This window comes from Tasmannia lanceolata, unplaced genomic scaffold, assembly GCF_043159265.1.
Source record: "Tasmannia lanceolata isolate RefF3 unplaced genomic scaffold, GAP_Taslan_0.1 ptg000002l, whole genome shotgun sequence".
Taxonomy (NCBI): domain Eukaryota; kingdom Viridiplantae; phylum Streptophyta; class Magnoliopsida; order Canellales; family Winteraceae; genus Tasmannia; species Tasmannia lanceolata.
In genome coordinates, this window is record NW_027518679.1 from 52,748,997 (window position 1) to 52,889,804 (window position 140,808).

Consider the following 140,808-nt stretch of genomic DNA (forward strand, 5'->3'; position numbering starts at 1 on the left):
ACACATAATTCATCACAGCAAATTCAACATCAAAATTAGAGGCAAGATCCAAGCAATTTTGCCAAGAATATGACCACAAAAACGAGTACAGTGAACAGAACCAAACCGGAATAACGGTAGCCGTCAATGCCTAGTCGAAAAATCGGCTAAGAGAAGCATTCAACCCCACTGAAGAGAAGCAAAATAAGAAAAAGACTTGGAAACAAGTAAAGGCTCTAATCTAATTAAGCTTGAATCTCAGAAACCAATAACCATTTATAGATTGGAAACATGTTCCAATCCAATTCAATACAGCTAAAACCAATATAAAGATAGCTGACTAAGTGAAGCGGATAGCTAACCCACCTCCAGTATGAAGATAGGTGACTAAGTGACCCGGTTTCATTAAAAGGTACCTGCTTTGTTAGAATATTTGAGATCTCACCATTGGATTGGGTTGAAATAAACAGTTGGACCACTTAGTGGTAGATTGGGCAGGTGGGTTAGCTGAAGTAACCTAAATAAATCAGGATTCTAGATTAGATTAGAATTCTCTCTTTCCATTGATATATAGATTCCATTCCATATTTATCTCTAAGCGCTCTATATAGGCACATGTTATTGTTAATGGAAATAAAAAACTAGCTGAAGATTCGTGACGTTCTCCATCTTCATTACTTGAAGTGGTACCAAAGGTATTGCCTCACAGCAAGTCCTGGGTTCAAAACCCAACAACTTGTTGATATTAAAAATCTGTGTGCAGCAAAAACAAAACAGGAGCATCATGTGCCACATGTACGGCTAACTTAAAAGAGGGGCCACAAGTGAGGGGGAGTCTTGAAGTATAAATGATTAAATAACACCAACTCTAACAACTTAAGTTTCTTGAGTAATTGGTTGCTTTACATGATATCAGAGGATTATATCCTATTGTGCCTTGATCAGCCCTACTGAGCTTCCGTTCTCCTGCCCGGCCCCCGCCCACCAAGCTACTTTCCAATTTCTAACTTTCATTTGCACTGTTTAACCGGGTAGAACTCACCCCTAAAAGCTAGACTTTAGAGCCGAGGGTGCCCGTTCCCCTATAACCCATACCACGCATCCATTTCACTTATCCGATGCGAGACTATTTGCTTTTGTGTGGAACCCCAACAATCTACCCCTCCACACCGAAGCAACGTGGACAATATCACCCCTCCACGTGGCGGCAACTTGGGAACCACGAGATACTACACCAGGTTTTCCGAGATCTTCCCCAAGGGGCATTCCCGCCCTAGGAGGCAAACCGGGGTTACCACGCCCTGAGCTCCAATACCATTTGTAGGGAATTTAACCAGATAGAACTCATAGTTAAAAGCTAGCTGTTATTGGGGGGGGGGGCATTCTTTTATAACCCATTCCCATCCATTTCACTTATCCGATGCGAGACTAACCCCAACATGCACCAACACAACCCTCTTCTCTTGTTTCTTCCATATTCTCTGGACATGTCAGCCAATCATTGTATACCTTGCAAAGCCCGTCCCATTTTTATTCCAGTAGGCTCATCTTACCTCATCACTTCCTTGCTTGACCCTACAACCAATCTCAAAACCATGCAAGGAAAACAATAAACCTGCAAGCCTTCTCTATTGCAAAACTGCCAAACACCGCAAACCTTCTCTGCTGCAAATCTCAGCTTTCTTGTTGTTCTTGATCAGATCTTCAGCAAGAGCAAGCATCCGACATGAATCAATCTCTGGTTGCATACCCTCTGAAGCCGATATCCTCGGGCTGTGCATCCGGCAAGTCATAGAACTCAACTTTGATCTCATCATTCTCTTCGACATCATGAAGCTAAGGACCATGAGCCGCGATTATACAACTGTCAGAGCGTTGAAATACACTAAATTCAAGGGGAAACAAGTGTAGAAATTTCTTGTTAGTTGTTTTGATATATAAAAAAAAAATTTATTTTTATTTTGGTGTTACATTTGGTTTTTGGTGGAGCTCTACATGTGTGCCCTTTGGCCGTGTATCTCCCAAGCTCCCTTACCTTTCTCTCATGGTAACAACACTAATATCGATCCATCCAGTTGGGACCAACATGTTGTTTGGATCAAACATCAAGGGTGGTACTTTTGCGTACCACCCACACGGAAGGACTCGACGCTCAAGCACCATATAATTTCTCCTATTCAGATAACTTCAAATATACATGAAAAACTTTTTAAGAAGTAAAAAAAAGAACATCCAATAAGATGAAAAAATGGGAAACATCCGAGGAAGGATCTAGGAGCACAAGTTCTCAAGCCTAGCGAGCGTTTTGATACACAAGCCTTTGAATTCTCATCAATCAAAATGTAAAGATCCCATTTAAGTAATCTATAAAAGATTTAAATAACATTAAGAGAAAAAAGAACTCAAGAAACCTCAAATAAGATGAAACAAATGGCATTTGCAAGAGTCTCAGACATCCAAGGAATTAGCAGCATAAGCTCTTGTGAAATAACCATGTTAGAGTTGTGTTATTTGATCATTTATACTTCAACACTCTCCACTTTTTCCGAGTTGGCCAAACACGTGGCACATGTGGGCCCTCTTTTGGGTTGGCCATACACATGGATTTTTAACATCAACAAATTACAGTGTTTAGAACCCAAGACATGCCTTGAGGCAATAGCTCTTATATCATGTGAAACAACTAAGTATCAAAGCTATTGTCTCAGGACATCTCTAGATTCTACCTCCAATAACTCATTGATATTAAAAATTCACGTGTACGGTCAACCCAAAAGAGGGGCAACATGTGCCTCGTGTAAGACAAACCCCTAGTAAAAAGAAGGGAAGTGTTAGAAGTATACATGATTAAATAACACCAACTCAAATAACATCAACTCTAATAGCTTAAGCTTTTGGAGTAATTGGTTGTTTCAAGAGGCCACTGTTAATGCTTTGAGAAACAAGCATAAGGATCTCATCATCGACATAAGTACCACTCCCAAAAAAATCTTGAGAAACAGGGATCGTAAGTTATTGCACAGAAAAACCAACTTTACTTAAAATAGATCTACAAGTAACAGACCAATCAGAGATAGATTCTGTCAAAACCTTGCAAGAAAGATGTTAGATTAGAAAGAAGAATCTATATTACAGGGAAAGAAGACCAAACTAAAAATGGCAAAAGAGAGAGAAAGGGAGGTGTTTTGAAGCATTAAAGGAATCTAGGGTTTTAGACTTTTACTGATGGGTTTTAGAGTTTGGGGCTGCGGGGTTTATATATATAGAGAGAGAGAGATGAAAGGTGGGGATCAAGACCTCATGCCAATGTAGGAAGGACACGTGTCCATAGATAGGAAGGACCTCATTCCTAAGATATGAGCCGTTGTGAAGGCTGTCTTTTGCTTTGGACCCATTGAACGAACGGCTAATAAAAGTTCAGAAGAAAACAAAACGTGATATTCACGGCTGGGATTGAATCCTCACTATCAATATTGGGTCCTACATGAGAATATGGAAATCTTAGGGCTGATGTTTCACGAGTTTTATATGGTGTGAGCCCTTACAGTCCCTTATTTTTTTCAAAAAGTACTGTACGTACCACACTATAGGATGATCCAAACCGTCCATGTGATGTGATGGGGCCACAAGGTAAATGGGTTTGTGCCCAAAAAAACCATTTCTATAAAATGATCCAATGGAATAGTTTTTCAAGTAGTGAGCAAATACTCTCCAAAATGGCTGAGAATTAAAAAAAAGAGCAAAAAAACCCTCTATTTTGAGTGGAGTTTTTCTTTTCCTTGTTTCTTAGACACTCTTCAATCATGCCCTCTCAATTCTCTCCCTCTTTTACCCTCCTTGCCCCTCTCCCATCACAGGATAAGTTCATATGGAAAAAATTTCATGGCTCCCAAATATGGCCTTAATTTCAATTCTACTTAAATAACAAGAGGAAATGGCTTCAACACCTAAAAATACAATTCAAGCATTTTCACAAGAACACATTGAAGCAAAAATACACCACAGGCTCCAGATAAAGCCTCGTTCAATGTTCAAACCAAATCAGAAATTCTGCATCAATTAGGCAACATAAATTCTCAAACCTCAGTAGAATCTACACATGTAATATCTCACATCGCCGAAAAGGGGCAAAAAAGTACAATAATCTACTAATTTGTATGACAAAATAAGCATCGAACGACAAATTTCAACTGCAATGCATCTACAGATTCCACATTACTCTCAATTAACACACCCAACACCCCTAATTAGTTATATGCTTGTACTCACAAGCAGAGCAGTTTTTGCCATACCATCAAGGCTCTACTTGCCCGCCGCTGGTTTATCCTTCCCACATCCCTTTCGGTTGCATACAGTTCGGAAATGGTAGTTGAGGTTCCCGCATTTGTCACAGGTCCAGCTACCATCTGGGGTACCAGAGTCCTTGTTCCCATACGACTTGTTTGAACCCTGAAAATCCATAACAATTTTGTAAATACATGCATTCCTGTATTTACTTGTGTACATGCAAATCCAGAACAAGTTTGAACTCAATCAGATAGTTAAAAAAAGAATAAATGAATAAACAATTATTCCCCTTGAATTTCTGGTGAATCTAAACCTTGTGCCACCTGAGAAATACATTATTAGGAACCAAGAGGATTAAAGATTAGCAAAGTTAGTCCAGGAGTACTCCTCTCATCCGGTTTGCTCATTGGATAGATGAGATCAAAGATCGGATTGAAAGATCGTCCATTTCCTTCAAGTATGTCAGAAGAAGCAAGAATTCAGATGCTGACAAGGTTGCCAGGGAAGGGGGAGCTACAGAGGGGCTTGAAATCTTCGACTTTCTCCCTCCTTGAGAGGACTGTATCTTATGTGCTACTGTTATTAGTTGTGTATTGACCATCTTGGTTGCCGGGTTCTTTGCCCCTTTTCTTGTTAATAAAATCATTCCTACGACTTCAAAAAGAAAGAAAAAAAGCATAGCAAAGTTAAAATCCCTATAGGCAATGCTTAAAGTTGAGCTAAAATGCTTATTTTCGAACCATTTGATGTCATAAGCTCGACGTATAATTTAAGTATTGAACTGATACAAGGATATTGTTGTATGATGAAATCAAAATCTACTTATCTAATGTATTGTCTGGAATATTGCTCTAAGTTTATGAGAACACTTAAACTTCTTCCATGGTGTGTTTCAGAATATCCAACCACTAATTTGCAAGAGATAACAGAGGTTAACCACGAGATTTCATAAGATGGAAAGCATAATGGCAAGGGTAAGGAAATACGTGACTGGAGAAATTTACATTTAGAATCATCATCTACTGGACCTCCTCTTTTCAACATGCAAATCGTTTCACAAAGTTTGGTCACCCACGCATATATGAAACTGAGATATAGAGAAAGAGAATAATGACCGTGGTTTTAAATTTCCACTGAAATTGACACGAAACAACTGAAATGTTTCTGTTTCCTTCCACACTGAAATGCACATGTTTCCATATGATCTTGTGATTTTACAAGATACCCACCAAAATTTTCATCTGAAATAAACATATTTTTTTAATGGTGAAAACAAAAACATGTTTCCATTTTTCTGAAATAAACATGTTTCCAATTTCATCATGACCAAAATGCATATTGAAACTGAAAAAAGGTGGGATGGCCTCCACAATTATGAAGGTTGGTGCAACTCGCAGGGCATAGGCATAGTTCCAAAAATAGGATGGGTATTTCCAAATGTTGACATCAAACAAACAAGAACTGCGCCCCCCCCCCCCCCCCCCCCCCCGCGCTCTTTTTTTTTTTGAAATGACACCAACTTGAAGCAACATGAGAAATTGATGGGTCACCATCTTTACAGGTTACAAAAGAGGACATATAAAATGATTGACACCTTCCTTCTCACAAGCCAAGGGGAGTATCCACCAACATGTACTAAGTTGTTTTAGATACCTTATGACTGAACTCTTATTTTTTGAATGATGGTAAATTTTTTATCAAGAAAAAGATAGGCGACCGAGGAGGTCAATACAAAGCAAAGAAAACCAAAAACAACTAAGAGACGACATCAAACCGGAGAGACAAGTCAAGCAAAAGAAAGTCAAAGAATTCCAGGCTAGCAAGTGTGCACGACCCATGCCAGAGAAGGCCAATCGGTCTGCCTCGCTATTGGCCGACGTCCTGACATGATAAAAATGAACCAAGCAACCAGCTATTCTATCCTAGATCTCCTCAATGAGATTTGTGAACGGAGGGTAGGTTCTCTCCTCAAGCCATCTAATGACATCTCCCCTTCCACAACCAACTTGTCCAAGTCATCTCTCTCAACATATCTACGACATTGCAGCACCTTCCTAGCCTCTGCTTCATTAGAATCCGTTATCCCAATCGATCCTAGGAAGGACCACCGAGTGACACCAAACTCATCTCTAAGAAAGCCTCCAATGCCAACCGGCCCAGGATTCCCAAAGCTCGAGCCTTCAAATTCATCTTCACCGTACCAGGGTCTGGGTGGACGCCAAAGAGGGGCTGGGGTCTCCCTCCTCTCATTTGCGGGAACAAATCTCTCTACAGCAGAGCCTCAGGTTTGTGGAGGAGATTAAAGAAAAAAAGCGGACGGGGCTTGGTGCAAGAGATCACTACCTTATGACTTAACTCAATCCTAAAATTTGAATCAAATGTCAGAGAAAAGAAATAAAAAACCAACTTAAATCCTATTTGGTACAATCTATTCGACAGAATGGAAGAGTTTTCTGATCGTTTTTTTTTCTTTTTTTTGAAAGTTGGAATTTTATGATTGTTAATGGTTTAAACTTGGTTTTTATGCTAAAAGGGGGCCACCATAGAATTGCAAGTGGCATTCTAAGAATGATTTTCTCCAATGTCTAAATGCACAGATACATCGAAAAACCGAATTCCCATTGACCCTTTTTTCGATGTGCCTACCTGCAATCCTCAGAAACTTCAACCTCTTATGTTTAAGAAACACTCCAAACCATCATGGAAAAGGAGAGAATCAGTCCCTGGACCTTCTGTTTTACTAAAATTTTGTTGATGAAAGTTAGAAGACGATTCGTTTAGCATAACAATTCATCTTTAAATCTTTAGTGTGTGTGTAGTTTTATTATAAAATATGAAAAATTATGATCGATTTGAGATTCAATTGGATTTGGCACCCTTACATTTTTACTGTCAGGTTCAGTTTACAGAATGTTTGATTTTAGGCTCAATCACATAAGTGGGACACTGACACGCAACAATAGTAAAGCATGACAGAGAAGCAAAGTAGCGATACATACAGGAGTGGGTCTGGCCGTTTCACATTTTTTCATGTTGCATGTTGTTCTAAAGGAAAAATTAACATTGTCACATTTGGGGCAGATCCAATCTCCTTCAGACAAACCATCTGGCCCTGCAAAGCATTCAAAATCAGTTGGTCAAGGCTAAATTATTTTTGACAACCAGATGAAGATGGAAAGTGTCAACGAATTGCAGCAAAAAAAAAAAAAAGTTGGGAGTTCCCAATAAGGACAATAAAAATGAAGACAAAAGTAATGTAGAAGTTAAATTCACAAATTTGGGTGTAATTTGGCAGGAATTATTACATAAGCTAGATCTTATCACCTATAAACATATCTCCGTGAACAATTAAAAGCAAACTTAGAGTTACAGACCAAAAGTAACTACTGCCAAAAAGCACATGATCTTGAAATAATCATTGATTTACCAAATGGAAAACATAAACTTAAAAAATGTTTCTTTACATAAAACTAAGAATGAACCAATCCCTGACTGCTGTCTGTGGTAAGGTACATGAACTAAGAAAGATAGAAGGTAATACAAAACCACTGGTCATTACTAAATACTAACTTGTACGTACGAAGATATCTAGGATGATAAATTAGCTAATCTAAGACCACATTGATGGCTCATTAATATATCATGAATGGCTGACACTCGTGCTAAAGTACCATCCAGGGAAGGAAAAAGACAAAACTGAACAACCATAAAGACAAGACTATCAAGTTACCTCCACGACGCTTTCGAGAGGTATTGTTATCAGGGAGGTCTCGTTCAGTCCATGCACCTGGCACCTTTAGTAACCAAAAGCAAACCAATGCTCATATGAGCTTAAAGAAAAAGAACTAATGCTAATAGAAAGAGGGCTTAATGAAGTGAGAAAATATACTGGCAGTGGAGATCCCTGGAACCCATATGCATATCGGTCCATAGCATGCCCTGGGGGACCATAACCCATACCTGACTCGCCAATAAATAAAAGTTACATGGAGGGAGAAAAAACTGTTATATATTTATTTATCCATACATACATAAATATAGAAGTCATACCTCCCAAAGGACCAGGCGAAACATATGCATGCGGGAGACCATATGGTCCAGCAGCACTTAAAGGTGTCCCATAGTCATAACGCATCCCAGAGAGTGAGAGGGAGGGCCCATAGCCACTGGACATTCCAAGTGGCAAGGGCCGAGGAGCTGCAACTCCTCCAAAATAGAAAGGAGGAGCATGATCAAAAGCGGCTGGGAGAGGTGCTGACCCCATTCTCTGCTACATCCAACACCATAAACCATTAAAAATAAACACAAATAAGTTGATATGATACAAACAACGACAATTTAGGGCTCTTAGTATTATTTGTTGCACATCAGTTTTCACTACTAAACTGAGCTGGCCCAACTACAATCTCCACTGAATGGAATATTCTTTTAATCAAAGCGCCTATTTAAAACTGAGTTTTTCTGAATGGTCACAAATTATAGATCAATGACCAATGTATTTTTCTTCTATACCAGTTTAGTATAAATTCTGAATTTATGAATACAGCATGAATTTATGAACCATTAAAAAAAAGCATAAATTTATGAATACAGCATAAACTGATAGAACCTATATGCTTTTCTTTTGTGATAAAGTGTTTTAACTTTTAACTTAAGTGTTTTAACTTTTAACTTAATCTCGCGAGGATGCGACTCCATACTTCTCCCGTAAATTTGCAACAAATAAAAAATGTGGTCCACAAACTCGCCCGGTTCCACATATAGAGGGCAATGATCAATAAGGGGCATCTTTTGATTTCGCAAGTGGCCGGTCATGAGAATCTTATAGTGAAAAGGCAGTCCAGCCAAAAGCCCACACTCTAGGTGGTGCAGGAATTGCACCACACTCTGGCCAAGTGAGAAGGAAGAGGGCAAAGAACAATGGGGTGGTAGAAGGACTTGACACTAAAAACCCCAAAAGAATTCCAGATCGAAGCCCTCTTACCATTGTCATGCTTCTTAATATAAGAGGAATCCAAGACATCCAAGAGCCGAGCTACTCAATCAATCTCTCTATCAATGAAATTCCTCTTGAACTTCACCTTCCAAGAAAGCTGACGTTCACCCCACTCGATACAGTCTTGGACAAAAGCGTTCTTATTAGAAACCACCGCATAAAGATATGGGAACATCTCCCCCTAAGCCACCTCTTCACACCATTTATCGTATCATAACTTAATCGCATCCCCTTTATAATATGTCTAATCCCCTCTTCAAATCTATGCGTTTGCCTCAAAATATCCCTCCACCTCGTTAAACCACTGCTTCTGAACCTGTCTTCAAATATCAAATTCCCAGGACAAGAATCGTACTTGCTTTCAATGATTTTGGTCCAGAGTTGATGCCTCTCCTCTCCAAACCTCCAAATACACTTTCCATGTAGTGCTTTGTTAACATCTTTCAACCTTCGAAAGCCTAACCCCCCAGCTTTGACCGCTTTGCAAACCTCCTCCCAGCTCCGAGATGAAACTTTCTTTTCTCCTCAGAGTCACCCCAAAGGAAGCTCCTTTCAATTTGCACAATGCGATTAATCACACTAATTGGGCATCTGAACACAAAGAAATAGTAAATAGGGATATTGGCAAGCATTGCTTAATGAGAGTGATTCTAACTCCCACCGAGACTAGATTCCTCTTCCAAGTAGCAAGCCTTTCCTCCATCCTTTCTACAAATGGATTCCACACCCTCTTTCTAGGTTTCCCTCACAAAGAGGAAGGCCAAGGTAAGTCATCGGGAACTGATCTACGGAGCACCAAAGTCTCTCTCTCTCTCTCTCTCTCTCTCTCTCTCTCTCTCTCTCTCTCTCTCTCTCTCTCTCTCTCTCTCTCTCTCTCTCTCTCTCTCTCTCTCTCATATGATATGTGAATACCAAGCATCCTTGACTTACAAAAGTTAGATCTTTACCCCGTAACAAAACATCGGATAATTGCTTTTAGCTTTAGCATCTTCTCATCTGCCTCACTAAAAGCTAACAGGTCGTTAGCAAAATGGAAGTGAGAAACTTCAAAACCTTGAGACCCAATCCTAAAGCCTTCAAGCAGAACACATCTATCTTTGTCAACCAATCTGCTTGGAGTTTCCGCAATCACCAAAAATAACAAAAGGAGAGAGGGACCATTCAAAACAAACAAAGAAAGAAAGCAGAGAGGGGGTCTCCTTGTCTCAAACCTCAAGAATATTTAAAGAATCCTTTAGGAGAGACATTAACCGAGATGGAAAACCAAGCTAAAGCCACACACCTCATCGTCCAAGCTCGCCATTGATCTCCAAATTTCATTCGTCTCATAAGGTAATCCAGACAATCCAATTCCACCTTATCATAGGCCTTTCCCCTGTCTAATTCACACACGATGCCATTCCTCCCAATCTTGATATAATAATCCACCACCTCATTTGCTACCAACACTGTCAAGAATTTGTGTGTCTTGAATGAAGCCAAGTGGTTTCTAGATATGATCTTAGGTGAACACTGTCAAGAATTTGTGTGTCTTGAATGAAGCCAAGTGGTTTCTAGATACGACCTTAGGTAGCACCTATTTTAGACGATCCATCCGACAAGGCTTCAGTCATAACCTTATATAAGCAGCCCACCAAACTGATAGACCGGAAATCTAAAATGTTGACCAATATCTTGAAATAATAATCCACCACCTCATTTTCTGTCAACTCACTGTGAAGAATTTGCTTGTCCTGAATGAAATCTGGTTGGTTTCTAGATATGATCTTGGGTAGCACCCATTTTAGACGATCTGACAAGGCTTCAGCCATAACCTTATATAAGCAGCCCAGAAAACTGATCAGGCGGAAATCTGAAATGTTGACCGCCCCTTCAACTTTAAAGATCAGAGGAACAAAGGTCACACCTATGCTTCCGTAAAAAACCAAATCCTCGTAAAGGGCCTCAAAGAAATTACAAATGCCATCTTTTACCACATGCCAATAACACTGAAAGAAGGTCATGCAAAAAACCATCCGGTCCTAGAGCATGAAAAAAGGGGGGTTTCAACCAAGGTTTTAAATTTCGGTTTTGGAATGCGTTTCGGTCCTCACCAAAACCGAAATTTCAGCCGAAATTTAAATCTATCGAAATCAAATACAGTAATATTTTATCCCGTACAAAATTTCGGCGAAATTACCGAAATTTCGGGATAATCTTAAATAATGAATAAAATCCAGATTTTTTTGTTATATTCCTTAAATTCGGACCGAAATTTTGGAGAAAATGTCGAAATTTTGTAACGTTTCGACTTTCCCCAATTTCGGTTTCGGTCGAAATTTAAAACCTTGGTTTCAACTAATCGGTGCAATAACTACTCATTGTCCACAAATTCCATATCTACAAAGCAGATCTTAATGAGAGAAACACTCAAAGTGATAGCTTTTGATCTCATTGAACAGTTAGAAAGAAATCACAAAAAATAGTGTTTCCCCAAAAAACTAACACACCCCCCTCTCCCCCCCCAAAAAAAAAATCAAGAAGAAGAAAAGGAAAAAAGACTCATTAATCTTCTATTTTTTCACATATATAGTTCTTTTGATTTTTTTATTCATAAAATAGTGTTTACACTTCATATAACCACCTTAAGTCAAAGCATGAGTTAGAAAAGGGAAACTAAATTTGAAGAAAACAAATAAGGGATGGTTTTGGCCCCTTTACATACCGATCTGATTCTTATATTCCTTTTTCTTTTTGTGATAACTGATAACTAGCATGCCATTAAGTTGTCGCAAAATCCAATCTTCCACGCCAAGACAAAACACATTGAGAGATTAACTACTACTTCATCTAAGAAAAGGCGGAGAGTGATAAAAGTCCGTCCTCTTTTGTTTTGATCCATGATCGGACAGAAGATGTCTTCACAAAAACCCTCACTATCAACCATCACACACATCTAAATAACAAGCCGAACGTGTTCCAAGAAATATATCGGCTTGAGGGAGATTGTTAGAAATATTCATAGGGCATATTTTATATTTAGCTTGGTTGACAACCCATCATTAAGGGTATTTGGTCATTTGATGCATTGACAGATAACTCATTGCAATATTCAAGGTAGATGTTATGAAAAGAAAAGATATCTCCCCCATACGAATTATATGTTCCTTCTCACATGCAATCATATCATAAAATTATTAATAATTTTTACGAAGACAGCAATATTGTGAAGCAATAAAATATAAGTGGAAAGATAAACGTGATGGTCAGAAATCAAATGAAATGAGCTATATTGATGTCTGATTGGCAATAGCAATGCAAGTTCAAATTACCCAGCAATGCCAGTCTCAGCCCCTCAAAGACCTCAGAAAATTAAAACTCATGGTTCTAAATCATATAGTTTCTACCAATAGAAAATCACAAAGATGAAAAGCATAAAAGATTGGCATACCGGCGTAGTTGATGGTCGGGCAGCACCACATTTTCCACGATTGCAAACAGTTCTAAACCCAAAGTTCAAATTTCCACATTGAGGACAAGTCCAATCTCCATCATTTTGAGAAGCTGGCAATGATAAAGAAAGAAGTGTAAAATAAAGAGAGTGGTCAATATCAAAATAAGGGTTTGCAAATACAAATGCCATATATAGAGAGAAGCACATACAAATGTATATATAGGAAGCAATGTTGTGAGCTACAATCTAAATCATGACTACAGTCTTATCCACTGATTTCATTTCACTAACATATTAACTCATTACGTTGCAAAGACATCAACCATAACAGCACAAAATATGTTCTCTCTCCTGAATATTCCAGCAAAAAGTCCACAAAAAATTAATAAAACATGATTATGATGAACGGTATAACTAAACCTAAATGTTAAAAATCTTAAAGACATTGTAACCCTTTCAAAGTTGTTCGAAACGAGTACTTATACACTCATTTTGGCAAAGAGGTTAGAAAGTTATGTCTGTTTTAGTAAAACGAGTCTATTAGCTAAATACAAACTTGTTATTTAATTTTTCTAATTAAATGAACTTATTTTCTCCCATCAAACGGGATAAAAGCTCCATAATATTCTATAATTCCCAAAATACCCCTAAGTTAATAACTAACTCTTTGGGTATTCCAAATGTGTCCTACTGTGTGTATACACCAAAGGAACTACGTAAATCTTTTCCCTCGCATCAAATGTAACAAATCTAGTCTGTCCGTACAATCTAGTAAATGCGAGACCCTTATCCAATGGATATAACTGGGTCATTCGAGTTGTGAGTGGGATCATTGCAGGGATCCGACGATCGATCCTGCAGAACGCAATGATGGGACCCACTGCGATCTTGCTCCGTAGTTAACAACTACAATCGCATTGGATTAGTGGCCTCCATCGAGACGTAACCCTGAAATAACTATCAAATCATCATACCCATAATCACATCTAATATGTGCAAGTCTCATATTCATTCCACATCTACTGAGTTGAGTCCTACAGGGGGTGGACAACGACTATCCCCTGGGCCCATTTATGGTATACCTTACAGTCAAGCAGTTAAGGCCCACAAATGCATTTTGCAAAATCATTTAAAAAACAATCAAGTGTTTTAGTAAAACCTTTGATAAACCATTTATCAAATCCGCTTGGCCAAGCTATTTTATAGGCCTAGTGTTCTAACCAAGGTTGTCAGAGCGGGAATCGAAAGCGGGAATCGAAAGCAGAATCGAAGGCTCCCAGGGAAGAATCCTGCTCAAGGTTGCCAGAGCGGGAATCAAAAGAGGGAATCGAAACAGGAATCGAAAGCGGGAATCGAAGGCTCCCTGGGAAGAATCCTGCTTCCTTGGTTCTGACCAAAACTGTAGATGATATTCCCGTAGTTGGGGCGGATAATTCCATGTCGGGTATCACTATTAGCCTCATGGGTTTGCCCAAGACTCTAGTACTACCCTCTGGTGATCTTTAGAAGGACCACGGTTAGATAGGCTAAGAATCGAGGCCGGGCCCATAGACCAATATGACCCCTCAGGTCTAAGGACATGTAAAGAGTCTTATCTGGTAGAATAACCTTACTAACTTCTGTCCACAGGTTATTCCAGTGTGATCTTGTTCAGTGCGCGATCCTATCGTCTCACCCACTCTTCTTGTTTAGGGTCCACTTCCCGAGACACTCCACGAAACGTGCATGTAGGCAAGACTGGTGCTTGTCAGAGCACTCAAGAAGCACCAAACAAAAAGAAAGAAAAGAGTAGGAGATTCTATACAGATAGTAGACATAAAGTGTGCATTAAATTACATAGCACGGATCAGCTAGTGTGTATATGGGTTGATGGACAAAGGCCCAAACACTTAAGCAGGTTAAATGGATTCCAAAGTCTTTTGATGTTTGTGGGGGAGAAGATGTTAAAAGTGATTGGGTAGAGGCAGAAAGTGCATCATGCTAGGTTTGGTTAAGTCGGTTTCAAGGGGTTAAAGGAAAGATGAAAATATTTGCAGTTGGAGTAGGCTCATAAGCCTAACAAATTGTGGATGGAATCAAGAAGCAGAAGTCTAAAGAACAATGGAATTCAAGGTATTTAAGACCTCAAAAAAAAACAGAGAAATTCAAGGTATTGACGCATAACAAAAGATAAAACCGGATGGAATTTGATTTATGGGAGCTTCAAAAAAATGATTAAGACCTTATACCTGGAACAAACCCCAAGGACTTTTCCTATTTCAAAGACCAAAAAAAAGAAGTAAGTTCCTCAAAATCTAGAAAGTAGAAAGCAGTGTTTCAAAACGCGGGACGTGAAGCGTTGCCAAAGCAAATCCTAGTCGACTTGGCACGACACAGTCAAGTACTCAGTTGAAATGGTCATAGCCCGGGAGAGATAAAGGAGTTTCGATGGACTTTGTAGGGCAAAATGCGGACCTGGGCAAAGTAAAAGGGAGTCAACTCGGGGGAGTCCACAATGACACAGAGGTAGGGGTGGTTATTCGGTTTAAACCGAACCGAATAGACCGAAATTTGGTAACCGAAATAATATCGGTTACCAAATTTCGGTAACCGAAACCGAACCGAAATTATTCGAAACCGAACCGAAACCGAACCGAATAAAAATATGGTTATTCGGTTATAACCTAATTGTGGGAGAAAAAGAGGGAAAAAAATCAAAATCTCGGTTTGGATCGGAGGGCTAGGATCATCCGATCGAAATGATTTTTTGAGCACAACCTAATTAAGTTGTGATCAATCAAATGGACGGTTTTGATCATCCTACGGAGTGCACATATGGCACTTTTTTTTTGGAAAAAAATGGTTTTCATCCATAATTTCGGTTATTTTGGTTAACCGATTTTTTTTTTTTTGAGAAAACCGAAACCAAATAACCGAATTTCCAACAAAAAAAAAAACCGAAACCAAACCGAAAAGAAAAAAACCGAACCGAACCGACCAATTCGGTTCGGTTATTCGGTTTTAACCGAATAATGCTCACCCCTACACGGAGGAGTTTTGAAACTATGGTAGAAACCCAAAATTGAGCTCAAATGCATAACCCTGAAAACCCATTTCAGTTCCTCAATGTAAGTTGCAGAGCTAAATGAAAACCAACTTGTCACAAAGATGTCCCATGCAAACCCTAAAAACAATTTCAAATCTCATCCAAATGAAAGAAGAAGAAAAGGAGATAACATCCTAAGGTACATAAGCCATTTAGAGCACAATAAACTCAAATTGACTTAAATAGGGAAAAAATAAAAATAAATAAAACATAAAATGAGCAATAAACACAATAGGACAAACTACAAGAAAAAAAAAACCCTAAAAAGTAAACAAAACCCTTCATTCAATGATTAATCATAAACTCACCATCGTTGCGAGAACGTTTCGATCCAAATGAGCCCCGATTATCAACCTATCCGAAAAAAACAAGGCAAAAGATCAGCCATAACTGAAGAGGGATAAATAAACAAAAAACCCACAGATAATAAAAGAAACAATAAAGCTAGAAGGACATAAAATAAAACCCTAGGTTTAACATAACGGGAGAAAGTCATGGTTTTATATAGTTTAGTATTGATGTGTTTTTTGAGATGTAGATGAAATGAATAAGGACGAGAATGTAAAAGGATAGAGAGGGTGAGAATATGACCTTGGCGGAGGCCATTAGCTCTGGGTGAAGAGGGAAGAGGTGGAAGGGCAAATCAGTGAGAGAAAATAAGGGTGCCCTAAATCCTGCTCAACAGATTGAAGGGCAGATTACATGTTCCCTGTTATGACTTATGAGAGAGAGGGAGGAGAGAGAGACGGAGAGAAGCTTTTTTTAACTACATGTCTATGGGGGCATTGGAGGGGATCGAAGGAGGTTTTTTCTTCCTTTTTTTCGGGCGATGATTTGTCTCACCCCTTTTAGGATTATGCGCCCCCACTTTCACCTGATTTGACGTCAAAAGCGTTAAAGTCTGCCACAATGCATGTGGAAGAGTGGGGCGCATAATCCTAAAGTGGGGCGAAAACATCATCTCCCTTTTTGTTCGTCTTCTTTTCTTTTTTATTTTTTATCAAATACAGGGAGATGATTTTTTCGCTCACCCACATAGGATTATGCGCCCCACAGTAACGCTTTTTGACGTCAAATCAGCTTAACAGTGGGGCGCATAATCCTACGGGGGAGTGAAAAAATCATTGACCCAAATATTCTAAGTTCCCAAAATTACGAAGGAAGTGCATACGTTAAAATAGTGGGAATTGCTAGCATCCATCGCAAAAGGCATTTCGTTAAAGTGGGGCGCATAATCCTACGAAGGAAGTGCATACGTTAAAATAATGCCCCGAAATGCCTTTTGCGATGGACCTTAGCAAATCTCTAAAATAATTAATCGCTTCTGACATGTTTTTGGCACCCTTGAAAAACTATGGACCAATTACCAATGGGGGACAAACATTAGGCAAAATTATCAACAGACTCATGCTTTTCAAAAATTATCAAAGGGGGACAAAAGAGGTCTTGTCAGTAAAAGTTGGACGAAAATGCCCTTTGGCATTTACAACACGTTTTGACCTTGGTTTTTCCTTCTTCCCTCTTCTTTTACTTTTCCATTATCACCTCTCTTTTTTTTTTTACCCTACCAATCATCTTCCTCCTTCTTCAGCCACCATTGTTGTTGGCAAATCTTGAAAACTTGAATGTTGAGTTCTTACCATCTATCTCTTTGTATTTATATTTTGTTTTTCTTTTCTTTTTTAGGGTTTTGTACTAATTTTCATTCCTCTGTTTCTGATTTATCTTGTTTAGGGTTTAAGCTATTTTTTTTAGGGTGAGTTCTGAAGATAATGCATGGATGACTTCACTCTTTTTTTTGGAAGACAAGTGGTTGTATAAGAAAAAGTTCATGTAATACATGAATGGATGGCTACACATTTTTTGATTTACTCATATATATATTTTTTGTAATACACAAATTGGGATGTAATACATGAAGCATATTTAATGAAAACAACATCCATTTCTTTTGTTATTTCTATCATGAGCAAAATTGTAATGCCATTAGAAGAGTTGCTATAGGCTGGGGGTTTTATAGCAGAAGGGGTTTATCAACTCTCTGGAAGGGGGTTAGCAACTCTCAAAAGTAGGATTACCAATTTTCAAATGGGCTTATCAAGTGCTTGAAATTTGGCCGAGGGTACTGGAGCTTTGGAAGGTGGTTTTCAAGTCTCTATGATTGGGGTTATCTAGTATAAAAAAAAGGGTTACCAATTTTCGAATGGGGTGATCAAGTCCCTAAAAATTGGCCAAGGGTACTGGAGGTTTGGAAGGGGGTTTACAAGTCTCTGGGATTGGGGTTATCTAGTATAAAAAATGGGGTTACTAATTTCCGAATGGGGTGATCAAGTCCCTCAAAATTGGCCAAGGGTACTAGAGTTTTGGAATGGGGTTTTCAAGTCTCTGGGATTGGGGTTATCTAGTATAAAAAATGGGGTTACCAATTTCTGAATGGGCTTATCAAGTCCTTGAAAATTGGGCGAGGGTACTGGAGTTTTGGAAGGGGGTTTTCAAGTCTCTAGGATTTGGGTTATCAAGTATCAAAATGGGGTTACCAATTTCCGAATGGGCTTATCAAGTCCCTGAAAATTGGCCGAGGGCACTAGAGTTTTGGAAAGGGGTTTTCAAGTATTTGGGATTAGGGTTATCTAGTATCAAAATGGGGTTACCAATTTACGAATGGGCTTATCAAGTCCCTTAAAATTGCCCAAGGGTACTGGAGTTTTGAAAGGGGGTTTTCAAGTCTCTGGAGTTGGGGTTATCAAGTATCAAAATGGGGTTACCAATTTCCGAATGGGCTTATCAAGTCCCTGAAAATTGGCCGAGGGCACTAGAGTTTTGGAAAGGGGTTTTCAAGTATTTGGGATTGGGGTTATCTAGTATCAAAATGGGGTTACTAATTTACAAATGGGCTTATCAAGTTCCTTAAAATTGCCCAAGGGCACTGAAGTTTTGAAAGGGGGTTTTCAAGTCTCTGGAGTTGGGGTTACCAAGTATCAAAATGGGGTTAACAATTTTCCGAATGGGCTTATCAAGTCCTTGAAAATTGCCCGAGGGTACTAGACTTTTGGAAGGGGGTTTTCAAGTATTTTGGATTGGGGTTATCTAGTATCAAATGGGGTTACCAATTTACAAATGGGCTTATCAAGTCCCTTAGAATTGGTCGAGGGTACTGGAGTTTTGGAAGGGATTTTCAAGTCTTTGGGGTTGGGGTTATCCTATATCAAAATGAGGTTACCAAATTCCGAATGGGCTTATCAAGTCCCTTATGAACACATTTTTACTTGCTGTTTTTCTTTCACTCTTTCATTTTCACCATTTTTTTCTTTCTACCCTACGATTCATCTTCCTCATCCTCCATTGAAAGGAAGAAAGAGAAATGCAAAACCCTAAAACAAACAAAAAACAAAACCTAGATATAGAGAGATAGATGGGAATGAGCTCACGTTTCAAGTTTTCGAGCTTTCCCGCCTCCAATGGTGGCTGAATGATGAAGAAAATGACTGGTAAGGTAAAAAAAACAAAGTTGAAAATGAAAAAGTAAAAAAAAGGGGGAATGAAGAGAGAAGAGAGAAAAGTGGAAAAGCAAAACGTGTTGCTTAAGAAAAGGGCATTTTCGTCCAGCTTTTACTGACAAGACCTCTTTTGTCCCTTATTGATAATTTCTAAAAAGCATGGGTCCTATTGATAATTTCACCTAATGTTTGTCCCCCATTGGTAATTGGTCCAAAAACTATTCATGGAATAATAGATGGCCATTTTTGAGTGATGGGCAGAAAGTAAAAACTGTTGGAATAACTGGCTGTTTCACGTGGTACCAGAGCAAATGTCCTGAGTTCAAACCTCTTTGATAATAAAATCCCCATACAATAGCCCAACCAAAAAGAGGGGCCACATGTGCCATGTGTAGGCCAACCCTAAAAAGAGAGGCCACACGTGAGGAGTAACTGGTTGTTTCACACTCTACCATGTTATGTCCTCCGCATGTAGCTCTCTTGTGATCGCATCGTTCGACGATCATCATCTCTCTCATTGCTTCAAAATGGTACATATCGAATAAAATTAATCAAATCAGTAAAAAGTTTAAATTAGTAAAATTCAATATAAATCGGCAGATAGGGTGAAAATCAGACAAAAAAAAAACCTAATTTTTTTTATTTAAACTATCTTGACAATTTTTAACAAGCTAAACCAAAATATTTCCACTTATCTTTTACGGATAAAAATTGATGTTGATCGATTTAATTTAATTTTTTTGATGATTCAACCTATTTATTTCATCAGTTTTCACTATTTTTTTGCAGAATTTTTTATTTAAGCCAATTTTTGCTGATTCAACCCAATTTTTTCTTTTCTTTTTTGTTATTTTTTGCACTTTTTACTTCAAATTAATTTCTGCATTTTCTTCTTTTTCCTTCTCTTCTCCTTCTTCTTTTGCCTCCTCATCCGCTTCTTCTTCTTTCTCTTCCTTTTCTTCTTTTCCCTCCTTTCCGAGTTGTATCGGAGGGACAATGGTGCACTGCTATTGTTGAAATGAATGTGGAAGGGTTAGGAGAGAAACAAAAGAGAGGGATATAGGAATTAAAAGTAAACAAGGGTATTTTTTGTCTTTTGAACCGTAAAACACTCCTACTAGGTGAATAATTTTTACATCTCATTTCTATAATCATTTTAGCAACTTACTATAATATCTACTCAGAAGACCTTACTGAGATGCCATATAAATTTACTTGTATAAGATATTTAATAACTAATAAAAAAAATTACATTATAATATACTGAGGGGTTAAAGCAAATTTTACGTTTATAAGGTTTCAAATAATCTTAGACCCATCTAAGTTTTCTAAATATATACAGTATAAACATTAGCGAAGCTGCCTCCATTTTTTGGGTAGTGTGTGGGTGTGGGTGTCGAAGAGTAGGGAGGGAGGGCTAATTAAAATCGGTTCCAAAGTTTGGGATGGATGTGCCATCACTCTAATAAAATCCTAAACACACTATTTGGGATGGATGGGCCATCACTCTAATAAAATCCTAAACTCTCTCTCTCTCTCTCTCTCTCTCTCTCTCTCTCTCTCTCTCTCGCACACCATCACTCCTAACAAAATCAGAAAGCCATGAATTCCTAATTCCTGTAAGAGTTTAAGCTTTTCTTTTTTTTCATGTTCATTGTATTTTTCTGGTCAGAGATCGATCCCAGTTATTCACTTGGATAGGAATACTTTACCGGACAGACAAATCCTCTCACTCCCAATAAAATCCTAGTGTCTCTCTCCCTCATTCTTACATTTTCTTGTCTCATGCCTTCTTCTAGTGCATATTACAAGGAAACCATGCCTTCTTCTAGTACATATTTGGACAGGAATACTTTACCGGACAGACAAATCGTCACACTCCCAATAAAATCCTAGTGTCTCTCTCCCTCATCCTCACATTTTCTTGTCCCATGCCCTCTTCTAGCACCATATAAAAACTCTTACAAGGAAACCACTTTTACCCACTACAATGTTAGATTAGGGGAGATAGAGGCTAATTACAATCGATATATTAAGTTGATGTGGTTGGCGTAGGCCGACTTGAACCCTCCCTCGAATAATGAGTGCACATATTAGCTATATTACAGGAGGAATGATAGAATGAAGGGCACCCTTGCAAAAATCAGCTAATACGGTGCTCCTATTGGTTGGTTTCAGCAAAGCGCGTTTATGGGAAAACAGTTTCCGTATTTTTCTGCGCCATCATAAAGGTATTTTGTTGAAACCGACCAATAGGAGCGCTCTTGCGCTGATTTTTCTAAGGGCGGCCTTCATTCTATCATTCCTCATATTACAGATATGTTTGGGAAAGTGATAGATTCACCCCTTTTTTACTTGGGACAGACGGTCTAGTATATTTATGACTACTCTTTTACCCAAGAAGGGGATGTTCCCAGTAAATAAAGAGATAAATATATCATTTCCCTATGCTTGCCATTTTATTAAAGACACAAAGCATTCTTATCATGGTAATGCCATGTTTGGAAGGAGAGATTTGAGAGGGCACAAATGGGTATAGGGTGAGAAGTAGATAAATAATAAGGAAAAAATCAATCCTATTTCGAGTGGAGTTTTTTGTTTCCCTCTCTCTCAGGCTCTTCTCACCCTCTACTTATTCGTGCTGTCTCAAATCTCTCTCCTCCTCCCACCTGCCCCACCCCTCTCTCACCACATGAGAAACTAATTTATCATGATAACAAATTCATTGTTGCCAAACATGGCCTAAATGGTTATTAAATACCTAGAGAGAGAGAAGATATTTTCACTCATCTCTACATATGAACCCGAAGCATTGTAATACGAAGTCCAATTTAGTGCCCCTTGGGGTACCTAATCCGCCTTCCATTTGGCAGAATCATGGGGACCCACACAAATTGAAGGTGGGGTTCCATCATTTCAGGTGTGGGTCCTTTGAATTCGGCCAATGGGACCAGAGGAATTCCAATCATTTACTCCCTGTAATGTTTGTTTTTTGGAAATTTAAAACCATGACACAGAGAAAGTGGTAATTAAACAATGAGGCCTGTCATTGAGGAGAAGAAGTCCAGCAGTAACATTCATCTACAAGAAAGAAAGTGGGACCCGCTATAAACTGAGCATTCTACTATCCACAGATATCTAGCATATTTGCTGAACACTGGATCTTTCCTCTTTCAAAAACCATTCATTTTTACTCTTAATACGAAATAAAGAAATCTAAAACAGAAAAGGAAAAGAAATAAATCATATCGTCAGTTCAAGTTGCAGTTTAAGCAAGGTAGCCAATGCCAGGGGCTTATTCAAGATAAAATTATCCAAGCAGCGTTGCCAATCCCAGAAATAGCTTATACAAGGATTTCTGTCTCTACGGATAACAACTGAATAATAACCATTATTTGCAAATAATCATGGTTCAAAATCGTTTGCATGTAAGATTATATGCAACAAAGAGGCCCTTGAGCGCTATATACTTGCATCCATATCTGTTAGAGTGTGCAAGAAGTGGTCAAGTGTTAGATCAAAGTCAGTTATGGAAGTTGAGGGTCATTAAGATACAATTAAACCCAAGTGCATTCTGGGTAATCAAGGCCTCTGATCTACTGGTTACAAGATGGTATCAATCTTCCTAACCACAAAACTGGAACATGTGTTGGCTGACCAGTAGTGACAAATAATCAAGGGGCCCACCATGAATGGGTCATCACCCAAAACTTTTACAAATCAGAAACATCCAACTAATGGATTCTTAACTATAGAAGCTTGACTTACTCAGTTACAGACCATTCTTACTTTTATACATCCATTTGCAAGGAAATGGCTAAACAGTTATGAAAGCCCCGTCTGATCAATTCATTTTTTTTTTTTTTTGACAATGGCCATTCATGACACAACATTTGATTGGCCATTCAAGATTGATGAGTGTGTAAATGCATGTGTGAGGGTCAACAACAGCAAAATCTGGTATGTATCCTCCACATCAACTGCACAAAATATCTTTTCCATGTATACACATACGTTTCTGTTTTTGGAGATTTACAAGCATAATATCTTTCCATAAAAGTGAACAAAATTGCATGCATCATCAATCATATATACACAAACAAGTATTAGTTAGCTGGCCGTGAAGAAACAAAGAAAAGGAAAAAAAATCAGTATGTAAATTGCTCCACTTTGCCTACAGTCTTTTGCTTCAGTTTCCACTTGCTTCTTGGTATGTGGCACCAATGGAGTTGCTACTTTCCAGCAGGTAAGAGTTCATGCATCTGGGACAGAACCTGTTGCAAAGATAAGTAAATAAAAATTAGTTCTGATCTAGAAAACCAGCAAACATGTAACTCATCAATGTCAGGTAGTCACCCAATGAAAAGAGAGCAAAACAAGCAGAGATTAGGTAGTTTAGTCTTAGTGTGTGTCCTAGAGAAACAAATTTAGAGTTCCCTCAAAATTACAGTGCTCCAATTTTCATTTGTATTATTACATTTCTTAATTGAATTGTGGGTTTGTGACTTAGTCCATCCATCAATTATGTAGTCATGTACGTAGAGGCTCTGTATATATGGAGAATCACAGATTTCTTGTTTTGGTTAATCATCTCATCTAGAGAGTGTGGATCCTATGTGGCAACTGAATTTCTTGGTGCGTGTTTGCCTTCATAGGCTTCCGAGCTCTCCTATTTTACTGTTTCACGGTCACCCATCACAGGTGGGATCCCTCATGATACAGTCACAGTAGAATATGTTTGTCTGAATTACAAAGGCAGATACTGATCCAACTCGTAGACGTAAACCAAATGTTCAAAGTTCCAACATAAGAAACATTTTTTGCCCACTCAAATCTATGTCATGTATGGAAGCACAAAAATTGCGAGTTTCCTGTCGATTGATCTTGCTGTGACTGTTGTTTCAAGTTTCAACATTCTCGTTCATTTGTTTATATATTGTGGTTGTTCATCAGTATATCTCTTTCCTCTTCTACATATTCTGTAAACCCCATTGTATGACTAATATACAATGTAGATATGGTGTGGAACTGAAGTTGGATGATAGTTTTAGTTTCAGAGATTTCTACCTGCTATGAATGAATTGTCCGGACCTCTAGTGCATGTCCAAAGTTTGTCTTTGGTTCTATCCACTGATGGGTTTTAAAATTTTAGTTCATAAACATTTGAACCATGGTATGGACGTGGATGACTTGCATATTGAGTCTGCCAGTTGTCTAAGCCCTCAGTCAAAATTTGCAAGGACTAAATCAACTTGAGCAAGCAGTGATTGCCTCACTATGTGGCATGGGTTCTATTTTGCATGGCCGCAATATGGGCAGAATTCATGTAGTGCAATACTTGAGAGAAAAACACTTTCCTGAGTTTACTATGTTAGGTGTAAACAAAATGTTTTAACACAGGTATGATGCTTGTTTTGTTTTCAAGGTACAAAAGGAGAGAGGGGGTTGCATTGGAAGAATGCTCCAAAGTGCTTTCACATGGTTTAGATCATACAAGTAATGTTCTGTAAAACATTGAAAGGAATGGGTTCATTATGTAATTGGAATTTTACACTCTTTTCCAAATCATTTTTCATGAGTGGTAAGTGTCAAAATAACATCTGCTTGACTTGGGTAAACATAGGGACTCTCTCTCTCTCTCTCTCTCTCTCTCTCTCTCTCTCTCTCTCTCTCTCTCTATATATATATATATATATATATATATATATATATATATATTTTTTTTTTTTTTTTTTTTTTTTGTTAGTGTGAGAGATGTCACTTCTGAATCATTACTATGTTAGATTTGGTTATTGGAGTAGGCAACTATCCTTTATTTGGTAGTTAGGTTTAGATTAGGATTATGTTTTCCTATTCTTACTCTTTATCTCTTACAATGTTTATATCATTACTGCTTTATATAAGCAGTTACCGAAAATCAACCAAGATTATTGGAAAATCATTCCTTATTATGGTATCGGAGATGTCGATCCCATCGACCTAGGGTTGACCACGACTCGTGAAACTTCATTCTCCGGTGGGCAGCCGATATAGCAGTCCGTCCGGTGCTGTTATTTTCTTAGCAGAAAACAATGTGAGAAGAAAAGATACTCACAAAATTAATGGTTCCATTATTCAATTACAATGGATAGCTTTTCTTTGCTGAAATGAAAATCATTTCTAATTTTTGAAAAAGCAAAAGAAAAACCTCATCTTTTAAGAAGAATCCAGTAATAGTTGATACCGAGTTAATCCAAATCCAGTTATGTTTGAGGCCATCACAGAATGGACCTCACACCAGTTACAATTGAAACACATTACAAATTTATCTGAGATGCATTGAAATTACTTCCAAGCTTCCGTCCCAAAAGCATTTATTTCGAGTCCCCAGAATGTTAAAGGAAACAGGGATGCTCACCTAGAAATAGTTTCTAGGCAACTAAAGTACATGCATGGTAAAGTTCATAGTATCTACTTGCAACATGAGTTCAAGAGAGCTGCTTACATTGTTTTCCGCTTAGTTATTTTTCACATTGCTGCTAATCTGTTGCACCTGTCCACATTGCATTGGCAGCTTCTGTTGTAGTTATTTCTTCCATCCAGTATCTGGGCAAAATTGGTAAATAGAGAGAAACATTAGAGCATTTCAATGGGAGTTCTTTAGTGCCTAAAGTTTAACACTGCCATAAAGTCAACATATTGTTGGTATTAAGCTACCTGAACATGAATACGTAATTGATAACTCTTAAGATGCTCCATTTGGACTTCATAGAGCTTCTTCCTTTTCAAACACTGTAGTGCAGCTGGTACAGTAACCAAATCAGTTCTAAATATTTTAAAAATATAAATATTAAGATATGAAGTAGAAATGTTATTAAGTGATACTATGCTGTTCATAATCATATAGTTCACTATCGGTTTTGGGTTATTAAATTATTGAAGACAATAGGACAAGCAAAGGACAAACAAGATTTCCCACATGAGATGGTTCCCAAAATTTCGAATGTTGCCATGTCTAGCAACTTCTCTACCAGTGGAAAGATCAATTTTTCATATGGCATGGCTTGGGTGAGTTTTTCAGTAGTGTCTATAAAAGAGCATGCAATGGCTCATAGCCTGAGGTCCAGAGGGACGCAGTTCTGAGGCTTCATAGATGGGTTTTTTCATACCTTGGATGAGAAATTGGAAGATGTCAAGGCAATAATTCCAGTTATTATAGAAATTATAAGAATTACAAATAGAAAGCAGAAGTTCACGACTTAATACTAGGAGTCCAAGATATAAAATGCATACCTTGTTTGTTCTTTGTCTTTATGTACTGTTTTGCCCTCTCAACCTCTACAGAGATCTTCTTTTGCAAGACATTCTTCCTTTCCTCCAACATCTCTAAAGACTACAACAAGAAGACCTAATATGGATCAAAATTTCAAATTGAAAGCCCTTTAAGACAAATCGAGAAATTTTATTTCAGCATAAAATCTCAAACAAAATTGCATTGGCATTTATATAAATCATCCTGGACCGACTATATTTGATAATTAAAATATTTGAGTCCACTGTTCCTACAAAATAAGCCTTCACCTTGACAATGCTAGACGCATAAATTTATAATGCGAGGAATTTTGCTTGTTCCTGGTAATTTAAAGAAAAAAATAAGGAAATAATCTTTTTAAATCAATGGAAAATATCCAACCGTGTGTGTGTGTCTCTTACAAGGAAGCAGTATTCTTCCTTGGGAGCCTTCAATTCCCGCTTTCGACTCCCGCTCTGGCAACCTTGAGCAGAATTCTTCCCTGGGAGCCTTCGATTCCCGCTCTGGCAACCTTCGTCTTTTATGTCGGTAAAATTGTAACTAGACAAAATAGACTATTCGATTATTTGGCTTGTCTTACACAGACAAAAGGCAAAACTAGCCAAGATTTCAAATTGTCACATTTTGACATTATTGACCACATGATCCATAGAATTGTGCTGATCAAAATTCATATTATGTTCAGGTTAAAAATAAAGTGCTAATCAATTTGGCTTAAAATTAATTAGAATTGTGCTAATCAATTTGTCACTATTGATCACGCGACCCTTAGAATTTTGCTAATCCAAATTCATATTATGTTCAGCTTAAAAATAAAGTGCTAATCAATTTGGCTTAAAAATTGATTAGAATTATGCTAATCAATTTGACACTATTGATCACAAGAACCTTAGAATTGTGGTAATCAAAATTCATATTATGTTCATCTTAAAAATAAAATGCTAATCAATTCGACTTAAAAAATTATCAGAATAATCCTAATCAATTAAGAATTGTGCTAATCAATATGGCTTATGATCTATCTTTTCTCGTAATCCTTAAATAAAATCGAATTACAAATTCAAGGGGATTCTCAGATTTGGGAATTTGTAACAAAAATTATGTGTTCTCTCTGTTTCTTGGAGTGAAAAGTCAAAAAAAAATTCACCAATTCAAAAGAATTCAACAAATTCCAGTTTCCTGAAAAAAGACAATCGAAACTTTTATCTTTAGGGTTTTATGCTAAGATCACAATCGCATTACACATTGCTCTTAGAATCACCAACGGCAATAAGATCCAAAGACCATGCAAATCCTTCCATCTTGAATTTGAATTTGGAAACTGCGAATTGAACGCCATTAAATATTTTTTCATTATTCCCAATTTCCATGCCCTAACAGTAAACATATATATATAAAAAAAACACCTACACTACTAAAAACCCTAATTGCATACTTCTAAACAACAGTCGAAGAATTGAAAAAGAAAACATGCTGAGGATCGGGATACGAAGAGGAATACGTATTCAATTGAGAAAAAAGAAGATACCAAATGAAGAGAGAGAATTACTGTTAAAGAATCAAAGGGAGAGAATTACCTGCTTCACAGTAGAGGGAAGAGGATCAGCCTCTTTGCATTTGCGGAAGAGACCTGTGAACATTGTGAGACGGAGAAATGAAATTAGGGTTTCGAGGGTTTATATGGAAGGATCGTATAAATGTATAATTGAAAGGCTTCTGTGGTAGGGGAAAGGTGAAGAACAGAGCACAATTCTATTTGCAGGAATAAAAGAGGAAGGAGCGGGAAAACAACGGTTGTTTCTAATTTCATGCACGTTGATATTATCACCCCCTTCGTTTTATGTGGGTCGCCCCTTATGTGTAAGGAAACTTTATATTCTCACCCCCCCTTTTTTATGTGTGCCATCCCCTTCTAAATTCTTGCTAGCTGATATTCTCGCCCCAGCTTTTGAAATCACGAAAATGCCCTACTAAGTAAGAAGGGCAAGTTGGGTTGTGCTCAACACGGGTTCAACCCGGTTTTGGCTAGGATTGGGTTGGCATTTCTTCTGGTTAGGTTGGGAACGGCCAAACCGATTGAATTTCAGATTGGGTTAGGGTTGAGGCGCACTTGGCAACCCGACCAGACGTAAACCCGACCTCCATCATCTAGTTTTATCTTGATTTTCTTTGGGTTTTGTTTTTTCCTTGTATTTTTTTATTTGGCCATAGTTGAACCTGAACCTAACTTGACTCAACCCAACCCGATTTCGGGTTAGATGGGTTGGATTAGGGTTGAGAGATTTAAGGCAGGTTGGGTTAGGGTTGACTATCCTAAACCTGAGGCTCGTGTTAGGGTTAAGGGCTATCTCGGGTTGGGATAGGGTTGGCCTCAACCTGATCCAACCGACCCGAGTTGCACCCCTACAGTTATAAGGAGAGAGAGAGAGAGAGAGAGAGAGAGAGAGAGAGAGAGAGAGAGAGAGAGAGAGAGAGAGAGAGAGAGAGAACAGGGTCTAGCTTGTATGGGCACACACCTCTTAACACCTCGTTTATTTCGGTTATTTTAACAAAGGGAAATGACAAATGCGCCCCTTTTCATCACTTGGGACACCCAACTGCATTGTACGTGGCAATTAGGTCACTTCATTCCTTCAAATGTGAAGTACATCAGTACCTTTTCAGTCATAGATACACTGTAGTTGAGTGTCCCTAGTAATGAAAAGGGGCTATTTATCATTTCCCTTTAACAAATTAACTCCTAAGTATGTACGCTTGAAAAGGGGTTGGTTATATAAAAAAACAGGGGAGTGAATGCTAAACTTGACATTACCAATTAATTAACAAAAGATACAAGATTGGGCACCTAGGTCTGATTTAACAAAGACTGCTATTTTATTAATAAGCTTGGGTTTGGGAGACCCTACCAGATGTATTAAAAAAGAAAAGATAAACGTCAGTCTTACATAATCTTTCCCTTCTCTATCTTGACGATCAATACTAAGCAAAAGAAAAATAGGAATATTGGTTCCTTTACATTGGCCTTCAAACTTATGAATATGAGAGAGAATTCCTAACTTTTTTGGAGATTCTTCAATATATGTGAAGGGGTATAAAAACAACTCCAATCAGCCGTTGACATGTGGCCCTAAGGATGGCCCGCACGCTCGTCACCTCACAGGGGGCACTAAGGTCATTGACACGTGGCCCTAAGGACGGCCTGCACGCTCCTCACCTCACAAGGGACACTAAGGTCATTACAGCCTAAAAAAGGAAGGAGTTTGGTCCACTAATAGACTAACACTCGTCTCAAGGGTAAAAGGGTAATCCAATACCCAGAGCCCTCACAATAAATAGCCTTTACAAAGGCCAAGGTAAGGGACTGAATCCCAAAAAATTTACTATTCATAGCTTTGGTTTCTATATTTGTGCCCATTACTGACTTAAGCTTTGAAGAGCCCATCCGGAGCTACCACTCCGAGTTGGTCGTCTGACCGAGTGTTCCTCTGTATAGGACATAACCCTTCAATCAATTCGACAGCTAGGAATCGCCAGATCAGCTCTTTCGTCACTGCCTTATCTATTAATAATTTTGGGCGTAACAATATGTAAGAGTGGTTAGACTTCTTCATGGACAATGTGTTTCCTTTCTAATGATTTGAACCTCCACTCCTGAATCTGATTCAATCCACAAGTATTACACCTAGTGTCACATTATATATATATATATATATATATATATATATATATATATATATTGGATTGAATCAATATATACATTTCCAGAAGGTTCGGTATTCAAAATCTGCCTAAATATGACACCTCTTCAGGCTGGAGTCAAATCCAGTTCATTGAAGCTCTTCGTGGCTCATCTTTCATGACATGCGACTATCATCTTCAGCAATATCGGCAACATATATCAAACAGACATCAATCGTGTCAGTGTGCATCAAAATTTACAAATTCATATTTCTTTTTGGGGATATCTATTGTAATCAAACGTATATCGATTTTGAATCCATATACGTTTGAAGGGGCATATTAGAGAATGAAATCAAATCAAGATCAAATATTATGAGATTAGAAGATTTGATTTGATTAGGCTTATATTGGTTGGTTGGGTTAGATTATGCAAGTGAATTAGATTAGGACAGTGTCTTTCCATAATTATCTTATTCTATTGCTATGTTTAACATTTGAGTGTTCTATAAAAACACTCCTTGTGCTTAATGTAAATTAACCAAGAATTATTGAAATCTTCTCCTAATTTTATCACACATTGCAAGAAGTAATCCTTGTTGGATGGCATTTAGCTCTACAACATAGATTTCTTCCCTTACAACATTAATAGAGAACATTGTAATTATATTTCCATATAAGTCTCACATGATACCTCATATGGCTGCATTTTCCTCTTATAGGGACACAACAGTCTTGATTTTGAAAGTTTCTTTTTTCAAGATTGTTTCATCTACACAATTTCTTCTCTAGGTGCTTGAGTGGACATCACATCCTAGACTTGGAACAAGTTCTCTATTCCTTTGGTTGTCAATGCCGTCCAACTTCAGATATATCAATTGTCCACTTGTTACACTTGAATAGTTTTTTACTTTTGGATCTGCGGTTAGGGATTTTTGCCTCCATTAAAGATTTTAGGAGGAATAGCATGTACATTGGTAAGATGATCCAATGGGGTTGTCCTTGTAGCTGGCTTTTGCAATGGCACCCTTTAGAGTAGCATTTCTCTGATTTTAAATATAGCAATATATAGGCACCCTTCAGATACGTAATATATTGGGAATATTTTGGAATATTCCCGAGGGTTTGATATTGCCGATAAACTGGGACCTTCAAACAATTTTGTAAGCATTAATGGAACAAGGAAGAAATTTGTACCCTGTGGGAGTAGGAAAATGATTTTCATGTTGTTTAAATATGAATTGCGCCCAAAGTACACTTGAATTTCACAGGGGAACAACAAACCTTAGTGAGTTATTCAAGATAAAATAATCCAAGTAGGGTAGTCAATCCCAGGAATATCTTATCCAAAGATTTAAATGCCCATGGAAAACTGTCCCAAAAGAAAATTAGTGAGTTTGGGGTCTAGGAGGGTTTTCGCTTTTTAAGTCAAATTGAGTCCTTACTGTTAACTGGCCTAGTTTGAGATGAACCAGGGCCAGTCTAGGTCTATATATGATTATTTAATCGGATTATATATTTAGATCTAGATTGGATGAATTAGAAAGAGAATCCCATTCAAAACCATCATTAAGCTGCATCTGTCGACTCAACTTGACTCATTGAGAGCCTTAATCCTTGGTGAGAGTGTACAATTCACTTAAAATGGCTTTCATACAACAAAAATGTTCTCTTAGAAGCTACCTAGGGGTCTCAATGGATCTACTATGGATTGGATCCACCTATGTCTTGGCCATTATCCATTCAGATCTCAAATCCATTTTGGACTGCTTTTGGACCTATGTCTGACTCTGGGTCATGATCCATTTGAATTAGACTGTCCATCAGAGTGTTATAGGTCCTACTTAAGTTCTACATATAGGGCTGGCAATTTCACCCGTGAAAACAGGGATCCGCACCGCATGGGGAATCGACTTGGAGCGGGGATGGGGCGGGCACGGGGACTTAAAAAAATTTCCCAGAAGCGGGGATGGGGTGGAGATGGCCCCACCCCGTCCCCGTCCCGTTTAAATATGCAAAGGCATTATCAATATCCTCTTATTTTAGTACTGTTTTAGTGTTTTGTTTTGTTAACAGTAAATATTTCTTTTATGCTTGTGATATTGGCACTACCATATTTTGACAAGTGCACAAACACGGCTTGTCTTTTTTTTATGGGTGTTAAAAAGTTTTTTGAGGTGAGAATTTTTGTGTGGGGCGGGGACGGGGATTCCCCGCCATCCTCGAAGCGGGGATGGGGAATGGTCCTTGGCAGGGAATGCAACATCCGGCCCCGCCCCGCCCCGTTGCCAGTCCTATCTACATAGTAAAGGCTTAAGGTTAGGGGAGGGAAAAGAGAAGAAACTAGAGAGAGGGAGAGAGTAGGAAAATGAAATGTTTTTTTGGTAAGTAAGCTAGGTTTGAACCTCCAACCTCCAGGTTGAAGATATAGAAAAATGAAATGTTTGACGGGCCTTCTCAGTAGGATTTTTCAATGTTATGAAAATGCCCCTCGTAAATAGACATAAATGAGTGAAAATATGAAAGTTAATTTTGTACATTAGCACCCTCCGGTCAAATTTAGGATGCTCCAACAAAATTTCATGGCTACGTTTGGGTCACGATCACAAATAATTTTGGACCATAGCATATAGATCCAACGAACACGGTTCAAGATACAACTGTTGTGCCAGAATCTTGCTTATTAATGCTTGGATCCTTTGGCTCCATCAAACCTTTTGGGTAGATTGAAACTCCTAAAGATACCTATAAATGACCTAAAAATCCTATTCCTTTGTAACAATGACACCCTAAATTCTTTGAAAGAATGTCAAATATACCCCTATTCTAATACACATGGAAATATTTGGAGAGCTATTTGGGACAGCCCAGACAAAAGAGTATCTTGATTCTGTTTCTCATGAGTGTATGTAATATAAGGTGAAAGTATGGGTCTATCCAATGTTGGAAAAGGCTCCATAAGGTAGCCCAGCTGATTGCTGCTATTAGTTAATTAGGTTTAGGGATTTTCTAAACACGGTTTATGTTGAGAAAATCGGCCGGGCAATCCAATCTGATCGTGCACAAATTAAACGGGAAAGATAAAATAAACAAACAAGCCACAAGATGAACACCAAGATTTTACGTGGTTCGGCCAAGCCTACTCCACGGGCCCACTATGAGAAAAATAATATACAAGGATTACAATGAATTAATCACAAACCCACAAACCCGCACCTATTTCCTTGCTTCTCAAACCCAAGATCGTACACTGAGAGAAACCCGAGAGAAAACCCCAAGAGAAACCAAAGAGAAAAACCCAAGAAGAAAATCCAAAGAGAAAACCCTCTACTCTTCTTCTTCTTCTTCTTCTTCTTCTTCTCTCTCTCTCTCTCTCTCTCTCTCTCTCTCTCTGGCAGCTAACACACCAAAGACTCCTCACTCTACCAAGAGAGTGAAACTTTCTTCTTTATATTTAGGTTTTGGAAAAACCTAAAAACCAACACAACTTTCTATTTGCCTTATTGCCTTCCCATGCACGGTGGGAAATAAGGCAACTTTCCCACCGTTGCCGTGGGAAACAAGGCAACATTCCCAACAATCTCCACCTTGGCCTGTTTCCCAACCACCTTGAAGATTTTTTTGTTGATGTCGCCACCGGTCCGCTATTGCCGCAAACCACCATTGGCCTTCCAAACTACCAACTACACACCCTCGAATCAACTTGGTTCTGACTCCTCCCGATTCGAACAACACGGCCAATGCAAATGTGTAGCTGCCCAACCCGTTGACTCACCTAGTCAACCTTGGAGAGGGATCTCGATACATCCTCCCAATGCAGGCACTGTCATCCTCTCACCATCGTCTGCAACTTGGAAACCTGCCTCTGCACCAACTGCGAAAGAGACCCTACGTATGCGCATACCATTACCCTGTTTCCATCTAGCCATGATCTTAGAACACTAGTCACTGTGTCCCCCACCAGACGATATAATCCACCACACTCCTCTCCCTTCATTAGAACCATACACCCACGTGTGCTTTCATGGCTCCACCTGCAGCTAAAAACCTGCAACCCCTAGGAGTCCAACCGGCCAAGAGATACTAGATTCCTTCGCATCTTTGGGACATATGCCACACCACCCAAAGTACGAACCATTCCATCGAACATCTTGATCTTCACTGTCCCGACTCCCGTGACGTCACAAGTAGACCCGTCACCCAAGGACACTACACCAGCCCTTGTCTCCTGGAACGTATCAAAATATTCCCTCATAGAGCATACATAAACAGAGCACCCTGAATCTAAAATCCACTCATCATGAGGAGAAGTGTGATTACTTGTGGAGATTGTGAGAACGTCTCCAAACTCTTCGCTCTGTTCATCCGTTACCGTCACCACAGTATTCGTAGCACCATTGTCCACCTGGTCAGCTCGCTTTGGACAATCCCGCTTGATGTGGTCATATTCCTTGCAACGGTAACATTGCACGCCCTTTCCGTCGATCTTGGATCTTGACCTGCCTTTTCCTGATCCCCTGTCAGACGACCTTCCTCTTTGATTCCCACCATGAACAACCAACCCTTATATTTCACTTACACCAATAACATATTTCTTCCGCATCTCATTCGATAAGAGCGACGTCGTGACTACCTCTAACTTTATTGTATCTTTACCATACAATAAAGTTGTCACCGGGTTGTCATATGAATAATGAAGAGAAGTAAGAAGCAAAAGGGCCTTGTCTTCTTCCTTCAACTTTTCGTCAACCTTGTGGAGTTGATCCACAAGCCTGTTGAACACCGTGATGTGTTCCAGAAGATCTCCGCCTTCCTACATCTTCAACCTGTACAATTGACGCTTCAGATACAACCGGTTAGCCAAGGTTTTTGGCATATAAAGCTTTTCCAACTTCTCCCATAATTTAGGCGCATCTTCCTCTTCCATAACATTAAACATAACGCTATCTGTAAGACATTGTCGAATCGTGCTGACCGCCTTCGACTCTATGTCGTCCCACTCGGCACTCGTCATCTTCTCTGACTTCCCATCATTTCCTTTCAACGTCTTCGCCAAGCTCTATTAAACTAAGATGTCCTTCACCCTCATCTGCCATAGGGTGAAACTGCCATTTCCATCACATCTGTCGATGTTGAACTAGATTTTACCGCCATCTCAGATTACTTCGCACTTCTCAGTGTAGCGCTCCACATCTAACGAGAATATTTTCTGGACAATCTTTCTACTCCCAAAGATCACTCAAACCACGATCCAACCACAACACCCAAGATCACTCCACCCGGCCTTGACGATTGCTCCACCTGAGCTCTGATACCACTTGTTGAGAAAATCAGCCGGGCAATCCAATCCGATCGCGCACAAATTAAACGGGAAAGATAAAATAAACAAACAAGCCACAAGATGAACACCAAGATTTTACGTGGTTCGGCCAAGCCTACTCCACGGGCGAGAAACACAATCTGCTACTGTGAGAAAAACAATATACAAGGATTAAAATGGATTAATCGCAAACCCACAAACCCCCAACCCTTTCCTTGCTTCTCAAACCCAAGATCGTACACCGAGAGAAACCCTAGAGAAAACCCCAAGAGAAACCCAAGATAATAACCTAAGAAGAAAACCCAAAGAGAAAACCCTCTATTATTCTTCTTCTTCTCTCTCTCTCTTCCTTTGGCAGCCGACACACCAAAGAGTCCCCACTCTACCAAGAGAGTGAAACTTTCTTCTTTATACTTTGGAAAATAAGGCAACTTTCCCACCGTTGCCGTGGGAAACAAGGCAACAATCCCAACAGTTTAAGACTAATTAAGTTTAATCCGCATTAAAGGTCTATCCATCAAACAAAGGATGGAACTTTGGAAGTGTGTTGCGTGTTTCACACATTCCTCTTAAAATTTAGGTGTTAAAAGTAAACCCACACTCATTAGGGGGACTGCACACTAAACTAAGATAAAACCCATGAAATTTAACTCCCACTCTCTCTTTGTGGATCTCATTACAATTTATTCAAGTGCGTTGCGTGTCACACATTACTGGTAAAAGCTATATGCTGTGAGTAAAATCACACTCATTGCATGATTGAACTTCGAGAAAAAACCCATGATCTCTCTCTCTCTCTCTCTCTCTCTCTCGTCACTGAAATGAAAAAGGATTTACAATGGTGACGTGATCAAAGATTCCACATCTCCTTATCTTGTAAGGATAAAGACTTCAAGCTAACAAATTCTTGATTTCTTCACTATAGGCTCCTCCATTAGAATATTTTTCTGAGTTAATTTTTATATTTTATATTTTTCATTCCATTAACGGGGGAATGGAAATAAGAATCAGAACACGATGCTGATTATGTTCCTGATTCCAAAAATCCAAACACACTTTAGCATCATCCAATGGCGAATTTTTTTTGGGGTGGTGAGTGGTGACCTATACATGGGAACGACAGGGAAATACATGATTTATATCATGAAATAAGTTGGTGTGTGCAGGGTCACGAAAAAAGTGCCGCCCCTGATATTTGATCCAACAACATCCTCGTAAATGGACAACGGCCATTGGATCAAATATCAAGCCCGGAACCTTGATTACTAGCATATACACCTCTACACCCTGTAAGAACTCCCAAATAAGTAGGCATGTTATGTTGGATTAATGATATAAAATCACTACAAAGGAGCATGTTTGGAATGTGTTTAATAAATCTGTAGTACAGGGGAAGTCAGTCTTTCAAGTTCCTCTTTCTAGTCAGGCTAAACAAAACAAAGAGGATGGATTCTTTATAACCATTTTCTCACTGCATCGAAGGGTTTTTGTAAATATTTTGAGTTGATAGCTTGGTATCAAAATTGCATCAACGAGGGCTTTTATCTTTAGTTTGGGGAATTATTCAAAAGAAGAGGCCAGGACTTTTCTCTACATGGGAAGGAGGGTTTCTCTCTCTCCAAAGGTTTTCTTCTTCTCTTGCTAGAGCTCTAATCCAAGGTTTTTGGATTTCTTTTATGGTGTTTTCTATAGTAGTGAAGACATTGTGAAGAGAATTATGGGTTTTTGCTTGGGTTGAAAGAAGAAGGTGTTGGTGGGAGTTTTCACCGTTATCGGAGAGGAAAGGGTTTTCACCCTTGTTTGTTTTTTCCCATTCTTGTTAGTGAATTTATACTTGCCGGTTGATGGAGGCCAAGAGCCGAACCATGTAAATCTCTCGTTTCTTGATTTCTTGTTTCGTTTGGCGCAATTCCGTGGGTTGTCAGTGGGCATCTATTGTTACTTGATCTCAGTAGTATCCGGTAGCCAGTTTTCTTGCAGTGGTTTTTACTTCAACATATGGTACTTTTTCTAGACTCATATTTTTACAGAATTACAGGCAGCCACCCTATAATTTCTCATATAATGTTTTGTAAGCCGATATACAAATGCTGTGTTTGGATTGCCAAAAACAAGAATATGAATGGATTACCTCTCAAAAAGTAATTGTTTTTGTAAAGGGATTCCGATCCCTCTTAATCTCATTCCTTTTGATCTTTCTATAATTCTCTCGGAGGATTTTTCGGGAAAATCCTATCTTCGGTTGTAATCTCCTTTTTCTTTAATATATTGTGGTTGGGGTCTGCTAACCCCAAATTACTTATCAAAAAAAAAAAAGAAGAAAAAAAGAATATGAATGGAGATCATATTATAATTCCCACTCCAGTTCTCCCTTAAAGTGAATAATAAAAATTAAAATTAAAAATTTTAGTTCAAAATAAATTTAATAAAAATTCCATTCCAACCGAAATGGAATCAAAATACCACCTCTTGGGATAATGGGATGGGAAACAGGTATTGTCATTCTCCCCACACTCCTCTCTAATTCTACCCTTGTACACATATTCGTACCGAACTTCGTATACAAGTTTTCATACTGTATATTAAAATGATCGGAGCCGTTTATCTAGACGTCCCGCCCCCAACTTCTACCACCCAAAAAGTCTCCTCTAATCTCTCTCTCTCTCTCTCTCTCTCTCTCTCTGCCATGACTTTGACTGATCAGGGTTCAAAGTTCAAACTTGAATAGTCTCCACAGCGAAGAATTTATAGCATTAATGATTGGTGCGGTACAAAGACAGAGGTACCCGCCTTATACGGTGTAAGCCCATATAGTCCAGTATTTTTCAAAAAGTACTTTACTGCCGAAACGATGGACTGATCCAAACCGTCCATTTGATGGGCCATAACGTAAATAGGTTGTGCCCCTAAAATCAATCCCATAGGAATATCTCAACCCTCTAATCTTAACAGTTTCCATAATATGCAGTTCCTATACAGATCGGAGGGCTAGGATCATCCTATGGAAATGATCTTTTGGGCACAACCTATTTATCTGGTGTCCCATCAAATGGACAGTCTGGATCATCCCATCGTGTCAGCCGTAAACCATTATAGCCCAAGAAATTTCCAATTCCAGAATTAATTTTGATTTCCCAATAAAGAAAAGAATAAATAAATCCAATATACGTAAACACTTGCGTCATACGTATACACCTACGCCCAACCGTATATACAACATTCAACTACTCCCACTATCGTACAAACAATCAAACGTTTCTCAGATTACCATCAGTTGTGGATAACCAAAAGACGGATGAGGAGATAACGGCGATAAAGACGGAATATTAAACGGCGTTAACGGACAAACGAACGGATTATTCGCCGGAATTTCAGTTGTGTCTGTTTCCGGCACCGGACTCTCTTGCTTAAACTGCTTCTTCTCTATAAAATCTCCCTCTTTCTCTTCTACTTTTCTTTCTCTGCCTCTTTTTCTACACAGATTTAGAGGCTCCTTTGTTGAATCTCCAGCCTCTAATGGAAAATTGAGAATCGCTTTACTACCTCGCATCTGAAAAGCTGCTCGATCATATGCTTTCGCAGCTTCGATCGCAGTCTCGAACGTTCCTAGCCAAATCCTAGATCCCCTCCGGCTTGGATCTCGAATCTCAGCCGCGAATTTCCCCCACGGCCGTTGCCGTACGCCTCTGTAGTGCTTTTTATGGCCGGAATTCTCGTCGGAGATCTCCTCCGGTGCAGTTTCCGTCCGATTAACCGGAGGGAGCGAGATCGTGAGCGATGGACGGCGATCGAAGATGCTTGCTGGAGATCTAGGGCTTGAAGGATTTGTTTCAACTGAATCTGATGTTTTTATGTTTAAATTAGACAATTCTTTTGTTTCGTAGCTGAACAAATCGGTTTGATTATTAATACATGGAAGAAATCCGAAAATATCGGCGGAATCATCTTCGTTTGGCTTTAAGTAGTCGGAGATAGTGATTTCCGTCTCGGAAACCGGAGATTCCGAATCGAAACTCTGTAAATAGTTCTCAGAGATAGTCGATTCCGAGGTGGATGTAAAAGAGATGATGGAATCTGATTCCGAGGCCAAAGGCTCCGATGTGAAGGAATTTTCGAAAGAGGCGAAGTCTCCGAAAAGATGTTTTCTGATTAGATCTAAAGCAGAAACCTCATCCAAAGAAGCCATGAGAGAGATTTAGAGAGACTATTTGGGGAAGAGAGAGAGAGAGAGAGAGAGAGAGAGAGAGACGTTGGAAGAGGCGAGAGGGGAGTGGGATGAGAGTAGAGGGAGGGAGAGTGAGGGGTATAAAAAGGGGAGGAATTTGTAGTTAAAAAGGGGGTTTCGAACGTGGTTCGGAGATGGATCGAGGAAGGATCCTTTTAACCTCACTTTTTGCTTCCACGGTACTTCTTTTTTCAACAAAAGAACCAAACCCCACTTGTCTCGATATTTGTACTCCATGTAAAAAGACTAAAATAACCAAACTCATGCACGGGTGCGCCCAATATTTTACCTCATGTGTAGGTCCCACGATGTCCACGCGAGCTCATGTATAGGCCGTAGGATGGAGTTCACCATTATGCACCTATGGAGTGGGGCCCATTTTTTACACACATGCATGCATAGTGGGAGCTACTACCATTTTACACCTCATGTTTTGATGGATAGGTAAGACAATTTTCATCTTTTCACCAATAAGGGATATTTTGGTCTTTTTATAAGTTTAAAATCACTATTGATATTGACACTACCATATTTTGATAATTGCAATAAGTCACCTTATCTCTCATTTTTTAATTGGCTTCTGACATCTTATTGACCAAAGCTTAGTGCGTACATTTCTCAAAAGGACATAAGAAGCGAGTTAAAATGAAAATATAATAGGTGCAATAGGAGTAACCATCTGCGAAATGCTTATGGCAATGGACGCTAGCCAATCCTTTCCATCGCAATAGGCATTTCACAATGGTCTGTTGCATGTGAAATCAGCCACACAGGCTCACTTTTCAGCACATTTTGTCTTCATTCACGAGGCGGCTGCTGTCACATGCATTAGACCATCCGTGAAATGCCTATTGCAATGGACGCTAGCAAATCCCTTGAAAAAAAAAATCTACCATGCGTACTTTGTTTCCAGATTGAAGGCATATGATTTGCAAAATTCACTAAAATATGAATACTGTAAATCGTCAATCTAAGTGTGACTGTTGTTGCCAATAAAGCAAAGCAGAAGACTTCTTTTGCAAAAAACCCTTTTTATTACTGAGATTACTAAACTTAGAAATTGTAAAAAGAAAAAAAAGGGGGGGCATCAAATAGTTCAAATTATTTTTAAAAAAGTATTGTATAACTTACCGTAAGATGATCCAAGCTGTCCATTTGATGTGCCACATCGTAAATACATTGCACCCCAATGAAAATGGTTTTTGGGGTGCAATGTATTTACGATGTTAGGGTCATAGCCCAAAAACTCATTTCGATAGGATGATCCTAGGCCACATCGTAAATACATTGCACCCCAATGAAAATGGTTTTTGGGGTGCAATGTATTTCCAATGTTAGGGTCATAGCCCAAAAACACATTTCAATAGGATGATCCTAGCTCTACTATCTGTATTGGAATTGCATATTATGGAGACCTATCATAGAGCTAGGATCATTCTATTGAAATGAGTTTTCTGGCATAGCCTTACATTGTGGCCTATCAAATGAACGGTTTGGATCATCATATGGTAAGTTGTACAATACTTTTTGAATGATACCAGACTACACGAACTTTCACCATCCCAAAACAAATTCCCCATGCAATGCTAGGAGTGTTAAATAGTGGGCCCAACCCATCAAAACATGTGTATTACAATTTGGCCTACTACATGAAATGTAAGGGAAAAGTTATACTAGCCCCCTTTTTCACTTGGGAGAAACCCTCTAGTGTAAAAGAGTAATGGGCCACACCCATGTTCTGCCCTCCTCAAGCAAATTCCTGGCTCCGCCCCTGGTTGGGGTTTGGCGGACCCCTTCCACTACCAGAGTATATTAAAAGAGCAAAAGATTGGCACGAATGTAATCTGCAGCAATATATTTTGGAACTTGGGTCTCCCTAGTCCCTACTGCAGCAAGGCGCGATTTAATCCTTGGATAGACAAACTTGTTATCCCTGTTCATGTCAACCCGTTTTATTGGATAAAATATTTCTCGAACAAAATTGGTAACAGAATAGACGTTGATTTCAAGAATAAAATTACTCAAACAAGATAGCGAATCTTAGGAACAACTTATCTAAGGATTGTATATCTCAGATGAACAGCCCCATATGAAAATTGGTTTTTTTTAATGGGGTACAATAAACGGAACCTCGTGACTTCTTATTAGGCTCCGGAATCATGGCGTAAAATATTAAATATTTTAAATTACTGATTTTTGTCTTCGAATCTATGGACATATGATTTAAATTCAACAACCCCATAAGTGTAGATCTCTAAGATTTATATAAACAATTAGGGCCTGTTTAGATACCTCATGCATTTGTATTTTGATTTGGATTTGAGTTTTGGATGCAAAACACATCGATCATCTTCATCTTCATGATCATGTTTTAAGAGAGAGAAAGAGAGAGTGAGGGAGGGAGGATGTCGCGCTGCTGCCGGAGCAACATCGAGGAGCAGCGATGGTGACGGAAGTTGCCACAAATGTTGATTTCCAAATAATGTCTCGCAGAAAAGATTTGAAAATCGGAATTTTTTGCACTGTTGTAGCTGATTTGAAAATTCTAAGGATTTGATCTAGTTCAAAATATCAACTAAATTCAAATCTAAATCTTGCCGGTATCCAAACATGGCCTCACAGCTTTAACACAAGCAAACAACTCGATTTAAAAATTCATCTTGATGGGGTGTGAAAACACCAGCCTCTCACAGGCTGCCACCTGTCCCAGAGTAGGTGAGACTCAGCCTCTCACAGGCTGCCACCTGTCCCAGAGTAGGTGAGACTCAGCCTCTCACAGGCTGCCACCTGTTCAGAGTAGGTGAGATCCAGCCTCTCACAGGCTGCCACCTGTCCCAAAGTAGGTGAGACCCAGCCTCTCACAGGCTGCCACCTGTCCCAGAGTAGGTGAGACTCAGCCTCTCACAGGCTGCCACCTGTCCCAGAGTAGGTGAGACTCAGCCTCTCACAGGCTGCCACCTGTTCAGAGTAGGTGAGATCCAGCCTCTCACAGGCCGCCACCTGTCCTGGACACCTGTCCAGGACACCTCAACAGATTTTCCCTATAAATAGGGGACTAAAGCTCAGACTGATGGGTAATGCGAAAATCCCTTCTCTCCCTAAACTCTTAAGACATCTCCCCTTCACTCCTGCTCATACTGACTTGAGTGTCGAAGGGCCTGTCCAGAGTAAAACCCGGTCTGGTCTTCTGACCTCGCTTGCCTTGTGCAGGACTAAGCACTCACCGCAGGACTCATACTCAACCTCCCTCGTCGCTCGCTCTCAGCTCTTACGCCACTGCTGTACCTGTTACCGATTTTTGGTCTAACAGATTGGCGCCATCCGTGGGACCAAGAACTAAAAGCTGTTCTTACATCTCACTTACAAAATGGCAGGGCGCAAGAGTGCGCGATTAGCTTCTGCGCAGAACGACCAAGCCGCGCTACCTCGCAGGACCCGGAGTGGTCGAATCGCCTCGATGGTAGTGGCAGCTTCTGCCGACCAAAGCCTTTCCCGCTTGGAGCATCACAATCCCGTGCCCACCTCGGAGCAAGTCCAAGCCCTCTTCCAGCAGATGACGGCCCTTGTTGGTCAGTACCAACAACTACTTCAAGCACCCCCTCCACCTCCTCCAGAGGCCCCGCGATCTGCCCAAGGAGTCCACAGGGGAGAGTCATCACGTCACGGGGAGGGCAGAACTCATCACTCCGCTAGACAAGTTTATCGCCCCATAGTGAGGCACGCCCAGACAGAACCTCATCACCGCGAAAGATCGCGGTCTCGCTCCACGCAGAGGCGCCGGCCTCACGAAGATCGTTTGCCACCGGCGAAATCTCGACCTCGTCGTAGGAGTCCGGAAAGTCAGTCCGGTTCTGCGGCAAGCCCATTTGTGGGAAGAATCAGGTCCCCAGACCGCAGAACGGATCCGCTGCTACAGAGAATGGAGGAGATGAACCACCGGATAGAGGAATTGGCGAAGGATCAGAGCCGGCCCGCCTCTAGAGCGTTCTCAAGCAGAACGCCATTCACTAAGGATGTCCTGAGTGCTCCAGCACCCAGAGGATTTAAGATGCCTGCCGTCCCTCAGTACGACGGCACTACCGATCCCGTGGATCATCTGGAAACATTTAGAACAATGATGCTCCTCCACGGCGCCTCCGACGGCTTCATCTGCAGAGCCTTCCCAACGACGCTCACTGGCGCGGCAAGAGACTGGTACTCCAGGATCAAACCAAACTCCATCAACAATTTCGACGATTTTGGAGAGGACCTCGTCCGCCACTTCATGAGCAGCCGCAGGCCAAAGAAAACAACAGCTTCCCTGATGGCCTTGCGACAGGAAGACAATGAGCCCCTGAAGGTGTTCGTCCGCCGCTTCAACAGGGAGGCACTACAGGTGCCCAATTTAGATCCCTCAGCGGCTATGAACGCACTCCTCACCGGTGCAAGATCTGATGAATTCCGTCGAGCGGTGGCTCGGCAAAATCCGCACTCACTGGCGGATCTCATGGCCGGGGCAGAAGAGTACATAACAGTGGAAGAAACACTGGCAGCTCTTAATTCAAACCGGAGGATAACCTCTGAAGAGAAGAATCTGCCTAAACAGCGTAGGGAGGATAAACCTCCCAGGAAAGAGAAGTCTCCACCCCCTCAGAGAAGAGAAGAGAACTTCACACCTCTCAATACCTCTAGAAAGCACATACTGGCAGCGATCAGTGAGGAGGAGTTTGTGAAGTGGCCGCCCAGAATGATCTCCAAAGGAAACAGAAGAGATCCTTCAAAGTACTGTCGGTTCCACAAGGACCACGGCCATGACACAGAGGATTGCTGGCAGCTCAAGGGAGAAATTGAGCAGCTGATCAGCCGGGGTTATTTGAAAAAATACATCCAGAATGACGGCCGCACCCAAGGGCGCAAAGGAAAGAGTCCCCAGGGCCGTAGCCCTCGAAGATCACCGCAGCCCCCTCCTCAGGATAAGACTTCTCAGGTCACCGACGCGCAGCCTGAGGCACCCCGATCTCAACCAAGGGGGGTTATCAATACAATCATGGGCGGACCAGCCGCCGGGGGCACCTCCTCTGCTGCTCGAAAAGCATATGCACGGCAAGTTAACGCCGTTCACACAACCAGCAAAAAGTCAAGAACGGAGAATGAGATCTCCTTCTCAGACGCAGATCTGGACAGCCTTATTTTGCCCCACGACGATGCATTGGTGTTAACCATGCTCGTTGCCAACTGGGAGGTAAAGAAAATTCTTGTGGACAACGGGAGCTCAGCGGATATTCTATACTACCATGCCTTCGAAAAAATGATGATAGGCGACGACCGTCTAAGGCCGGCGAACTCAGATTTGTTCGGCTTCTCCGGAGAGGTCGTAAAAGTGGTAGGGCAGATTGAGCTCCCCGTTCTTGTCGGAGACCCACCTCGTCAAGCATTCGCCATGGTTAACTTCCTGGTAGTGAAGGCCACCTCGGTCTATAATGCTATCTTGGGACGGCCTGGCCAGAATCTGATCCGAGCAGTCGCCTCAGCCTACCACCAAAAAATGAAATTCATAACCCCTAATGGTGTGGGGGAAGTTCGCGGAGATCAGCCTCAATCAAGGGAGTGCTATGCAATGGCACTGAAAGGAAAAAACGCAGTGGAATCACTGCCAATCGAACTGCTTGATGTAAGGGACGAACTCAGGGGTACTCAACCCGCTGAGGACCTACTCTCCATCCCACTGTGCCCGGAGGACGGTGAGAAAGTCGCTCTGATCGGTTCCTCCCTTAGTAGTAGCATTCAACATCAACTCACCGAGTTTCTCCAGGGCAATGCAGATGTCTTTGCATGGGTTCCTGCCGATATGCCCGGCATCGATCCAGAGATCAGCACTCATAGGCTTGGTGTCGATTCAACCTGCAGACCGGTGAAACAGAAAAGGAGACACTTTGCCTTTGAAAGGCGACAGGCAATAAAAGAAGAAGTGGAGAGGCTTCTGAAGGCTGACTTCATTCGCGAGATTCGATATCCGGACTGGCTAGCAAATGTAGTCCTAGTCAAGAAGACTAATGGAAAGTGGAGAACCTGCGTCGATTTTACTGATCTGAATAAGGCTTGTCCCAAGGACAGTTATCCGCTCCCGAAGATCGATCAGCTCATCGACGCCACAGCGGGTCATCAACTGTTGAGCTTCATGGACGCCTTCTCCGGATATAACCAGATCAGGATGTACGAATCGGATATACCAAAGACCTCATTCGTCACAGATCAAGGGACTTATTGCTACCGAGTCATGCCCTTCGGCCTCAAAAACGCCGGAGCTACTTATCAAAGGCTGGTGAACAGACTTTTTCAGAACCAGATCGGCCGAAATATGGAAGTGTATGTGGATGATATGCTGGTCAAAAGTCGAAGCGCACAGGACCACGTGTCTGATCTCAGAGAAACATTTCAGGTCCTCAAGAAGCACAACATGAAACTCAACCCCACCAAGTGCACCTTTGGTGTCAGTTCGGGGAAGTTCTTGGGATTCATGGTGAGTCAGCGAGGGATAGAAGCAAATCCCGAGAAGATCAGAGCTGTGGTAGAGCTTACCGCCCCAAGAACCATCAGAGAAGTTCAGCGGCTCACGGGAATGATAGCGGCGCTGGGTCGCTTCATCTCCAAATCGGCGGAGAGATGCCTGCCTTTTTTCAGTGCGGTTAAGGGCCTCAAAACTGCGCCCTGGACGGAAGAATGCCAGATTGCCTTCGACGAGCTGAAAAGGTATCTGTCCTCCCCGCCATTATTAACAAAGCCGGAGCCAGGTGAGGAATTATTTCTATATCTCTCCGTTAGCTCCACGGCACTGGCAGCTGTCCTCGTCCGCGAGGAGCACCGCCAGCAAAAACCAATCTATTATGTCAGCAAGGTTCTTCACGACGCAGAAACAAGGTACCAGCGGGTCGAGAAATTGGCTTACGCGCTGGTAATGGCTGCAAGAAAATTAAGACCGTACTTTCAAGCTCATACTGTAAAGGTCTTGACTGACCAGCCGCTCCGGCAAGTACTCCATCGACCAGATATCTCCGGACGACTTGTGAAATGGGCCGTAGAGCTGAGCGAGTTCGACATCCAGTACGCTCCAAGGCCAGCCATCAAGGCCCAAGTACTGGCAGATTTCGTAGCGGAGTGCACCATCCCCCAGCAAGTCGCCGACCCTGAAACGGTACAACTCCCAGTTGCAGAGAAAGCGGTTCCTGACGAATGCATAGCAGAAACTCAGACAGAAATCTTGCAACCCCTGGCAGAGCAGGACTCCATGACCAGCACACCAACTTGGGAAGTATATGTCGACGGTTCTTCAAATAAAAACGGCTGTGGAGCAGGCCTCATCCTCACTGGGCCTGAGGAGTTCACTGCGGATTATGCTCTGAGATTCGGATTCCGTGCGTCCAACAATGAGGCAGAATATGAAGCCCTCCTTGCCGGAATGAACCTAGCAATTCAGACCGGCGCCCGGAAATTAAAAGCATACTGCGACTCACAGCTGGTAGCAAATCAGATCCAAGGGGTCTACGAAGCCCGAGATGAGCGTATGGTTAAGTATCTTGCTAAGGTTCATCAACTCTCCAGCCGGTTTGCCAGTTTCGAGGTCATCAGAATACCGCGGACAGAAAATGCCAAAGCAGATGTACTGTCGAAGCTGGCTGCTTCTGGATACACCACTCTTGGAAGCATACGTATGGAATTTCTACAAAGATCTAGCATCGAAAGGGAAGCCGCAGATATAATGCAGGTGGAGAACGAGCCGTGCTGGATGGATGAGATCATTCATTACTTACGGGACGCGAAACTTCCCGAAGATAAGAAGGAAGCCCGTAAGGTGATACAGAGAGCCGCCCGATTCTCCCTCAGCGGTGACATTTTGTATAAAAGGTCCTACACTCTCCCGTACCTGAAGTGTCTGGGACCAAGTAACGCCGCGTACGCATTGCAAGAGACTCATGAAGGAATCTGTGGAGAACATCTGGGGGGCAAAGCCCTGGCGATCAAGGTACTCCTCAGAGGATTGTATTGGCCCACCATACGACAAGACGCGCTGAATCTGGTTAAAAAGTGCGAGAGGTGCCAGAAATTCTCCCCCACCATCCACCAGCCTGCTGTGGCGATGGCCCCAATTATCAGTCCACTCCCTTTTGCAGTATGGGGGATGGACATTCTTGGTCCTTTTCCACCGGCTTCCGGAAAGCGCATATTCGTAGTAGTGGCAATCGACTACTTCACCAAGTGGGTGGAGGCAGAACCTCTAGCCCAGATCACTGAGCAGAATATACAGAATTTCTTCTGGAAGGCAGTGGTCTGCAGATTTGGGATTCCCCGTGCCTTAATCACAGATAACGGCAAACAGTTCGACTGCCGGAACTTTCGGAAGTTCTGCTCTGACCTAAAGATTGAACAGAGATTCACTTCGGTTGCTCACCCCCAGACCAATGGGCAAACGGAAGTAACCAATAGGATCTTGCTTCAAGGGATAAAGAAAAGGCTGGATGAAAAGGCTGGCCGATGGGCAGATGAGCTCTACCATGTTCTGTGGGCTTACCGCACCACTCCTCGCACGACGACTGGTGAATCACCATTCAACCTCTCTTTTGGAACTGAAGCCGTGATACCTGTTGATATAGGCACCCCATCTCCCAGAGTCATCAGTTTCCATGAGCAACTGAACAGCGACGGACTCCGCGCCAACCTCGACTTATTAGAAGAAATCCAGGAGGAATCTCGAATCCGGGTCGCCGCTTATAAGCAGAAGGTGTCGAATTATCACGACTCCAAAATCCGCCCCAGAGAATTCAGGACAGGGGATCTGGTCCTGAGAAAGGCAGCCGTCTCCCAGCCGACGAAAGTAGGGAAACTTTCCCCAACTTGGGAGGGACCCTATCGAGTGAAGGAAGTTATCCGGCCAGGAAGCTACAGGCTAGAGACACTGGAGGAGCACCTATTACCTCATGCATGGAACTCCAAAAACCTCAGGAAATATTATCAGTAGTCGAATTATCCGGCGTGAAAAGGTGATCTTGTAAATTTGTATATTTGTTGTTATGAATAAATAATCTTCTTGCAAATTCAGTGTCATTTTTATATCTGGAAACCCAGTTCTTAAACTTGGGTACGCACTGGAAACCCAGTTCTTAAACTTGGGTACGCACTGGAAACCCAGTTCACAAAACTTGGGTACGCACTGGAAACCCAGTTCACAAAACTTGGGTACTCACTGGAAACCCAGTTCACAAAACTTGGGTACGCACTGGAAACCCAGTTCACAAAACTTGGGTACTCATTGGAAGCCCAGTTCACAAAACTTGGGTACGCACTGGAAACCCAGTTCACAAAACTTGGGTACTCACTGGAAACCCGGTTCTTAAACTTGGGTACGCACTGGAAACCCAGTTCACAAAACTTGGGTACGCACTGGAAACCCAGTTCACAAAACTTGGGTACTCATTGGAAGCCCAGTTCTTAAACTTGGGTACGCACTGGAAACCCAGTTCACAAAACTTGGGTACTCATTGGAAACCCAGTTCTTAAACTTGGGTACGCACTGGAAACCCAGTTCTTAAACTTGGGTACGCACTGGAAACCCAGTTCACAAAACTTGGGTACTCACTGGAAACCCAGTTCACAAAACTTGGGTACTTGTTAAAAGACCAGTTCGTCGCAATTCGACCATCAACGGCCTCACTCACAGGTTATCAAAATAAAAAGACAAAGTCAAGCAAATCACTCAGCTGAGAAGTATCAGAGACAGACAAATTTCATTGATCAGAATATGTGGGGCCTCGAGGGCCATTACAAAATTCACTTTAAACATGCTGGTAAAAGCTGTAGGGTCTCAAGGACCATTACAAAAAGAGGTCAAAACAAAGACAAAACAAAAAAATAAAAATCTAAGCATCTGGAAGAGAGGTGATGTCAGCAGGAGTATCAGCAGGAGTATCTGGCTCCTCATCAGTAATCTTCGGCCTGGCAGGGAGAGTCATGTTCTGCATCAATAGATTTGGATTGCAGGCCTGGAGCTCCTGGAGGCAGTCGTAGTATCCAAGACTGTAAGCCTCGCTCGACAGGCTGAAAAGTTCAGCCTCCTTTGCCTCTGTGGCCTCTTTTACTGCCTTCTCCTGCCTGTCAGTGGCCCTTCCTCTTTGAGCCTCCATGGCTTCAGCAGCCTTGGCCAGTTTCCTCTTCTCTGCGGCCAGATCTTCTTTTAACAACTTCTTCTCCTCCTCTATTCGCCCAATGCTCGTTTGAAGCTCCTGCACCTCAGCGGCCAACTTTCCGTTCACCTCTTCAGATGAAGTAATGGCTTGGGAGAAGCTCTTACTCTTCTCCTTGAGGTCATTATAGTATAGCAAGATCTGAAGAAAGAACAGAAAGAAACAGGCATCAGTATGGTGAAAGGAAGAAATGGGCAGAAAGTTAGCAAATCGAAGCACTACTTCCTTACCTGGTAAGCGGAGGACAACACAGCCTCCTCTCCTGTAGCTGGCGGCTCGTAAAGGACCTGTTGCTTGTCCTTCTGCAGCAAACACTTGCTCATAAGCTCTGCTGCTACCCGGCTCTCGCCTAAGGCAGTGTCATCCTTCAGAACGGCCCAATTGGGTCGAAAGACTTGCTCACTAATCCCCGCAGGAGGGCGAGCCCCAGAACCGGCTCCGGTAGAAGCACCACCGGACTTAGAAGAGCCACCGCCCTGAGCAAAGGGGCCTACTAGCTTCACCTTAGTCTTGGGCCTCTGGGATGGGGGAGGAATGCCCTGTGACGGGGCCGGACTCCCCAGCACAGTCGCTTTTCTCTTCTGGCGCTCCTGCTGCGCCTGTTGAGCACCTTCTTGTGCCCGCGGTTGAGCTCCCTGCCTGATTTTCTCGACGGTTGATTGTTTCTTCATCTCTGCAAGACAAATGAGCAGCCAACGGTCAGAAGCAAGTATATAAAAAAATAAAAAATAAACAGATTGCATAGACAAGTCTAGCTACATACGTTCTGGAGTCGCGGCACTCACGCCCAGCCCGACCAGAATCGCCTCTTCAGAAAACTCCTTACAACGGATGAGGCCCGATTGCTCAATCTCCTTCCGCATCAAGGCGAATGTTATACTGTCCTCACCTTCGAGGAGCGGCTTTCGACTCAGTTTTGAGGTATCTGGAGTGTCCCACACTAGAGGGACAGACCAGGGCTCACTGGCCTCCTGATCCACAACATAGAAGAATCTGTTCTTCCACGAGTGAATCGACGAAGGAATGCCAGTGATTATCTTCCGTTCAGGGCGCTGGCTAATGTAGATCCAGCCCCCTTCTTTATGCTTCTTCAGGTGTGCACAAGCACGGAACAGTGACAAAGTCACGCTCCTCTCTAACCGACCGTGGACGAGGTATAAAAACCCAACTAATAATCTCCATGAGTTCGGAGCTACCTGGGCCGGGGCTAGTCCGTAGTATCGCAGCACCGCTGAGAAAAAGGGGTGCAACGGAAATCGGAGTCCTGCCCTCAGTGACTCCTCATAAATACAGAGATCCTGGCTCTCGTTGCAGGCTCTGTCTCCCTCTATAGCTGCCCTCAGCTCAAATCTCGGGGGCACACAGTATTTATCCCTGATGTCTCCCAGCATAGATCTGGTGAGGTAGTTCTCCTCGACTAGAGCTCGCAAGTTGTATTTTGGATCGGCATCCATCCGCGCTCTAGCGATCACCTCCACGGCCCGGCCAGGAAGGAATGTTGTGGACGCTTCAGCAACGTCGCTCTCAACACTCCCTCCTGCTCGCGGGAGACTGCCAGTCAAGGGTGGAGTGGCATTCAGATCTAAGATCACTTCATCCCTATCCCCTCCGTCGTCACTATCTACAAGGTCTATCCTATCAGACGGACTAGCCAAAAAAGGCTCCTGAGGCATCCTAAACTCCGAAATACTGCTAGTGGAGGACCCCGTACCGGACTCGGAATCAGAAGTACTATCAGACATAGTAAAAGGAAGGGCTGAGAGGAATACCGGTGAGTGGAGCTCTTAAAAGATCTTGGAACGCGACTGCGAGCTACGGGCTGCGAACTGCGATCTGCGATCTGCGGACTGCGAGCTGCGAACTGAGAAGTGGAAACTCCCAGAGCAAGAAGAGAAAAAAGATGAAAGGTAAAAAGTAAAAAGTGAAGGGGGGTAAACCTCCTTATATAGTTTTTCGGAGGCGGTGGGGTAATAAATGCGATGCACGCATCTCGAGGCCATCCGGATTGCGCCACGTGTCCCCTATTTATGACGGACACATTCTCCCACCATCAATACGATCAAGCACGCGCGTAAACATTCACGTCCCAAAGGTGGATCTCCGCACTCCGCACTCCGCACTCCGCACTCCGCACTCCGCACTCGGCATTCAGTCCGGAAAAAACCGTACTGGATATAACGCGTTCTCACAAGACGACAAAAATCAGTCCGGTCCGCACCGGACTGACCGCTAGAAGACAAAATTCAGTCCGGAAAAAACCGTACTGGATATAACGCGTTCTCACAAGACGACAAAAATCAGTCCGGTCCGCACCGGACTGGCCGCTAGAAGACAAAATTCAGTCCGGAAAAAACCGTACTGGATATAACGCGTTCTCACAAGACGACAAAAATCAGTCCGGTCCGCACCGGACTGGCCGCTAGAGGACAAAATTCAGTCCGGAAAAAACCGTACTGGATATAACGCGTTCTCACAAGACGACAAAAATCAGTCCGGTCCGCACCGGACTGGCCGCTAGAAGACAAAATTCAGTCCGGAAAAAACCGTACTGAATATAACGCGTTCTGCGAAGCATTAGGAGCCAGTCCGGTTGAAGCCGTACTCCGGACACCGGACTGCGAACTGCGAACTCCCAACTCCGGACTCCGGACTGCGAACTCCGGACTGGATATTTGACTCTGTGTTGCGCCAGGAGCCAGTCCGGTTGAAGCCGTACTCCGGACTGCGAACTCCCAACTCCGGACTCCGGACTGCGAACTCCGGACTGGATATTTGACTCTGTGAAGCATTAGGAGCCAGTCCGGTTGAAGCCGTACTCCGGACTGCGAACTCCCAACTCCGGACTCCGGACTGCGAACTCCGGACTGGATTTGACTCTGTGAAGCATTAGGAGCCAGTCCGGTTGAAGCCGTACTCCGGACTGCGAACTCCCAACTCCGGACTCCGGACTGCGAACTCCGGACTGGATATTTGACTCTGTGATGCGCCAGAAGCCAGTCCGGTTGAAGCCGTACTCCGGACGCCGGACTGCGAACTCCGAACTCCGAAATCCGGACTGCGAACTCCGGACTCCGTGCTAAATTCTTCGATTCACCCCCGAACAACGTCTCCCCATCCAGAAAAACGAGTGATCACACTTTCCCAAGTCCTTCAATGACTTGGAAAACTGGGGGGCAACTGATGGGGTGTGAAAACACCAGCCTCTCACAGGCTGCCACCTGTCCCAGAGTAGGTGAGACTCAGCCTCTCACAGGCTGCCACCTGTCCCAGAGTAGGTGAGACTCAGCCTCTCACAGGCTGCCACCTGTTCAGAGTAGGTGAGATCCAGCCTCTCACAGGCTGCCACCTGTCCCAAAGTAGGTGAGACCCAGCCTCTCACAGGCTGCCACCTGTCCCAGAGTAGGTGAGACTCAGCCTCTCACAGGCTGCCACCTGTCCCAGAGTAGGTGAGACTCAGCCTCTCACAGGCTGCCACCTGTTCAGAGTAGGTGAGATCCAGCCTCTCACAGGCCGCCACCTGTCCTGGACACCTGTCCAGGACACCTCAACAGATTTTCCCTATAAATAGGGGACTAAAGCTCAGACTGATGGGTAATGCGAAAATCCCTTCTCTCCCTAAACTCTTAAGACATCTCCCCTTCACTCCTGCTCATACTGACTTGAGTGTCGAAGGGCCTGTCCGGAGTAAAACCCGGTCTGGTCTTCTGACCTCGCTTGCCTTGTGCAGGACTAAGCACTCACCGCAGGACTCATACTCAACCTCCCTCGTCGCTCGCTCTCAGCTCTTACGCCACTGCTGTACCTGTTACCGATTTTTGGTCTAACACATCTTATTGACTTTAAAGAGTTTAAAACGATTCCTTTTTTATCAAGGCAATGATCAACGACCCAGATCATTCAATTGAAGTCGAAGCAATGAAAATTGGCAGAACTAGCGGTAGGCCCACAGGATAGTATCAGCAATGAAAAAAGTGTAAAGTAAAGATAGGAGTGGTAATATCAAACAAGAGGTGTATATATCAGCTCCCTTTGCAATTACAAGGGTTCTTTTGTAATTTGGTCAGTTGATGACATCCTCTCTTTTCATAAATCTACGTCAGCGAGAGAGAGACAGAGCTCTCCTTTCCTTCCGATGCCTTTCCACGTCCACTTGCTCACGGCGCACACACTCGGAAGCATCAACGGATTCTGCTAAATTGCGCTGATAGCACCGTATAGACGCTTATCCAAATTGCCATTATGTGGGCCCACTAACTTTACAACTTTTGTGGTGTACGATTTTATCAAATAAGTAGACCATGTTTGGCAGACATGAAAGTTTTTTCTATGGATTATTAATTGATCAAGTGGTTGGAAAGTGGGAAAAGGAAGTGGGAGAGGGAGAAAATTTAGAGGAAAATTTCTTGGATTTGTCCTGCAAAAACTTTTTTGTTGTTGTTGTCACTTGTCGCTCTCTCCCTTTTGCCTTTGCTTGGATCCCTGGAAAAATATGGGGTAGAACAAAATTTCCTTTCCACAAAAATTTTTTTTTTTTTTTGATGACGTAGGATGTCCCCACCCCCTTCGGCAGTAGGATTAGTCCCTATGGATACACGCAACGACCCACTCACCAAGTGTATCAGGTAAGTCGGCAGCGAGATTCGAAAACTCATCAACAGGGAGCAGACCCGTGACTATGCCGAAGAGCCAATGCATGACTATGCCGAAGAGCCAATGCCTCGGTGGGTGTCGTTTCCAAAATTTAGTGGGAAATGAAATGCACTGGTTATGGGCTTCTAGCACAGTTTCGGAAAATTGGAAAATGGATTAGGTGAATTGAGTAAAATTTTGAAAAATTAACATGATTTTTTTTCTATTTACTAGATACGTGCTTCATTTTTAAAATAAGAGGCATGAATTTGGTTAAGTGAATGTGTTTATTGAATTAAGATGTGAATTCAATTTTGTCTTGCCTTCCTTGCAAGATTTACAAATAATATATGATATATTGATGAATTACTATGAAATTTGCATTCTTGAAATATTCAAGATTTTTTAAAGTGTAAAATTCTTGGATTTTATCATGAATTTCCAAATTATACAGAAAATTTCATAATACTGGGTTCAAATTTTTTTTTTTTTTTTTTCTTATGTCATTTAACATTGAAAAGGTGGAAATTTTAGAAAAGAATTTCCTTTCGAGAAAATTCTTGCAATCCAAATAGGGCCTTTGGGTGCATTTAGATCACCGAATTTAGAAATCAGGTACTGAAATCGGAATCCTATTCCAATTCAACTCAATTCCAGGGTTTGGCTAAAAAAATGAACGGAATTAGGGGCAGAAATGACACGAGGGCTAAAGGTTGATATTTGGAAGCCTCATTTTTGTGAAATGTGATGTTCCTACTTATAAATGATCAAAATCCAAGTTCATCTGACAATCTTATCCGTCCAAAAGAAAGACCAATATTTTTGGCATCAATTGAATAGTCTAGTTCATCGGGCCAGTGCAATTCCCATTCCATGGGCTACTTAAGATTTTAAGTAAATCAACGGTCAAGATCAGTTATTAGACCCCCATGTTTCTATCTAATTATTTATTCTATGTTGCGCCTAATAATTCAGAAATCAAGCCATATGTTTTGACCAACATTTTTTCTTTTTCTTTTAATTTTATCCCAAGACGGCTAGTGGAAATCGCCGGGAAGGTGTTATCGGCAGTGGATTCAATTAATGGGCGTTGGAGATTTTTGTCGTCAAGCGAGCTCTTTCACCGCACGTGCTGCCCGCTCTGTTCGTTTATCTTTTACGTGCTTCCAAAGTCTATTCATTGGCAAAAAGGTCAGTCATGGATAGCCAAAATGGGTCAATTTACGTCTTTATGTTTGACCATAGAATTTCTTTCAACCGTCCGATCGATTCGCACCAAATCTGACGATTGCTTCCTCGTCGTATTGCCTTCTACTTTATTTCGTAGTATGCAGCTCGGGTCGAGTCGAGTCGGGTCGGGTTCGGGTCCGGGTCGAGTCTCGTCCGATCCGAATTTACTCAACCCGAAGCCGACCCGACCCAAGTTCTAACCATGGTTTTAAATTTCGGCTGAAATCCGCTACCGAAACCTTGGTGATTTTGGCATATAAAATATCCAAATATTCTATTTTTTTTATAGTCGTAACTTTACCATGATCTCAGCCTTTGACAACTTGACACAAACAAGCCAAATCAACCGACTAGAGATTGAAATAAATAAGAAGAAAAAAACAAGATTTCAAACCTATCTTCTAAAGTAATTTGTCTTATGGTTAGGATTTTTACAAGAGAGATGATATTCCTCCTCCCCTCTCTCAGCATTTCTACCTACCCAGGTATTTTTATCTAAAAATTCAAACAAAAGGGGGAGATGGTGGAATGTGGGGGAGGAAATATGATAAGGTTTCCCTTCTAAGTTATAACTACAAGGAGCAAGTTAAAAATAGGGAAGTGATATATCAGACCCTTTTATTACTTGGGACACCCAGCAGCAGCAGTGTCCGTGGCAATCAGCACCATTGATTCCTTCTGAGGTGAAGTATATCAGCCCCTCTACAGTCATTGATACACTGCTGCTGGGTGTCCCAAGTAATAAAAGGGGCGGATTTATCACTTCCCTAAAAATAAATTATTTTCGCATTGCAACATTCCAAGTCTAATAATGCTTACGTCAACAACGTAAGCAACAGGGAAACCATTGAATGTAAACCACCTCTGTCTTTATTTCATTATTTTTTAAAACAATGAAACCAAGGAATTGATATCATCACTCCTCTGTTTTAAATAATGGAAAAAAATTTGGCTACTCTAACGTTGCGCGGGAGGTTCTTCAACGCATTAAAATATACTAAAAGCAGGGGGTGTGCCAATACCAATTCCATGGTCTGATATTTTCACACCCCATGTTTGATATTTCCACACCCCCTGTTTCCTCTTTATTTTAGGGCTCAACGTTGCGCAGCCAAGTTTTGTTCTAAATAATGCTACTGAAGCGATTTGCTAGGCAATTTTGTGGAAACCATTTCGTGGCTGACTTTAGCATGAGAATCAGCCACCACAGATGAAATAAATTAATAAGACAAAATCTGCCTAAATTTGAGCCTATGTGGCTGTTCCTGTCATGCAAAAGTCAGCGTGAAATGCTTTCAGCAAAAGTGCCTAGCAAATCCCTCAATTAATACAGAGTAGTGCCACTTTCTCGAATGTCTTCGGAGAACAGTGGTGCATAGTCTTTGGTTGCTTGGCATAGACTTGGAGAATGGTTGTTAATGGCTAAAACATGCTTTTCAGAGGTAAAATTCTATCTTTCTTGGTGGAATTTGGCTGTGTTTGGTTGCACAAAATCTCACCCAATCGTCGAAATTTTGATTGGATTTGAGATTCGTCCTTTGGTTGCCAATAATGCATTGAACTCCCAAGAGACTCCCTGGATGTCTCATAGGTAATTATTGTATGTGTTGAGGTGGAAATCTTGTAAATCTTTGTGCCAGAGCCACTAGGATTTACTTCAAATTTTATAGGGATGCAACTCGGGTCTATTTGTCGGAATTCGGGTTGAGCTTTAACCTTAGGGGCCGTTTCGATACGCGGATTTTAGAATCTAGGTTTTAGTTTGAAAAACAGTGTAAAAGATGGTTCATGATCAAGCCGTTGGATGTTGTCCTGACATCGTTTCTTGGATTTTAAGTAAGAAATCCAGGTTTTAGAAATGTCTCCCACATCCTGTGATTTCTAAAACCTGGAAACATAGGACGATATGCTGCTCTCTTGTTGTCGGAAAGAAGGGTGAGAAATCAGAAAATGATGGCTGGTCTCTTTCTTCTCTCGTCTCCCAACTACAATTTTGAAGAATTCAAGCATTCTAAAATCCGCGTATCCAAACGACCCCTTAAAGTCGGGTTCAGGTTCGGGTTATTCCAATTCATTTTTCTGCAAAAGCTCAACTGGCCCAACCCAACCCAATTTGCACCCCTAAAATTTTACCACTGAAATAAGGGTGTTTTAATCATTAACAACTTGCTTTAAACTTCTCTAATTAGCTGTTAAAGGAGGTTACCAACTTGCTATTCCCTGTAATGAAGTTTTTGAACCCTGTCCATTCCTTTGTCTAAGGTTTAACGCTCACATCTAAGTGGGAGAAGAAGAAAAAAATCATTTATACGAACGTGTTGACTGAAGGTGATCTCTGTCATGACATTTAGTACCTTAGCCATCTCCTACCTAAAAACAGAAAAAATCTGCAACTGTAAAGAGATTGAAGATCTTCACTGTAATGGAAATCTCGCAACGCTTTTCTTGCCATTCATGGCTTACTGTGTAAGGAAAGTAGGCCAATTATATAGATAAATATGGTAAGAATCCCACCAACTCACCAACCAAATAATGAACTTGGTGGGCCCAATCAAATCTCAGCTATCCAATACAAAAAAGTTATATATTCGCACCTTTTCTTAAGAGGGAGTTTCGGTCTCAACCGAAACCCGAAATTTCCTAAATTTTTTGACCGAAATTTCTGATTTCTGTCGAAATTTAAAACCATATAAGACTATGTCCCAACTCCCAAGTAATAAAAAGGGGCGAATATATCAATTCCCATAAAACAAATTGCACCATATGGGAGCTATGAAAAGAAATTAATGTGATTTATTTCAAAACAATAAAATTATTTTTATGGGGTGCTATAAGCTAATAAAATTATTTTTTATGAGGTCCCATAAGCCGACCTAACTAGTTTGGGACAAAGGCTTTGTTGACTTGAGTTGAGGTCCCATAAGCTAATAAAATTATTTTTATGGGGTCCCATAAGCTAATAAAAATTGGACCATATGACTTTTGGATAAAATCCCCTAATAAAATTATTTTTGGATCATCCCATGAAGTGGGCCAACATACTTTTTGAAAATTAGCGCAATTGTCAAATAAACATAGTAGTGCATAATCAGTAGCCATTTTTTTTAAATCTTATATTATGGGTATTTAATGAAAAAAATAAGGGGAATGATGAACACACTGTCTCCTTCCTCCGAGAAACATAGCAGTGCATAATCGTGAATGAAGACAACAGCTGCTGAAAAGTGAGCTTGTGTAGCTGGTCTGACATGCAACAGACCATGCGAAATGCCTTTTGCGGTGGACGCTAGCAAATCCCTTTTTTAATTATTTAAATAATTATAAATGCTTTTTAAGGTTTTCAAAAAGCTCTCGGAATCCAACTAAAAAAAACAAAAGAAAACACTTCTAAAATGTGATCCGTGTGGAAAATAAAGGCGAGAGGGAGGATGACTGAAGATTTGGTCATTTTCACGTCTTTCTTTTTTTCTTTTTCTTTTTCGTATTTGTGCCTATAAGTGCTTTCCTTTTTGTTTTCTTGGGTGCGTGTCATTGTAGAGAGCTTCGTTGTTTTTTTCCAAATACGATCCCATTTTGCTAGCAGCCCTAAAAAAGAAAGGACAAGTTGAGTTTGTGCAATTTCTTAAAACATATATAGTTGTGCAAATATCAGTTGCTTACATTTTCAAAAACCCTAGCACAACCCTGGATCCCATTATCTCGACCCTGACCCGCCCTAACCCTTAGTCAGGGCCGAAAAACCTCAACCCATTGCCCGCCCTACATGGCTCAGCGCGGCCCTGGCCCGCCCTGATTGGCCCTAATTGGGCCGGGCCGGGCTGGCCCTGATTGACCCTAGTGCAAATACTTGTTAAGAGTGCCAAAAATAAAGCAACAACATATCATATAGAACAAAATGATCAATAAACAGAGAAAGGGAACAAAATAAGACAATATGAATTCAACAACATGACGGGCAATAGAGACAATTAATAATAATAATCTAAAGAAACGTCAATCCAAGATAATAGAAAACATTAGCAAAAGAAACATGCACAAATGGTTCAATTCTATAATTGAAAACTTAGGGTCGAGCTGACCCAAGGTATCAACCCTGAACCCGACCCGACCCTGAGTCAGGGCCTATAAAATGAACCCTGACCTGCCCTCAGGGTTGGAAAATCTAGCCCAGACCCTGCTCGGGCTCAGGGCGGGTCAGGGTTGATAGGGCCAAACTTGCACCCCTACTCAAAATCATAGATTAAATGAGTTTTTAATGATGCGTGCACGTGATGTTTTAGGGTTTTTTGCATTTAAACCCGACCCTACCCGAAAATGACTCGGGTTTTGAAATTTCAAACCCGACGCATGTGTTTTAGGGCAAGGTTGATGCGGGTCAGGTTTTACCCGACCCAAGTTGCAACCCTATAGAAAGGTCAACCCTCTTCCAAGGATTGAACACCATCTGAAATATTTTGAGAGCTAAAATTTTTAATACAAGTGGAGGGAAGCAAATGTAGCTGCTGATTTTCTAAAGTGCCCATCCATTTTCTGAGATAGTAGATGAGATTCTGGATAGAGTGGAGGGTCTTTCTCAATTCTGTTCCAGCATACTCGAAGGGAGCTATTGTAGAGGTTGATCGTCTTACCCTAGCAGAAGTTGATCGTCATTCGTTGGAGTCTTTCGGCTTTTTACCTCCATAGTTAGGGGTGGAGGGACATATAGCATGCAGGGTGGCCACGGCCCCCATCAACGACTGGCAAAATTTCTTTTATAACCACAACAAAAAAGGGTTTTACGCCGTTAAATGGAAGAATATACGCCAATGTTACATTTACCGGTGTTTTTAAACGCCGATAAAATGCGTTGTAGAAATTATTACAGAAAGTTAGTAAGCAGCCACCCAATGGCCAGCCCCCCCCCCCCCCCCCCCCCCCCCCCCCCCCCACACACACACCCCTAGTGTAAATTCCTGGCCCCGCCCCTGTTGATAGTGTTTGGTGTATTGAATCCTTTTTCATCAATAAAGTTCCATCATTTCAAAAAAAAAAAAGAAAAAAAAAAGGGGTAAAGAGCCCAAGGGTTGAACATCCCTGTTTTCATCTTCCCTCCTCTACTTTATTCATTGCACATCAAGATGGTGAGGGGAGGAAGGTACAGAGAACGCAACTCATATTCTTGTCGTTTAATCCCTCTTGTCAGGGTCCCCCGAACCCCAACTTGCCCATAAAAAGAAGACCAGTAGAGGGCAGAGGGCACGGATGAAAGGGAGATATCTCCCCTCAGCCCGCAAAGAAGTTGCCAAAATATGATGTGACTGGATTGGTTGAAAAAAGTGGATGTTAAAACCAAGGAGTGATGCCCCTTATCAAATGTGTCCAGAACCAATGTACTGGGAAGGAAAAACCTCTCTCTTTCTCAAACAGAGTTACCTCATTTAAAAGGCCAATTTACGCTATCAAACTCCCATCAATCATGACAAGTTAGTTTACCACTCCTTTCTAATCGTCTGAAATGAATATTTGTCCCTATTTATCTTATAATAGAGGATTAATTATTATTAGAGAACCACCAAGTAGAAAGTCACTATTATGATCAATCGTAAACAGGTAATTTTTGGGTTTTACTCAATCCCAAAACTCAATTCTAATACCGGATGGTGTAGCCTGGCTATCCGAGTGTGGATGTTTTGCCGAGGATCAAAGACGTCACTCCCACCTACTAGTGCAAATCGGAGAAGAAGATAAAAGAAAAATGTCCGTGTTTCTCCCTTAGTTCTATTATTTCATAAAATCAATAAAAGACTCCTTTCGAATGTCCAAATAATAAGATTTCCTAAGAATTTTTTTCTTACTGTTTTGAAATAAGACTTTCTATGCCAAGAGATGCGGCTGCATCACTATTTGAGACAATCATAAAACAAGTGTGTGTTCATATCATTTTCCAAATTAATGGTTATTTCATATCAACCATAGATAATGACAGTTCAAATGCATGTTTTTCTACAGGTCAAGATGTTGATTGCTTTTCAATTCAATTGAGGAAGACATTTCAAATCAACAAAGTGAGGCTGACAAAGCGAATTTTTTTAGGCCACATTTGTATACCCACAGGATTTAGAGTTGGATTTCACACAATTGCAGTTGAGATTTGGAATTGGATTAGATCCTTAAATTTCCAAAGCTATTACTTTTCTTTACTTTCCTTTGACTAGCCTATTCTCATTTTACATCACTTTTGTAGAGATTCTTCACTATCTAGACCTCCATTGAAGCTCTCTTGTGTGCAAGCTTGGTTTTGAAGCTTTCTTCTTTTTTTTTGTTCGTCTTGTATTGTGTTCTTCCATATATATTGGATTACATCTTGTGGTGATTGTTCTTCTTCTCTTTTGGTTATTGTTCTTGGGCTAGTGTAAACTTTGGTTTCACTATTCCAGAAGAGGGTTTCCGGTGCTGTGAAATCCGTCTTTCTTTATACTGTAGCAGCAAGACGTCTCCCTACCTCCCTCTCACTCTCGTAAAACATAAGGATGAGGATGATTGATGTATTTTGTATCCAAAACTCAAATCCAAATCCAAATACAAAAACATGAGGTAACCACATGTCGGTCTTCTTTTTTTGAATTTGTATCAGCCAACAAATTGAGTTTTTCAGTTCATATTCGGAGATCAAAATAAGGGCGCCAAATATGGTATAGTAGGTTCGTATTAAACGACAAAAAATACAAATTCGTAGGTTTTAGAATTGGAAAGCAAATATGATTTTGGCTAGGGATATTAGAGATCTTATGTACAGCTAATCAAATGGGCCGTTCAGATCAATCAAAAATAAGATCTACTACGTCCATGTGGCAACCTCATTGTATTGTGCAATGAGGTCGTGCCCTACGAAAGTAGAAAAACCATTTAAGACGAGCATCATTTTAAGAAAAATGATCATGCGCCGCACACGGACGCACTCCCGCGTGTAGGGCAATTGGGTCCATGAATATTGTTGGCCATCACAAATCTGTCCTATTACCCTAGGCCCCACTCTGGTCGGGTGATTCTATACCGTTGATCAAGCATGATGCAAAAATGTTCTTTACGATGTCTTCAAGCCTTTTCTTTTTGTGCCTCACAATCTCACAAATCTAGCCCACTTGGTTGCCTTGTAATGGCCCATCAGATCAACGATCCCAATTACCAAGAAAATGTGCCCAACGTGCGCTGACTCATGATTGTAATTGTTCATCAAGATTAGTTCGTCTTGCTAATCAATCTCAACAATCCGTTGTAGAATGCTAATCTAATAGTTCAGGAAAAAAAAAAATTTGAGAGAGATGAGGAGGGAGTTACTAAATGGGATTTCTCGGGTCCCATTGGAGTCATGGACTGTAGTAAACCAGAGATTAATGCAGTACTTCAGGGCATTAGGATCACTGAAGTTAGTGCATTGGATAGACTAATAATTTAGAGAGATTCTCTCAATACATCAGCTGGATGGCCATTGGAGTCATGGACTGTAGTAAACCAGAGATTAATGCAGTACTTCAGGGCATCAGGATCACTGAAGTTAGTGCATTGGATAGACTAACAATTTAGAGAGATTCTCTCAATACATCAGATGGATGGTCGGTAGTAGGCCTCATATGTGGAGATTTGCGAAGGTGATTGACGAGATTCGAGACCGTTTGGAAGACCATCTGGTCCAGTACGTTAGCCATTCGGCTAACAATGGAACAAATTTATTAGCCAAAGACGGGGTGAATCAGGCATCGCTAGAGATTTTTTATTTTCTACCCCCATCGTTTACTATTGACCTCCTCGAGGTCAGGGCTTCTCCCCTCTCTTTTAATATACATCTCAACACTTCAAAAAAATGAGAGAGAGTGAGAGTTATACACTATGTTTTGAAACCCGTCAAAGAATCTTACAGAAGAAGATTTGCTGTGGAAATTATCCTTTAAACAATGCTTTTGAATTATTTAATTCATTATTATACCTTAAACAAGCGCTAATTGTGTGGTTATAACAATTAAAAGATGAAACAGATGGATAAATTTCTCCTCCGCTACATGTGATTAAAAGGCATGCATCCAATTGAAAAGTTCTTGTCCTACACACATCATGACTTCTTTTTCATAAGAAAATGCTTAGGTTGGTGATGACTGGATTAAGCACTATCTCAAACATTGCGGCAGAGATAAGACATTTTCATAAATAATTAGATATCTTAATCTCACAGGTGTACTTAGCGCACATGGCAGAGAGATGGTAAGCAAAATTAGCCTGAGAAGGGACAAAATATGTTCATAAATCAAAAGATTCGGCAACTGATCAAGAGATTGCTTCTTGTTTTCAACATAAGCACATGTAACTAGGCACGGCACCCATGTAAGTTCGTCTTATACTGTAAAAAGTAAAAGAGGATCAAATTACACAGATTCGGAAGGTTTATAATTACAGTATAATTCGCGGTTTGGGTCATGTTGAGGACAACCCTAGGCCAAACCGAGGTAGCATTCCCTCAACCCTAACCCCACCTAATCCATAGGTCGAGATGGGTGATGGCACCAGAATCCGGGTTCGCGATCGTGCGGTGGGTAGAGAGCCTCCGTTGGGGTCTGCAATCACAACAAAGGGGTCATGGAGGTCCGGGGTGGGTCCCGGACAACCACTTCGACACCCAAGTCAGATTCTGGACCAACGATATAAAGAACAACAAGAAATGACGGAGGTATAATCAAGTTTATTATGACCAATGTACGGGTTCTTTCTCTGATATCTGGGTGGGTGAGTTGGGAGCAGAGCATAGAGGGGGGGATATGGCGTCCAACACCTCTTCCCTTTCTTGATTAAAGTTGGAAAATCTTACTAACGGTATGGAGCTTCCTCTAATGGCCTCCTTTTTTAGAGTCGTTCCTTTTCTTAGGCTGGATCGGGCATTTTTTCTTAGGGACTTAATGGCGTATTTATACTTTGATCTTGCATGCAAATCTTCTTCATAGGGCGCCACGTGGACCTTTTCATCATTTCAGAGAGAAAACCTTCTGTTGTTGGATTGGATTACCCCCTGGTTCGACGGCACGCGTGGCTTTGTTGTGTAATCTAGCCCATAATCGTGATGATGAAGTTTTTGGAGGCGGGAAGGTGACAAGTGGCAAGATCGCGTGGTCTTACTGTGTATTAATGTCTTTCCTAATCATGATTAGATTCTTCTGCCGTATGGGTGACACGTGGTGAGATCCAACAGTCCCGCCGTATTTATGCCCTATCAATGGGTCAATCCTAAGTAACCCACTCTTAATCTAACAACCCTAACCAACCTCTCTAACTCATTTTTTTCCCAAATCGGGTCTGGTTATGTGGGGTTGGCTTAGGGTTGGTCCAAGCCAAAAATAAAAATAAAATAGAAGACATAATAGTAAGACTTTAAAAAACATGATAAGGTTGCCTAAGGCCTCAACCCTGATCCAACATGAAAGTAAATCGGGTTGGTTTTTCCCAACCCAACAGTTGGGTTCAGGTTGAGCACCACCAAAGTTGCACCTAGAGCTACAACTTGGGTTGGGATGAACCTGAACCCCAACGGGATCAACTCGATTTTGGCTCGGGTTATGTTGGTTAGGGTTGGGAAAAGTCAATGCGATTTAATTTCGAGTTGGGTTACGATTGAGGCCTTAGGCAACCCAACCGACCCGAACCCGGTCCCTGTCCTCTAATTTTATCGTGATTTCTTAGGATTATATATATGTATTTGGGTTAACCCGAATCCAAATCGACTCAACCCAACCTGATTTGGAAAAACGGGTTAGAGGGATTGGGTTAGGGTTGAGCACCCCCGACCCGAGGCTTGGGTGGGTCAGGTTAGGGTTGAGGAAAAGCTATCTCGGGTTGGGCTAGGGTTGGCCTCAACCCGATCCAACCCAACCCGATTTCACTCCTAGTTGTACCCCTACTGAATTCCTAGATTTATCTGTCAATATCAATTCTCGCTTATAAATATTTACCCTTCAATTCTGAATAATAATAATAGATGATACGTAACGCATATGAGAAGCTTGATCTTGGGCCCACCAATGATGTCGGCATGATCTTGACCCTTGCTTGGGAGAGGGGCTAAAGATGTGACCAATTTAATATAATCAATTTGAACAATTAACCATTCGATTGGAAGACTTTAATGTGAACATTTTCACCAACTTTCCCATTCCTCAAGCAGGAATCCGAGTGATAAGTAATTTACAAATTTAAAACAACCGAGTCAAGGAACGAGTTAGCCAAGTGACTCGGCGAGTCAATAAAAAGCTCCAATGACCCCCTTGCTGACGAATCAAAGCGTGACCTCATTAGCCTCCACTGACTGATAAAGGAATTAATAATCAATAAAGATTTAAGCACGAGGATTAATTAAACCCTACGAAATTTCACAGAAAGTCCCCTTAAAAAAAAAACCCACCCTCGTTCATGAACCTTCAACTCTTATATAAACCCCTCCAAACCCCCGTTTTCCCAAATTCCATTCTCTCTCTTAAAAACCCAAAACCCCATTTTTCCTACCTCCATCTTATTCATTTTCACCGGCATTTTCCGGTCTACGATGTACGGACAGAGCTTCGACTCTGATATTGCCTTGCTGGAATCAATAACCCATCACCTGTTTGATGATTCGGAGCATCTCTCGAGCTTTGCCACCGGCGAGCTGACCTGTTACCGGAACAGCCTGCTCCCTTGCCTAATGGAAAACTGGGGCGAGTTACCGTTAAAAGAGGACGACTCTGAGGATATGGTGGTTTACGATTTCCTCCGTGACGCCGTTAGCGTTGGATGGATTCCGTCAATTGCAACACCTGATTCTCCTGATACCCCAACTTTTCCGTTAAAGGAAACCGTCAAATCTGAGCCGCTTGAGCCGTCCTATCAGGCGGCTCTATTGGCTAAGCCGCAAGATACTGAGCCGGCGCGTGTTCAGGAGAAGGGAAAGCATTATAGAGGAGTGCGAAGAAGGCCGTGGGGTAAATTCGCGGCTGAGATTCGAGATCCGGCAAAGAACGGCGCGCGGGTTTGGCTAGGGACATTTGAGACGGCTGAGGATGCCGCGCTCGCTTACGACCGAGCCGCGTTCCGGATGCGTGGCTCCCGCGCCTTGCTAAATTTCCCCCTCCGGATCGGCTCCAACGCCGAGCCGCCAGCTCGACTCTCTTCCAAACGCGCCTCGCCAGAGCCGTCATCATCAGCTTCCTCGTCCACATCATCGGCTTCCTCGTCAAGCCGCTCATCAAAGAAAAAGAAGGGAAGTGAGCCAGCAGCTCCGGCTCAAGCCGAGTTGGACTGTACAAGCCGATCGGATATTTACTTCGTGGGACATCCGCAACGGGGCGAGCAACTAGTTGCTAATTAGCGCCGCGTGGCACAATCTAACCCGCTGGATTGTGTACGGCTTTTTTAAAATTATTTTGTCTCCCCCCCAATTTTGGAGAAAATACCGAAGAGTTACTTTGGAAGGCGTGTTTGTTTGGGGAGAGATTCTCTGTTTGATGATAACGTTGTGAATAACAGTTTTTTTTAATTATTTGATTCCACTTTCACGTGGTTTTCTCCAGATTATTATTATTATTTTTGTTTGGTAGGTTTTGCTCTTAGATATCTTCTCTACATCTTCAATTAATTTAATAAAAAATTGGATCCCAAGACAAGCTAATAAATAAAAACATTAATTTGGGAAAGAAATATTACTTAACTAAATATGGTATGAGATGAAAATTGGAAGAGGGGGAGCTAATACACTAGAACTCGGTGTATAACTGTTAACACCGATTTCCGGTTTCTCTGATCGAACGGTCGGTAGAGATTTGCCGTACAATTCCGAGGAGATGAAAGATCTTGGAGAACAAATTCTAAAATATTTCAACTATTTTAACGAGAAATCAATGTTACATTCAACAACTGAGATAAGAGAAGATAACAAGAAGTAAACTGAGTAGAAGATGTAATGTGAGATCCTTTCTTTAAGACTTCGGCTGACGTGGCCAAAGGAATCATGGGATTTGTTATTAAAGGAGAGCGAAAGGTGATCTATTACTGACCGTTGGATCATCTCTTGACACGTGTTCAGATCGTGAAGGACAAAATCCGATTTTACCCCTAACAATAACCATCTCTATCTTGGGGAGATCATTTTATATGGTGTAAGCCCTTATAATCCCTTATTTTCTAAAAAAGTACTGCAATAGAAGCCTCTACAGATAGGAGGGATAAGTTATCCTATGGAAATGATTTTTGGGGAACAACTTATTTAAGTTGTGTTCCATTTTATGGACGGTTTGGATCATCCTATGATGTGGTCCGTACAGTACTTTTTGAAAAATAAAGGACTATAAGGGCTTTACCCCCCCATATAAAAACTCCTATCTTGGGATCGATGGGGACTGTTGATGAATCACATCTTTTCAAGCTTTATCGATCTAATGATACTTCCCCGTTATCGAACTTTTGAATCCCCATTTAGGAATCCGGAGATGATCTAAATTACTTATCCTTACATGATCTAAGTAACAGATTCTCATTTATTTATTTTCCTTTTCCTCTTTGAGAGGAAAGTGAAACAGTAAAAAAGGGGGGTTGCATTTGGATAATGTACAACCAGCCAGGGCTGTAATGTATATAGTAAATAGCAACGAAACACTAGGAGAAAAAAGAAACTATGTAATTTTACTTTGATCTTCGCTTTCTTTTTTTTTTCTTTTTTTTCTTTTTTTGCAACCAAAGGGAAGGGCCCCTCGTGCATTTGGTTGCGAAAAGATATGTCCAATGGGATTACGATTCGCCAGAGCGGGACCATACTATGTGACAAATATCCCATCATAGTGTTAGCCATATTCAACCACCTTTTGTTCACCAAATTACTCTCTATATATGAAAAGTATGCAACCAGTTGTTCATTGGATTGTTGGAATCAAGAATCAAAATCATCATCCTATTTCAATTTCTATTCTGATTCTACTATAAACAGAATGGGAAAGCGTTTAAGATAAAAAAAAATTTAAGTAAAACATTCACTAAAATTTTCATTAGGACAATCTAAAAGCATGTTCTGTTCATTTTCTTTCTTTGTTTTTTTTTTTTTGAACCAAAGGCCGGAATAAGACAGAATCAGACTAGGGTCCCAATTCCAGTGCTTGATTCGGGCAATCTAAACACATGGTTTCCTCTGTATTAGATTGCAGACCGTGTAAGGCTGTTATACCTGCCTGGTAATCCTAAAATTCACCACCTTCAAGAAATCAAATCAATAGGGAAAAAACCAGATGGATAGAAGTGTACGAAAAGAAATAAAATGTAAAAAACTGATAATTTGTCTCACTAGAGCCGCTCCTCTGACTTCCTCTATACATGTTGACTGTGGACTTAGCCCTTCAAACCCGTGACCACATTTCATTCAACTGTACGCCATAGGCAAAGAGAAAGGTGGCTCAACAGTTAGTGTGTTTGTCTCATTGTTAGAGGTCTCATTCACACAAGGACGGGGAGAGGTAGAGAATTCGAATGTCACATTCCAATTTGAAGATGAGAGAGCAAAGTGAGGGCCCACATCTATGTGGCCCGGTCCATTGATCTAGAGGTCCCACATCCATGTGACCCGGTCCATTGAACTAGAGGTCTACCCCCCATGCATTAGGTTCAACTGAATGACTTGATGAAGAGCAATTGAGGAGGCATACGTACAAAACATAACTGTCTCCATTCAATATCATTGTCTCATTGTCTCATTGTCTGGCTCCATTGATAGGGGTACAACTTGGGCTGGGTGGGGTCAGTTTGAGGCAAACGCTAGTCCAACCCTGAGGCAGCGTTACTTTGACTTTAACCCGACTCCACCCGGGTCTTAACCTGAAGAGGGTCAACTCTAACTCAACTCGCATCTTGATCACTCAAACCTAACTCAACCAGCATTTAAATCACTCAACTCTAACCCAAGTCGGCTAACTAACCTGATTTTCCAAATCAATGTAGGGTTGGGTCAGCTTGAGTTTAGGTTGTCCCGAGACATTCACAAAGTACAATGATCCTACTACTTTATGTTTACACCTCCTAGTTCAATATAATACGTCTAGGGATTTGCTAGGGACCATCACAGAAGGCACTTCACGGATTGGCTGTTGCATGTGAGAACAGCCACACATGCTCATACTTTGTCTTATTCATTTAATTCATCTGAGGTGGCTGCTCTCACATGAAACAACCCAGCTGCGAAATGCCTTCCGCGATGGTCCCTAGCAAATCCCATACATCTATTTAATAATGCCAAAACAGTTGCTTACAAGTAATTCTTCGTTGAAGATCAATAATTGCAATGGTGTATCCCATCACAATGAATTTTTCAAAGCTTAACTCGTTAAAGACCCGTTCAATACATAAGCATAGCTTAGGCTTTGCTTGGAAGGCCGTGGCTGATCCTTCACATGTCAAATCAGAATGGTACCCTATTTAATGAAAAAACAACCATTGTCTAGTCCTTCACCGTACGCCTAATACAAATAGGTAGTCTTGATCAAGGATTTAAATTTCGGTTTTGGAACCGTTTCGGACCCCTTGAAAATCAAAATTTCGGCTGAAATCCGGCGAAACAAAGAAAAGACTATTTTATTCAATATTTCAGCCGAAATTTCGGTGAAATATTAAATTAATTATAAAAAAAAACTGGTTTTTTAGGTGAAATTTTGGAAAAATCAAAATTTCGAGAATTTCGACCGAAATTTGATAAATTACCGTTTTGGGTTTTCGGTGTCGGTCTCCACCGAAATCCTCCACCAAAATCCAAAATTTCGGATTTCAGTCGAAATTTAAAACCATGGTCTTGGCTCAAGTTGGTACTCTATCTGATTTCGGTCGAAATTTAAAACCATGGTCTTGGTTCAAGTTGGTACTCTATACCTATCCATGTGTACTAATAAGAGACTCATGCATTTATGCCAGGGTCCGGTTTGATGGATTGCCCAGGCGTCAAGCTTAGCCCAACATGAAATAAAATCAAGTTAGCCTCTCCCAACCTTAACTCAACCTGAGATTCTAAAAGACCAACCCAACCCGATTTCAAGAAATCGAGCTAAGCACGGTCCGATTAGCTCCTCCCAACCTTCAACGCCCACAAGCTTGGAATTAGATGCAACAGTCACTGGAACCATTCTCAAGAAGAGAGGAAGGATGGATCAAAGAGCTACAGAACCAAAACCGGGAGTGTGATTGAAAAAGATTCCATAATCAGTACTATGATTACCCACGACTCACTATTTGAATTAGATCCAAGGATTGGACAAATTACTCTCTGACGGTACAAAAACATGAAAGTAAGTCTTGCCTGAGCCAGAGTTGATCATCATTTGCTAGAGAATTTCAACTTTTTACCACCATAAGTGGGCTTGATATATCTTCTTCTTCTCTTTCCTCTCTTCCTCTCTCAAACCCGCTTGGTTGGGAGTCTGTGTTTTGGCTTTAATAAAAAAATTTACCATCTCAAAAGAAAAAATGAAAGATCGGACTGATGGTAAGAGGCCAAACCACAATGATCATTATGTCTGCCTTTAGAAGATTAAGTAAATGAAGGTCCCTCCATAAATTCAAAAAACACATGTATTGCGCCCTTCGTTAATTTTGAATGGCAGCACAGCCAACTTGTTCTTTGGATGATTCAAAAACAGTGGAGGAAAATAATGAGTTGAGCAGAAGACCTGTCATCAGTAGAAGAGTTCACACCACGGCCGTCGGGGCTTTTAACATCAAGAGAAGATGAAAAACCATCAATAATGGGATGAAACAATATCATGTCGAAACGCGATGAACAAAAATCCAGCATGCCGCCTTGAATCCACAAACGGATCCCATCCCACTCATCTAAATCTTTTACGACAATGGTTGCCGCCTCCTGCATATTTTCAGGCAAGAAGTTTTAAACAGTGCGATGAGCTTAATGCAGATGTGCAATGTGGATTAGAATATGGGAGTTTGGGTTTTCGCTGCTGAGATAATTATACATAGAAGACTTTTCTTCTATAAATATTTTTTGTCTGTTGAAGGTAGTCTTGGTGATCAAAATGTTCACATGCTGCTACTATGGTAGCAGCGGGAATTGTTCTTGTAGCGACTTCTTCCTCTTTTCAAAGTTATATATAGGGAAATGATATCAAAACTCCAATGTTTTGATAAGATACGCAAAGCATCTTTTCGTCTAGTATTTAAAAGGCTGTCAGGAGGATTTTACTGTTCTCAAAAAGCTCAAATAAACCCTTTAAATACTAAACGACAAGATGCCGGGCGCATCTTATCAAAACAATGGAGTGCTGAAATCATTTCCCTATATATATATATATATATATATATATATATATATATATATAAGGGGCATATTTATCATTTTATGGGTGTCTTCCTAGCACCTCACCTACTAAACAATGAAAAAGCCAGGGCAACAGAAGTGAGCATTAACTCAACCCTATATCCTATCCCTGTCAATTAACAATCACAAAATTGACGAGGTATGGTTATTGAGTAATCACACAGCTTAGGTGCTGTTTGTTTTGGATCTTGAGAGCAGATTGTGAGTCCAACTGATTATTGGACTCAAATTTAGAGTCCAATAATCAGTTTTTGACTCACAATCGATTCTCAAAACCCAAAACAAACAGGTCCTTTGAGACTTTCTATATCCTGAGGGGACACGGGCATATGCTCCTCCGAGTTGACATTTTTCAGAAGATAATAAGAACCCAACACACATCCTCTATTTCTGGTAAACTAGCAAGGTTCCCAAGATTATCATAACATATAGGTACAGTCTTAGTACCTACACAGCATACATATTTCTATCCAATTGTAGATCTGGATCCTCTATATCATAGGTAGGTAGATGGTAGAGGAGGTATACAACTCTAGTAATATTCATTGTCTATATGTATATCTAAATGCGTATCTGTGTATCAGCATATGACAGACAGATTGGATATCACCACTTTCTTATTGATGCATATGCATTTCCAGTATATATCAGCAGCGTTTCAAAACTCACTCGGACAAGAACTTGGCCAAGGAAAAAGGGGGCCGACTCAGGCGCAGTCAGTTTTTCATTAAATCGGGTGAGTTGAAGGAAGTTTGATTGACATGCTAGGGTCAGAACTCGGACTCGGTCAAGAACTTGGCAAAGGTAAATGAGAGTAGAATCGAGTGAGTTGATTGACTCGGAGAACTTTAAACAATGTATCAGACACCGACCAAAATGCATCCATGTCTTTACAGTTTTAGTCTGTTTAAAAACTCAGCTTCAGACAAGAAATCGGCCAAGGTAAAAAAGAGTCAACTCGGGTAAATCAACGAGTGATGTGATCAAGTTCTCATTAGCTCAGGTGCGTCAAAGGAGTTTTTGATTGACTTTTTAGGAGAAAAATCAAAGCCAGACGAGAACTCATCCAATGTAAAAACGACTAGACACAGGTGAGTCGATGATTGACTGGAAATTTTTAAACAGTGGCTGCAGTATATTGTACTATGATGATATGCATCATAGTCATTCTAAGAATACGCATACCTCTTGGGTCGGCTTCGATCTTCTTCATAGTCCATCACTCCTCCAAGTTCAGCATAGGCGATTTCCTCATGCCCTCGTAACTCCAAGTCCGCCTGCTTACAGTGTACTTCTGCCACCAAGTAAGTAAGACACATCGACCGACCCATATTTGATATTGTATCTATGATCTATAAAGTTTTATACTATAAAAACCTTTTTTATAGCTAGTTAATTACAACAATCCCGTCTGAGACATAAGGACAATCTATATTTGCTGAAAAAGGACAGAAGATTCAACTAACCTTGAGGTTCTTTTTCGCTTCTTCCACCTTGTCTTCAATTTTCTTCCGGTGTTTCTTGTCCAACTCACCCATTGTATCAGCCCATTTGATCTTCTCCTGAATTGATACAAGTAAATTATCTGAAGTAGTCAACCTGCAAAATACCCATCAATATAAATTATACATGATGACACAACACAGGATTTTTTTTTTTTTTTGAATGGTAACATGATTCATTAAAAAGAAGACTGAGAAGGTCCCCCTTCAAGTATAAAGGCACATATACAAACCAAGAAAACAGAGACAACCCCGCAATTATACAATTAGGGCGGTAAAAAATCAAAAAGCTCTAAAACCTGCTTAGAAACTCCATCTTTTGCCAACTTATCTGCAATAGCATTAGCAGATCTTCTCGCATGCTGATATAAAACCGAAAGCCCTTCCGATATGTCTTTTATCTCGTCAATGAAACGAAGAAATCTCCACGGAGGAATCAAGAGCCCCTGAGCCATCTTATAACATTAAGCGAATCACCCTCTACAATGCAACTGCCTAACCTATTCCTTTCCATACACAAAAAGCCTTGATGAACTGCTCTTACCTCTGCTTCACTCGAATCTGCTGTTTCGATCGGACCGGAACAAGCCTTAATGACCTCTCCGGCGCAGTCTCTCAGGACACCCCCTATCCCAGCTGGGCCAGGATTACCCAAACTAGAGCCATCGAAATTTAAATTTAAGAGCCCATCAGGGGGAGGACGCTAGGCCTGAATAATAACATCAACATTTTCCTTACTATTACATACTACTCTCCAACCCTCCCACATTTCGAAAGCCGAAACAAATTGGAAAAGCGAAAGAGCCCTAGCCCATGAGATAGTTAACGCAATGGCCTTGATAAACAGAAAATAAGAAGCTTTAGCTTTACCTTCGAAAACTCTATTATTCCTTTCGATCCACAGAACCCACAATGTGGCCATCAATGAGAGCCACCATAAAACCTTTCCTTTTTTCCTCCATGAATTACAGGACCAACCTTCAAATAAATCTTTAAGAGTGGAAGGAAAAACCCAATCCATTCCAAACCTTGCTAAAACCCTGCCCCATACCTCACGGGCAACTTTGCAGTGAATGAAAATGTGATCCACCGACTCCCCTGATTCTATACACAAAGCACAATGATCAATAATTAGCAGTTTCCTCTTTCTCAGAAAGTCCACCATTTGGATCCGACCGCATATCGCTAACCAGCCGAAGAAACAAACTTTTGGAGGAGCCTTGATTTTCCACACCCTTGCTGCCATTGGATTTTCCTGATAAGGAACCAGGCCCTTATAAAAAGGCTTGACTGAAAAGAAACCGGAAGAATCCAAAACCCAAAGCCTTTTATCCACCCCTGACAAACTGATGTAAGTCTTTTCAAGGACCTGAAAGAATCTGAGCACCTAAGGCATTTCTCTATCAAAGAAATTCCTCCTAAAAAGAGGTTTCCAAATAACTTCACCAGCTATTCTCTCAAAACAATCTTTCACTAACGCTGACTTATCACCAGCAACTAAAAAACGATCAGGGAATAAATCTTTTAACTGGGAAATAGAGCACCATCGCATGGACCAAAAGGAAATCCTGTCTCCAGAATACACTCTATATCTGACACCACGATCGAAACTGGAACTTAAACAGAGAATATCCCTCCAGATTGTCACTCCAGGTTTGCAAAAACAGTTTAAAGAAACCCAGTTACCTGGTTCAACACCATATTTTCCTGATATCACTTTAGCCCATAGTCTCGATTGCTCCTCCCCGAACCGCCACGACCATTTCTCCATTAATGCTTGATTAATCTGCTTTATCCTTCTAATACCGAGGCCTCCTCCTTTGACTGGCTTGCAAACATTTTCCCAACTAACTAAAGCCAAAGACCTCTTCTTCTCCGATCCCCCCCACAAAAATCTTCTCTGAATCTGTTCAATACGCTTGACAACACTCACAGGACATTTAAATAAAGATAACTGATAAATGGGAATATTAGACAAAACTGCCTTAATCAAGGTTAACCTTCCTCCTTTAGAGACCAAATTCCTTTTCCAAGTATCAAGTCTTCTTTCGATTCTTTCCACAATGGGATCCCATGCACATTTGAGAGGTCTTCCCATCCCCAAAGGGAGGCCCAAATAAGAAGAAGGCAACCTTTCCAATGGGCAACCCATGAGATTGGCTAGGCTAGAGGCTTCTGCCTCTTCAACATTCACAGCATACAACCTTGATTTTGAGAAATTTGATCTTTGCCCTGTAACTATTTCATAACATTGGAGAATCGCCTTAAGGTTGAGAATCTTCGAGACCTGAGGGGAGCTAAAAAGTAAAGTATCGTCCGCGAATTGTAAGTGCGACACCTCAATCCCATTCTGGCTACAGTTAACCCCTGAGACCAGACCCAAAGATCTTCCTTTCTCCATCAGCAGACTCAAAGCTTCAGCTACAATCACAAATAGAAAGGGAGATAAAGGATCCCCTTGGCGTAAACCTCTCGAATGCTGTTCCATTTTCAAATTGTGTGAAATTGTGAATGATAATGTCACAAAAAAGTAGGTGACATTGCCATTGCCACATATATACATACATACCTAAATATATGTGGCAAGTTATTGGCTCTTGAAGAGAATTCTGAGCAAGTGAATCGAGTTGAATATAACCCAAACAGTAGCAAATAGCAAGCAGCACGAAAAAATAATCTTTTTACCAAATAATTATTAGCTCGCTTACCCTCGTGCAACATGTGCTGCCTGCTGACTAACTGTGAGAGACGAGGACAAAGGGTATATTGGTGTCTTTGGAATTTCGAGGCATTGGTGCGTTGTCATCTCTCCGGAATTAGGAGAAATTGAAGAAAGGGTACAGTTGCAGCATCAGGATTAGGGACGGACATGAACATAATGGGCACTATCAACCAAAGTAACATGACAAACAGAGTGGACATGATATGTATATCCAGATTATTTTGACAATACAAACATAAACTTTTAAATTTACATGGGTATGAACGAGCCTATTTCAAATGTAAACTTGAAGATAGCATGTCAGTCTCTGGATACTCACATTCTGAGATGTGTATAATGGTAAGTGTCATGGTGACAACAATGTCTTGACTAGCCAATATTGACGATTCCAAGGTTGACAAGAAGTAGAACTAACAAAATATTACCACATGGACCAAAGATACAACGGAGGAATAGTCACGTTTGGAAAATTTGAGTTTGCTTTTATTGGATTATTCCTTGGGGGAAATGTCAAAGAATACTCAGAAAATGACACATCCTCCCATAATATGCTATGAATCATTGCGAAACAGTCTCAGCTACAACACCAATTAGCGTATTTGCAATTTGACACCCCCAAAAAAGTTGAAAATGGCCCAAAAGTGTCAGAAAAACAAAAGAATAAAAGCAAACGGAAGGTATCATGCTAATTAGTCTAACATTTGAGTCAAGAAATTACCAGCTTGTTAGTGTCTCTATCATGCTGCTGAGCTGTCCTGGTCTCAAATCCCTTCCACTTGCAAATTGCACCTGTACCTCGAGCAAAGAAACACAGAAGATTGACTAATGGGGCTATCAAATCATAGAATGAGCCAGTTTAAAAGAGTTGAATTCTGACCTCAAAGCATCTGCGCAGCTGATCCAGCTTTCCCCTAACTATTCCCTACAAGAAGTCCAATGAAAAATACCCAGCTCATTTTTCTTTAATTCTACACATTATTACATCAAAGGTAGGTAGTCAATATTTATGTGACAGTTATCGTCAATAAATTCACTATTGTGGATCTGAAATGATGATATCCCAAAAAATGTGATATTTGTCATAAATTTTATTTTTTTATTAATGATATCCCAAATAAGAGGGCAAGCCTTGGCGCAACGGTAAGGTTGCTCCATTGTGACCTGGTGGTCACGGGTTCGAGTCACGGAAACAACCTCTCTGCAAAGCAGGTGTAAGGCTGCGTACATCTAGCCCTTCCCAGATCCCGCAATGGCGGGAGCCTCATGCACTGGGCCGCCCTTTTTTTGATATCCCAAATTACATGATAGTTGTCATAAATTTTATTTTTTATTTATCTAGCGTTATAAATGAGTATAGTTTTCTTAAAGTATTTCCAATATTATACCAATAAAAATGTCATAATTTAAAATTATCCGGATAATTAAATCTCATGATAAATTCTCAATACTATATTTGTCATTAAAGCCTGTTAAGATTTCAAGTCAGACATATTTTGAGTTATGGTGTAGTTCTTTGAAGTATTATTGAGTTAATCAGATAGGGCCCATCATGGATGGCCCTAATGGCACTCTTCATAATTTGTGTTAAGAGATTTTAACTAATGCATCAATCCGTTCTCCTCTTTTCTTTCTTTATTTATTTCTTCTCATATTTCTTTTACATGTATAAGATGATGATTGCTCCTTACTTCCAGTATCAAAGCATAACGATCAAGGATTCAAGCAAAAAAGATTATACTATACCGGTGTTCCATTTTGTGGCATTTAAGCCTTTTGTACCTTCATTCGTTCACCCTACCACACTTCCCATTTCAGAAGAACCCTACACACTCATCCACTTTGTTGTGCCTAGACGTTTCACAGCATTTAAGCCTTCCAATAACTCCACTATTCAATCGTCACTGCATCCAGATGACATGTTTCCAACATGAGCTCTGACACCAAATTTGATAAAGGACGATCGAAGGACTAATACTTTGCTATGATACCAAATTTGATGTAGGACGATCTAGATCTGATAGCAAATTTGATGCAGGACGATCCAAGATTAAACTAATATTGTGCTATGCTACCAAATTTGATGCATGATGGATCTATAGAAGGGGTGCTAGACCTGAAAATGATAGGGTGAAAAATAGGGTTTCATGTGCTGAATTTTGTGATTAAATTGGAAAAATATTTCAACTGCGTTTAGGTAGGGTTGGAGTGATGGACATATGCCAAGAAGTTGTAGAAGGTTCCCGGAAGATGTAAAATTAGTTTTAGGACAAAACGAAAGGGGCACAATGCATAGATGTGTTCGAATGATGTTTCTAAGGTTGGAACTTTTTAATGGGTATTTTAAGAGTTTGGGTAGAAGATAGGTGAAAATAATGCTGGAGAGGTTTTGAGTGAGATTAATGGAGGTTTGGGGTTCCGGGGAGGCTGGTTTATGGGAAAAGCCCAAAAATTGAAACATGAAATGAAAGAGGGAGATAGCAAAGTCAGAATCTCACCAACCAAAATCCAAGGCATTGCACCAAGGGGTTCCTAGGCATCACACATTGGCAAGGAGTAGACATCATATTTACATAAGAAAAGAAGCTTTCAAAACCTTTGTTCAATCATCCATCTATTCATCCATCATTCGTCATCATCGTAGCTAAAAGAAAAGTGCCTCGAGGCTTACAGTATATAATAAAAAGAATAGAGCTAGAAAGTTCAAAAACCCTAAAACAAAAACTTAACACTTTTGGACAAAAATACTCTCAAATGACTTAAAAAAAAATATCTCGCCACTTAAAATTCCCGTAATATATATGTGGGTCCTATTTAAAACAACCATAACTCTGCTATAACTTACAGGGTTTGAAAGGCACCTAAAAATTAAAATTTGGACCTTTGGATCAGTGTTTAAAAATGCGGATGCGGTGCGGCTGTCGAAGAAAATCCTAGTCCACTCAGCACGACGTGGCTGAGTACTCAGTTGACGCGGTCACAATTCAGGAGAGTCAAAGGAGTTTTATTGACTTTGAAGGGCAAAACGCGGAACGCGGCCAAGGTAAAAGGGAGTCAACTCGGGGGAGTCCACGATGACGTGGGGGAGTTTTAAAACTATGGGATGGTCCTCATCACCCTCCCATAACTAAGGAATTTAAAAGACACATAAACAACACTTTAAATTAGAATATGCGTCATAGGCTGGTCCCCATCAAGTGGTCTTCTGAAATAGCACTCCTGCTCAGCTTTGGCTCTAGCCCATGCAATCCTTGTACATTCGCCTCCTCCGCACTTATGCTTCACTTGCTCTGCAATACAAGTCAAAGGAACCACCTCAATGGTGTCACCTCCACTGGGATCCACAACTCCCACACTTAGCCTACCATCCTTCTTCACCCAATTGCCGACCTACTTGCTTGGACACATCGGAGCTCTCATGCTACTAGCAACCCAAGTCTCCCATCACTCAAATTGAATAGTCCTTCGGGTCTTCTCCTGCACTAGTGCCTCAAATTGGCAACAAGCAAATGAACTCACCATGTTGTCCCAAACTAGCACAACTAGCTCACATACCGAACTAAGCGCCTATAATGCACACATTAGGGTCCTCCAAGAGCATCTCGCATGCTCAACTCGTACCCATCCAAGTACCTCTGCCAATGCCCAGTGTTTGACCTTGAGTACACATCTTCCATACCTCGAGATAACGAACACCTTCATCCCTCTCGACTCAGTACCTCAGTATTCCTCTTCATTCCAAGAACACCCCTCTCGTACCTCAAATAGGTTTGTCTTTACTTCGAGTAAGCAATCCACACATTCAAGTTTTGTCCATATAGTTTCTCCTAGCCTGCCACTTGACCAAGGGTACTGCAAACTAAGCACATGGGGCTCACCATGAGATCCTATGGAATCGCTTTCTATCAAACAGCACCACCACCACCACCACACGCCCCCCACCCCCGCGGGCAAAAAAAAAAAAAAAAAAAACCAATCAATATGCCTCTGCACGGCTGCATTCTCTAAGGTAATATCAACAACACCATTTGACGAGAAACAGACGAGCCTCTCCTCCATCGACCATCGACTTCATCAATCTGGCAGTGAAGTGCCTGCTTTCTTAGCACAATGCACGCTGGCTCATCAACATTTCTCCACCCTTTAGTTTCCACCGTTAGGCATACTCTAGTGCCATCTTTCTTGGCCTCTTGTCATATTAGGGTCAGTGGTCACCTTACCACAAGGCTTCCCATCTTTTTTGCATGATCTCTTCCTGTTCCTCACAGAGGAGGACTTCACCAGATAGTCAGCCCTCTGGCCATATTATGATCCCATCATTCGATTGTCTAACACAACAAAGAACCAAGTCCAACTTCTCATCTACCACTTCCAAACTCTATCGGAACCATGGGTTGCCTCGCGCATGCCAACCCATGATCTGATGGTCACTTCTGTTTTACTTCAAGCTTCAAGCAGCTTCATTTAGCAATGTTGGCACCATCTTCTCTATAGGAACAACTCCACTCATGTCACTTCTTGCGAGCTCGTCTCCCTCTAGTATCAACACATTAGCACTGGTAATTTATGATATCAGACTTCCGCTATAACAACTTTGAGATGTTGTGGGAGTTCAAGCCTCCAAGCTTCAGCTCTTTACTGCCTTGCTCTCAAAGCAGCTCATGCGACATGCACCGCTCAATGATGTCTCATACAACACTGACAAAGCTCTATATCCATGCTTCAGAAGGATTCCCAAACATTAGCTCCTTTACTCCTCTTGGCCAACCAGCCTTAGGTACCGACCACTTTTGGCTCTCTCAAAAAGATTGTCAAGCTGCCACAACTTGACCACCATTCAGCTCAACTCAACTTTGTCACAAAGGTGATAAGGCTCGCGCTCTCCTGTCACTTAACAGTTGAGATGTATCAATCATAACCAAGACCGCTACCACAACTATGCCAAATACTAATATGTTAGATACCAATGACCCCTGCACAAAGGTGCCAACTCCACCTTCGATACCCTATGGTATTACGTCATAACACCAAACTAAGAAAGCTCCTTTCCAATACTATTACTATCAAACAAGACAATTAAGCTATAACACCAACTATTAGAGGTAAGATCATTTATGCTTATACAGATGATTTCTTGAAGAAATGTTTTATGATTATAAGAAGTGGGACCACAGATGTTCCCACATTTTATACGAAGTCAAAAGAAGTGGGGAAAGGCTTGAGTCTACATCTTAGCGATCTCGGATCATGACCTGACAGTGCTAAGAAACCGCAAGCAAATGTCCATATAGGAGTTTCATACCATATCGCTGCTCTGCAAAAGGAGGGGCAGGTTATAACGAGATCTGTACTTAACAATTTCACTATTAGTATGCATTCATGTGCCAAATACTAGGTTCCAGTTCCAGAAGTGTAAAGATGGCACTACTGCACCAATGCTTACCCACATAAACCACTCCCAAATCCAAACCCACTTAGAGAACCGACTCTCCCCATTTAGTGGCTATACTACCATGCCATCAAGTGCTGAGACAAAATCTCTGTCACAAATATTGCTGAGAAATAGAAAATCGTGATGTTTTGATTAAATGATAAAATATGAGAAATTCAGGATAAATTGAATTTATAAATTTTATCGTGAATTATCGCCATAAATTGGGGACTTGAGTTTTAAAAAAATATCTTGATCTTCTCATTTACTCTAAAAATCTCCCAAACATCCTAAAATCTTCAATCTAACACTAACTTCGGGTTAAAAATTGTATAAATTTGATATTTTATATTTTTAAATTATTTGATTTTTACCATTTTTTCCGATATAAACAAGGAAAAATAAAAAAAATTTAAAATATCCCGAGATTTTCCCTTGCCAAGAAATCCCCTAAATAGGTATTTGTGACATAGGCCAAAATGATGCAAGGCGGCAATGGATGCTCAGGTAGATGCATGTAATCCAAGACTGTCACTGTAACTCTGTAGCAGCCCAACCAGAAACCAACTTAAAGTCACAGATCAGCAATATTAGCACATTTTACTTGATTTTCACGGGGAAATTGGCGCATTGTCAATCATGAACAGAAAATACAACCACAAAATAGGTATTTACGATCTAATATACAGAAATGCCAAAAGAAGATGCAATAAAAATCTCAATCAGAAAGAACACTTACCGCATACATGCACTCGTTGATAAGAAAATCTTCAAGTTCGCGTACATTTGAAACATCTAGTTCATGCATCAACTGATCATAAGGAAGTACCTGAGAAGGAAAATAGACATCACAGGAGGGTTAGTTAATTTAGTAAATAGTCCCTCCACAATGGATAAAAAAATTACCTAATGCAAATGGCACATATTAATGGCTGACGGGCCCAGCTGAATAATTCCAAGAAGGAATACTAGAAGCTCACGAAATGAATTGAGTATCTGGATTATAAAAACATATATAGCTATGAAACTGACCCCCAAAACAGTAAATAAAAGGTGTTGATCAACAGTTAAACATTCCTGTAAAGATCCTACTACTTCGAGCAGCCATTCAAACCTGGCTCTAATACCAATTGATGCGGGACTAAAAGAGAAAAAACTAGTTATTGTAATTGTAATACCAAAAATGATGCGGAACCAAGGAAAAATGAACTCGAAAAAAAAATCTAATGCTTCTATCTTGTTTCAAGTTTCACTCTAACTCTGACCTAAGACGACATTGGAGGGAGATTTGCATGCCCCTAGACAGACTCCTCCTGACTCTGGTTGGCTGAAGTTGTTTTGATGGTTCAAATATTGACAACCCTAGTCAATATTTGCGGATATGATCAAGGAGCTCCGGGCCCAGGTGGAGGGGCATCTAATTCGTTTCCAACCTATTTGGAGCGGCTAACTCTAAGGCGGTTCAGCTAGCTCGAACTGGGGTTGCCCTAGCTTCATTGGTGTTTTATAATGTGCCCCCCCCCCCCCAACAACACACACACAGTGGGAAAGGGGGGGATCTTGTCTTTTTTTTTCCTGTATATAGCGTTGCTTTTCCCCTGTTGTACCAACCAGCTCAGTCGCCTCTTCTTTCTTTTTGCATTCAAAAAAGAAAAAGAAGAGGAAACATTCAACACAATTTGAAAAAAAAAAGAAGAGAAAAATAGATCTAAATACCTGTGATCAAGAGAATACAAAGATAGATATGTTAGCATCACACTAACAAAACTCGGCATCACACCAAGGGAGGCCCCTAGGGCATCACACCTCTCAAAAGCAAACATTCCGCAACTTTTGCAAGGTGGCAAAGATTTTCTCCAAGGGGACAGACTACTCTTATATGGCATAGTTCAAAAAGTTTGGTTTCTCTCACATATTATTCATGATAATAGTGCCACATGAGTAGCAAGAAAAACTAAGTACACCATCAGCTTTTGATACCCTGGTCCCATGAGTACTAATAGAATAAGTTGATGCTATCAAAGAATTGTCAACCCCTGCTATAAAATTGTAATTCAGATGCAATTTTGCAAGAATCTAGTCAATCTAGAAATCTTGGGTGACACACGTACATGCACACTAGCCAGCCAACTAGCTAGCTAGCACACAAGCATCCGTGCATATACATGGCAGCCACTTAGCTAGATAACCTATGTTACTAGGACACTTGGCACACCAAGTAGGTTCCAATACAGCAACCTCAGAAAATCCCAGCACGGGGACACTTCCTTCCGTACAATTAAAAATAGGAAAAATACAAAGCAATAAAAAATAATTCAAATAGGAAAAAATCCAAAAAAAATGAATATGAATTATTGATTTGTTATTTATTGATTTAATTTATGAATTATCAAACAATCTAAGCATCTAATTTGAGTAATTTCTAAAATGAAAATCTAAACAATCTGGTAAGTGGTAACTACTAACTAACAAATATTTTCTGCAACAGTACTAAACTAGTCATTACTCAACCATCAACTCTCAACAGTGAACATTCATAGTTCAATAGAATGGATAACATCGTAATTCATAACATATAATTTTATTTTATTTTAATGGCAATTCATAACATATAATGTCTATGTATGCACAAGTGTAAACTGCATACATAGACATTCATTGAATCATTGTACAACGAACATCTGAATTTTGACTCATGAACCGATTTCTTCAAATTTAAAGTTTAAAAACAAACATGAAAGGAATTGAACGAGTCATACATTGAATGAAAATCACATGTTTTGATAATGGCCATTGAACAATGATTCAGCCATTCAATGAATGCTATTAATGTTAGCACTTGGCACTAAAATCTAACTAGATTGTAACAACCCATCCAAGTATCGACCCATAAGTGATGAGTAATCATAAAATCATTATTTTATTATTAAGTTAAAAAATAAAGTATATGACATTAATTTTATGTGTTAGACACAGCATAAAAGGTGTTGGACACTTGCACCCTTAATAATTAAGCATCCAGAATGTGTCAATAGAGTGCCAAGTGTCCTAAACTTTCGCATCCCTACACTCCATCTGTATGTGTCCAAGAGTGTCGTGTTGTGTCCAGAAGCATCCAAGCGTCCAAAGATGCCAACACTTCAGTCAGACAAAAATTGGAGTGCCAAGGTAACAGACTAGCTTTAAAGTTCACAGGAAGCGAGTATTTTAAAAAGCAAGGCATTTCCATAGGTGGCAAAATCAGAAATAGCAAATAGGCAAGTAAAATACCTTGTTTGTCTCAGCCAATGTGAGCACACTAAGTTGCTTTAGCTTGCGAACTTGATCAGGTACCAATGGTGGAAGACAGCCAGCATTACCTATAAAACACATATGCTTCGTTATAAACAATGTTGCCATTTTTATTTTATTTTATTTTTGAATGGCACAATTTCAGCATTTTCTTTTTCTTTTCTTTTTTTTTTTTTTTTTTTTTTTTGAGTGTTTGGCCGTTCACAGTTTATACTTTATACTCATGCGGGCTAGGAGTAGTACAGCTACCAATTTTAGCATTTTCTAAGAAAGACATACCAGCACATGTTTTCTCATCCAAGACTGCTAACAACTAGCAAAAGATTTCCCCACTGTAAATGATTGTTCATGTAAGTCTGTGAACTACTGAGCTAAAAGTTTACCCACTATCAAAAGATTTTCTAGGGGTTTTAGAAAAAAAACAACTTTAGGAAAGTTTAGCTTTTCTTAATTATAGAGTTAATGTCATTGAGCATTTGTATGTGTTAGGGTTTGAGTTTAGCATGGAGTTTGGGATTAGAAAAGAAGGATAATAATTAGCTGCCTGTGTAGATAAGAAAGTCAGGTGTATTAGTCTTTTCTTATACTGAAAATTCACATGTAGAGAACTTTTTTTAAATATTCATGTTAAGTTCGCAAACCTGGCTTTATTTGCTTCTAGAGATTCACTCCATCATTCTTCTTCTTCTTCTTTTCTATTAGGGCCTGTTTGGATTGCAAGAAAAGTTAGGAAAAGTTTGGAAAAGAGACTTCTTGATTTTCTTGTGTTTTGATTGCCATGAAAGAGATTTTCTACTGGAAAAAAATTTCTAACATGAGAAAAATATGGAACTTTTCCAACCAAAATTTTCCATTTAAAATCTGTTATTTTTTTTTCTAACCCAAGCAAAAGTCATCAGGCTAGGGTTTTAAAGCTTCAAAAGGACATTTTATCTCTTTCGTTCTCTCCACTCGCCTCTCTCTTCCGTGGCTCAGAGCTAGGGTTCTCGCCGCCGATCATTCTCCGGCGATCTATGCAACCTTCCTCCGGTCATCTCCGGTGAGATTCCTAACTATAAAGCACAATTTATCCCATATTCTCACGGATTTATCTGCCATTTTCTCTCTTTTTCCCCATTCTTCTTCTCCTTATTCTTCAAATAGCTCAAATCACAGTATTTCTATCCCATATTCTAGGTATTTCCTATTTTCTAGGGTTTCTATTATCTTGGATCTCTACGTTTTTGGGCCATTTTTCGGTTTTTTTTTTGCTCAAATCTATTGAAGGTATAGTAAGGGTTCCAGATGATGATTTTCTAGGGCTTCTTTTGCACATAGGGTTTCTCTTAGCTATTCATCAGATCTCTATGTTTTTGGATCTTTTTTTGTTTGGTTTAGTTAAAAGGGGGATTTGTTTTTGTGAGAGTTTGTGATTAGGGTTTTGGATAAGAGAGAGGTTTGTGTATTTTATTTGTATTTTTCTTGTTTTGCTTTTTTCGCTGACTTGAATTGCTGCAGTTGAGAATCTTTGTTCTTCTTCTCTGATCTTTAAGAGGTTTTTGAATTCTTGCTTGAGATAATTTTGGGGGTGTTTTTCTGTTTTTTTTACGAGTTAGTGATACATTGGGCTTATTAGGTTTGGTTCCTTATTGGATGCTCATCTATTCGATGGATGAACTGGTCTTTAAAAATGAAATTCTACTCCTTATAGGACTGGAGGTCCCATTAGGAAAAAAGAAGAGTTGTTCAACTATCTACACTCATCTTTGCGGAATGTCATCGAACGGGCATTTGGGATTTTGAAAATGTGTTTTGCTATATTAAGGACCGCATCAGGTTACTCATATGCCACACAAGTGAAGATAGTTATAGCATGTTGTGTTCTTCATAATTTTATCAAGACCATGGGTGGCTATAATCCTATCGAAAATAGTACAATTGAATTAAATAATGATGGCGCAGAGGAGAAGGAGGAAGACATCACTAGTCGGAGCCGAACCAGTTCTTCAAGATTGAGAAGGGAAGAAAGAGTTAGGTGGTCAGAGTATCGGGATACCATTGCTGAAAGAATGTGGGCTGATTATAATAAGGGTTATAGTTCTCCTTGTGATGCAATAGACTATATTTTTTGAGTTCCAATAAGTATTCCTCACGATGCACTAGATTGTGGTATTGGTTTGAATGCAAAAGGAAATCAATTTTGGAGTAGAGGCATCTATAGTTATGTTTTTTCTTACGAAGTTGTATTAGTGGAGGCTACATGCACTCTTTTTTTTCTCCTAGTTGTATGTCAGCATGGCTTATGGCTTATGAAAACCCATTGCTTTAGTAGCATGTTGTTTACTTTGAACATTCTAGCTCTATAAATTATAACTCATTTCTAGTTACATTATGCAACTTTTTTGTTGATTTAAATGAGTGTGTCTAATTTATTTGATGTTAGTTATTTAGTTTTATGTTATTTATGGTTGATCTACATTCTTTTATCTATCAGAAATCGCTGGCGAAGGTTCTAATGTTCAGAAAAAAAAAGTTTTACTTTGTCACCTGACATGGACGCTAACCTATGCGAAGCACTAGTTCATCAAGTGCAGCTAGGAAAAAGATGAGACAACGCCTCTTTTAGACCCAAGGTATGGAATTTGGTGGTTCAAGAGTTGAACAACTCTTGCAATAGGAATGACATAAAGGTTGAATACTGCAAGAATCGACTAAAAACCTTGAAAAAACACTACGGTGTCATCAAAGAATTACTGTGGCTTAGCGGATTTGGTTGGGAAGATGTGCGTAAGATGGTAACAGCCGACAAACACATATGGGATGACTATCTTAAGGTACAATACTGTTTTTTAAAAGTCATACATGTGCTAGTTATAATTTGTATAAATTAATGGAATTAAGTTTAATATAACTTCATTTATTTTGCACGCTCATCCCGAGGCAAAATTCTACAGGAAGAATAGTGTGCCAAACTTCGACGAGTTAATTATTATTATTGGCGATGATTTAGTTGATGGTCGTGGATCCAGAACTGGCACAGAGGCGAATGCTGATGATAGCAAAACATGGAGGACCTTAGTATAAATAATGAAACAACTCATGAAGATGATGATGGTCTAGGAGTAGAGGGTAGCATGGATGACTCATTTATGAGTAATAGTTCTTCGGTTGGACGGAGGAGATCGCGATCTACAACATTAGGCCCATCCACACAAGCTAAAAAGAAAAGAAAGAACACTAGTGAACACATCGCTGAAACAATGACTGAATGACAAATGCTGTCAGAGAACTAGGCACTCATAAGGAGCGGCTTGTGAAAAGGGTACTTGAGGAGGTTAGAAAAATTCCCAATGTTGATGCATCATTCCGAAATAGAGCTCGACAAGTCTTAATGGCGGATGAGAATACAGCAATGTGGTTTCTGAACCTCCCAGATGATGAAGAGAAGTTAGATTTTGTGAAGTGCTTACTTGATGCTTGAGGGGCAAGGATACCCCCTCATCTTCTACATTAGTCTTTTTTTGTTTGGACTTATAGTAGTTTACTTTTGGATGTGTAGCATTTTAGTTTTGATGCCTGAATGTTCTTAGCATTTCTATACTTTTGGACATGTAGCATATCTACACTGACTTCCTTTGGTTTGATGTTTCCAACAATTTGACTTCTTAAGCTGTTTAGGTTTATAATTAGATTTTAAATTCTGTTTTGATATGGGTACTCGGTTTGTTTTGATGATGTTTCCAACAATTTGACTTCTTAAGCTGTTTAGGTTTATAATTAGATTTTAAATTCTGTTTTGATATGGGTACTCGGTTTGTTTTGATATTAGAAAAAGGAAGGAAACACATAAAAGTGAATTATAGACTTTTTGGGGTTTTATCTGCAGTTTAGGTGGATGAACTAGAAAGTTTGTTTTATCTCAAGATGGTCTTAGGTCTTAATTGTGGATTGATTGCCATTGTGCAGGTGGTTATATGATTGGAATATCTATGCATTTATTACTGTGAATTAGCCTTATCAGGTTATTCAATGTGGCCCAATCATGGCTTTGAACTTCAATCAAACAGTTGGCTCCCAAGTGGGTCTCAGTAAAGATCATATTTGTATATTGGGATTTGCTAGGGTCCATCGCATAAGGCATTTCGCAGCTGGTCTGTTGCATGTCAGACCAGCCACCTCATGAATGGAGACAAAAGTTGGTGTCTCCATTCACGAGGTGGGCACGCCAGAGCAGCTGCGAAATGCCTTTTGCGATGGACACTAGCAATTCCCTTGTATATTTTTGTATATTTGCCATTGTGCAAGTGGATTACCAATATTCAACGATTGGGTGTAGAGGGATGGGGATCATATTTGTATATTTGTAAAGATCTTAGGCGTAGAGGGGTGGGCATGTTTGGATTGCAAGAAAATGGAGTTGAGCCACCATTTCTGCTCATCTTTGGGCTTGTTGTAGCCGTTTTAATCATTGGCGGGACCATATTGGGTGGGCCCATAACAAATCAGAAAAATATTTTCTTTTTTAAAAAATTAACCAAACACAAAAAAAGTTTTTCTTGAAGAATATTTTCCTTTTCAATCTTGGTAATCCAAACAGTTGAAAAGTAATTTTTAGAATTGTTTGGAAAAGCATGAGGGCCTTTCAAGTTAATTTTCATAATTATGAAGATGTATGAGCAGAATGCTGTTTTCTACATGAGTATAAGCTGAATTATAATCAACTTATTGTTGATTAGCAAAAAAACAAAAGAAGTTGTGATTCTCCCCTCGGTCTCACATAGTAGAGAGGGTATTAAAAATGCAAAAAAAAAAGTAGAATAGCAAAAAATTGTTTTGACTGACATTAGTTTTGTCCATATGTAATGAATCAGTTATGTGGTCTAGAGCCACAACATTGCAGCTTCCTTGTTCTTTTCCAACAAGCACTTTGACCGTATATAGCCACGCATTTAGAGTTTATTAAGTGAGAATGTTTTAAACAACTATTCAACGGTAGTTTTTTGGGGGAGGAAGAATGCTCTCCGAATATTGAATTCTCAACCTTTAGAATGTAGGAAAATCACAAAAGCATGACAAAGCATCTAGATTTAGAAACTTGTACGGCTCAGTTAATAGTTATTAGATTGACAAAAAAAAACTTAGACAACTGTGATGATTATGATTCATCCACTTATACTTAGTATAATAATACCAACAAACACTTATTGATCTCGAATATACATTGAAGAAATCTAAGAAGCAAACTGATGATTATTTCGTCCTCTGGTAATTGAATAAGGCTATTAATGAATATTTATAGGCATCATATATGCTTTGAAGATATCTACGTAACAAGTAATGAGACATTTAAATTCATAGAGAAATGCGAAAATGCAACATGCTTACTCTTGTAATCACTCCATGTGCCATGAGCAAACAAACGAAGCACATCAAGAAATATAGAATATTCAGTCCCTTGGAGCTGCATTTAAGAGAGAGACAAAAACATGACAACAGATATAGTAATACAGTGACCACAGACATTAGACTAGAAGGAAAATTTCAGGGACCGATCGAGTAGCCCATAGGATATGACTGAAACTAAAATGAACAAAAGAAATAAACAGGCAGTCAAATGTTTGATACATTAGTAAAAGAATCATTCTGTTCCCGTTTGAGACTCAGAAACCGCCATTTCAATAAGATATCCAGAAAAAAGGAAAAAAAAAATCATCTAGATGAATCACATCTAGAATAATATAAAGCAAGAATAACATACAGAGTTATATTAAAAGTTCAATCACCCGTCGTGCCCAAAATCAATAAATTTATCATGTTCATATGACTATCTAGCAGATGACTGAAATCTCTATAAGTTTATTTAACACTGGCTATGAGTTCCTTAAACAAGCGAAATAAGTAAAAAATAGAAAGAATCTACGCAACCTCGACATAAATGAAACATAGAAATTAGAAGAAAAATATGTTCAGACAAAGACATGGAATAAAAAGCAGAACACGATATAATAATAATATGATATAGACCACAGAAAAATTTAAACCTGGGCGAGGTTGGGAACGGATAGAATCTCTGAGAAGGCAAATAGAGAAGAATGTGAGGTGGCCTCTATAATTAGGTTCGCAAGAGAATCCCCTCTCAGATTTTCGGCTTGCTTCACAAAGTAGTCGATCAGCTCCGTTTGTTTTTGCTCGATATCCATCGATGTTCAGAGAAAATAGCAAGAGGGAAATTTTCAGGAAGAGAAAACCCTCAAACCCATTAAGAAGAAAGGGAAGAGGATTCGATTTTAACGGAGAAATCGATTCAGAGAAAGGAATTTGGAGATGGGCTTTCAAAGGGTATTATTGCTTCTAGTCTCGTTCAGGAGACGAGCGAGGATTAATTTAATAATTTTGCTCGGTAGGGCGGTTTATAAAGGGAGCGTCTGCTAAACTACGCGCGTTGGTGATTTTTACACCGTATGGAAAAGACCATCTTGACTCGATGAAAGAGAGCCACACGCGCGTACACGACATGAATTATCAGACACTGAGTTTTTATGAAAAAATACACTGGGGCCCACCTTGTTCTAGGATCCAAACCATTCATCTGTAGGGCTGCATCATAGATACATAGGTTGTGCCCCAAAGTGAAGGTCGTTGGATGATCCTTCACTCGGACACACTCTTTTAGATGTCGATGTGATGAAAATTTCTCAAGAAAAAAGTTTTAGGATCATCCCTAACAGTTGTATTGTGCGGATTATGAATTCTGGAAAATGACAGTTTTCTTTGGTTTTCTTCTCGAGCTCCTTTTGTGTTTTTTTTCGTTTTTGAGATTATTATTGTGTTGGTGCCAAAATCTGCTCGGGTAGATACTGGCCTTGGTAGAGCTTTGATTTGTGCTCATCATGTGCTCGAAGAACTCGCATTGGGGGCTTGGAGTTTGGACTCCAGGTGACCACTTCGACGCTCAAGTAAGAAATAGGCAACAAGCAGGAACTCCAAGCAGTATGAAGCAAAGTGTCAATACTTGAGTTGTAGAGGATTGAAGATGCATACTTTTGAGCGTTGGGGGTCTATTTATAAGAGAGGAATCCAAGGTAGTTTTGGGCACCTGCCTTTGTGGGAGTCTTTCCTTATTGGCCGACTTCCCTGTGGAATCGATTTCCATGCTTATCTTGATAGGCACCTAGTTTCCTAATGGAAACAAGTTTCTATCTTGAGCCACCAAACTTCTAGGAGAGTTGCTGTGCTAGGGTCGATCTTTACCCATTACATTTTCCTTAATATTTGGGGTTGCTAACTGTGGAGATGGAGAGTCCCACTTGCCTCTGCCCCTGAGGGACAAGTTCGGTTACCTATCTGGGCAAGGTGCCAAGTGTCTGATTTCTAGTGGAAGGACAGATTTTACACCTAACATCTTGTGCACAATGTTGGTTGAGAAGTCAATGAAAGGGTCACAATTTGCAGGTCTGCAATTTAATCCCATTGTAGTCCTTGTATATTATTTTCTCATAGTGAATGATCGTGTTCTTGCGCGTGATGTAAGCACCTTGGCCCAACCATGTAAAATCTTGATGTTCATCTTATGGTTTGCTCTTATTTCTACTTTTTTGTTTGCTTCCGCATGATCAGATCGGATCCGATCAATGAATTTTCCTGACACTTACAAAAATAATAATATTTTCACTCATTTTTCATGTAATTTATTGAAAGTAGAGTCATTTTCAAGGAAAAAAAAGCGGGTGGAAATGCTAGGAAAAGCCGTGGGAATATCATCTATGGGCTTGTATAAAAAATAGCAGGAATATGCTTCACGTATATTTATAGGGTGGGATCATTGATGTAACGTGCCACCACAGCCAGGGGCATAGGCACGTATAGACCTGGCAAAAGCGACCCGTGCCCGCGGGTCGACCCGACCCACCCGCAAATTTGCGGGCACGGGTCTAAGTTTTAGTGACCCGTGAAAAACTAACCCGCGGGTGACCCAACCCGCAAAAACACGGGTCGGGTCGGGTCAACCCGCGGGCACCCGCATTTTTTAGTATTTTTTAATTTTTCTTCAGAAATGTTAGCAGCACTACTGTTTTTTCGGAGGGAACTCTCACTTTATAAAAAGTACGGTATGGCCCGCACCATAGGATTATCCAAACCGTCCATTAGATGGGCCATAGCCTAAATAGGTTATGCCCCAAAATTATTTCCATTTGGTTGATTCTAACCCTCCGATCTATAAAGGGTTAGGATCAACCCTCTAACATTCAGATTGGAGGGTTATGATCATCCTATGAAAATGATTTTTGGAGCATAACCTATTTAGGCTATGGCCCATCTAATGGACGGTTTGGATCATCCTATGGTGTGGGCCATACCATACTTTTAATAAAGTAAGAGTGCGGTTATAAGAAAACAGTATTGTGGATAACATTTCCTTCGGTTTTTTATTTTACAAGAATTTGCTACCAAACTTCTCTTATGGCAACTTCTCGGCATGTGGCCATCGTCCAACGATGCGCACATGGCAAATGGCAAATGTTGCTAGCAAATAAAAAAAAGTAATCATAAGTGAAATAGCTAAATTATAAAGTTTTAAATGAAAAATTACCTAGAAATGTTTATAAAGTTCTAAAATTACGAAAAAATACTAATAAAATATAAAAGGTTACGACAATTACCGAAAAAACACATGCGGTCAAATCGGATAATTATTACAATCCCATATATTTGATATATTTGCGGGTGACCCGTGGGTTGACCCGGCCCACCCGCGGGCCGCGCGGGTCACCTAAATTCTGACCCGCAAAAGTGCGGGTCATTTCCTCACCCGACCCGTGGACCCGCACCCACATCACCCGCGGGTTGACCCGGCCCGACCCACCCGTTTGCCAAGTCTAGGCACGTATAGCATGAGGGGGGCCATGGCCCGCCATTGAATTGCAAAATCCCTTTCATGGTTTTATGGCCTTCACATATATTTATAGTGTGGGATCATTGATGTAACGTGCCACCACAGCCAGTGGCAGAGGCACGTATAGCATGAGGGGGGCCATGGCCTCCCAATGAATTGCAAAATCCCTCTCATGGTTTTATGGCCTTACATGCATGCTTAGTAGGGGTGGACATGGTTCCGGTTCAACCTAAAGAACCGAACCGAACCGGCCTATTTGGTTCGGTTCGGTTCATTTCTAAGATTTGGTGGTTCGTTTCCAATTCTGGGATCCTAGAACCGTAAGAATTCGGTTCGGTTATGGGTTTGGGATCTTAGAACCGAGAACCGAGTAGGATCATATCCCCCAATCGGATCACTGGAACATTTACCCTACATCATGTGATCACTGGAACATTGAAAATCAAATATCTTAGTTTACCTTGCACATTGGATCAACGGAAATTAGTTGAAACTTGATAGGTAACCCCATCCTCATGCAGGAAAAGTAAATTCATAAAAAAAAAAAAGAGTTAGCCTCTCATACTTACCCTCAGTAGAACCGACATAGAGGGGAAAAAACAAAACGTGTCCGGTGTGGCCCATTAGATAGTGGAATAACATGAAAGAGGCCTATAATAACCTCTCTTGATTTTCGAGCCCAATAATAACCTCTCTTTATTTCCCTCTCCTCTCTCTCTCTCTCTCGCTCAAAAGAGTTGCAGAAATGGCGAAAGCGGTCTTCGATTCTCACAGCAACACAGCAGCAGTTCAAGCCACCAACGATGATGCATCTGCTAGCAAGCTGTAACCTAATTCTTCATCTCTCTACTTCTCTGATTTTTTTTTCTTCGTACATTGCTTCCTTTTGATTTTACTCTTTGGATGCTCATAAGATCGGCCTTACCTCGTTACAAATATAATTCTGCATGTGCTATCTCTCGTTTTCCAATATGAGTCTTGGTTAATTTACTTCATTAAGTTTAAATTGATTGAATCAAGCAGTTGAGATTTCAAGTTAAAGTCAAAAGTAATAAGTAAATTCAATTAATTATAGTAGTAGATGCATAGGCTGATTAGATGAAAGGGATGTGGAAATAATTTAACCTATAAAGGATATTATTCTAGGTTTTGTTGGATAGAAATTGTAGAGATCTGATTCAAATTGGAAAGCTAGGTAACTTGGCCAAGCGTTTTAAGAACTAGGGCATGAAAAAGATTACATCATATATAATGATTAATGTCATGCATCGAAAATGATGCAGGTGAAATTGTAACAGAAATAAACAAAACAAAAAGATAGAATAGAGGGAGAAAGTGGTTGATTCGAGGCAACATAACCTCCTAATGGTTCGATTCGAGAGGAACCGTGACTCTCCCGGAACAAAGTCTCCTTTGTGCTGTAAAATTCTTCTCTTTTTCCATTTCCATTGTAATGCTACTATATAAATACAATAACAAGGTAGTTACACATCAACCCTCCATTTGCCCACTTACAAGACATATCACCAACAACTAACACCCACTACCCTAAACAAATAACCACATAAAAACTACATTCTAACTAACCCCACATAAACCACTAAGATGCACATAACAGAATGCTGAATTAACTTTCCAATGAAGTCATCCAATAGTTGGATGCTGACAGTTTGATCAGCAAAGTATTTATTGCATTCACATGCATCTAGTTATGTTGAAGTACAAATGATTAAATAACACCTACCCTAATGACTGAAGCTTTTGGTTCAATTGATTGTTTACATGGTATCAGAGCTATTACCTTACAGCAGGTTCTGAGTTCAAAACCCAACATCTTCTTGATATTAAAAATCCACACGTATGGCCAACCCAAAAAAAGAGGGGCCGCACATGAGAGGAGGGTGTTGAAGTACAAATGATTAAATAACACCAACTCTAACGGCTTAAGCTTTTGGAGTAATTGGTTCTTTCACAAGTTAGATCTTCAAGTTCATGAATACAAAGTAATTAAATGCAACAGGACTGAATGCTTATTAAAAACAGTGAGAAGCTCTGAGGTGTTATTCCAATCCCCATAATTATGGTTTCTTGTTCACATGCACTTGTCATTCAGTTGGCTTTGATCGCATAGTGTTGGTCAAATTAATATCACATTAGGAACCCAACCCTATGATCTGTTTCAGATTTCTAACAGTCTGTGAACTTTATAATTCTAATTCATGAGGTTCAGACCACACACCTGTGATGAAGCTCTGTTGAAATTAATCCAATGGATGAAAATCACTTGAAAAGATTGAGGAAGGGCGGAGATCCTCTGGTCGTCACTTTTCTCTTCTTCTTCTTCTGAACCAAGTGCTTTGGGTTTGGTCTCCAATATAGTTACCTCTTGTCCCAATGGCTGAAAAAGGTCAAGTAAGGATGAAGGTCATCTGGTCTCTATCCCGCTTCTTCTTTTGAACCTAGAGCTTTAGGTTTTGGTCTCCAATAGATTCACCTCTTGTTGCTGAAAATCACTTGAAATGGCTGAGGTCCTTTGATCCCTTTCTCCCTTCTTTTGAACCAAGATCTTTTGGTTTTGTTCTCCAATGGATTCACCTCTTGTTCTCTATCTTCTTTTTAGAGAGAGAGAGAGAGGTAAATCTATTTGAGACCAAAACCCAAAGCGCTTGGTTCTCTCTCTCTCTCTCTCTCTCTGTAAATCTATTTGAGACCAAATCCCAGAGTTCTTGGTTCTCTCTCTCCCTCTCTCAAAATGACATGCCTCCCTTTGAATTATTGGGTTAAGAACTTGAGATAACAAGCTTTTGGTCCTTTCGTCTCAATGCGTAATACTTAGGTAGAGAAACATGGGGTGGTTTCATATTGAGATACAAACTACATGAAATACCTAAAATTCCAAGAGCACGGTATTACTATGTAATACTCAATTCTCTAGGAGGTCTTTATATATATTTTTTGAATGGTTTGGAGGTGTTCATAATTATTTGCTTTTAAACCTGCAATTTATTTACCTATAGGTCCCTCCACGCTACTTATTAGTAGCTTCCAAGGAAAACATTCCATACCAAGTCCCTTGAAATCACACTATTTTGATCTAATATGATCGGATTGCAGCCGACCCCAACTAGTTTGGGACAAAGGCTTAGTTGAGTTGAGTTGAGTCGAGTATCATCGGATTGCTAAAAGCTTTGAAACTTTTCAACATAATTATATATATATATATATATATATATATATATATATATATATATATATATATACTAGAAATGTGTTTTGAGAAACCCTGATAGAAACAATTGTCAAATTACCGGGGTTTGTATTGATGCATCTAAACAATTAAACCAATCGGATTGCATGAAATAAACCTACACTAACTATCAACTTTTTTTTCCTACAACCGTCAACAAAGGTATTACCATGTCTAATCACAAATAAACCTACACTAACTATCAACTTTTTTTCATACCACCATCAACAAAGGTATTACCATGTCTAATCACAATCTTTCCATTGCCAAAGTCAAATTAAAACCAACCATCCACTTTTGATACAAAAACCAAATCTCTCCCAACATTTTTTTTGAATGATAAAATGACAAGGAAGCAGGATTCTTCCCTAGGAGCCTTCGATTCCCGCTCTGGCAACCTTTAGTAGGATTCTTCCCTGGGAGCCTTCGATTCCCGTTTTGATTCCCGCTTTCGATTCCCGCTCTGGCAACCATTAAAATCTCTCCGAACATTATTTTCAAAAAAAAATCTCTCCCAACATTAGGAGCACAAAAATCTCTCCACTCTAATGCTCTTCGATGTGGAAGTCCCATAATATACGTTTTGAAACCAAGTACCTCTGCTTGGTCGTTGTTACCCATGTAGATGAACAACTCTCCCTTCTCAAGCCTCTTTATGTTATGGAAGCCGTGCAGGGTTTTAAAGTGTCGCTTGCAATCAGAATCTACCCATCAAGTGTTTATAGCCACAACAATGTGTTTAATCTCTACACACAAAAGATTCGTGGGTACTGGGTACCTTGCTCGTGAATCTTGGGTTCGCATCTAAGCTTCATTTTTCGACGAAGATGAGAAAAAATTGATTTCCAGGGCATATCAGTGGGCAAGTGTTTCCAATAATATATATGTGTATGTGTGGGCGGGTGCGCGCGCGCGCGACTTAGCTCGCCTATCAACAGAATTGTTTATGCTCCTCAGTATGTGCAAAAAATAAAAAAATAAAAAAATCTCACGACCCATGTTCATCTCATAGATATCGTTAATGAACCTTTCTAGTTGTCATGATCCAATCTTGTCCCCTTTTGCCCAAGATATCATGTTGGAAGAGTATCCCTCTACATCCAACCTCCCCCAATCTGACTAATGAAAATATGTCTTTCATCTTTAAAAAGAAAAAGAAAATATGTCTTCCATAGCAAAGCTCTCACCTCAGCCTCCGACAAATCCGCATGACGAATCGGCCTGGAGACAGAGTGAATGATACAACCATTGCTATCTGGCGCAAACTTAAGGTTCACATATTCTTTTAGAGAACTCTAGGAGCATAAAAGTGTCTAAACCTCAATTAAAATGGCACATTCATTCCATGAGCAAATTTAAACATCCAAAATTAATCAACTAGTAACTAGGTTTGCAAATATTTAAAGCTTTTGAGTCAATTCATTAACATGTTAAATTCAGTCCAAACGTAGTTTGCAAACACAGTCATGCAAAAAAAAATAAATCAGATCTGTAACTAAGATGAAACAATAATGTACTAGTCCTTCCACAATGTGAAAAAGACATAATGTAATGTAAACAAAGCTAGGGCCCAAAAGTCTAAGGTATGAGTGAGAAAGGGATGAGTCAAGAAATGAGGCGGTGTGGAAGTGTTTGTATGATAGTGGGTAATAAAGGTCAGATCTTACCTGATCATGAGTGCCGGCCTTGAATTTATGGAGGAGAAGCTCCCACGAGGGGATGGAGTGATACTAGCAGTCACAGTCTGACCAAGGGCTGTATTAGTTACTAGTGATGAAGAAAAGGGTGAAAAAATGGTGGAACTGCACATAAATCAGCAGGGATCAACAAAGGTAGCCAAGAGAGGAAAGTGATGGCTAGATCTGATGTAAAAGGGGTGTAGAACATCATATTTGATAGAAAATCAGCAATCAAATAGAGGTTGAATAACTATAACATCTGGCTGTTCGTCGAGGAGAAGAGAGTAAAAAAAGGGGGAAGAAGAAAGGAAGAAAAATGCTTGAAAAAATATGTGAACAACAGGTTGCTGCTCGGAGACATCAGAAGAGGAAAAGGGGGCTTTGACTGCACTGGGGTGTAGGAAGAAGGCCGATCGTCAAGGGTTAGGATTGCCATCCCTAGCTTTGCATTTGTGTCTGTATATGATCTATGGTATGGTTGGAGAGTGATTTGCAATGGAGCAAGGGAAGAGCCCAAAGTGGATAAAGTGTGGGAGCCACCTGCCCAAGGACTATTGAAACTTAATTTTGATGGTTCCAGCATGGGAAATCTGGGTCCATCCGGAATAGGGGGAGTATTTAGAGATGACCAAGGAAATGTCATGTGGGCCTATTCGGGCCCAATATGTGTCATGGATGCGAATGAGGTGCAAGTGATGGCCATACACCATGGAATCAAGCTTCTAAGCAATGTTGAATTGGAAAAGGTGGAGATAGAAGGAGACTCAAATAATGTAATTAGGTGGTTTAATGAAACTCACTCAACTCCTTGGAGATTTGCGTTTCTCTTTGATGAAATTCAAGATAGTATTGGAGGTTCTCATATAGTCGCTTATCATGTCAAGCGGAGCGCAAATTGGGTAGCAGATAAGCTAGCTAAAGATGGGCTATCTAGAGAAAGATTTGAGCAATTTGATTATCTCCCCCCATTGTTATTTTTCTTTTGTTTCCTTCTTTGATCTTGTATTATATGTATTGACCATCTCGGTTAGGGGTGTTCAATCGGTTATAACCGAACCGAAATAACCGAAATAATTTCGGTTATCAAATTTCGGAAACCGAAACCGAACCGAATTTTACGAAAACCGAACCGAAACCGAATCGATTAAAAATTTGGTTAGTGATAGAAAAAGACAAAAAAAAATCTGTTTGGACGGTTTGATCGGAGGGCTATGATCAATCTATTGAAATGGTTTTTTAGGCACTACCTATTGAAGTTGTGATCAATCAAATGGACCGTTTGCAAAACTGGCATGTGATGGCGCACGAAAGGCTACCTCGGAGGGAGATAACACCGATATGGGTTGCACCGGGGGAGGGATGGCTAAAACTTAATTTTGACGGCAGTTCCCAAGGCAACCCTGGACCTGCTGGTTTTGGGGGTTTGATTCGCGATTCATCTGGGAGAACTATAATGTCATATTCTGGACACGCAGGGATTTGTGACTCGAACAAAGCCGAGGCTAGGGGTCTGCTTTTTGGACTCCGATGGTACTTCTCTCATAACTTTGGGCCTTTAATGGTGGAGGGGGATTCCTCTAATGTCTTAGCATGGGCGACCAATAACGGTGGAGGGCCATGGAGATTACATAATATCCTTGATGAAATCCGGGACCTTGTAAGGGCCATTCGCCCCACTCTCACACATCGTAGGAGAACTGCCAACTCCTCGGCAGACACGCTGGCAAAAGAGGGTGTCATCTTAATGTCTGTCATTGTAATATTTTCAGAGGCTATGACCCTGCGTTGATCTGCTGTATAGCTTAAAACACCTTTGTACTGGGACATCTTGTCCCCTCTCTTCTTTTCAATAATATTTTTGTTATCTTTCAAAAAAAAAAATCAAATGGACGGTTTGGATCATCCTACGGAGTGCCCAGACACCATTTTTTGAAAAAATAATGTTTATTTTTGGTTAATTTCGGTTATTCGGTTAACCGAATTTTTTTCCTGAGATAACCGAAACCGAAACCGAATAACCGAATTAACCAAAAATAAAAACCGAAACCGAACCGAATTAGCAAAAAACCGAACCGAACCGACCAAATCAATTCGGTTCGGTTATTCAGTTATTCGGGTAAAACCGAATAATGAACACCCCTAATCTTGGTCCTTTCACTATTATTAAGACTATCTACCATTCAAAAAAAAAAAAAAAGTCTTAGGAAGAGCCATCACAATGATTTGAGGTGAAGAAGTGGAAGGTTGCCATCTTAATTTGCTTCACTGTTGATGTTTGCCATACATTTCCTTCCAATCCTTGCTTTAAATTTTCCTTTTCATTGGCTTTATCCATCATATCGCATTCCCTTTCTGTTGAGTGGTTTTTTCTGTGCTGTATGTAACATGGCTTACACTTTCCTACTTATTTGGTTATCAAAGAAACTCATTATCTACCTGTCTTTATTTCTTTCATAGATTCATGTATGTAGCAATATTACCTTAAAAGTATTCTTTTGTATTGCTTCCAGCACTAGCTATCTGGCATTTAGTTTATCTAATTTATATTATTCCAGCTTTCTCAAAGGAACTAATGTTGATGTGAGTTCTTTTTTATGCTTATGATTGATAATAATATTATTCTTTTTGTTTTTGACTCAGATCTTGCATCAACAAGGGATACATGAAAGATAATTACATTCAGTTCTTCGTGAGAAGACCGGTTAGGAGATCTCCAATAATCAACCGCGGTACGATTGACCTCTGCTAGAAAATTTAGTTGGTAGATTATTTTTCCCTAAGTTCTGAATTTCAACTAAGATTTACTGATTCCGGTCCTCAAATGACATTTTGAAGGCTACTATGCTCGCTGGGCTGCTCTTCGAAAGCTTCTTCTTCAGTTTCTCACGTCTGAAAGGCATGGTGATGACAAAAATCCCACAATGAAACAGATAGTGTCTCTTGGAGCTGGCTTTGATACAACCTATTTTCAGTTACAGGTGTGAATTTTATTATTTTTCTTTTTTTTGAATGGTGATATGCATTTTATAATTATAAAACTGTTTTCTTAAGAATGCTTGTTCTTTTTTTATTTGTTATCATGTCCTTTGCATGGATACTTGAGGAAATTTAGTGGTGTGCCATTAGTTGAATGAGTTAGGTAGTTCCGGAAACGGACTTGTTTACCGCAATCCTTTTGGACTTTGTTGTGTTAGTTTGACATAATGAATCCATCATGAAGTCTCTTAAATGCTCTTGTAGCTTACTTTGCATTTGCATGTTTGAGTTTGATGATTTTGTTTTCAAATGTACAGGAGGAAGGGATTGCACCATATCTATACTTGGAACTGGATTTCAAGGAGGTGCAAGATTTGAAACATTCGTATATTATCTCGTGTATTGGGCAATCACTAGCTCATTTTTGTGGCTTAAAAATGAGTGCTGTTTGCTGAATTTGGTGAAGACTGTCTAGTATGTGGATGAAACCTATATCATCATATCTATGCTTGTCAGTCAAAATGTCACGTTTTTGCACATACTCATTATATTTACTGGTGGATATATTTTCATCCTAGATCTGTCCAGAATATGTAGAAAACTGTTTATTTATTTGTTTCTGCTTCTCAGGTGACGAGTAAGAAGGCAACTCTCATTGATACCTTCAACCAGCTGAGAGACAAAATTGGACCAGGAGCAGACATTTCACGAGGTAATTAACTCTCAATAGCAATGATATCACGACTGGTAATTTAAGATATCTAAGAAAATACTTTTATCATGCATACGGAGCACGGTATGTGCTGCTTCTATTCCTTGGTATTCCTCCCACAAACTATTACACTTGACTGTATTTGAAACACTTCACAACAATTATGCGACCGGATAGATGTCGGACATTCTATGTTCTTACTACACTAATTACAAGGGGTTGATTTTGCAGAAAGAGGGGAGATAATTAGTGATCATTACAAGCTACTTCCTGTTGATCTGCGTGATATCCAAAAGCTAGATACTGTCATAGCTCTGGCTCAGTTGGATCCTAGGTACGCAGGGGAAGATGTTATTTCTCAATTTAAGTGCTAAACACCAAATTCCATTGCCATTCAAAAAAAAAAAAAAAAAAACACGAAATCCCATTACAATCGTGCTGTGGGAACTTTCAGAACCCCTTCTGTCCATTTAAATGTGTGTACAGTTTGGTGCTTCCGAGATAGATCCATTTAAGCTTATGTATATATCAAGCGCACAGTTGTTATTGGGGAATCACTTTTATTTTTCTTCCTTTGTATGTCCAAAATGTCAGATTACCTCAGCTAAAGACCTTAAGAGGCTGTTTGGGTGCACAGAAAAACATTATGGAAAAAGAAGATTTAGAAAATCCGAGAAATACTTCTCAACACGGATCGAACACGATATGCAACAAAATAGCAAAAGAACGAAGCAAAGAAACACAATCACACAATCACACAAGATTTTACGTGGTTTGGCACTGCCTACGTCCACGGGGGGAAGATTTTCACTATTTCGGTCTACGGTTACAAAGTCTCTTCTTCTTGGCCAAGAATACACAAAAGAATAAAAACCTCATCCTGCAACCCTAACATGTGGCTTATATATCGACTCGCGTGTGCGTCACACACATTAGTCCATCAGGGTCCTGTATAAATGCCAGAACACAAGACAAAACATCTGCACAATAGAAGAAATTTCCATTGAAAAAATTCCAGGGTCTAGAGGGTTGAATTTTTCCTAGAAAACAAGGAAATTTTTTTTTTTTTTTTTTTTTTTTGAATGATACAAGGAAATTTTTTATTTTGGAAAAATATTCGACGGAAAATGAGTTTGCCAAACACTCGGAAACTCATTTTCCAGGAAAAAGTTTTTTCCAGCAAAATTTTTCATTGCATCCAATCAGCCCCTAAGATATTCCATTTTCAATATGGATTCTGTTAGTAAGAAGTAAGCTTGCAACTGTAATTTTAATGCCACCCATCTCATTTGAAAAGGGTACCTTAATTACATTTTTTTTCATTTGTGTACAATGATGTTTCAAAGCTCGTGTAAGCCTCCTTTTGGTTGTCCCTATGAGGTGTTTGGGGTGTTTAGTTGATTGAGGAGAGGAAGCTTTTGCTTGTCAAAATATTTCTATTGTGTTTGTACTAACTACTTTGTAGACTAGGATCCGTTGCATCTTGACCGAGGGAATGATTGAGCTGCTTCATTTTGATGTTGTCATCAGCTTGCCAACATTTGTAATCGCAGAATGCGTTCTAATTTACTTGGATCCGGATTCAAGCCGTTCTATAGTTGGTTGGGCTTCAAGAACATTCTCTACTGCTGTATTTTTCCTATATGAGCAGGTTCTTTCTCTATCTTTATCAACCTACAATTTTGTTTGATGGTCACATGCACTTGTCTCTTGATGTTTCTATACTTGGTAATCGTATGTCTTCAAATTATTTGTTGTATAAATTTATTTTTCGTCCGTTTAACAGATCCATCCAGATGATGCTTTTGGGCAGCAGATGATCAGAAACTTGGAGGTATTAGAGATTCTTTTCTTATGTAGTTTAATTTAACAAAATATGTCATATCACCCCTTGCTTTATTTATCTGTTTGGTGCAGTGCTTATAATTGATGAAAGAATATGTTGTAGTTTCCAAGTGCTTTGAGAGTTCCACAATCAAATGTGGGGTTTCCATCGGCTCCCCACTTATACAAATCTCTCCATCGGCAGCATAAATCTGAGCTAGAGATAGAACCTGAAACAACTTCGCCCAAAAAAATACAGAGCGATATAATCTTTGTGAAAGCGAAGAGTAGGCTGCAAAAAATCTGCTCATTTCTTTCTTTTTCGTATCACTGAAATAGATGCTAGCCTGCAAATGATTCTCTCTATTCTCTTCAAACGGGGTCATGGACTGACAATCAAGTAGAACGGTCATATGAGAAGAGAAAACCCACATGATCCCAGCCTAAGGATGCGAGCCCAAATTACTCTGGCATACCCGCAATGAATAAAAATATGATCCACCGTCTCTCATTCCTCTACGCAGAGGTAACAGTGGTTAATAATCAGCTTTTAACTATTTCTGAGGTGGTCTCCTGTGAGATTTTTATTGAAGAAAGTCATCTACCCAAAAGCACATGCTCTAGGAGGGACTGGTATGTGCCATACTCTATCCAAGTGTGAGGAAAGAGGGCGAAGAGTGATGTGATGATAGAACGACTTGAGAGAGAAGATCCAGGGGAATCCCAAATCCAAGCCATCTTATCCTTCCCATGCTTCTTAATGTACAAGAGCTCAAAGTATCCAAGATACTAGATATACAGTCTATTTCTCTTTCAAAGAATCCCGTCTAAACTGAATTGTCAAGGACTCACGACCTTCCTCCCACTGAAAATAATCTTTGACAAAGGCGCCCTTATCTACAACTACCATCATGAGGCCCGAGTAGAAGTGACTTAGGGGACCTTCACTACATCACTTGTCATGCCAAAACGTAATTCTGTCACCTTTATAAACTTTGAACCTTATCCCCTTCTGAAAACTATACTTATGTTTAAGGATGCTCATCCAAACCATCATATTTTTTTCGGGACTTGTCATCACAAGACCAATTACCGGAGGTCGACCCATACTCTCAATCACCTTTAGTCCAAAGATGGTATCTGTCTTCCCCTTAACGCCACAACCATTTTCCAAGAAGGGCATTATTCACACCCCTTAAGTGTCTGCAACCTATTCCACGCACTTTGATTGGCTTACAAACCTCTTCCCAGCTTATAGGGTGGAACATTCTCTTGTCCTTGGATCCATCCCAAAGTAAGTTCCTCTGGATTTGCTCAATTCTGTTAACCATACTGATAGGGCATCGAAATACAGATAGCAGTAGATTGGGATGTTTGCAAGGTCTGCCTTTATCAATGCGATCCTTCCTCCCTGAGACACTAAATTCCTTTTTCATGAAGCCATTGTTCTTTCAACCCTTTCAATAATTGGGTCCCCAGCCCTCTTATGGGGTCTCCCCTCCGCAAGGGGTAACCCCAGATATGTAGTCGGAAACCGGTCCACTACACAAGCGAGTAAATGAGCCAATCTGTCACAACCCTCTTCAGAAAAGTTGATCCCACGCGGTTTAGAGTTCATAAATTTTGATCTTTGCATAGTAACACCTTCATATCACCTCAGGCTTTAAGCTTGACCATTTTCTATTCCTCAGCCGCATAGAAGATTAAGGTATCATCCGTTCGCGAATTGGAGATGTGAAACCTCTAAGTCAATAGGGCCAATTTAAAATCCCGCCAGGATCCCACTTCTTCTGCCCTTTGTCGATCATTGTAATCAGCATTTCTACATCTATGGCCATCAACGATGCAGAAACTTTATATTAAGATTTGTATTTTCATTATATGTTAATGTTATGATGGGCAAACTTGCCCAGAACAAAGGGAAGTGATATATCTTCCCCCTTTGATCACCAGGAACACCCCCTGTCAGTGTTTGTGGCAATCAGGGGCATTGAATTCTTCTGACATAAGTACAACAGGGGCGGATATATCATTTCCCAGAACAAATTCTGTACCAGAAATATGTTATTAATAATTTCATGAAGTCATTTGTGCAATTTTCTTTACAGAGTCGAGGTTGTCCTCTCTTGGGCATACATGCTACACCAACTTTACAAGCTAAAGAAAAGCTCTTTCTTGATCAGGGATGGCAGGTATATCTTTTTTTCTAATAAGTCTTCATTGGTATGAGCAACCCTTTGAATTGTTGAGATAACTTTGGAATCCTCTCGAAAGAAGTTATGTAAAGCCCTTTGGTCTATTTAGTTGTGTGGCATTTTTATAAACTTCTGAAGCTCAGGGTGTAATGGGACTCTTTAGTTGTTATTCTTAAGTAGTAGGTCCCTTGTTGCCCTTCTTTTTGTTGGATTTTCTTTGAATGGAGAACTATTTTTTAATTGTGCTGTTTCAGAGAGCTGTTGCTTGGGATATGCTGAAGATTTATAGTAACTTCATTGAAACTCAAGAAAGACGCAGGTAATATGCCTTCTTAAAATCTTGGGAAATGAGAAAGATGCCGATGTTTTATTGAAATGAGTCATGTTTGTAGAGAGAAACAAAATCTTTCTATCATTTCTGCCCTATCATTCTCTTTTAACAATAATATTCATCCATCTTTTCATGGCTGTGCGCTATGATTGATGATGGCTCTCCATAACAATCTGCTCAGCATCACCCAGCTAAGCACCAGTGCATTTAAGCAAGATCCCTCTTCTAGAATTTAGTTGTCTATGCTGTCCGCTGAGAGGATGAGGCAGTAATTGTTTCCCTCGATTTCTATTTAAATCGCCTTGATTGTCTGATATGTTTTTTTAGGAAAAAAATCAATAACTAATCATTTTTGCTTGTCATGTCAGGATCGAGCGTCTCGAATTGTTCGACGAGTTTGAAGAATGGCACATGATGCAGGTAAGTTCATAAACCCTGGGTTTTTACATGGGTTGTCCTAACATGTGCAGCTGATTTTCGCCATTGATTCTATCTTCCTTTGAAAGGGCTCGAGTGAGGAGAGGGTGGGAAGTGACTGAAAAACAGGGAAAAGAAAAACTCTGCTCAAAATGGACTTTTTGTTTCCCGTATTTTTCAGCGACTTCGCTCTCTCTCCTCACTCTGGCCCTCTCAATTCTCTCCCTTTCCCACTCTCCCAACCCCTCTCAACACTGAGTACGCTACTATTCCATTGAAAAATCATGGTTGTCCAACATGGCCCAATTGTTTACAGGATTTTCCATTTCTGATCTTTCCTTTTGACAAAATCTCTGTTTTTTTCAGGAACACTACTGCGTGCTCTATGCAATCAACGATGCAATGGTAAGGACCCACGTCACACCCCTAAATCGCTTTTCCCCTTTATCTCTCTTGTAAGCCTGTTTGGGCCTTGTTCTTTGGATTTTTCTAATAAAATCATTGGGTCTGTCCCGGGACCTCAGTGCAAAATTCTGGGTTAAAAAAAAAAAATTGGCACCTGGATTGGCCATGCACGCGGCACTTGTGGCCCTGCTTTTGGGTTGGATATACATGTATTTTTAATATCAAGTAGTTATTTGGTTTTGAACCTAGGAATTGGCGTGAGGCAATTGCTCTGATACCAAGTGAAACAACCAGTTACAAAAGCTTAAGCTATTAGAGCTGGTGTTATTTAATCATTTATAGTTCAACATCTCTCTCTCTCTCTCATACTTATTCAATTTCTTGCAGGGCTTGTTCCAGGATTTTGGATTCTCCGAGCACGTTCCCAAACCTTCTCCACAGCTGCTTCCCCAAAACGAGGGTTGAAATTTCTACCCTGGTTAGTTTGACAAGTGGGAATATTACTTATGTGTCTTATTCGTATAATTTTTATATGAGATCCTTTCTAAAGTTATCAAAATCTAGCGGCAAGTAACACTAGATGGTCTCCGAGGGCATCGAATGAAATGTTGCGGGCTAAGGTCTGTTCTGGCCAAAAAAATGGGGCCCACCCTTGTTGGTCTTTTCTGGGAAGTGATAAATTCGCCCCTTTTCTTCCCTGGCCACCCCCTCTAGTTTATTTATGGGTGTCAATGGACCTAGAGGGTCTGATAGATCTGAAAGTTAATGGACATGATTTGGGCACAACATCTGGATCTGAACAAGTCCATTGGATCCATAAAGGTCCAAAATTATTTCGGATTGTGACCCAGATGTAGCCGCAAAATCCAATGGAGCGATCCCAAATCTGAATGCATGGTGCCAATGTATGAAAAATACCCTTAACATTTTCATTCATTTATGTTTATTCACGAAGGCCATGTTTGGCTGCCATGAAAGTTTTTTCCATGGAATTTTAGTCTATGAAGCAGTGAGAGAAGGCTAGGAAGAGTAGGTGGAGGGACTTGAGAGGGCATGGATTAGGAATTTAGTAGAGTGTGAGAGAAGGTGGAAAAGCAAAGCTCTAATAAAATACAATTTATTTTGGGTGATGATTTTTTCACCCCCCTTAGGATAATGCGTCTCCTTGTTCCCCTTGTTAGTGTGATTTGATGTCAAAAGCGCTAAATTCTCCACATAATTGACGTTACGAGGGGGGCGCATTATCCTACAGGGAGGTGAAAAAATCATCTCCCTATATTGTTTTGCCCTACTTTTTCTTACCCTGTCCTTAGTCATGCAATCTCAGGAAAGAAAAATCGTGGTTGCCAATCATCCATAGAAAGAAAAATTCTTGGCTGTTAGAATTTTCGGAAAGCTAACAACAACCATTCATAGGTTATAATAAAATGTGGTTATTATTTTCTTATATATGTTCTTATACCTTTGCAAAAACTAGGGGTGCAACTTGGCTCAGGTCAGGTTGAACTTTTGCCAAAAGATTAAAAATTTATTTCATTCAAAACCCGAGCTGATGACCCGGGTTGCAACCTAGCAAAAACCAGCTACAAGGGCTCTCCCATTGGACTATCGAACCAAATTGCACTTAGAATCGTCGTTGTTATTAAAAAACACTGGCAAATCGACTCAGAGTTTGTCTGATTAGAGTCGTCCTGGTCATTAATTAGTGATGAGTCGACTCACACCATCCCATCACAGACCCACTTGGCTTCCAAAATGGCATCTATTCGTTAAAATTCCAATTTTCTAATTGTGTAAAATAGTGAAATCATCCGTTAAAGATGTTTATTAGTTCAATTAATGGGTTCAAGGCTTCTTTATACCACCCCAGTACTTTGCAAAGAGGCTTTAAAATCACTTATCATTTTGGATTTTGAGAATTGATTTTCAGTCCAAAACTGATTATTGGATTCAGATTTAAATACAATTTCGAATCTAATAGTCAGTTTTGGACTCAAAATCCGAAAAAAAAAAAAAAACAGACCATAGGAAGCTAATTACTAAGGCCATTCATTTTGGATTATTTTGAGAATTGATTATGAGCCCAAAACTGATTATTGGATTCATGATCAAAAGCAATTAAGCAGCTAAGTAGATCCATAACTAGAACGCAACCTTAAAACTGGCCAAGATTTTTTGACCTGTCCCAAGTGCATCATTGGAGCAGGACGCAAAACTGGGACAGCTAATGTGTAGAAGACACGTGGACATAAAAAAAACCCTTGGCCGTCCTAGGGTTGCGTTCTCTTTCTGAGTTCTCTCACAACTAGAACCCGAGTGAGTCAGCATTTTGCTTCCTTCTCTCGCTAATATATCGCCCATAAAAACAGCCAGAAAACACGTGTCTTAATCTCGACCCTCTTCTCCCATGCAAATCGCTGCATGTGATGGCACAAGGCACGTGCCGACTCTCTCTCTCCACGTGGATCCAACACTCTCTTTCTATAAACAGTCACAAGGCCACCCTCCATCTCAAAAATATCCTAGAGAAGAAAAAAAAAATACTCAATTTTTCTTCTACCTTTCTTCTACTTCTATTCAATGGCAGAACAACATCCCCCTCTTTCCCACCAGGTCGTTAAGGCGGCAACGGCCGTTACTCTTAGTGGCTCTCTCTTCCTTCTCTCCAGCCTCACCCTTGCCGGAACCGTTATCTCCCTAACGGTAGCCACACCATTGCTTGTTATCTTCAGCCCCGTTCTGATTCCGGCTGCTATCACCGTCTTTATCCTCACCGCAGGACTTCTCTCTTCCGGCGGGTTCGGCATTGCCGCCGTTTCCATTATCTCGTGGATATACAGGTACTGTGAACCCCAGATTTCGATCATATGGTGTAATTAAGTCCCTAGAGTCTAGTATTATTTTTCAAAAAATCATTTCCATATCATGATCCTAGCCCCTCCCATATTCTATAGAGGAAGTAGTGCAATTCTATGGAAAAGTACGTCTATAGATCATTTCCCTGGCCGTTCTAGGAAATGATTTTTGGGGCACATGCAACCTATTTACATTGTTGCGCATCAAATGGTCGGTTCGGATCATCCTATATATATAGTGTAAGCTGTATGTAGTATGTACATTACTTTTTGAAAGATATTGGACCAAGCTTACTCTTGTCAAACCACCCATCACTCTAAAATTAAGCACAAGTTGTTAAGAGTTAGTCTTATATTTCAACACTTCCCCACACGTATGACCCTTCGTTTTGTTTTTTTCTTTTGCGTGAGGGTTGCCCCTGGACTTTTTTAATAGGCCGCTGATAAATTCGCACCCCAAGTAGAATAATTCACACCCCTTTAATGCGAATTGGCTTTAGAAAAGCGCTAAAGTCTGCCACATCAATTCACTTTAGAGCGGTGCAAATTATCCTAGAGGGGGTGTGAATTTATCATCACCCTTTTAATATCATACCATGTCAAACAACCAATTACTTCAAAAACTTAGGCTGTTAAGAGTTGGTGTTATTTAATCATTTATACACTAACAGGTACTTGACCGGAAAACGGCCGCCGGGCGCAGACCAGCTGGAGCATGCTCGGATGCGGCTGGCGAGTAAGGCGCAGGAGATGAAGGAGCGAGCGGAGGGGTGAGCAGGCTTGTTAAGCTGCACTCACCATGCGACTTAGACAGAGATGGACGTGATGATGGCTCTTATACAAACTGCATCGAAGTGTTGGTTTTATTTATCTGTTTTTCGTTGGGGACGTGTTTTTTTTTTTTTTTCTTTCCTTTTTATCTTGTTGGCGTATGTGTTCTCTCTCGCTATGGTGTCTGAAAATGGGCTGGTAACTTGTGTTTGATTTATATGCATGTGTTTTTTCGATTACACTATTTTTTTATTTTTTTTTAAAATTTTCTGTAGTTGGCTGCTAGTCTAATTCCGAACTCATACCGTGTTGACTCGGAACTCCATCGAATAATGGGAATAAAAAGGAAGTAATTGGACTCAAATTTACGTTTATTAGGCCATGCTTGGCAGGCGTGAATTTTTTTTCCATACAATATTAGTTCATCTGTGGTGGAAGAGGTGCGACGAGGGTGGGAGGAAGAGAGAATTGAGAAGGCATGAGTGAGGAAAGGGTGACTGGACTTTTGAAAAAACAAGAAGAAAAACATGTCTACAAAAATAGAGTTATTATTTTGTTTTTCTTATTTTTCAGCCCAGACTAGGAGTGCAACTGGGTCCGATTGGATCGGGTTGAGGCCAACCATAACCCAACCTGAGTTGGCATTCCCTCGCCCTAACCCAACCATAACCCATCCTGAGATGGCATTTCCACAACCCTAACCCAACCCGCCTCTAAATCTCTCAACCCTAATCCAATCCATCGGACCCGAATTGGGTTGGCACAGGTTCACCTTAGGCCAAACAGAAAAATACACTAATGCAAAGAAAATCAAGATAAATGTAGACAACTGAGGTTAGGGTCGGGTCGGGTTGCCAAGGCCTCAACCCTAACCCAACCCGATATCAAATCGGGTTGGCTTTTCCCAACCCAACCCGATATCAAATCGGGTTGGCTTTTCCCAACCCAAGCCAAAACAGGGTTGAACTGGTCGGGTTTGGGTTGAGCCCGACCCAAGTTGCACCGTCGCCAAAACTCATCATCTCCTTCCTCATGTCCTCTCAATTCTTTCCCTCTCCCACTCCCCCAACCCCTGGCAAGCTAATATTCCTATTCCAATTCATCGTTGTAAGACATGGCCTTAATTTTTGAGTCCAATTCTAAGATCTTAAGTTGAATACCATGATCCTAGGTTTTACACACTTATGGGGTTGGATGACCCTAGATTTTACACAGTAATGGGCCTTGGCTTGTAGCTCAATGGTTGAGGCTTTGTCGCAGGTTTGATCCGAGCTTACCTACCAATAAAAGGTTTTACACTGTTGTGTTAAAATCGTGCTACCAGGACATGTGGTGAGGAGGACATGTGGAAACATGTAGAAGCCAGGCCACGGCCCCGACGAAGACGAAGGCCCTCGGTTGAGAGGGTAGTCCTTGGGCAGGCAACCCCAAGAACTCACGACAGAATGCTGCCTCATGGGTGCATAACCAGTGTCGGCTGATGACCAAATAGGAGCCCTCGGCGATCATGCAGCATCCCGTTGCCTATCAACTCGCTAGTGATACCACGTCCCCTAGCTCACTAACTGCTAACCCATCGTTGCTAGAGATGCCCCTCACTCACTAACTGCCTGCCCATCACTGCTAGAGACCATACAAGGTCTCATCCCATCACCCACCAACTACGGGTTTGGCACCACCGCTGGCCCATCACCCACCAACTACGGGTTTGTCACCACCGCTAGCCCATCAGTGCTAGGTATGATAAGGCCACCCGTATGATAAGGCATGGGATGTGTATTGTCCTGTCCCACCACCCGTAGGATTGCCTCCATCAGGGGCAGTACACATCCCATCCCTTACATAAGGGTGGCCTGACATTCCTAGCCAATTGTACTGCACCAGTACTAGTGTCCGTACCAGAGGCGTCACGCCGCTGTCACATAGTTGGCCCGTGACTCCGTGAGACACAAAATCTCTATCTATAAAAGGGAACCCTCTTCTCCATTTCAAAGGTAACTGCCAATATTTACCGAAGTGCGAACACTCGACACTCCTCTCGGATCACCGAGAACCTCTCACCCTTTATGTTCAGTTGTCATAGTACTCATTCTGTTGTGTCGAAGGGTTTTCTTGAAGTTCCAACTCCAGACATCCCTAACCTTTGCATGTGAGCGCAGGACATGAGGGCCAGACAACTACCTTCGTCTGACTATGCTTTGCCCAAAGCTTCTACCTCATGAGACCGAGGCTAGGGCCCATCCGAGTTTGAGGGTCCGACCATGCTTCTACCTAACGAGACCAAGGCAGGGGTCCATCCGAATATGAGGGTCAGATTTGAGCAGCAGCATACACAATAATCAACTTTGGACTCATAATCGATTCTAAATCTCAAATACACAAACTGAGTTTTAGACTCGCAATCAATTCTCAAAATCCCAAAACAAATTGGGGCTTAGCTTTGGATTTTAAGATTTGGACACATTTTTAAGCAGGGCAGTGATAAATTGACCCCCCAAAATGATAAATCGACTCCCCATGTGTCTATCTCTCTCTAACCCGGAGGAGAGAGAAAGACACATGGGGAGTTGATTTATCATATTTGGGAGTCGATTTATCACTTCCCTTTTAAGCATGGTGATTATGCATGCATCCATATCCATAGGAAGCCATCCATGTGGACATATATAGATTGGAAATGGTAGTCAGCCACTGTGTCGCATCAGAAGGAGAATATATCTTGAACTCCTAATTTTCTTGACTTTAATTAGTACTGAAAAAGAAGAATCGGTTAGGCTTGGATCTAACCGAACCGTGGTTCATGGAGAATTATCTTAGTGCAGACCTAATTTACACTAGAAAGGCTAAGGCCATGTTTGTTTTGGATTTAGAGAAGCAATATTTCGAGCCCAAAAATAGTTATTGGACTCAAAATTACTCTAAATTTTCGAAACAGTCGATTCTCAAAATCGAAAACAAACAGGGCCTAAGGTGCCCACTCTTGGCTCTACTTAAGAAGAAAAATCCAAAGGTTTCTCACCATCTAAACATGATTATTGGCATCTGAGTCACAATATAACCAAAGTAGCTTCGCACTGATCATGACACAACAGGAAAAAAAAGTTTACAAAGTACCTGAATTTTGCGATCTTATGCTAAGTCACTCAGTGAACCCAACGTTCAAGACGAAGCTGCTTTAATGGAGGTCCAATGTTGGGCTTATTTTTCCGGGGACATTGCCACTTTCCAGCAATCTCCAGCTTTTCTTTATCAGGAAAATTGGTTCTTTCCAATAGGGCTATTCTTCTCACTTGATCTTGGCCTTCACAAACTGAATTTTTATCGCTTTCTTGCAAAACTAAACTCGCTTTGCCTACACAAATCTCTCTTAAATTTCCATCTTTTTCTGACAAGATATTCTCATCAGTAACCATCAGATGCTTTCCAGCCAAAAGGTCCTTGTGATTCCTCCTTGAAATTAGCTTTTTAGGAGGCGTTTCATTTTCAATTTTGTGATTTTTTGTTGAAATAAATCCATCTTTGGTAACATATTTTCCTCCCTCCTCTTTGCTTCTTGAAAACAACTTTGGAGAAACTCTGTTCATTCCTTTTGAAATGGTTTCCCTCTTGGGAGATACATTATCAACTTCTATCAAATCTGTTCTTTCCAACAGTTTCCCTTCACAATCACTTCTTGTGGGCAAACATTCCAGAGATTTTGCTTGATTCGTCTCTGAATTTTCAGTACTTTTCGACTAAACAAGATTACCTTTTCCAACACATTCTCCATTCAACTCTTCTAGAGATATTTTATGCCATGTGCTTGAATTTCCATGATCTTTTGATAGAATAGAATCACATTTTCGTAAAAAAACACCTTGCAACATTTCATCTTTAGTGATCCTTCCTGAAAACAAGGGAATTTCAGTAATTTCAATCAACCGGTGATCCTGTAATTGACAAACAGGAAAAGGATTTTATAAGGAAAAAAGATATGAAATATTGCAAAGGTCTCTGCACAAGAAAAGTTGGGACCATAATAATGATGAAAAATAAGAATCTAGAATATTAGAGACATGAATTCAGATACCAAGAGAGGTGAAATCAATAATTTGGTTAAGGCTTGGGAAACAAGGACAAAACCGCAGCCTTACAGATATTCAGTCTTCCTTTCATGTACTGAACAATGGTCATAACCCAAAGCCACACTAACTGGATGAACACTTTCAGATCAATGAAGGATGAACTCAATTTCATACCAAAGAATTTTTTCATCTTGGGCATTTGGATGATCTAAGGAATTTGTTTTGGTAGGTAAGCTGGGATCGAACCTCTGACCTCAAGGTTGCAGGCCCAAGCCTTAACCATGGATATAAGGAATTTTGACAATTCTTAAAAACTAATGGTTTCATCCTGAGGTAATTTTGACAATTCTTAAAAACTAGTGGGACGTTCATCCTTTACCTCAGGATGATGTTGCTATAATTAACGCCAAAGCTTGTTTTATCACACATGATCTGATGACACAGATTTGGATGTTGAATGTCGACCATACACATAAAATTATTGTTTATCAATCACAATTTGCCACAAGATAAATATAGTGTTCATTTAACAAACTAATAAATGTTAGTATTAGGAAACTAAAACTCTTAAACAAACATGAGATAATCAAATAATAGCGCATTTGTCAATATAGAATAGTCTTCCCTTAGTCGCCAATATACAGCAAGAAAAAAAAACAAACAGGATACAATGAATAAAATAATGGAAGAAGAGTTCGTTTAGAATTTTAGGTTTAGGGGAGGAGGGTTAACAATAAATATTAGTTAAATAAGAGTTAAGAGGTGTTCATAATGAAACAAGACTTAATAATAAAAGAAAAGCTAAATAATATATTCAATAATAAATAGTATTTCACTTGAAATGGTACAAATGCATGTCAACACCATGGTTTTAAATTTCGACCGAAATCCGACAGAAACCGAAATTTCCTGAAATTCCGAGTTTCGGCCTTTACCAAATTTTGGTCCTAAATTTTGAGAAATTGTAATTAAAAAAAAAATATGTTACAAAATTTCGGAATTTCGGTTGAATTTTCAGTTTTTTGAAAGTTCGAAACCGGTACCGAAAGCGAAATTTTAAACCATGGTGAACACACTCACTTTAAGTTTGATACTTCCAATGGTATGTTTAACTATCGAAAGGAGTGTTGATATCCATGTTAGAAGTAAATTCAAAGTGTCAGCTAAATACCTAAATCATAGTTTAAAACTCAATTTTTCAAAGCGTCTGTTGCCTATACATCCCTTCTCTGCAGAGTATTTGCAGATTAGTCATCGAAAATTAGAGAAATACTAACTGCAGATGCACCCTATACATCAATTTTTCATAGTTCTTGTAATTATTTTCAGGTTGAAGGCACCAAAAAAAAAAAAAAAACTGTTCCATGTGTAAACAAGTTTGATGTGCATCTGCAGTGGGCTGCATTTACAGCTAGTATTCTGGAAATTATGAAACACTCGAAAAGTTTAACTATGCCTCAAATTTTTTCTTAATTAGGATCTGTTTCTTTTGACGTAAAATGGGCATAAAACAAATTGGCACTCGTTTTTCCACTGAAAATTGGCAGTAAAATTTGATTTACTCCCATTTTACGTTGAAAGAAACATAACTTTAGGGCCCATTTGGATACCCCTTGGATTTGGATTTGGAGGTGAATTTGGATTTCCAAAATCCATGGATTTGAAATCCAGAATTTTAAAATTCACAAGTTTATAAATATTGCCGTTTGGATGACCACGTGTAGATTTGGATTTCAAATCTAAATTAATTTGTTTTTGTTTGGATGCTCTTTGGATTTTAATTTGAAATCTAGCAAAACCAAAAAGCCCTAAAATACTTGATATAGGGGCATTTCAGCCATTTTCCATGATCAAAGGATATTCTAGTCATTTTACCCTATATGGGGCTGTTTTGATCATTTTTATGTAATAAGGGTGTTTTAGTCATTTTCCATGATTCAGGGTATCTGGTCATTTTCACCTGGTATAGGTGTATTCCAGTCATTTTGCATGACCCGGGGGGTATTCTAGTCATTTTACCTAATATGGTGTATTTTTATCTCATGAGGGTATTCTTAGTCATTTTAGTAATTTTTCATGAGCCATGGGTCATTTTTACTTGATATAGGGGTATTTTAGTAATTTTCCATGATCTTGGGGTATTCTAGTCATTTTTATCCTTTATGAGGTTATTTTGATCATTTTTATGTCATAAGGGTATTTTAGTCATTTTGCACGACTCGGGAGTATTTTTGCATTTTTACTTGGTATTGGGGTATTTCGATCATTTTGCCTGACCCGGGGGTTTTCTTGTCATTTTACCTAATACGACGTATTTTGATCATTTTTTAACGTCATGTGGGTACTTTAGTCATTTAACACTTCTTTGGTATATTTGGTCATTTTAACCCCTTACGGGTCAGATTTAGATTTATAAATAACCTCTCGCAGAAAGGATTTATAAATCCAAAAAATTACACTAACATGAGGAATTCGTAAATCTTGTGGATTTCACTCAAATCCAAATCCAGATGTCATGAAGGCTTGTCAAACGCCGAATTTGGATTTAAAAATCCAAATTCACCTCCAAATCCAAATCCAAGGGGTATCCAAACGGGCCCTTAGTGTTTTTCATCTTAAAAAACAATTGAAGTTCCCATACGTGAAAGTAGAAGTACAAGTGGGAAACACTTGTTTAATGATCCACACCATTCCCTAGGGCAGACAACGGGGCGGGGCCGGATGTTGCAGTCCCCGTCCCCCAGCAGGAAGGACCTTTCCCGTCCTGCTTCGGGGATGGCAGGAATCCCCGTCCTTGCGCCGCGGGGAATACCAAATCCCCATCCTAGCCCCGTCCCAGGCCTACACGAAAAATCTCACCTCAAAAAACTTTTTGACGCCCACAAAAAAGAAAAAAAAGCAGAGTTTGTGCACTTATCAAACTATGGTAGTGGCAATATCACTAGCATAAATGAAATATTTACTGTTAATAAAAAAAAAAAAACACTAAAACAGTACTATAAGAGGATATTGATAATGAATTGCACATTAAAATGGGAGGGGCAGGTCCATCCCATCCCCGTCCCCGCTCCTGCCTCATGCGGGGCGGATCCCGGTTTTCACGGGTGAAATTGCACCCTACCAGTCCCCTTTTGGGGCATCCAGGGATGGACCCAAAAATCCCCAACATCATACAATCCTAACCAACTGATTTCTGCATTTGGTTAGTTGAAAACTACTTGTTAGAGTATGGGAGATCTCACCATATCTCACCGTTAGATTGTTTAAATATCATTGTCGGCTCAGGTGTTAGATGAGCTAGCGAGGGTAGATTAGGCAAGTATGCTAGATGAGGTGACCCAGATGATGCACTTGCAATTCATTAAATAATGTATGTCCATTGTTTTTCTGAAAAAAAAAATACATTAGTTTTGTTTTGCTTTTTTGTTTAACTTTTTGTTTATTTAGGGTTAAGATTCTTAGGAAAAATTCATCATTGAATACTATAAAAAATAAAATGGTAACAAGTTAGGACAGGATAAGTACCTTATTTACTGGATGCTCTTCCTGCTCCCAATCGTCAAACCCATACCTTCTCCTGTGTTACCAGCACTAGGAACATCTTTCTCTTTAGGGTTTTCAAATATCCAAAAATTTGAATTTTCTTCCTCTTTCTCCCAGCAAAATGTCTTGAGGTGCTCGGATAGTTTTTAATTGCAGAGAGGCAGCAAAGAAGTCCATCTGTTATATCATTGGCGAAGGATAGGGTATCGATTTCTGGACTCAGCCCTGGCACCCAGATGGACCTATCTTAGATCAGTACCCTGAAGGAATAGAGCTAAACGCTATTCATCCTCGGACTTCAGTTCATCAAGTTCTCCACAAAGGAACCTGGGATCCTATCATGTTGCATAGGCTCCCCTCCATCAACCGGATCCTCGAGAAAGCCCTGATTATTCCAAATATTGAAGACGAACCCATTTGGAAAGATACCTCTGATGGTTCTTTCTCTTTGAAAAGTGCCTGGAATGGCATTAGAGAGCACCGAACTAAATTAGTTTGGACCTCTTCCATCTGGTTCAAGGGGCACATCCCCAAAATGAGTTTTATATCTTGGTTAGCCCTCCATAAAAAACTCAGCACTCGTGATAGGCTATCCTTCCTTGGCCCAGCTAGAGCAACCAGATGCCCATTGTGTTCTGCTGAACCTGAAAGTATTGATCATTTGTTCTTCAACTGTTCTTTCTCGGCCTGGATATGGAGAAATGTGCTGAGGCAATTCAATCACAGAAGAAACCCAAAAAGAAAGCTCCTGGTTGAAGAGGAATGGATGAGAACCACTCACCCTGGTTCAAATCAACTCTCAACTGCTATCCGAGTAGCTTTTACTTCCTCAATTTATCATATTTGGCTAGAGAGAAATAACAGGATATATGGAGGTGCCAGTATGCATAAGCAAGTGATTCTCAATAATATCCAGCATATCATCAGAAGCAGGTGCATTTTCCTTGGGCTTGATAGCCATAATAGTTCCAGAGATTTGGCCTTCTCGAAGGCTTTTGATCTTCCCCTGTTCAACACTAAAAAGCCTGCCAGGAGCTGTAGGTGGGAGCGTCCACCGCCATGGTGTATCAAACTCAACTGTGATGCTTCTTTGGCGAATTCCTTAGCCTCCATTGGTGGACTTCTTCGTAACTCAGAAAGCTCTGTTCTAGCCTTATTCTCAAAGGATATGGATTTAATGGCAATCCAGGAATTGGAGCTTGAGGCCATCTTTTATGGTGTCTCATTGGCCTCCTCCTCTTTCGACATCAAGCATCTTTGGATTGAATCCGACTCACTCTTGGCGGTAAATATTATCAAAGGCATATTCCCTTGTCCGTGGAGAAGGAGGCAAGCTCTAGCTCATCTTCAAAATACCCTCTCTAGATTTGAATCATGGAGGGTGTCCCATATTTGGAGAGAAGCAAACCGTCCAGCAGATTTCCTTTCAAAAGCTGACTGCCCTTTAAAGGGTTCCTGTTTGCTGGGGTTGTCCCTTCCTCATCCTCTCATTGACTATGTTAAAGAGGACGATGAAGGAACCCTCTACTTTAGACTGTAATTTCGTCGCCTTCCTGTTATCTGGTTTTGGGGTCTGCCTAACCCCGATTACTAATCAAAAAAAAAAAATCTCTTCTGATGACAAACATTTAAAATCAACGCTGAGATCCAACACAGGAGATTCATATTCGTAGCCTGAAAACCAGTTGCTAATATCGAGAGGCTCTGAAGAGAGAGAAAAAAGTTCAGAAGCTCAAAATCTACATGAAGAAATCACCGAATATGAAGAATGTTTGAAAACTGCGAATGGTAACCTGATGGGAATGAAAGCGAATAAGAAGAATCAGCCATCTAGAAGGAAAAAAGAAAGTAAGAAATAGGAATTTGATTGAGACTTTGAGTGAAGAAATGTTTGGGATATGACTATATGAGAGTGACAACGGGGCGAAATTTGAAATTTATGACCCTCCACTGTTCAAATTTCCCGCCTTTAATTTCATCAGAACTTTTATAATTTTATAGTCTTAAAAGTACGAAAATACCCCTTCGGTTTTGAAAAAAAAAAGATTAGGTAGCGTACTGAAAATACCGGTACTTACATGGCAGAATTATGGAAATCAGAACATTGCCCTTTGGTTCAACTTCAAGCAGGTGGGCAATACATTTAGTGGACCCGTCTGGTGTCCCCTGATCGGACAATCCTAACCAACACTATGAATGTTTCCAATTTGAATGTGGATTGTAGATTGTTGATCCTTGCTTCTAAATGTCCACTTATGAGCCACCTGTCTAATGATTAGCAGTGATTGATCCAAACCGTTCATTAGCAGTGTTTATCTTCCAACATACCTCCTAATGCTCGTATGACCGTCCGATGGTATCTATAAATCGGGATATGCTAGCCATTTTCACGGAAAGCTATTTCGTGGCTAGCCTTTTCATCTAAGAGCAGCCACCTTAGATGAATTAAACGAGTAAGACAAAATCTGCCAAAAAGTCAAAATGCAAAAACCAGCCGCGAAATGGCTTTCCGCAAAATTGGCTAAGCAAATCCGCTATAGATGACCAGGGTTTCAAATTTCGGTTTCAGGATGCGTTTCAGTCCTCACCGAAAGCGAAATTTCTTATCAAAGAAATGAGCTCGTTCTCTTTAAACATAGAGGCTGTTTCACCTCCTTGGCAACTATCCTATTTTAATTGCAAGAAAAATATTTCTGATGTAAATTTTTTTTCTTTGATTTTGTTTTTCATTTTACAATTTCGAGGGAAATGATATGATTCTAGTTAATTAGAAGAGATATTATCATAAATTGATGGACCCTCTAACTAAAAAATGAATAAGATTGGTCCAAGTTATCTTTTTTGTGTGAGAAAAAAGTTGTAAATTTTACAAATATTTTTGTGTAACATCGGACGGCATGGTCATTCATTGTGTACTCGAGGCTTTCGGGAATAGTTGTCTGTAGACTAACGGAAGCATCATGATGTAATTGGGATGTTTCGGGGAAGATTTCACTAATTCTTGGATAATTTACAATAGAGCTCAAGGTGTGCTTATATTGAGCACATACATGATAAACATAGAAAGAGATCAAGCAGGCTATGGAAAGAGATAATGATGGAATATTCTAATCTAATCTACTTACTAATTAAATCTAGTTGCCTATTCTAGTGGGTTGCCTCATTAACCAACTTGCCTAATCTCCCACAAGAAGATCTAACGGTGAGATCTACACCTAATCCAACGGTGGATCTCACATTCTAACATGCCCCCTCAAACGTATATGGATATACGTTTGATTACAATAAAAATCCCCAATATGAAAAATAAAAACCTCCACTTGAAATTCCCATAGGAAAATAGAACTATGATTTGAGCATGCTGACGAATTTGGATGATGAATATCCCTTGATGTTATAGTATCCTGATGTTGTTGAGGAAACACCGCTTGTTGATATGCCGCCAAGAGGGTTTATAAAAGCCAATGGATCATAGATCCTAGAGAAGACTCAAGCCTCGATGGGCAAGTAATAATGAGTCACTATGGACCAATGCCGGAATGGGCAAGAAATGGTGGGTCACTATGAACCGATGCCAGAACGGGCAAGAAAATGGTGGGTCACTATGGACCAATGCCGGAATGGGCAAGAAATGGTGGGTCACTATGGACCGATGCCAGAATTGGCAAGAAAATGGTAACTATGGACCAATGCCAGAATAGGCAAGATTTCCGGAATGGGCAAGAAATGAGTCACTATGGACCAATGCCGAAATGGGTCCTTATGGACCAATGCCGGAATGGGTAAGAAATGGGTCACGATGTAAAAGAAAGTGGTCACAATGTACCAATGCCGGATTGGGCAAGAATCGGCCACGATAGGCAAGAAATCGGTCACAATGGACCAATGCTGGAATGGGCAAGAAATCACAGGTCGGTTTTAGATACCGATCCACATAGAAATGAAACTCTTTCAGGCACGCACTTCAAAAGAAATGAAGCATCTAAATTGAGTAGAGCACTAAGGAGAAAAAGAGCTTAAGATTTGGAGAAGAAGCGAGAAATTAAGAATGGAGAGAGGAGCGACCAAAAAAAAAAACAGTGGCTAAAGATTTTGACGGCAAACATAAAAGATCATATGAATCCCTTCTCTTCTTTACCCGATTTGTAGCAAAGCCAAGAGAACTGTTAATTGACGTTTTTTTTTCTTTTCACACCACATCATCATGGGAATGCCCTTTATCTATCTCTAACACCATAGCATCATTTTGCTGCATGGGCTACCCTGTAAGGACTTGGAATATGTGCAAAGGATACATCTGAGATTTTACTTCAAAATGAAAAATGGAAGATACTGACACCATGCGAAATACAAACGCCATCTCTCCATAGGGAACGCCACGATGGCGTAGAAATGGTGGAGTAGGAATCCAATGCTGGTGATCATTTGGCAAAATAAAGAGGGTGGGTAGTGGCAGACTAGGTGAAGTCCTGCAGTGATTGAAACCCACATCGTCATCCTTGTCGCCATCACAGGGACGGTCCTGGGAGATAACAGATTAGCTTATTGCTTTTGGACGACCCAATAACAAGTTGAGAAGGCAAATGGTCGGCTTGGAGATGGAGAAGTGGAGATACACGGAGATTTCAGGGGGCCATTTGAGAGCTTGATTGAAGAGAAGTCTATTTAAATTGTAGGTGGGTCTAAAAGAGATTGAATATGCAGCGGTGGTATAGGAAAAGATGGGTGCAGGTGCCCGGCGGACGGCTGATCCGGAAAATGGAATTGATGGGGTTGTAATCAAGGCAAAGGGATCGGATGCTCTGATACCATGATAAATTTTGGGGAAGATTTCACTAATTCTTGGATAATTTACAATAGAGCTAAAGGTCTGATTATATTGAGCACATACGTGATAAACATAGAAAGAGATCAAGCAGGCTATGGAAAGAGATAATGATGGAATATTCTAATCTAATTTACTTCCTAATTAAATCTAGTTGCCTATTCTAGTGGGTTGCCTTATTAACCAACTTGCCTAATCTCCCACAAGAAGATCTAACGGTGAGCTCTACACCTAATCCAACGGTGGATCTCACATATTCTAACAATATGTACTATTTCAGGGGACATCTTGTCCCTTGTTATAGTTTTTATTAATAAAAGTCAATTTTCAAAAAAAGAAAAAGAAAAAAAATTAAGGTATCATCCGTCCGCGAATTGGAGATGTGAGACCTCTAATTCAATAGGTTAAATTTTAAATCCCGCCAGGATCCCAATTCTTCTGCGCTTTGTCGATCATTGTAATCAGCATTTCTACATCTATGGCCATCAACGATGCAGAAATTTGTAAATTACTAGTTGAGGCTTTATATTAAGATTTGTATTTTCAATATATGTTAATGTTATGATGGGTAAACTTGTCCAGAACAAATTCTGTAATGGCAATATATTATTAATAATTTCATGAAGCCATTTGTGCAATTTTCTTTACAGAGTCGAGGTTGTCCTCTCTTGGGCATACATGCTACGCCGACTTTACAAGCTAAAGAAAAGCTCTTTCTTGATCAGGGCTGGCAGGTATATCTTTTCTTTGACAAGTCTTCATTGGTATGAGCAACCCTTTGAATTGTTGAGATAACCTTGGAATCCTCTGGAAAGAAGTTATGTCAAGCCCTTTGGTCTATTTAGTTATGTGGCATTTTTATTAACTTCTGAAGCTCAGGGTGTTATGGGTCTCTTTAGTTGTTTTTCCTAAGTAGTAGGTTCCTTGTTGCCTTTCTTTTTCTTGGATTTTCTTTGAATGAAGAACTATTTTTTAATTGTGCTGTTTCAGAGAGCTGTTGCATGGGATATGCTGAAGATTTATAGTAACTTCATTGAAACTCAAGAAAGACGCAGGTAATATGCCTTCTTAAAATCTTGGGAAATAAGAAAGATGCCGATGTTTTATTGAAACGAGTCATGGTTGTAGGGAGAAACAAAAACTTTCTATCATTTCTGCCATATCATTCTCTTTTAACAATAATATCATCCATCTTTCATGGCTGTGCTATGATTGATGATGGGTCTCAAACTCTCAATAACAATCTGCTCGGCATCACCCAGCTAAGCACCGGTTCATTTAAACAAGATCCCCCTTCTAGAATTTAGTTGTCTATGCTGTCTGCTGAGAAAAGGGGGCAGTAATTGTTTCCCTCGGTTTCTATTTAAATCGCCTTGCTTTTCTGATATGTGTTGGAAATTAATCTTGACCACTAGATCATGATCATCTATCCACTTGACTTCTTGGCTTGGAAGATTCTTGACCACATTGGAAATCTCCTTTGTGGCATTTAATGGCCTAGGGACTATGTTTTGTGTTTTGGAATTGTGCTAGTTATTTACTTTTCATGTGATAGTGTGTTAGTGGTACTTAGGGAAGCTAAGATTAGTTAAGTCTTATTAAATTCGGATTTGGAATGTAGGTTATGTTTTAGACTATGTATCTTCTTCATTTGTAAGTTCTTTAAGTGAAATTGGAAGGGTTTTGAGTAGTACAACAACTTGGGTTATTTTCTTTGTGCTTTTGATATCAAGAGAACAATCTTCTTCTCTTGAAACTTATCTTCTCCCTCCAACCTCGTTGGTTTTATTCCAACAATATGTTCTTTTTGAGGAAAAAATCAATAAATAATCTTTTTTGCTTTTCTTGTCAGGATCGAGCGTCTCAAATTGTTCGACGAGTTTGAAGAATGGCACATGATGCAGGTAAGTTCATAAACCCTGAGTTTTTACATGGGTTGTCCTAACATCTTTTTTGCTTTTCTTGTCAGGATCGAGCGTCTCAAATTGTTCGACGAGTTTGAAGAATGGCACATGATGCAGGTAAGTTCATAAACACTGAGTTTTTACATGGGTTGTCCTAACATGAGCCGCCGATTTGAGCCATTGATTCTATCTTCCTTTGAAAGGGCTTGAGTGAGGAGAGGGTGGGAATTGGCTGAAAACAGGGAAAAGAAAAACTCTGCTCAAAATGGAGTTTTTATTTTCCTTATTTTTCAGCAACTACGCACCCTCTCCTCACCTAGTCCCTCTCAATTCTCTCCCTTTCCCACTCTCCCAACCCCTATCTCAACACTTGGTATGCTAATATTCCATGAAAAAAAAATTCATGGTTGTCAAACATGGTCCATTTCTGATCTCTCCTTTTGCCAAAACCACTGTTTTTTTCAGGAACACTACTGCGTGCTCTATGCAATCGACGACGCAATGGTAAGGACCCACGCCCCTAACTTGCTTTTCCCCTCTCTCTTCTGTGAAACAACCAATTATTCCAAAAGCTTAAGCCGTTAGAGTCAGTGTTTTTTTTAGTCATTTGTACTTTTAACACTTCCCCTCACATGCCCCCTCTTTGTTGGTGGTTAGCAGTGCACGCGGCACATGTGGCCCAGCTTTTGGGTTGGCCGTAAACATGTTTTTTAATATCTAAGTAGTTATTTAGTTTTGAACCCAAGACTTGCCGTGAAGCAATTGCTCTGATACCAAGTGAAACAACCAATTACAAAAGCTTAAGCTATTAGAGAATTTAGAGTTGCGTTATTTAATCATTTACAGTTCTACATCTCTCTCTCAAACTAATTCAATTTCTTGCAGGGCTTGTTCCAGGATTTTGGATTCTCCAACCATGAGCACGTGCTCAAACCTTCTCCACAGCTTCTTCCCCAAAACGAGGTTTAAAACACCACGGCTTCAAATTTCTCCCCTGTTTAGTTTTGCCAGCTGGTAATATTACTTATATTTGTCTTATTTGTATAATTGTTACATGAGATTCTTTCTAAAGTTGTCAAAAAATTAGAGGCAAGTAGACTGTAGTTTGTCTCGATGGTTTCAAATGAGATGTTGCTGGCTAGGTTCCAAAAGCCTGTTAATGCCAGTTGGAAAATGAGATCTGTTTGGGATGCAATCAACCAAGTGGAGCCACGTCCAGTAAAAGAAAAATGGAGGAGCTCAAATCCCAACAAAAGCAATAAATACACATTGACAAATCAATGGTCATTTCAGTACCCTTTTTATTTTCCAAACGGAATCCTGTTTTCAAAGTGGTTTCCTTTCCCCTCCTAATGCAGTAAATAAAAACTCCTTTGACTCTCCCGAATTATTATTGTGTCAATCGAGTACTCAGCCGCATCAACCGAGTACTCGACTGCGTCATGCTGATTAGACTAGGATTTTCTTCGGCCGCATTCTGCGCCGCATCCACATTTTTAAACTCTGGTTTTCAAATAGTTTGATTCTCTCTCAAATAAACAATATATCTTATTTATTAATTACACTCTTCCAATATCGCTTAACATCGCTCATCTTTTCCATGTTTTGTAAGGATTAGGATTATAATACTCTCTTTTTTGAAGAAAGGTGACGTTATTCATTGAAAATATGACTCTCTCAATCTCTGTCTGATGCCTTAAGCCCTGTGTAAAATATTGATCGTGAACTGGCCACAGAGAGTAGGATTTGAAAGCAATTTGAAAGCAATACAAAAAGGATCCGATGGACAAGGGATCCGAACGGATGGTGACCAAGATGGTTATATTCTTTTTGTTTTTGGCAGGTAAGCTGAGATCGAATCAGTGATCTCAAGGCTGAGATAGAGAGCCAAGATTGTTAGATTCATCCGAAGTGTTTTCCATTGATACCACGGGTCCACGACTTGACAATGTCATTTTTAAAATCAGTGGGGGAATATTTTATTTTTACTTGTAATCATGTCCCCTAGCAGCTAGTCTTATTTCACGGATCTATTTTCTTTAAAATATTCATTTGTAAATAAGGAAAGTGTGTCTGATCTCAAGCTCAGATAAGCTTAGAAACTCATGTGGGCCCACATTTTTGGGGTGATCCAAAGCATTCATTTGAAAGGCCCTTGCATGGATAGAGTCTGCACCCAAACTCGAGTCGTTAGGCTCATCCTAACCCATCCAAAAGTGGGGGAAAAATGGACAGATATTGTTGCTCCACGGATCTGCCCAAATTTTCCCTCTTCAAATGGAAGGGTTAGGATGACCCTAACCACCTGATTTTTGGAACACACACTATCTATGAAACGGCCTTTCAAATGAATGATTTGGATCACCCCAAAACTGTGGGCCCACATGAGTTTATGAGCTCCAGCTCAGATAAGCTTATCTGAGCTCGAGCTCAAAAATACTTTCCTCTTATAAAATAATGGTTTATAAAAATAACAAGGTCTTCTAAGTGGTAAAAAATCTTCAGTCTACTCTCAGCAATCATGGCCGTCATCTTCTTTCAAGAGAAAAAAAACATAGCCGGTGTGGTCTTATAACTTTCACTAGAACGTTGAGAATAGTCTTTTTAGTTACTTTCCATTTTCTTGTAGGTATGGAAAAGTGACATAGAAATCGTATAAAAATTCTGAAAATTTCACCGAATGACATCCAAATTAGAGTTGACTGTAACGTGTCGTGGCGGCTGAAGCCGTCCCAGAATGAACTCATGGTATTGAGAAACCTTGCTCAATCTTGGGTAGCGCTGGGTTTAAAGAAAAAAAATCCAAGCCCGACCCGACTCATATAGGTGTACTATTACTTACTTAAATATCTCTTGAATAACAAATGATTTTTCAAATATATTAGCATAATTGTCTTCGAGGTGATCCTGTTTGTGATGTGAATATATAATTTCCATCTCAAATTTTTACATGATAATAAATTTAGGGAAGTGATATTTACGCCCATTTTGATCACCAGGGACACCCAGCGCCAGTGTACGGGGCAATCAAACCTGCTGGATTTTTCTGACTTTAAGTACATTAGCCCCCCTTAGTCATTGATACACTGGCGCTGGCGCTGGGTGTCCCTAGTGATCAAAAGGGGCGTAAATATCACTTCCCTAAATTCAGGAGATGATTTTTCACACCCCCGCCCCAGGATAATTTGCCCTCCTCTTTGAAAGAAAAAATCATCACCCTAAATTTAAGAATTATTAGTGTGAAGATTTGTTTTTTGGGCAGTGATAAATCGACCCACTATATCTTAAATCGACCCCATACAGGGGCAGTGCTGAGAGAGATAAAGCGAAAGGAGAGATGGGGTCGATTTAATATATTAGGGGGCCGATTTATCACTGCCCTTGTTTTTTTTACTTACACAATCTCTAAAATTAGCTAAAAAATAAAACCCGACTCAACCCTACAGAAACTATCTTGGGTAGGTTTGGGTTTACAAGTCTCGGATTTTCTTATAAAAAATTAGACCATGGTTAGTTTCTCGTTTAGAAGCAGTAGTGGGGTAAGATGGATCACGTGGGGCCTCCAAGTCAAAGTGACGCTGCCCACGGAAAACTGTCGGCCACGAGAAGAAGCTGTTGATATTATTTGACCTGGCCGAAAAAACTGGGCAGATGGGCCCTAAGTCTCGTTGACAATATTTGAGTCAATGCCTTGTCATAACTCAAGAAAAGCCCCGGGGTTTTAGGGCACCCCTAGATAGACCTCTCTCTCTGCTTCTTTCAATTGTCCTCTTTTTTTCTGCTCTCTCCTCTCTCATGTATCCAAGGTCTCTTGCTCATGGGTGCGTATTGTAGAACTTTCACACATTATTTTTTGTGGAGGATCTTTTATACCAATCCGAGTATGAATTTCCACACCTGCGATTCCTCATCTCAGTTACATCTCTAGTATTCTGTGGCCTGAGCTTCAATTGTAACGAAACGAAATATGGAGCTATGATCTGATAGACAAGCGCACAGCTAACCCAACCCGAAAGACGGAATGGAAGTCCTTAGAGCTTTGGAGGTCTTGAAGATCGGTACGATGGGTGTATAAATTTGATTTTTCCTGCCAAACCCATTCAGTTTTAAGGTGAGAGAGAAGGTATTTTACATTTTGATTTTCTTCTATTTTAAAAGATAGGAATGCTAGCATCACACGTGGCTAAATAGCCACTTGACCGTACGCGGACGCTGATTGGTTCTGGCGTGTCATAAAAATCAATATTACTCTACCAATATGAGACCGTTACAATTTCCTCATTATGGGAAGTTTTGGATTTGGCACTAATTACTACAATAATTTCACGTGCATTTCTTGAACTTACACACTATAATGTGATCTTTACATACTATGAAGTACCTGGTGAATCTATTTTTCTAAGCAAGATTAGTCAAATGGAGGAAAAGTTTGAGAGGGGAGATTTTTGGGATACGGAGAATTCACTTTGATTTAGGTGTATGCATGAGAAGTTTCACAAGTGACCATCTTTTTATCCTTTTATCCTTTTATGTTTCATGTTCTTTTAGGGCTTTTGTTCTTTCGGGCTCATTTCTGTTTTTCTCTTGGCCTTGGATTCAGGTTGATTCACGTATAGATATTTTGGCATGAGATGGCGGGGTTATAATTTTGTCTCCCCTTTATTTTATTAGGGAAATGGTTTCTGCACAACCTGATACACGCATGCTCTAGCTTGTTGTTCAATATTTAATTGCATTGTAAGTGTTTTTTGGGATTCATAATTGTTGGGTTTTTAGCCGAAGAAAACCCACTTTAGTTTTGAAGCAAATAAATATTTGGATTTAAAGAACCAAACAATCAAGAGAGCAATCACACAAAAGAACACAAAGATTTATGTGGGAAACCCTCCAACGAAGAGAGAAGAACCACGGGGCAAATCTGTCGAAATATCCACTAATCAGAATAAGTAATACAACGTCTATTTCTCAAGTTTTTCACCCAAAAACTTGAGGCCATACAAGAAATAAGAGAGATAAAAGGTCACCTCGTTGCGAGCAACAAAACCCACTTTCTCACCAAAATACCCACTTCAATCTTCAAGTCGAAGAAGCCCAAATCTTCGCGAAGTCTCCATGCAATGGGCGGATCCAATGGCATGGTGAAAATCTCCAGGAAGAAACACTCCAAACGTTAGGTTTTGATCTTACACAAAACCCCCAAAAGAGAGCACAAGAAAACCCTAGTTTTCTTCTTCTTCTCTACTCTCTCTTTTTTTCTTTTCTTTTTATTCACTCACGGTTTCCCGTTTCACGTTTTACACTTCACGCGCGCGTGCACATTACCACGATTCTCTCTCTTTCCTATTTCAATAAGGAAAGCTAGGTTTCCTAATTTAATAGGAATCGGTTGTGGGTGTGTGGGGTCTACATGGGGCTGGACCCCACAATAATAATAACCTTTTTACGGCTCTTTAAATACTAAATGACAACCTAGGTTTGCGCATGTATCAAAACATGGTTAATATTCAAATGAAACAAAAATGTATCAAAACATAGTTGTGCTGAAATCATTTCCCTTTTATTTAGTTTTTTTCTTTTTTTTCGTTGTTTATTTTTCCAGTTTTACTTTTCAATTCTTTCTCATGTAAGAATTAGGAGTTGGGCGGATTTTTGTGGGATGTTATTATTATTTTTTTGTGTTGTACGGATTTTTAAATATTTATGCTTTAATGGAGAGCTTATGATTGACCTGCAATCAAGCCATACCTAAAAAATTGGGAGTTTTGAAAAATGTGTAAAAAAAATTATAGTACCAGGCTCCTTATAATAAGACTGGATTAGGCCAACTGGCATAATATTTTGGGCTGATGAGCCTATAAGGCAAAGAACCATATAGACAGCAATAGTATGCTTGAAAGGGTGGTCTTCTTCTCTACTCTCTCTTTCTTTTTTTCTTTTTATTCACTCCCGGTTTCCCGTTTCACGTTTTACACTTCACGCGTACGTGCACACACCGCCACGATTCTCTCTCTTTCCTATTTCAATAACGAAAGCTACGTTTCCTAATTTAATAGGAATCGGTGTGTGGGTGTGTGGGGCCTACATGGGGCTGGACCCCACAACAATCTCCCTCTCCAGGCCCACGAAGAGGGAACACCAACCTTGACTCTCACTTGGAATCCATACAAGCTATGCCCATGTATAGCTTAAGCTTTTTGATCATATCAGACGAATTCCTATAGGCATGAATCTTCTTCAACTGCACTAACCGTGCCTCGATCACATCACGGATCCATTGGTTCCTGAAAATCAATTCCACTACTGCCCAGTGTTCTTTACCTTTACAAGATTGTATCTTCTGGAACCTTTTTGGCTCCCCCTCACTAATAACCAATATATAATCTGAGGTAGGATATCTCGTTGATGACTGATGCTCTCTAGTAGATCTTCTAACTTGAGATTCCACTATATCTGTCTATGGGGGATGCTCCCCCTGCTCATGATCTATCACAGTATCATGACGACCAGCATCTGATCCATAATCACTACCATATTCTTGCACTTCTCCCCCATGTGTAACACACTCAAATGGAGAATGAATAGATGTAAGATTAATAATACCATCAACCACACCTTTACCTTTAGGGTCTTCAAGCCTCTCAAAATCTACAAAAGTCTAGTCTTCATGGAACACAACATCTCTACTTCTGACTATCTTTTTCTTTTCAAGATCTCATAGTCTGTAGCCAAATTCCCCATTTCCATAGCCCCATAAATATGCACGGAGTAGCTTTATCGTCAAGCTTTAACTTTTGCTCTTTGGGCACATGAGCAAAAGCTTTACACCCAAACACCCTCAAATGAGAGTAGGAAACATCTTTTCATGTCCATACTCTTTCTGGAATATCAAAATCTAACGTAGCCGAGGGAGATCTGTTAATCAAGTAGTAAGCAGTGTGAACTGCTTCACTCCAAAATGACTTTGGCAACTTAGCCATCTTCACCATGCATCTGACTGTCTCACTAATAATGTGGTTCATCCTCACTGCCACCCCATTATGCTGTGGAGTACCAGGAACTACCTTTTCATGTCTTATTCCATGTTTAGAACAATAACGTTCAAACTCGTTTGATGTATACGCTTCCCCATTACCAGTATGAAGGCACTTTACAGGTTTTTCTGTCTCTCTTTCTACCATGACATGAAATCTCTGAAAACATTGGAACACCTGGTCTTTTGTTTTCAAAAAATAAACCCACACTTTCTTTGATGCATCATCAATAAAAGTGACAAAATAGCGATTGCCAACCTCAAAGGGACCACACATATCAGAAAAGACCATGTCTAAAATATCAAATTTTCTTTCTGATGATGTAACAAAAGAGTCCCTATGTTGTTTACCAAATAAACAATGATCACATGGGTCAAGATGCGTACCTTTGACGAATGGAATAAGTGCCTTCTTTGCCAAAATCTGCAACTCTTTCTCACTCATGTGAGCAAGCATCTTATGCCACAAGCTAGGAGAACTGTCTTCAGTAACATTTACCACATCCTTGCACACTTTTGCATAAGTCTTGTATAGTGTGCAACAAACCTCCCCCTTTGCAACAATGAGTGAACCTTTGGTAAGCTTCCATGTTCCCTTACCAAAGTAGCTTTCATAACCTTCCATATCCATGGCTATCCCAAAAATAAGATTAAGGCGCATATCAGGAACATGTCACACATGCCTCAAAGTCAACGTGCACCCAACATTGGTTTTTATGCACACATCACCAATTCCAACAATCTTTGAGAGTTTAGTGTCGCTCATTTTCACCATACCAAAGTCTCATGCTTTATATGGAGTAAAGAACGCCCTATTAGGAGTAGCGTGGTAAGAAGAACTTGTATCAACAACCCACTCTATACCTTGATTTGCAACATGTAAACACTCTTCTTATTCAAAAGAGAGTGTTATCACATCTCCATCAGACTCGGTAGCCGTAGTGTCTTTATTATCATCATTTTTTTGATTTTTACCTTCTTTCTGTTCTCTTTTGTAAATCCAACAATTCTTCCTTCTATGATCCTCTTTGCCACAGTGGAAGCATTTTTTCTTCTTTCTTGAATTCGACATTTCTCTAGATTTGTCATAATGTTTTGACCATTTGCTTTTACTTCTACCCCTGTTCTCTGTGACAAGAGCTTATGCATGGTCTGTACTCATTGACTTCCTTCTAGTCTCTTCATTAAGTAAGCTACTAATAACTTGGCTCATACTAAGTACACCATCTGGAGCAGAGTTACTAAGTGACACCGCCAAATTTTCCCAACTGTCAGGTAACGAGCTCGAAAATAACAAAGCTTGCAACTCATCATCTAGCACCATCTTCATTGACGACAATTGCTTCACTATGCTCTGAACTTCATCCAGATGCTCTGCGATCGAACCACCTTCTTTGAGCTTTAGGTTCACAAGCTTTCTAATTAAGAAAGCTTTGTTCCCAACAATCTTCCTCTCATAAAGACTTTCTAACTTTCTCCATAGAATGTGCAGATGTTTCATTAGACACATGGTGGAACACACTGTCATCCAACCATTGCCTAATATATCCGATAGCCTTTCTATTTAATTTGACCCAATCTCTACCAGACATGCTAGTCGGCTTGGCTTTTTCACCTTCAACGGGTTCATACAAATCCTTACAATAAAGAATATCCTCTATCTTTGGTTTCCAAATCATCCAATTTAATCCTGTAAGCTTGATCATGGTTCCCGTAGAACCCTCCATCTCAATCCACACAAACAACTATGCTTCCAAACAACCTCAGCTCTGATACCACTTGTTGGGTTTTTCGCCGAAGAAAACCCACTTTAATTTCAAAGCAAATAAATATGTGGATTTAAAGAACCAAACAATCAAGAGAACAATCACACAAAAGAACACAAAGATTTCGTGGGAAACCCTCCAATGAAAAGGAAAAAACCACGGGGCAAATTTGACGAAATATCCACTAATCAGAATAAGTAATACATAGTCTCTTTCTCAAGTTTTTTACCCAAAAACTTGAGACCATACAAGAAATAAGAGAGATAAAAGGTTACCTCATTGAGAACAATGTCACGCCCCTGCCCCGCAATGTAGATATTGTTCGGTTATAGGTTGCTACCCTCCCCGGTTTTATTTTCCAGCAGCACTAACCGTGCCCGACCCACTCCGTGGGGCCCGCCCCTTGGAGATGCTGAAAACGCGTCTGCACAGGGAATGAGGTTCTACAACATATAATCCATGAACTTTCTCTCTCCGCTTCCGATGTGGGACTATTACAATTCACCCCCTTATAGGGCCCAACGTCATCGCTGGCACATCGTACTAGAGGAGGTACGGCTCTGATACCATTATGTCATGCCCCGGCCCCGCAATGTAGGTATTGTCCGATTCTAGGTCGCTACCCTCTCCGGTTTTATTTTCCAGCAGCACTAACCGTGCCCGACCCACTCCGTGGGGCCCGCCCCTTGGAGATGCTGAAAACACGTCTACATAGGGAAAGGAGAAATCCACATATATAGCCCACGATGTGGGATCTCACAAACAACAAAACCCACTTTCTCACCAAAAATACCCACTTCGATCTTCAAGTCGAAGAAGCCCAAATCCTTGCGAAGTCTCCATGCAAAGGGAGGATCCAATGGAAAGGTGAAAATCTTCAGAAAGAAACGCTCCAAACGTTAGGTTTTGATCCTACACAAAATCCCCAAAAAAGAGCACAAGAAAAACCCTAGTTTTCTTCTTCTTCTCTACTCTCTCTTTCTTTCTTTTTTTATTTTTTTTCTTTTTATTCACTCATGGTTTCCTGTTTCACGTTTTAGACTTCACGTGCGTGCACACAGAATCACGATTCTCTCTCTTTCATATTTCAATAAGGAAAGCTAGGTTTCCTAATTTAATAGGAATCGGTGTGTGGGCTACATGGGGCTAGACCCCACAACAATAATAACCTTTTTACGGCTCTTTAAATACTAAATGACAACCTAGGTCCGCGCATGTATCAAAACATGGTTAATATTCAAATGAAAAAAAAATGTATCAAAACATAGTTGTGCTGAAATCATTTCCATTTTATTTAGTTTTTTTTTCTTTGTGTTTGGTTTATTTTGGCTTTTTTTTCTTGTTTATTTTGTCAGTTATACTTTTCAATTCTTTCTTATATAAGAATTAGGTGTTGGCCGGATTTTTGTGGGATGTTATTTTTTTTATGTGTTGTACGAATTTTTAAAGTTATTTATGCTTTAATGGAGAACTTATGATTGTCCTGCAATCAAGTCATACCTAAAAAATTGGGAGTTTCGAAAATTGTGCAAAAAATATTGTAGTACATGTACCAAGCACGAGATCAAATGTAGCAGATACAATTTGCACCATTGGCCCCTATCCCTGTGGAATGGAACAAGGGCAATTAACCCCAGTTTCCTGTCGAACCTGGAATTCAGTAATTTCAATGGCACAACAGTAAAGTATATTATGGATATTGCCTAACTGTATACTCATGTCATGAAATATTGGATTCAATTGAGACTTCCATTCAAGTATACATTAGACAAACTAACATGTCCGAATCTAAGGTCGGAGACCACTCTTTTATGTTTTCCACGGATAATAAGAATTCATAGCTAACTTAGTGATGGAAATTGTAAATTACAGTAAGTTTTAGCATATCTTTTCCTTCCATTTTCACTTGGGCCTTGATATCATCTAATGGGCAGACCGCAGAATACACATTTCTCTAATTGGTAAAGTGTTTAGTTAGCTATTATTGCTTCTTTCCAACCTCCTGGAGATAGTTCTTCCTTTCTTATGTTTCTACAGATAAGTTGGCCCTGTGATGAGTTGTTAAGCAGGCAGGATCATTGTCGGCATTCCTTCATATGAATGATTATGGTAACTTGCTTCTTCTCTGCTTTTTCAACATCTCTGAGTCTGCTTAATGGCTGCTTAGGTACGACTTCTCCTACGCATCTGAAGTTCTTTTTTCTCTGGCATGATGTCTTTCTTCGACTCTTTCTAGGGCCTTCTGTGCTTCAACAGAGGAGAATTGATAATTCATGAAAGCTTGGATGAGCTTAATTGCCACTGATTTGGTTGGTTACATTGCTGAGTTATCAGAGATGTCAGTGAAGGAGAGTTTCCTTTCCCTTTTATGGTACTTCTTTCAGCTTTTACTAATAAGGAGATTTGGATCTGAGATTTTTAGTTTTGGAAACAGGAGACTTTGTGAGGCTCCTTATAATAAGACTGGATTGGGCCTACTGGCATAATATTTTGGGCTGATGAGCCTATAATGGCAAAGAACCATATAAACAGCAACAGTATGCTTGCAAGGATGGTCTTCATTCTAAGGTATCTATAACAGAAAATCCTCTTTTTTTCTTACTTTTTTTGCTTCAACTTTGTATTAAAATATCTATTATTCTTCTCTCCGGATAAAAATGCAATGTGTAGACGTTTTGTTAGATTATGTCATGTAAAGTGTGTACTTAGATTGGCCAGTGATATCCACCCTCCAACAACCCAACCCCACCCAACAAAAACCGTATGACCATAATTACACACAATTTTGAGTCCAATAATCAGTTTTGGACTCAAAATCCAAAAGAAACATGGCCCTAGCAAGTTCATTCTCCACGTATACTTTTCTGAGAAATTATAAGGTGAAAACCCTTATAGTCCCTTATTTCTCAAAAAGTACTGTACGGACCATGCTATAAGATGATCCAAACCATTCATGTGATGAGCCACAACGTAAATTGGTTGTGGTCAAAAAATCATTTCCACAGGATGATCCCAACTCTTCGATCTATAGAGAAACTGCCTATTATGGAAACCTACATAGATAGGAGGGCTAGGATCATCCTATGGAATTGATTTTCGGGGAACAACCTAGTTACATTGTGTTCCATCATATGGACGGTTCGGATCATCCTATGATGTGGTCCGTACATTACTTTTTGAAAATATATGGGAGTTTGAGGGCTTACACCATATAAAATCTTATACTTTTCTATACCATACACAAAAGTTGAGAACCGACCATGGCCTATTTTGGATGATGAACTAGGCATGGGAATATCCCTGCCCATTTAGATTTTGCATTCAGTATTAGGAGACCTAAATCTGCCAAACCCTCCACATTATGTGATTAATACTTGGTAGGGCCTTACTTTGTGAAAAAATTTCTTGTCATGGCGTCCGCAGTAAAATCCTTACTTCCTTGGGTGTCACCAATATCATTTTACCTTTCCGAACTTTTCTGTGAACTATGGTGCAAGCTCGAGTGGAGACAGGGAATTGGAGAGAGTAAATTGTTGTTTATATCTTTACTATCGCGTCGGCCTGTATTTAGATTGGGCAGGGATATTCCCCTTGCTTTGCTATTAGACTACAGCCTAGCATTAATGCTGTGTTTGGTTGCTCATATGTGGGAAGTCATCCCCGTTGCATGATCTTCCGAAGATCTAACCAAAGCATGTTTGGTTGCCCAAACTCCCTTTGACCACCAGACATCCTCCAGACATCATTATTACGTGGCTAAAATGTTCTCTCCGCTAATCTTCTCCCCATCTTTCACCATTTTGGTGGATTTGGGGAGAAGATTAGGAGAAGATTCTTGTCTTATTCACTTTCTCTCTCTTCCCTTTTCCTCTCTCCCACTATTTATTTTGGTAATGACACCCCTACATCTTCTGCTAATCTTCTCATGGATTGCCACTCAACCAAACATTACTTACCAATCTTCCACTATTCTTCTCCCCATCTTCCACGCTTGTCTTATTCCCTTTGACTTCTTCTTCTACTAAGATGTGCATCATTTTTCATTAAAGACTCCGTTTCTTTGGACATAAAATAGGAAAACAAATTTTATGCCCATTTTTCTACTTCAAAATGAGCATTAAAATAATTTTGCCTCCATTTTTCCACTTAAAAATGGGCATTAAAACAATTGTTGCGCCGCACTCAAAGGTAGGGCATTTCCCATTGATATAGGAACTTCTGTACCAGAAACAATGGTATCTCCAATTATAGCCCCTCTGGGATGTACGTTTGAGTTCTTTACATGTACGTACAATTACAGCTCTGATCACTTCTGATCTTTCGAGGCGTCCATTTTTTTGGCATGTTAAATGTTTTTTGCATCCATTTTGCTACTTAAAAAATGGGCAAAAAAATTTGATTACACCTATTTTACGTTGAAAGAAACAGAGCAGCTTCCCACGCATGAACTGATTTCTGCCCTACCATATTTTGATAATGGCACCACTCACATTGTTTTACACAGTCTGAATGTTAGGATAAAATACCCAAGTCAGTTTATTTTATTTTGGGAACGGTAACAAAGTAGAAGGAATTGGCGTATCCATGTTCAATGATTAGAAAGCAGACAATTTGTATAATTGTATCTCATCCGGGCTAGGCTTTAGAAGGTTTAAGCTCATGGCTCTTCACATTCCCAACTCCTTTTGATTCTATGATTGCTTTATGAATGTCGGTAGAGAGCATAACCAACTCTCTACGTGGGCAATCTTTTGCAACAAAAATACTAAAATAGATGACTAAGAGGATTTCGAATTTTACTCCATAAAATTAGGGCGATGATATTTTCACCCCTGCAGCACGCATTCGCCCCAACAAAAATAGATGACTAAGAGGATTTCGAATTTTACTCCATAAAATTACGGCGATGATGTTTTCACCCCTGGAGTAAGCATTCGCCCCCCTTATAACGTGAACAGTGAGCAACTTTAATGCTTTTTGACATCAGATCACGTTAAAAGAGGGGCAAATACATACTGCAGGGGGCGTGAAAATATCATCGCCCTAAAATTAATATTTGATTTACATTTAAATTTAGGGAAAACTACTAGAAGCCTCATGGATAAAAACATATCTACACGAATCCCCCCAAAATTTGCTTAGTTACCAATCACCCCATATGGCCATAAATAGCTTTTAATTTCGCCAATTACCCATTTTACCCTTTCTTATGTCACCTTACAAATCCCTAAAATCTCTCCATCGATTAATCTCTCTCTCTCTCTCTCTCTCTCTCTCTCTCTCTCTCTCCATCAATAAGTATCGTTTGAACTCTCTCTGGCTTTCTTAATTTAGAAATTTTAGGCGTGCATGTACGTACAGCCCAAAAATACAGTGGGTCCACATTATTTTGGTGATCCAAGCCATTCATTTGTTGTTCTCAGACGTGGATAGGAAGTGCCCAGAATATCTCCTCCGTAGGATGATCCTAACCCTCCGATTTGTTTAGGTTTAAAATGGGTATCGGAGGGTTAGGATCATCCCATGGAGGTCATTTTTTGGGCACATCCGAACCAACAAATGAATGGCTTGGATCACCAAAATAATGTGGGCCCACTGTATTTTTGGTATGCACGTGCATGCACGCCCGTCCCATATAATTTCTCTAATATATATATATATATATATATATATATATATAGAGAGAGAGAGAGAGAGAGAGAGAGAGAGAGAGAGAGAGAGAGAGAGAGAGAGAGAGAGAGAGAGAGAGAGTTCAAACAATTAATGGATGGAGAGATTTTAGGGATTTGTAAGGGTGATATAAGCGTAAAAAGGGAAAAAGGCAAAATTAGAGTCTATTTATGGACGGTGATTTGTATAGATAAGTTTTTATTTAGGGGGGTTTTAGTAGTTTTCCCTTTATTTTACTGTGTGCAATGGATAAACGCAAAGAAAAATTTTATGATGAAAAAGTTTACCATGTATAAGTTTTACTCGGGAAATTGTTCTGTGATAGTTTTTCCACGACTGGTACTGACGCTTAGGATTTGCCCAAAAAAGCCATTTCAGTGCATGTCGGTCCCATCGTGATCAACAGTCTTGATTACATGAATCTCTTGGTGACAGGTGGGACCCAAAGGTTGATCGTTTGGATTGATCCTTAGGGATAGGGGTGCAAGTTTGGCCCTGTCAGCCCTGATCCCAAACAGGGTCTTGGCTGGATTTTCCAACCCTGAGGGCGAGTCAGGGTTC

At 40.1% G+C, this 140,808-nt stretch overlaps 9 protein-coding genes and 1 long non-coding RNA gene across 13 annotated transcripts; 5 read left to right on the forward strand and 5 right to left on the reverse strand.

Annotated features, from left to right (window-relative positions):
• Positions 1–4,007: 4,007 nt before the first annotated feature.
• LOC143878371 (ranBP2-type zinc finger protein At1g67325-like) lies at positions 4,008–16,570 on the reverse strand. Of its 2 annotated transcripts, none has more exons than XM_077380666.1 (8): positions 16,372–16,570; positions 16,089–16,134; positions 12,693–12,805; positions 8,317–8,536; positions 8,156–8,226; positions 7,997–8,060; positions 7,266–7,378; positions 4,008–4,428 (listed from the first exon to the last, which is right to left on the reverse strand). In XM_077380666.1, exons 1-8 carry the CDS (start codon positions 16,384–16,386, stop codon positions 4,282–4,284), a joined length of 789 nt encoding a protein of 262 aa, XP_077236781.1. In that variant the 5' UTR covers positions 16,387–16,570; the 3' UTR covers positions 4,008–4,281. The 2 variants fall into 2 exon arrangements, with proteins under 2 accessions (XP_077236781.1, XP_077236789.1); XM_077380674.1 differs by having other exon boundaries at positions 8,317–8,533; positions 16,372–16,563.
• Positions 16,571–23,354: 6,784 nt separating this feature from the next.
• Positions 23,355–28,317, reverse strand: LOC143886824 (vacuolar protein sorting-associated protein 32 homolog 2-like). Its single transcript, XM_077390965.1, has 5 exons — positions 28,146–28,317; positions 26,550–26,649; positions 25,974–26,059; positions 25,762–25,862; positions 23,355–23,551 (listed from the first exon to the last, which is right to left on the reverse strand). Exons 1-4 carry the CDS (start codon positions 28,206–28,208, stop codon positions 25,785–25,787), a joined length of 327 nt encoding a protein of 108 aa, XP_077247080.1. The 5' UTR covers positions 28,209–28,317; the 3' UTR covers positions 23,355–23,551; positions 25,762–25,784.
• A 10,361-nt stretch (positions 28,318–38,678) lies between these two features.
• On the reverse strand, positions 38,679–39,822 carry LOC143878388 (ethylene-responsive transcription factor ERF105-like). Its single transcript, XM_077380683.1, has one exon. It carries the CDS (start codon positions 39,750–39,752, stop codon positions 38,826–38,828), a length of 927 nt encoding a protein of 308 aa, XP_077236798.1. The 5' UTR covers positions 39,753–39,822; the 3' UTR covers positions 38,679–38,825.
• A 7,509-nt stretch (positions 39,823–47,331) lies between these two features.
• Positions 47,332–48,460, forward strand: LOC143893002 (uncharacterized). The gene is made up of 2 exons (XM_077397930.1): positions 47,332–47,619; positions 48,419–48,460. Exons 1-2 carry the CDS (start codon positions 47,332–47,334, stop codon positions 48,458–48,460), a joined length of 330 nt encoding a protein of 109 aa, XP_077254045.1.
• A 960-nt stretch (positions 48,461–49,420) lies between these two features.
• LOC143893011 (uncharacterized) lies at positions 49,421–51,747 on the reverse strand. The gene is made up of 3 exons (XM_077397942.1): positions 50,769–51,747; positions 50,236–50,678; positions 49,421–50,146 (listed from the first exon to the last, which is right to left on the reverse strand). Exons 1-3 carry the CDS (start codon positions 51,745–51,747, stop codon positions 49,682–49,684), a joined length of 1,887 nt encoding a protein of 628 aa, XP_077254057.1. The 3' UTR covers positions 49,421–49,681.
• A 14,572-nt stretch (positions 51,748–66,319) lies between these two features.
• LOC143886831 (ethylene-responsive transcription factor 2-like) lies at positions 66,320–67,427 on the forward strand. Its single transcript, XM_077390977.1, has one exon. The coding sequence runs from the start codon at positions 66,426–66,428 to the stop codon at positions 67,224–67,226; it is 801 nt and encodes a 266-aa protein (XP_077247092.1). The 5' UTR covers positions 66,320–66,425; the 3' UTR covers positions 67,227–67,427.
• Positions 67,428–71,364: 3,937 nt separating this feature from the next.
• LOC143878400 (COP9 signalosome complex subunit 7-like) lies at positions 71,365–91,534 on the reverse strand. 3 transcript variants are annotated; one of them, XM_077380692.1, is made up of 9 exons: positions 91,182–91,534; positions 90,526–90,601; positions 85,141–85,229; positions 82,610–82,699; positions 77,320–77,364; positions 77,161–77,231; positions 73,685–73,817; positions 73,404–73,495; positions 71,365–71,747 (listed from the first exon to the last, which is right to left on the reverse strand). In XM_077380692.1, exons 1-9 carry the CDS (start codon positions 91,338–91,340, stop codon positions 71,726–71,728), a joined length of 777 nt encoding a protein of 258 aa, XP_077236807.1. In that variant the 5' UTR covers positions 91,341–91,534; the 3' UTR covers positions 71,365–71,725. The 3 variants fall into 3 exon arrangements, with proteins under 3 accessions (XP_077236807.1, XP_077236822.1, XP_077236815.1); XM_077380707.1 differs by having other exon boundaries at positions 73,404–73,509; XM_077380700.1 differs by having other exon boundaries at positions 73,404–73,512.
• Positions 91,535–94,697: 3,163 nt separating this feature from the next.
• On the forward strand, positions 94,698–108,398 carry SBI1 (Leucine carboxyl methyltransferase). Its single transcript, XM_077380718.1, has 13 exons — positions 94,698–94,858; positions 101,600–101,688; positions 101,795–101,937; positions 102,253–102,300; positions 102,566–102,647; positions 102,879–102,981; positions 104,178–104,298; positions 104,434–104,481; positions 106,580–106,663; positions 106,921–106,985; positions 107,366–107,417; positions 107,781–107,819; positions 108,207–108,398. The coding sequence occupies exons 1-13, from the start codon at positions 94,779–94,781 to the stop codon at positions 108,282–108,284; spliced, it is 1,032 nt and encodes a 343-aa protein (XP_077236833.1). The 5' UTR covers positions 94,698–94,778; the 3' UTR covers positions 108,285–108,398.
• Positions 108,399–110,329: 1,931 nt separating this feature from the next.
• Positions 110,330–111,684, forward strand: LOC143878430 (oleosin L-like). The gene is made up of 2 exons (XM_077380726.1): positions 110,330–110,659; positions 111,346–111,684. The coding sequence occupies exons 1-2, from the start codon at positions 110,400–110,402 to the stop codon at positions 111,446–111,448; spliced, it is 363 nt and encodes a 120-aa protein (XP_077236841.1). The 5' UTR covers positions 110,330–110,399; the 3' UTR covers positions 111,449–111,684.
• Positions 111,685–124,861: 13,177 nt separating this feature from the next.
• Positions 124,862–126,281, forward strand: LOC143845660 (uncharacterized). The gene is made up of 3 exons (XR_013234486.1): positions 124,862–124,932; positions 125,847–125,898; positions 126,247–126,281. It is a non-coding gene; the product is annotated as an uncharacterized LOC143845660 (long non-coding RNA).
• The last annotated feature ends 14,527 nt before the right edge of the window (positions 126,282–140,808 follow it).

Excerpts from the sequence above, each read along its gene's own strand:
- LOC143878371 (XM_077380666.1), bottom strand. Across the intron at positions 8,537-12,692 it reads CCCGACCATCAACTACGCCG|CAGAGAATGGGGTCAGCACC; the intron begins GTATGCCAATCT and ends TGTTGGATGTAG. Across the intron at positions 4,429-7,265 it reads AAACGGCCAGACCCACTCCT|GGTTCAAACAAGTCGTATGG; the intron begins GTATGTATCGCT and ends ATGGATTTTCAG.
- LOC143886824 (XM_077390965.1), bottom strand. The coding sequence starts at position 28,208 with ATGTTCACAGGTCTCTTCCGCAAATGCAAAGAGGCTGATCCTCTTCCC. Across the intron at positions 26,060-26,549 it reads AAAGACAAAGAACAAACAAG|CTGCACTACAGTGTTTGAAA; the intron begins GTATGCATTTTA and ends TTACTGTACCAG. Across the intron at positions 25,863-25,973 it reads AATTACGTATTCATGTTCAG|ATACTGGATGGAAGAAATAA; the intron begins GTAGCTTAATAC and ends AATTTTGCCCAG.
- LOC143878388 (XM_077380683.1), bottom strand. The coding sequence starts at position 39,752 with ATGGCTTCTTTGGATGAGGTTTCTGCTTTAGATCTAATCAGAAAACAT.
- LOC143893002 (XM_077397930.1), top strand. The coding sequence starts at position 47,332 with ATGGTTAAGTATCTTGCTAAGGTTCATCAACTCTCCAGCCGGTTTGCC. Across the intron at positions 47,620-48,418 it reads ATAAGAAGGAAGCCCGTAAG|GCACCCCATCTCCCAGAGTC; the intron begins GTGATACAGAGA and ends CTGTTGATATAG.
- LOC143893011 (XM_077397942.1), bottom strand. The coding sequence starts at position 51,747 with ATGTCTGATAGTACTTCTGATTCCGAGTCCGGTACGGGGTCCTCCACT. Across the intron at positions 50,679-50,768 it reads GAGTGCCGCGACTCCAGAAC|AGATGAAGAAACAATCAACC; the intron begins GTATGTAGCTAG and ends TTTGTCTTGCAG. Across the intron at positions 50,147-50,235 it reads TGTTGTCCTCCGCTTACCAG|ATCTTGCTATACTATAATGA; the intron begins GTAAGGAAGTAG and ends TTCTTTCTTCAG.
- LOC143886831 (XM_077390977.1), top strand. The coding sequence starts at position 66,426 with ATGTACGGACAGAGCTTCGACTCTGATATTGCCTTGCTGGAATCAATA.
- LOC143878400 (XM_077380692.1), bottom strand. The coding sequence starts at position 91,340 with ATGGATATCGAGCAAAAACAAACGGAGCTGATCGACTACTTTGTGAAG. Across the intron at positions 90,602-91,181 it reads CCGTTCCCAACCTCGCCCAG|CTCCAAGGGACTGAATATTC; the intron begins GTTTAAATTTTT and ends TCTTAAATGCAG. Across the intron at positions 77,365-82,609 it reads TCAACGAGTGCATGTATGCG|GGAATAGTTAGGGGAAAGCT; the intron begins GTAAGTGTTCTT and ends GACTTCTTGTAG.
- SBI1 (XM_077380718.1), top strand. The coding sequence starts at position 94,779 with ATGGCGAAAGCGGTCTTCGATTCTCACAGCAACACAGCAGCAGTTCAA. Across the intron at positions 104,482-106,579 it reads AGATGATCAGAAACTTGGAG|AGTCGAGGTTGTCCTCTCTT; the intron begins GTATTAGAGATT and ends TTTTCTTTACAG. Across the intron at positions 107,820-108,206 it reads ATGCAATCAACGATGCAATG|GGCTTGTTCCAGGATTTTGG; the intron begins GTAAGGACCCAC and ends AATTTCTTGCAG.
- LOC143878430 (XM_077380726.1), top strand. The coding sequence starts at position 110,400 with ATGGCAGAACAACATCCCCCTCTTTCCCACCAGGTCGTTAAGGCGGCA. Across the intron at positions 110,660-111,345 it reads ATTATCTCGTGGATATACAG|GTACTTGACCGGAAAACGGC; the intron begins GTACTGTGAACC and ends ATACACTAACAG.